We start from the raw sequence: 144,179 nt of genomic DNA on the forward strand, positions 1-144,179 counted from the left end.
CTACAAGATAAATCTAGCCAAGCTAGAATTTCCACTGTGTAATTCCTTAAACCTCTTGAATTAGAGGTACCTGGGATATCTGCAAATAACCCTTAAGAATATCAGGTGTTTCAGCTATATGGCAATTCTGAATACCCACAACTTTTTTTCTTTTTAAGTTGTTTAATAGACAAATTCAGGCCAATAAAGCCAAACCCACTAGCTGTAGACATGTATGTTTTGGCCTTGTTATGGCCTCATCAGCACAGCACAAGTGGACTGTTTGAACTTATCACCCCCTTTGTGGATCCAAACCATTTTGCATAATATTTTGTAAATATAGAATCTGTTGTGTCTGGGAATACATTTTAGAATCTGCACACAGTTTACCAGTTTGTTGAACCTTTACTCCTTCCACATATTGTATATCTATAAAACAGTTTCCTATTGTGCTCATTATCATTATATACATTTTCTTCAAATTTTTCTTGATCTTGTCTCACACTTTGCTTAACTTGTTTGTCCAGCTTGTTTATTTCAGTTTTCAAAGTTGTAGTTTGACCACTTTTCCATTTTTTATATTTTTTGTGTCTCACCTTAACCAGGTACCTTGTTATTTTGGAAATATATCCCCTTGACATTGTATGCCTAGATCCTGATATTAAACATATTTTTGATTTTTTGCACTCAAACAATTTCTCTTTCAAAATTTTCCATATTACTTCTGCAGTTTTTGCTTTGAAAGCACATATGATTTCATATAATCTGTAATTAATCTTCTGTGTATGGGTTAAGATTTCAGTTTGACATAATTATCTAGCAACAAATTAACCTTTATAACCCCATGATCACTGCACATCAATGGTGGTAAAACTTGACATGAATAAACAGTAATTTCTTTAGGAACACAAACAGTGTCTAGTATGTTCCTTTCCCTGGTAGTTTTTTTTTTTTTACAGTTTGAAGCAATTGTTGTTCCTGAACATGTGTTGTGAATAATTTCCTTACTAATGTCATTAAATCAATATTATTCCAGTCTGTTTCTGGTAAATTTTAAGTCCACAGCTGCTATTATTCTTCCCTTCTGTGTTTCATACAAGGAATTTATGAATTCCTCTAGGTTATCAACACTTGACTTCGGTGGTCTATACACTCCACCAATTGTTATATGTTCCAGAGTTGTCTTTATTATAACAGTTGCATAATCTACAGTATTAGGGTTATCACTGAACATGTAATAATCACAGGTCTCATAACTATCTTTAATCCTTATTATAACACCTCCACCTGTTTTTTGTTAGTCTGTTGCAGTAAAAACATTTATACCCTGACAGAATTGGTTTCCAGTCAATGTTCTTTCACCATGTTTCACAAACAATAACAACATCATTCTTGTGGGAATGTAGCTAATTTTCCAATAAAAAATATTATGAATACTCCTAGCAATTACAACCATGAGAGATGCATCAAATGTTGCTATCAATGAACTGTTACATTTTCAACCTGGCAAAAATCTTGCCTTTTGCTGCAAAAATTTTCTTCCCTGATCTTGACAAATGCATGCCATCCTTTCTGATCACATGTGTGCCCATACTTAGGCTTGGATGCTCTACACATTTCCAGTTTTAAAATAGGACATTTGTTCATGTAGGTATTTACAAAAAAAAACTTTTCATCTATAGTGACCTGATTCTCCATTCTGTATGTGATTTGTGGAAAATATGTCCTAACACCAAAACAAGCTATACTATCTAAGAGTGCTGTAAGTTCCCTACTAACTCTCAGTTCTTTTGGATGAGATCATTTGTACTGGCATGAATAAAACAGATCCATACTTCCTTACATTAAGGCATTCTAAGGCTTGTCTCACATCATCTATCTTTGCTCCTGGCAAGCATAACACTATTCGATGTTCATTATCTTCTCTGCAAATGTAAGTATCAGTTCTCTAATAACTGAATCTCCATTTTCAAGGATATCTTTTCTGACCAGATCTGAAGAATCTTCAACATCTAATTCAGTAATATCTTTCAATTATTACAAAGGAATGATCTTCATCACCAGGAGTCATATTCATCCCACTCTTTTCAGTGATTATTACATTTGTAAGCATACAATTCTCATACAACTGGCTTTGTACATCCACAGCTTGAGCCACGTTGTCAATGTTTATCTTTTTTCTCTTTTTTTCTTACAGTAATGTTCTTCAGTCTTTCCACTGTCAGTTTTGATTTTTTCCTTTTCACCTGCCCTTTGCCTCTTTTTTCTACCTTCTCTTTTGGAAATAGGTTGCCTTTTTCTGTAGGGTGAAGGCTTTCTGATAGAAAAATATTAACATTCCCCATAATCTGTGTGCTACATAACAAAGCAGTGTCCTTTTTTGTTTGTATTCTCTTTACTTTACAGACTTTTATCATTTTTTTCTTCTTTGTTATTTGTTGTGAACTTCCTCCTTTCTTTTTTTATTTCCATGTAAACACACACTGAATCCTCAGATTGTTGAATACTTGTATCCAGACTTCCAAAATTGAAGAGGCATTGTCTTGTTTCATAGGGGTTGAGTGATTTCTACAGATAATAGACACATCCTTTCCTAAATGTGTTCTATTTGCACTTTGTCCTTTGTCTAACATTATTTATCTCATCAGTCCAGTCATTAATATATGTAACAACAATTCTTCAAGCCATGCCAGTTGCCAAGTGCAGTCATCATCAGTAAGTCTAGTTTTACTACTAATAATAGTAAGCAAATCATCCAACTTTTGACATGAGGAACACAGATCACCAGTGTTATCAGGTGGTGCCTTCAAATATACTTAGCATTATTGACAAGGATGAAGTTTATAATACACGGTTTCACCCTTTACCAACATTTCAAAAAATAGATGTGAAAAACAAATATCTTAGAGATATATTAGTCCTTGAAAAAAAAAACAAAAGTGGCACTGACCAGTGAAATTGCTATAGCAAGCAATTAGAGTATCTTATGTGTTTAGAGATAAGTCTTAAATACCAGGATTTGCAAGCAGAAATGTATTCATTTATTTATTGATTTTATTTATCTAACATTTGTTTACTGGGAATGTTCATTTGGAATAGAGTCCATTTTCAGCTGAGGCCCAGGGAGAAACGCTCCAGGAATTTCAGAAATAAAGCAATGTGGAAAAAGATACCCAGACAGTGCCAGTAATAGAAGGAGCAACAGAACTAATAAAAAAGAATTTACTGTCATGCTTGAATATGCTACTAGTACATGTAGCCATTTATGAACTGCAGAAGGAGGGAATTCTGGGCACACTATGGATGCTGAGAACACTCTTGGCTAACATCAAAGTGTGAGGCAATACTGATTTCATGGATTTTAATTATGCCCTGACTTGGGAATGGAGCCCATTCTCATGAAAGCATATAAAAAAACCTAAGCATTTAGCGAAATTAACCTGAGAGTCCATAACTGGGTTTTTATGCAATAGAATTGTGTATGTTGTTGTCTCTGCAGTGGAATGAGATAAAGCCATAACTATGACCAAAAATGACCCAGCTTCAACCTTCTCCAGGGAGTACAGTGATAGTCCCAGTTGTTGAGGTACACTGTTAGAGATAGACCAAGTCTAGAACCTGTGCTGTAGTAGGAATACCAACATGGAAACACGTGATCATGACCCAACATCAGCTACTTCCCATATTATTATTATGACTTCATGTGGTAGTAGGAGTAAACAACATACTGTGTAAGGCTGTGTTGGGATTTTCAAAATATATAATTTCCCACGACTTCCTCTGCACTTCTATTACATGCCCATGTGACTCTTTTAGGACCTTGAAGTGCATGCTCTTAGGACTCGTTTTGAGCCATACTGATTTTGTTACACTAAGACATAAGCACAGTGAAAATTATCATTGACTGTACTACCACAAAGCCAGCTTAAAGTACTACTTTGTTTAGTTTAACATATACTTTATTTCATAAGACAAAAAAATTAACAAAAAATCTATATCTCTTCCAGGTTTAGGTTTAATATATATCAGAGCATTCAGGCAATGATATTCTCTGTTGGCAGCGTTAATAGTAATCCAAACGTTCTTCCAAATATTTCGCTTGGCTTTAATATTTATGACTCATGTGCTGGAACAGCAAGGGCACTGGCCAGTACCATGTCACTGGTGACAGGACGCAAAGCAGAAGTGCCAAATTATCGCTGTCACATGATGATCCCACTGGCTGCTGTGATTGGTGATGGGCCTCCTCAGAACTCCATCCACATGGCTCAGATACTGTCTCTGTATGGTTACCCTCAGGTGTGTACACATCTCAGAAGAATTCTGCTTTATACCACTTTATATTTACTTTGTTTTACTGGCTACTGTTGTGACTGTTGACTATCAACACATTTTATAAGCTGTAGACATTTTAGTCTTTAGACTCTATTCATAACTGTGTATTTACACAATAGAATTGTGTATGTTGTTGTCTCTGCAGTGCAGAGAGATAAAGCCTTAACTATGACCAGAAATGACCCAAGATCAATTATCAGCCTGTTTGCTAGGGTAGCTAGCCAGGGAAGGGGGCAGTGATGAGCCAGTGCTGGTTCTTCCTTTGGGGGTGACACAGTTTGGTCCACTGCACTTCTGGCCTGCAGTGGAGGTTGGAATCTAGAAGTTAAAGAAGGCAGTATAAAAGGACTGTGGACATATCATATCTACCAAGAATCTCATTTATGCTGTTGCTGGAATCTGCACATGCAAAGAATCATGAATATGTTAATCAGAGGTATTGTGTGGGTGCAGTGGTCAAGACTGCTATGGGGATGGGGAAAGGTTATAGTAAGCCAAAATCCCTGATGGCTGCTTGGATGATGGCCTGACATAACCAGTTGTCTGGACTGTGGACATATCATATCTACCAAGAATCTCATTTATGCTGTTGCTGGGATCTGCACATGCAAAGAATCATGAATATGTTAATCAGAGGTATTGTGTGGGTGCAGTGGTCAAGACTGCTATGGGGATGGGGAAAGGTTATAGTAAGCCAAAATCCCTGATGGCTGCTTGGATGATGGCCTGACATAACCAGTTCTCACTGAAGAGGAATAACTGGGACAGAGAGATGATGGCAGAGCAGATGGTAGGAGGCAACATGGAGAAAAAGAATAAACAAATTGTGTGTGTGTGTGTGTGTGTGTGTGTGTGTGTGTGTGTGTGTGTGTGTGTGTGTGTGTGTGTGTGTGTGTGTGTGTGTGTGTGGAGGCATGCATTTATACTCATGCATGCATGTGCATGTGAGCATATGTGGGTGCCCGTCTGCATGTGCTTGTGTGCATGTGTGCTTTTATGTATGTGTGTGTGTAACCATTTATGCCTACCTGCATGGATGAGAGTTCTCACATTTTTATACTAACTATATTCTTTCATTAATTCCTCTTATATGTTTTTCAGAATTCAAGTACTTTAACATCTCTTCTCTATTTTAGTACTAGAAGTATATTCTAAATAAAGGGAAGGCATCTCTGATCAGTACAATAAAATCGTCTAAGGCCAGCTTCGAGAGAAAAATTGCACAGGACACTAAGGATAATCACAAGGCTTTCTTTAGTTATGTTAGGAACCTGGGTGGAAATTCCCAGATATGCTCAGAATTAGTCCAAAATGACAAAAAATACACCGAACCCACAGACATTGCCAACATCCTAGCTGACAGGTTCAGCGCAAACTTCTCCTCCCCTCTCCACCAAAAGGGCAAATATCTATCCCAGCAGAGTGCTGCCCCCCTGACATCTCAGATGCTCAGGTAAGAGCTGCCCTCTCCAAAGCAAAAAACACAGCATCAATGGGACCAGACGGTGTCCCGGGCTGCATCCTACATGAACTCCAAGAAGAGCTAAACCCAAACATAAAACTACTGTTCAATCTCAGCCTTACTACAGGATATGTACCCATAGAGTGGCGTACAGCAACAGTGGTCCCTCTCCACAAAGGTGGTGCCTCAACGGATCCTGGAAACTATCGCCCCATAAGCCTGACTAGCTTGGTCTGCAAAGCTATGAAAAGGATCATCATGGACCTCATAAATAAAGATATTGGGGACCTACAGACACTGGATCCTACCCAGTTCGGCTTTGTTAAGGGCAGATCCTGCCTCTTAAACCTGGTTGATTTCTTTGAAACAGTCATCAAGGCCATTGACGAGGGGAAGGTGGTCCACACAGCCTACCTGGACCTCGCAAAAGCCTTCGATACAATACCCCACTCGGGCATTATAGATAAGCTCACCAGCTTAAATATAAACCCCTATGTCACTAGATGGGTTGCAAACTGGCTCAAGGACAGAACCCACATGGTTAGAATTGCTGGAGCCATGTCAGACTCCAAATCAGTTACAAGTGGCATCCCACAAGGCTCAGTCCTGGGACCTCTCTTATTCGGTATATATTTCTCGGAGGTACAGGCCAACACGGAAGGACTGTGGCTGACCAAGTTCGCAGATGACTGCAAACTGGGTGCCATAATCGACTCTCCAGCCGACACAAGCATCCTCCAAAAGGGCCTCATAGAAACAGGCAACTGGTGCCAGAGCCATGGCCTCAAGCTAAATGCCAAAAAGTGTATAGTCATCCCCTTTGGCAAAAACAAAGTGCCCACAAATTACCACATAGGTGGTAATCCATTAAGTACAGAAGAAGTAATTAGGGACCTGGGGACCCAAGTTGATAGCAATCTCTCATTTGACAACCACGTGGCCAAAGTGGTTAGAAAAACATTTTATATAACCCACCTAATCATGAAGGGATTCACATCTAGATCAGGGGAGGTCATCATGCCTCTTTACTCATCCCTCATCAGGCCCATAATTGAGTACAATGCCCCTTTTGGGATGTACCTTACCAGACACCTGCAGCAACTGGAAAGACCCCAAAAGTACCTCACCAAGAGGATCAAAGGGCTCAAACAGATGCCATATGCTGCCCGGTTAAAGAAACTCCAGCTCTACTCAGTGGCATACCGTCTGCTCAGAGCCGATCTGTGTCTGACGTATAAAGCCATGTCCAACCCGGAATTAATGGACATGCTGCACCTCAGAAAATCTAAATCCCATCGAGCTACGCGCTCGAGAGACTTGAACCTCAGCAGTGAAATAAATAGGACATGCTGGAGGGACAGATTCATAACCCAGAGGCTCCCTTCACTCTGGAATAAAATCCCAGTCCAGGTTAGGCAGAGTCCCTCATTGACTCTCTTCAAGAGGAATCTTGATGAGTGGATGGGAGATCGTAGGTTTACCCCGGGTATCACTTATATGTCACTGTTAGACAGAGACACAGTATACTAACCTCGAAAAAGGGCATAGCAAAATTAATTTAAAATGGGTGGCGAAAGCCAAACACACTCTGGCTAGGCTTATAAATACCCTAGGGCAGATAGCCTAGTATGAACCTATGAACCTATGAAGACCAGGCCACGTATACCATGTCTGCCTGGTTTTATTCCTTCAGGTTGCCCTTTTCTCCTCTTTCATTATGTATGTTGCTTTGTTTTTTTTTGTTTGTTTATTTTTCATTCCTTGTTTCTTTCTTTTTCTTAATTCCTTACTGATTTTTCCCTTCATTCATTACCTGTCTATCTATCTATCTATCTATCTATCTATCTATCTATCTATCTATCTATCTATCTATCTCTCTGTCAATCCTGGCCTCCATTTTATTTTCTTTTCTTCTGTCTTCTGCACCCACAGACTGTTAGGGGTAGATGTCTTACTTTAACTGTTAGGTCTGTCAGTTTACTGGGGTGTGGGAATGTGTATCTAACTGCCATATTGGAAGGTGACAGGAAGTAAGGGATCAAAGTATGCTTCATAATTTACAAGAAGGATTTATTTTCTTACCGAGTCCAATTTAGGTTCCCTGCTCATTCTTCTGTCACAGATGTTCACAGACATTACAATACATTTACTCAATTCATAACTGAAGATTTTTTAAAAAAGCACATTTAAAATTTGGAAAAAGTACTCCTGCAGTTGTTGACCTTGCTGGCTGCTGAACTAGGTGTTAGCAAAACAAACTCAGAGATATATGACAATATGCCAAGGGTGGATGGGAGGATGGGGCAATGGAGAGACGTGAAAATGAAAATGAAATGAAATGATGCATGTTCTGGCTGAGTTTCAACCAGATGAAAAGTCAAAACATCAGCAGAAGGGGTGGAGGGGAAAAACCTGATAAAAAACAAGTTATAGTACTGAAATACAGCTAGGGAGTTGGACAATGTGCTTCACAGCCACACACAGCATTAGGAAAAACCTGGGGCAACTATACAACAGCACCCCTATCCAGAGGGAAAGCCATAGTTTAGTATTGGTGGCAATTTGTATTGCTAGGAGTGTTGCATAAGAAAAGAACCAGAAGTTACAAAGCACAGATTGTTACGTTTTATCAGAACAGCATGATCTCTACAAAACAAGCCTCCATGGTCATCTCCTAGACCCATGTGTTCTCTTATATTTCAGTCACAAACATGAAGAATTGAGCATCATTGTCTTTAGCAACAACCTCAGTAATTATTCTAGAACCCAAAGCTATACTGCCAGCACAGCAGTCTGATTATCTGCAATAGCCAAAGGCACTGCAGCGGGCAGTTAAGTGGAATGGGGTGTCAGCAGTCTGTAGCGGAGTGTCTGTGATTTCGCTATAAGCTCAAAGATGTGTTCACCTTTAAGAGCCTATTTAAAAAAAAAATCAGCCTTCCCGCTAATGGCAGTCTGAATAACATGAACGCTGCAGCATACATTATAATGTCACATTTCTGACCACGCCATCCATGTATCTTCAACTCATTACCATACATGCTAATTTGGCAGAGGTGACAACAACAGGCAAAAGTTTTAGTTTTCATATTTATACCTAGAAAGTATAAAGCTGCATAACATGCAATTCAAAAGGCCACACAGAATGTTGCTGGTGTGAAAAATGTTACACTTACATTCTAACATATTATGCAGGACTTTCAAAAGGTTTCCATGAGTGCAGCCATGGTGGAGTTTTATATAAGAGCGTTACAAAGTTGTCACTTTTACCTCGGCAGCTTGTACAACATAAAATATAGTGGTCATGTTTGGTACAACTGCATGGCACAGACATTGTTGTATTTAGTTCATTTCAGAAGCTGACAGCGTCTACATACCTAGCACCCTTGGAGATTTCCATGGTGAGGGATACCCCATTGACTGCAGTGCCAGAATCTTACACCCTGTTTCTACAGGGGTTCATGAAGAAATATGAATTTGATAAAAAAAATAAAAATGATAATATCTTTGCAATAAGGGTAAGCCCGCCTACCAGCCTTCATTTTAGCATGTGAATGATCTAATATCCCTTTGGCTGCATGTGACTCAAAATAAATTAAAAGGCTGAGATTAGAAAATAGCAGTCACTTAATTAGACTCTGTGACAAAATGATCCACGTAGATGAGTGTGGTCTACCTGGTTATCAAATATAGACAGATAAACACATAAGCAAGCAAACAAACAAACACTTTAAAATTAGTTCTCAGATGACCACATATTTCTACAGGATGGATGTTTAAGATGTAAGCTGAGCAAAATATGACACATACAATTTTCTGTGGATGTCTGCTGGATTCTGCCTTCATTTCTACCACCAAGAAAAATGAAGGCACATGTGGACTACATTATTAATATCTTCCAGTGATATGAGGGGTATTCTCAGACTGTGGTACATGTGGACCTCATTACTAATGCCATCCAGTGTTGTGGGTCGTATTCTCGGAGAAAGTACATGTGGACCTCATTATGAATACCACCCAGTGTTGTGAGCAGCAGACTATGATTAGTGAGCATCATTCTATGACCAAGTACATGTAGACCTCATTACTAATGGCATCTAGTGATGTGGTTGTATTCTCTGACCAAGGTACATGTGGACCTCATTACTAATGGCATCTAGTGAGGTGGGTTGTATTCTCTGACCAAGGTACATGTGGACCTCATTACTAATGGCATCTAGTGATGTGGGTTGTATTCTCTGACCAAGGTACATGTGGACCTCATTACTAATGGCATCTAGTGATGTGGGTCATATTCTCAGACTGTGGTACATGTGGACCTCATTATTTATGCCATCCAGTGTTGTGGGTGGTATTATCAGACCAGGGTACATGTGGACCACATTATGAATAGCACCCAGTGTTGTGAGCAGCAGACTATGACTAGTGAGCATCATTCTATGACCAAGTACATGTGCCTCTCATCACTAATGCCATGTAGTGTTGTGAATGATAGTCTCTGACCAATGTAAATGGGGACCTTATTACAAATGTAATCTAGTGTTCTGACTGGTATTCTCTGAATAATGTACACACGGACCTCATTATTAATATCATACTGTTCTGTGAATGGTATTCTCTGACCAGGGTACATGTGGGCATCATTACTAGTGCCATCTTGTGTTCTGAGGGGTAAGCACTGACCACTTTACAGGTGGACCTCATTATTAATACCATCCTGTGTCCTTTGACCAAGGTAAATGCGGACTGCACTGCTAATGCTATTCAGTGCTGAAAATGGTATTCTCTTACCAAGGTATATGTGGACCTCATTACTAATATCATCAAGTGTTGGCAGTAATATTCTCTGACCAAAGCACATGTGGACCTCATTACTAATGCCTTCATGTGTTGCAAGTGGTAATCTCTGACTAAGGTAATTTAAAAGTTGATTGTCAGTTTAATGATACTGTCTAAAAAAGCAGTGAATTGTGTTTGCTATATATGATTAATCCTTGCTTAACAAATCATGCTAACTTAGCTGAAACATGTTTCTTTTCCTTACCAGTCTCCTCTGTGTCTGCAGTCTATTCACTAGTTTAGGTAACATAAATAGCCAAGCTTGAACAAAGTTAGAAGATAGCTAAATCTGTAACCAGTATCCTTAACCACTCTATCAACAGACAATGTTCCTGCACTAGCAAATTCAGTCTCCTTACTCATTAACAGAATCCTTCAGGAATCCTATGTCTCTAAAATATGAAAACATAGTTTTATCATACCTATACACAAGGGGTGTGCTTCAGTAGAATTAAGTAATGACAGACCAATAACTACTCTCCTCTGCTATCACAAATACTGGAGAGGTGTGTCCACTCTCATCTACCTGAGTACCTTTTGTAAATAACCAACTGCCCTGTATGCAGAATGGTTTCCTGATCAAACCATAGAACAACAACTACTTTACTCTCCTTTCTTAAAACTATTAACTTACATTGTGACAATAACCAACTGTGTCAGCAACCTTCCTGGATCTTTACAATGCATTTGACACAGTCTCCCACTCACTGCTGCTTCAAATCCCCTAAGACTTCCACCTGCCAGATGAGACCACTCTGTAGTTCAAACGCCACCTTAGTAGCAGAACCCAGTGCACCAAATAACAAACTGCATACTCAGCCTTTCTCCCTGTGACCATAAGTGTTCCCCATGGACCTATACTTGGATCGTTATTATTCAATATATTCATTAATAACTTACACAGTGCATCAGGCCCCTTTGCTATAGTACACCAATGATTCTACACTCATTTGCTCATCCCTTTCCTTAACTGATCTTCAACACACAGCATTAGGCCCCTTCACCATCATTCAGAACACCGATGATTCTGCACTCATTTGCTCATCCCCTTCCTTAAATGAGCTTCAACACACTGCATCAGGTCCCTGTAGCATCATTCAGTATATTGATTATTCTACTCTCATTTGCTCATCCCCTTCCTTAAATGGGTTTCAGTCAGTCATTTTAGCTACATACTTTTCTACTGAGCATTGGTGGAACACTCTAACCTAATACTCAGTGCTAAATAGACTAAGGTTATGCTTTTCCTGACAAAAACGTCATCTTCTAACCCATCTAATTTTGCTGTACTATCCTTAGAGAATACAATACTAGAAATAATTTTAAATGCAAATTTACTAGGTGTTCTCCTCAACAGTAATCTTAGGTGTGATCTATATATTAGTAACAACATTAAAAACACATCAGAAGCTTCTATAAAGCAAAGTATTACCTGACTGAACATGCTAGAAAATTAACTGCCACATCCTACCTGCTTTCTAGTCTACTTTATGCAGCTCCATTATTCACCAATCCACACTCCATTCAGCTATATAGACTGGAGCAATGCTATTACAAAATAGCAAAATTTGCTACTGCCCTCCTAAGTAGAAAACATTGTTGCACTGCAGTAAAAAAAGTGAAGTGGGTGGAGTTTCCCAGATATCTTAAATACGCACACCTAAATTCAAACACTTTATTGCCTATCAGCACTCAAAGTGCCCAGTATTAATACCACTGCAAATCTGGTAATCCCCCACCAGAGAAATATGCTCCCAAGACAAATTTCTTGCCTACTGACAAAAGTCACATAACTGTCGTGATGATACACTATCTTCCCATAATCTGGCCAGACTCTGGAACCTGACTGATCTTTCTCTCAGCCGTATTGAGAACTCTTGTACCCGCACACTCACTTTCTAAAAATGCAGCTATGGCACTGTTCTACCACACCTGGATAAACTTTTCTACAACAGCCTTCCTAACTCACATTTCCATGAAACTCAGCTGTCTTTAAACACAACATAGATTTCCTTTTGTGTGTATATATATATATATATATATATATATATATATATATATATATATATATATATATATATATATATATATATATATGCACGTATCACTTCACCTAAAACTCATTTCACCTAAACTCTCAATTCACCTAAACCAAATCACCTAACGTTCATTTCACCTAAAACTCATTTCACTGACAAGTAGTACAATAAAGCAAATCAAAGGTATATGTCCTTTTCCTCACTGTAGTGCGATCCTGGTGTTTCCTTTCCTTTCCTTTCCATCTCATGCATTCTGCTTTAGTCAGTCTTTTATTCTCCTCTCATGCCTCTCCTTTAATCCCCTCCCATCACCCCAACTTTCTACTTTTAAGAATCCCTTCATTCCCCCCTCACTTATCCTTTCCCCTTTCTCTTTTCTCTCTCTACCCAATAGCTATCAGAAAATGTATTCATAATCTCATTCACTTCTTCTTGTAGCCTTATCTGAGAAAAATAAATACAGTTTTACTATTTATTTTGTGTTTGTAACTGTAAGACTGTCACAATCATAATTGTGTATACTGCTACCTGGTAGTTTTTGCTCATTGCTCATACATTTACATCTGCATATTGTATGAATAATTATTTTTCTTATAACACTTTTCTTGAAGTGTTTTGGATTTCTATCCTGTGCACTAATTCTCGTACGGTCAAGAATGCCAATTTGTTGTGGTTACTATTAATTGTATGAATGTAACAGATACATTTTTGTTTTTCGTTATCACTTCTTTGAAAATCATTGTCCATATGTTTTGGAGCTTTTCTGCCCCAGCCTATACAGAAAGTGGATAACACCCATTCAAACCTTCTGAGTTAGCAAATACAAAATTTAGGGTTGCCACCTTTTCAAATGCCCAAACTGGGACATTTTTTGTAGAAATGTGAGATTTTGCAGGACAAAACATACCCAGGGCCAGTGCAAAGTACAGAATTTCACTTTTTTGCCCAAATAAAACATTATTCTTGTAGCATTCAAGTTGATTATGCTATTTTATATAACATTTAAGTGTTTCAGCTACATAATTAACTGTTTTTTGCAACTATTAAACAAAACTTGGGAAATATTTTTTGTCTGAGGAAGTTTTAATTATTGGAGTAAGACGAAAGAGCTTACTTTATTGTTTGTTGGCATTAAAACTGTCTTGTGGAATTCACTGCAGCTAGTGGTACTTATTTTATTTGAAATATTTTTGTCCTAAAATCTTAGGACATTTGCCATTTTTTAGGTGTTTTTTCCCACAGGACACAACTGCCCAAAGAGTCACTTTCTCTCACAAAGAGGGACAGGTGGTAACCCTAACAATATCTCTGTTAACAGACAACCTTAGCACTTCTCTACTTTCTATTCAACCTACTCCATCTTTTCTCATAAACTCTCATTAACTCTCAAAATTCACTTTCTCACTGCCTTCTTCCCTCCCCAGTCTCTGTTCCTCTGCTGTCTTTCCTATCATTTATCAACCTACCTTTTCTTTCAGTCTTAATGTTAACTCAAATTATTACTATCTGTATAGTACTGTTGCGTTGTTTGTCATTAGTTTTGCCCAAGACACTTTTTTATTTTTATTCTTATTCTTATTTTTCTTTGTTCTTTTTAGGATGCCAGTATATTAGTTTTCATGCTGAGAAAGTATGTAGTTACAACAAAAGCTTATTCATGCAATAAGAAACAGTGCTATTCAAAACATTGTTGCATTTAATATAGTATAATGTAACAAATTATGTTTCTGCTTTTATACGATGAAGTATCAATATAGAAACTGACTCAAGGAAGAGAAATAATCTTTTAAATATAGTATAATGTAATATAATAGTGTTTTATTTATTAAGCAACAATGTTGCTTTTAGAGATTTTGCAGTAAGTGCAAGCAGAATGATGTCATCTTCTTTCCCTTTGTGGGATTGGAGGTCTGATTTTTTAAATAAAAGGCGCAATTTTATGTATTGTTTTTCATTAAACGTCTGAAGAAGCAAGGATGTTTCCTTGCAAATTCGTTTACCATTTACAATTAAAACAGTTCTTTATATCACCCTGACCATGTTTTGGATTACACTTGTGGTTGGAAGTCTCTTTACGTTATTGTTGTGTGATCCATTTGTCCTTGGATTTGGTGGGTTTATTTTCTGGACTCATTTTCTAATTATGCTTATACAGTGCATGTAATTTTCTTTTACTATGTTCAGTACATGTAACCCCTTTATTTTCATGCAAAAATGTCTACTGTTCATGTGAAAATGTACTGCACGTATAAAAATGTTTTTAGTTTTTATATAATATATGCAAGTTAACCATGGGGTTTTTGTCCCTGAGACTCTGCTGGCAATGGAGTTCTACCTAGTTGGACTTTCCTATTCAACTTAGACAAATAACTAAATACATGCATACATACATACATACATAAATAAGTAACAAACGCTTATTCAACCATAGCTAGCTACAGACCCTCAACCATGACTCAGGGGGCCCACTCCACCTATCTGGACTTACTTGAATCCATCAAGATTCAACCCTCTACCCTGATCCTGGGTGACTTTAACTACCCAACTATTAGCTGGAAGACCTATTCTAGCTCAAACACAAATGCCCAGAGACTTCTTGACTTCATTGATGCCAATGCACTGGATCAGCTGGTCGACACCCCCACAAGAGGTGAAAATATCCTGGACCTGGTACTAACCAACATGAGTAGCCACTGTAGCATCCCTACAGTGTCATCTTCCTTAGTAAGATCCGACCATAAAGCAATCACTTTCAAAGTCACCATCTCACCTGACCCCCCCCCCCACCCTTGCCAGGGTTGAACAAAAAAACTTTTCCAAATCTGACTACAACACCCTGAGAGCAGATACAAGCAGCTTCACAACCACCATCTCTTCAGTTGCAACAAGCACTAATGTCCAAGCCTACACCAAAAAACTATATGAGCACCTATATAGCTGTATGGATTCAGCAATACCTGACAGGACCAAATCATCTTCCTCAAGAAAGAGTAAACTTGTCTGGTGGACAGCAGAAATAAACAGACTCTATAATAAAAGGAAAGATTGCTGTCCAGTGCCAAGAAAGAGCAGGTGCCAAGTTGGAAGCTATCTCTCCTTTGTCTGAACAAGCAAATAAGTTCACTGGTGAAATCCTCTAAGGCTAAGTTCAAGTCCAGATTGGTCACATCCACTAAGGACAATCACAAGACCTACTTTGCATATGTCTGCAATCTCAAAGGTAACTCCCAAATCTACTCTGAGTTGGTGGTCAAGAATACCGCATACACAAATGCCATAGATATAGCCAACCTACTGGCAAACAAGTTCAGTGAAAACTTCACCCCCCTGTCCACCCCATCAGTAAACCAGGACATCCCCAATACCTGCCCCCCCTCATAACCAGGGAGCAGGTCATTAATGCCCTCTCAAAGGCAAAAAATACAGCCTCCATGGGACCTAACAACATCCCTGGCTGTGTTCTACATGACCTCAGGTAAGAGCTCTCAGCACCACTAGGCACTCTATTCATTCAAAGCCTGTGCACCGGCTTCATCCCAGCAGAATGGAGGACAGCCACTGTCATCCCTCTACACAAAAGTGGAGCATCCAGTGACCCAGGCAATTATAGGCCCATCAGCCTAACTAGACTGATCTGCAAGGCCATGAAACGCATTATCATGGACCTGTTAAAGAAGGATATTGGCAACCTCTAAACGTTTGATCCCAAACAGTTTGGTTTTCTCAAAGAGAAATCATGCCTGTTAAACTTGGTCACCTTCTTCGAAACAGTCACCAAAGCCATGGATGCGAGGAAGACTGTGCATACCACCTACCTTGACCTAGAAAAAAGCTTTCAACACTATTCCCCACCCGGGCATAATAGATAAACTCTCCCAGCTAGGCATTAACCCATATGTTACCAGATGGGTAGCTAACTGACTCACTGATAAAACCCACTCAGTCAAAATAGGGAAAGCCACCTCTAGTAGTAGAGCTGTAACAAGCAACGTACCCCAAGTATTGGTCTTGGGGCCTCTACTGTTTGGGACATACTTTTCTGATGTGCAAGCCAAAACCAGTGACTTGGGCAGAAAATTTGATAGCAACATGACTTTTGACCACTATGTTGCCTCTGTTGTATGGAAGGATTTCTACATGGCCCACCTCATAAGTAAGGGTATTTCATCCAGGAACAAGGAGGTCATAACATCCCTGTACTCCTCCCTTATCAGACCCATTATTGAGTACAATGCCCCCTTTGGCATGTAACTTGCCAAGCACATGCAGCAGTTGGAGAGACCACAGAGGTTCCTGACCAGGAAAATCCAGGGTCTCAAACACCTATCCTATACAGATAGACTAAAAGCCTTGTCCCTCTACTCAGTCTCATACAGACTGCTCAGAGGTGACCTGTGTCTGGCATACAAGGCCATCTCAGACGCAGCCTTGATGGAGTTGCTGCATATCCGTAAGTCAGACGCCACTCACACAACCCAAATGCAAGGCCTCAACCTGGTCTGTGACGTTAATAGAACTTGTTGGCGGGATAGATTTGTGTCCCAATGACTCCCCCATCTGTGGAAGAGACTCCCTCTCCATGTCAAGCAGGGTACCTCACTAGCCCTCTATAAGATGACTGGATGGGAGACATAAAATATACCCCTGGGATCCCACCTGTGTCCCTGCTGGACAGGTAAAACAGGTGCTGAATTTGTGGGAACATGGGGGAAATTCTTGGCTAGGCTTATAAGGGCCTCCTGGCCAATAGCCTAGTATCATCCTATGTACCTATGAACCTATAAAATAAGTAAGCAAGTAAAGAAATAAATGTTCTGACTCACAGATGACCAACATCACATTTCACAGAGATTTTGGCCTGGAATAATATCTATGAGCCTGAAGAAAAGCAAGTATTTCAAGTTTAGCATTCAAATTTACCAAAAAGAAAATCTTTACCTATATATCAATTTTCTCTTAAAAAATACCTTTGCTTCTTTTTTTTTATTTCATTTGCATTTTTTCAATACTTTTCCTTCCTTTTAATCCAATCACAAAAAAATTATTTATTACTCTAATTTTTTTCTGCATTTGATTTTACAGTCTTCTGCACACAGTTTTCTGTAAAATTGTGTTTTCTTCTGGTGCTCATAAAAGAAACTGTTAAATTATATAGAACATTTGACAGAGGCAAGTCAGTGAGTAGGGGAAGGAGAGGTGATACTGCCCAAAGGAGTCTAAGAGTGACTGATCAAAATGTCAAAATGTTGAACGTATAAGATCGACAAAAACATTTTGAACATACATATTAAAACACTGAGCTTACATAAAGACTGTGAAAAGAAAACAATTTCCATTTTGCTATCTTTAAACCAATTGCAAAAAGAAAATGATTTCTATTTTGTGATCTTTAAACCAAAACCCTGCCATAACATTTAGACCTAATTTGTCTGAACAGCTGTGGCATTATGGAAAGTCTCTTTTAATTATGGTGTAGGATTAGGGTCATGGGAGGGTTAGGGTTAGCACGCATTACTAAGGTGGCACCGTTTTTAGTATTTTGTTTATATTATATACCATGACCAATCAGTGAATTGTCACTCTCTTTTCCTTTTAATACTGTAATATCAGTGAATTGTCACTCTGTTTTCCTTTTAATACTGTAATATTAGCAGCTATGTACACTTTATTTACAATGAGTTATCCATATGAAAATGAGATGCAAGATTAATTGCTATATTAAGACATGTCACCTCAAAATGTCAAAAGAAAATAATGCCTTACTGCTCATAGCCCTTCCCCGGCCTGTGTGTCTGTTCAGTACTTATTCTCTCTTTACCAGAGAGGTCAACACTTCCAGTGCTCGGTGTCATGCTGTACAGGGCTCTTGGCCTGTGTATTTCTGCACAGTACTTCCTCTCTCTACTACAGAAGCCCACATCTCCCTATCTCTCTGTCTCCTTTTTGTCTCAGCCTTCTCTTTTCCCTGTCTCTTTCTAGTTTCTCTTTTTTTTCTCATCTCTCTCCTCTCTCCCTCTCTCTATATATCTCTGACCCTCCTTTTCATAAGAAAGATGGGCATGGCTTCCTCCAATTAGGTCAAGCCAGATCCTCCTCCTAGAATAACCTGGAACTGCAGCTTCACACACCCCACAACAGTCACTAGGAGGCAGTATACCACAATAACAATGTGTCCTAGATGGAAAATGGTGTGCAGTATGGTTGCAGCAATGAATTTCAAAATATTCACAGGATTAACTGTGTCTTATTGGATATTCTCAAGTGAGCACTGTTCTAAAATGTAACTGATGGAACAAGTAAAGAAGATGTCAAAGTTGCAAGAATTGAAAAGAGGCCAGAGGTTAAGACAGAGACTGTAAGCAGTGAATTGTGAGTTGTGAATGAAGTTGAACACTAGATCTTAGCAATAGCTTTATTATAGTCTGGCCAAAAGACAGATCTGGTAGGTGGGTAGCTCCCAGATCTAGGACGTAAAAACCCTGGAACATCTGGAAGTGGGGAACACAGCAGCTGAGGAATAGCAGAACTGATAGGATCTGGGTTAGGTGAGAAGAGAGCTGCAAGGAGCTAAACAAGTGGAAAGTAAGGAATGGAAAGAGGAGATTGTATCAAGAGGGAGCAGACAGAGTAGCCAAGAACCTTTGCAGGTGCTGCCAGGGTAACATATAAATAGGCCAAAAGAGTAAACACTGTGTGCCTAATTTTCTAGGAAAGCAGAATGCACATCCAGTAGATAATATAATCATCAAGAACTGGTGTGCAAATCAGTACTCTAAATGTCTGGATATATCTGCTTTAATTCATGTGGGCAGGAAACCCTTAATGATGTATGTTTTAGAACTGCACTGTTATTACAAACATTCTAGGAAATGCTTTGTTGAGTGGGGTTATGAGTAACTAAACCTCTGACTCACTACATAACAATGTTAATATGTAAAGATGGTATTACAATGTATAGTCTTGTCTACTGGTTTCGGAAAAGTTGTTAGATGATAAAAGTCCCTGCAGACATATTTGATTAACTAAATATTTAAAGGGGGCAGGGATGGAGTTTAAAAGCTAAATTATGAGTATAAGGATAGTGAATATAGGGAATAAATGAGCAGTGACATGCTATACACACTAAACATCAACATTTACCCCTAAACATCACAGCTGAATGCACACTGTCTCTAGGACCTTTCAACCACGGCTTCTTTTTTTGCAAAATTTTTCGACTTCGCTTCTTTCTTTTAGATGCTGTACAGGTTTCTACACTGTTGGAATTTGAAGTTAGAGTCATGCATCTTTTATAATATCATGGACACGTTATTATCTAACATTTTTAGATAATCTATTAATATGTAATGATGATAATTTCATTATGTTGCTTGATTATTGTTGCTGCTGAAGTTAGTGTTTTGCTGTGTTAATAAAAATTGTTAAAAAACATAAATTGTGAACTGTAGATTGAGAAGCCAGACATTTGCTTAATGGAACATTTCTCAAATAGGGAGGCCAGCCTCAATTATGAAAATGTTTTGTGCTTAAGGATATAACTGTTCAATATTGTTTTATTAGGGGGTATCAGCCTAGATTTAGAAGACTAAGTTACTGAGCATTTCTCTGATTGTAAATCAATGTAAATCAGTAATATACTAAAGTGAATATTTTTTTCAAGTCTGTGCATGTTGGGGCATTGTGTGTGTGTGTGTGTGTGTGTGTGCATGTGTGCGTGCATGAGGGTGTGTGTGTGTGTGTGTGTGTGTGTGTGTGTGTGTGTGTGTGTGTGTGTGTGTGTGTGTGTGTGTGTGTGTGTGTGTGTGTGTGTGCGCATGTATATATGTGTGCATGTGTGAGTGTGTGTGTGTGTGTGTGTGTGTGTGTGTGTGTGTGTGTGTGTGTGTGTGTGTGTGTGTATGTACATGTTTATGTGTAAAATACTTTTTATATTCAAATGTCTATGGTAGGCTCAATAATTTTTCTTTGGTTTGAGGGAAGCTCACAGTGATACTAACAGCCTCTTGTGAACCTATGACCTAATGTAATGGTTCTGTGAAAGGACTTAAACATGCCATTTTTCAGTACACATTTCTTATGCCTGCATGATTAAAGTGAACAGTTTGTATTTGGACATTTAGAAGAGACGTGTTCCAGCTACCTTCATTTAGAAAATATGTGCAATGGTGTTAGTTTCTAATGCTGTTATGAGTCAATACACACACACACACACACACACACACACACACACACACACACACACACACACACACACACACACACACACACACACACACTCTTGACATTAAGCTTTTTCTAATGTGAAAAAAAATTTTTTCAGGTTACATATTCTATCAAGGAAAATGCTCAGAGTAGTAGCAGGCAGTTGCTGTCTACATTTCTTGGGCTTGCTCAAACTCTTACAGCTTCCTCTTTTTGTATACTTCATGTGTTGGCACATTTTGGTTGGAGATGGGTTGGTATCTTGGCAGACGAAAGTGATTATGGCTCACAGCACAGCCAGGGCATAGCAGAACAGATTTCCAGGTTTGGTGTTTGCCTAGCTTTTTCAGAAACCATACCAGTAACATACAATGGGAAGAGGACACGCCAAGTTATCAACATAATTAAGAAATCAACAGCAAGTGTTGTTTTAGCATTTTCCTATGGAGAAAGCCTGCAGCCAGTAATGGAAGAGATTGCAAGAAGCAACATCACAGAGAAACTGTGGATTGCAGTTGATGGATGGTACTTCTCTGCCATGTTTTCTAATGGAATATTCTGGGAAACATTAAACAGTACTATTGGAGTTCTCAGCCGCATTGAAGAGATACCTAAATTTAAAGATTACTTCAAGTACATTCAACCTTTTAGATTTCCTAATGATATTTTTATTAAGGAATTTTGGGCAAAAAAGTTTCACTGCGAATGGCAAAACTATAGTAAAAGTCCAACAGATGTGATATATGGAGCTGGACCCAATGTTTGTACAGGAGAAGAGAAATTACTTGACCTGAGTGTGGAGTCATTAGATTATACAGTTTATAATGCAGTCAACATTATAGTGCAAGCATTACAGGACCTACATGCATGTATACCTGGGAATGGGCCATTTAAAAACAGAACATGTGCAGACGTGCATCAGTATAAACCATGGCAGGTAAGGCAGAACTTATATTTTAAATAGTTTGTTTCTATATTTGTTTATAGGATTGAGAAAGAAAAGCACCCAAAATGTATACTGTATTTGGGGTGCACATTATGAAGTGGGCTATATGTACTCCTCTTTCTAACTATAGCAGTGTTGCCATGGGCACTAAAAAAAGATAGAAAAATCAGTCCAGGCCATCAGTAAAAATGTAGAAGCTTTATTTAAATCCACAATAAAATTCACAGATGAGCGCTTTCGTCTCCTACAAGACTTCATCAGATGATGAAGTCTTGCAGGAGATGAAAGCGCTCATCTGTGAATTTTATTGTGGATTTATATAAAGTTTCTACGTTTTTACTGGTGGCCTGGACTGATTTTTCTACTTTTGAGTGAGTTTTTCAGTTTTAGTGTGGTTTCACTAAAAAATGATAACCAGATGAAGTGGCTAATTCATCAAAAAGAAGACCCTACTAAAACAATTAAAAGCAAGCATTTCTCAGTGTTGATTGTTAGTTTGCAATTGCAGGGCACTGGTAATGGTGTGATAATATTTAATGGTACAGAATGTTTTTGTAGTATACTGACTGTCATTTTCATTGAAAAATGAAATGAAATGAATGAGTAACAATGAATCATTATGATAATAAAATAGTAACACAAATAAATAACAAGGTAAATAAATAACTACTGGAATTTAAATATTGATATGATCTCACTGCACTGTCAGGGGTAAGTTAATACAATGGCAGCAGTTGTATATAAGTGAGTGGAAAAGGAGTGTGTGTGTGTGTGTGTGTGTGTGTGTGTGTGTGTGTGTGTGTGTGTGTGTGTGTGTGTGTGTGTGTGTGTAAAATTTAACAGATAATTCAGAATGTATTTAAATAAATATTATTTCACAGAGAGGGCATTTGAGCCCTAATACACATTGCTAGTTTTCATGTAAGTGTGTCGTGCACTGATGGGGTGCACAGATGTGTCATGCAGCTGGACTTATGGAGCAGGGAAAGAAAGAGGAAGTTAAATAATATTTTGGACCTAGAAGGCCAGTAATAATATATTAGTTTTTATTTTTTTATTTATAATTAGGTGAATAAACTGCAAAACACAGAGGTGATTGTTAGGGCTTTGTTAACTCTAAATCATCTGAAATCAAAATACTCTCTTAATGTATTCAACTTTCTGTTACAGAACAACAGAGCAGCATTGAAAAAAGTGCAGCCAACTAACTTAAAAGACAAACTAAGGGACAGCTGATTATTTTGAAATGAACTGACAGATGATCATTCTCATTATTTGCTTAAATACAGACTGTAAAACATATTAGAGAGAATGTCCAACTCCATAAATTAATAAGGTGCAAAAGATGAATCCAGAGGAGAAACCTGTCCATACCCAGAACCTTTGCCTTATAGCTTGTATAGTCCAGTTCACGAAGTTCTGCATGTCAGCTATTCACTGATCTATTTTATAAAACTGTTTAAAATACCCAAATTAATCTTTTTTCAATTAATAACTGATGGGCTATCCTATCAAATGTAGAAATAAAGTCTATATTGATCACATCAGCCTGAAGTTTACTTTGCATTCACTTAAAACATTTCCATTAAAATTGTGTTTATAATAACAATTCTACTTTTACGATAGGTGTGCTGATGTATATTAACCAGTCCATCTGTCCTCAGTTCTTCTAACAACTTCTGCTGTGCCATTAGTTACGGCAGAATATTAAGGTTATGAACTATTAATAAGCTATTTCGTGTGGAAAAGGATTTGATTCCCTTTCATTTGCATTCTGTGTGACCTTGAGCCAGTCACGTACCTAGACAGTGCTTTGGGACAAATGAGAATGTGGAATATGCTCCTTAAAACTCTCCTAGATGTAACCCTAAAAACTACGTGTAAACCTATAATAAAGAAGGGGGTCAAATAATGCATCACTCAATAGATCTTCTATTCTGCCTGGTGTCAGATCTGGACTCATGTTACAGGCTGGTTTTATGTTGGGTGGTGATTTTTGTGCCATATCTGTGGATATTTCTGGGCATAGACAGTCAAATCAACAAGGAGAGTACAGAATCGGTGTTTACCTTTTATCCTATGGGTTGTAAAAACTAAGTGTTAAAAACACTTATTATGACAATTATTTTATTAGTCATCCTCCCAAAAAGTTTTACAGGACAGTACTGACAATTTTTAGCTGATTGATAACACACTGAAAAAAGACAATGTTAAATGCATCATCATCCCCTTTGGGGAGAGTGACAGCCCCACAAATTATCACATTAATAACATTGTCCTAAGCACTCAATCAGTTGTGAGGGATTTGGGGACTCAGGTTGATAGCAACCTGAATTTTGACCACCATGTTGCTTCCATGGTATGGAAAGCCTTCTACATGGCCCACCTCATAAGTAAGCGTATCTCATCCAGGAACAAGGAGGTTATAACATCCCTGTATTCTTCCCTTATAAGGTCCATTATTGAGTACAACGCACCTTTCGGCATGTACCTCGCAAAGCACATGCAGCAGCTGGAGAGAACACAGAGGTTCCTCACCAGGAGAATCCAGGGCCTCAAACATCTACCATACACAGATAGGCTAAAAGCCCTATCTCTCTACTCAGTTTCATGCAGACTCCTCAGAGGTGACCTGTGTCTGGCATGCAAGGCCATCTCATACCCAGCCTTGATGGAGTTGCATATCTGTAAGTCAAACTTCACTCATGCAACCTGCACACAAGGCCTCAACCTGGTCTATAACATTAATAGAATTTGTTGGTGGCATAGAATTGTGTCCCAAAGACTCTCACATCTATGGAATAGACTCCCACTCCACGTCAAGCATGGTACCTCACTAGCCATCTTTAAGAGGAACCTGGACAACTGGATGGGAAACAGAAAATACACCCCTGGAATCCCACCTGTGTCCCTGCTGGACTTTGTGGGAACATGGGAAAAATTCTTGGCTAAGCTTATAAGGGTCTCCAGGCCAACCCTTATTTATGAGGTGGGCCATGTAGAATGCCTTCTGTACAATGGAGGCAATGTGGTAGTCAAATGTCAGGTTGCTATCAACCTGGGTGCCCAAGTCCCTCATGACTGATTGCATTCTTAGTACGCTGTTATTAATGTGATAAATAGTGGGGACACCATTTTGCCCAAAGGGGATAATGATGTATTTCATGGCATTCAGATTGAGGCCATGCTTCTGGCATCAGTCATTAGTTTGGGTAAGACCCTCTAGGAGGATGTTCACATCACTAGGGGAATTTAAGACAGTGTCCAGCCTGCAGTCATCTGCAAACTTGGTCAGCCACAGACCACTGGTTTTGACTTGCATCTCAGAAAAGTATATCCCAAACAGTAGAGGCCACAAGACTGATCCCTGGGGTACAAAAGTATAGGCCCATTGAAATGTGGGATTCCCCTTTGTTATGCAGGTGAATGCACACACACACACACACACACACACACACACACACACACACACACACACACACACACACACACACACACACACACACACACACACACACACAAACACACCCTAAGTTGACCGGAGTGAGATTAGAACCCCTACCTATCTAGTGTTACACACTACAGATGACAGTATTTACAGTAAAAATCACTTGTTATTGGGCTCTTTGTAGAGGTGAACTCCCAAGTTCTAACTTCCTTGGTAATGTCTGAGAGCAAGTTGGCTATCCACTGGGTGACATAAGGGTTTGTACCTAACCTTTTGAGTTTGTCAATAGTACCTGGGTGGGGCATTGCGTCAAATGCCTTGGCCAGGTAAAAGTAAGCATTGTGAACCATTTTGCTGTAATTTATTGCTTTGGTGACCTTCTCAAAGAAGTCCACCAGGTTGAGTAGGCATGACCTGCCTTTAATAAAACCAAATTGGGTTGGGTCCAGTGTCTGGAGGTTTTCTATGTCATTATTGATCATTTCTATGATAATTCTTCCCATGGCTTTACATATGAGATTAGTGAGACTTATAGGTCTTATAGTTTCCAGGGTCTATAGATAGCCCACCTTTGTGCAGAGGGATGACTGCAGCTGTTCTCCATTCATGAGGTATGAAGCCTATTTGGAGGCTATAATGAAACAGCAATTCCTCAGGGCCTGATAGGTTATGTTTCATGCTATTTAGAAGGCATCCTGAGATATTGTCTGGGCCCATTGGTGCTGTGTTCTTGGTCTTAGAGAGAGCATTAAGGACCTGTCCCCTGGTGATAGCAGAGGGAGTTATATTTGATGGTATTCCTAAGGAAAGGTTAAGGGGAAGAGAGGGGTAAAGTTGAAGCTGAATTTGTTAGCCAGTAAGTTTGCTATATTTTCTGGATCAGTATATATGGCTCCATAAAGAATGAGCTCTGCACACAACTGTGTATTGCCTTTGAGGTTGCCGAAATAACTAAAGAATGCCTAGTGGCTGTCCATAGCCTGGGAGGCCAAAACCTCAGATTTGACTTTGGTAGAATTTATTTGTGTTTTGAGTTGTTTGTTTAGTTTGATGAGAGTGATTTTATCCTGCTGGGTGCTGCACCTCCTAATTAAATCTCTGTGCCTGTACGTTGGGTGCCATATATGATTCTCAGTTAACAGTGGGTAATTAAAATCGCCCATTAATATGCTATTGGGTTGGATGGTGAGTGTTTCCAATAAGTTTAAATACATGTTATGGGATTCCTTGGTCATGGGGGACCTATAGCTTACAAGGAAATGGCATGGGATTTTGCCTACTGGAATTTGAATGTGGGGAAGCTCATGTGCATTGTCCTGTTTGACCAACCTTGAGGTATATTTATTTTTGTTGTAGATCGAGACACCTTCACCTTTAGTCCCTGTATGTGCAGGACCAGGTCTAAATGTGTGGAAGGCATTATAACCTTGCACTGCCAGTGTGCTCTCTGCAGCCTTAAACCATGTCTCAGTGAATGCACAGATGTCAGCATGTCTAGGGTGAGTCAGTCTTCTAAGAAGTGGAGTTTTTTGTTTAGACTCCTAGCACTGAGCAGTAATACCTTTAATTTTTCTTGGTTTTAATTTGCTATGTCAGCCATACTTTTAGTTTGGCATTGCCTAATAAAGGCTCTATGGGGAGGACAATGTGTTAGCTAATATTTAAAAGACTAAAAGGTGCAGGCCATCCCTGGCAATGGAGCATGGTTTGTTGACCATCTCCTTCCATGCTGACAAATATTGCACCCCCTTTGAATGACACCAAACACTAAGCCAATTATTATTTTCAATCATATTTTGTTTGTATTGTGGCATCATCCTTGGAGAAAGTAAAATGCTGCTCAGTGCTAGGCTCATATCAATGTGGGGCACATATTCTCAGAGGTCCATGATGTCTTTCTTCATATAGTCTAAGGAGGTACATCTCAGGTCATTTACATCTACATGGACTATGACTGAGTCATCCTGGTACTTCTGTTCCAATGACCTGAGTGCATGTGTAATGTGGAGTATACTGACCCCTGATAAGCAACTGACCATGATTTTCACCTTACTCAACCTGGTGATAGAGACATCAGTGTGTCTCACAATGGTGTATCCAATGATCATAATGTTGGACTGTGTGGTGGGTTGTCTTATGGGCTTAGAAGTAGAGGCTCCATCGGTTTATAGGTTCATAGGTGTGTACTAGGCTAATGGCTCTGGAGCCTTTATAAGCCTAGCCCATAGAAGTGCCCTGTCATTGTGCCTCCCAACATTAGTTCCCAGTGCCACTATTAAGTAGAGCCACTGGAGTGATCCCCGGGGTGAACTTTCTATTTCCCATCCACTCATCAAGATTTCTCTTGAAGATGGCCAGTGAGGTGCTCTGCTTGAAATGTATGGGGAGTCTATTCCAAAACATGGGAAGTCTCTGGGTTATGAACTTGTCCCTCCAGCATGTTCTGTTGATTGTGGTAATGAGGTTGAGGTCTCTGGAGTGTGTGGTGTGGAGTGATTGGGATTTCTTTAGATGTAGCATTTTTTAACAGAGCTGGGTCAGACATGGATTTGTAAGTTAAGCAGAGATCACCTCTTAGTAGACAGAGAATAGCTGGAGTTTTTTTAGTCTGTCCATGTAGGACATGTGCTTAAGGCCTAGGATCCTCTTCATGAGGTACTTTTGTGGCCTCTCCAGCTGTTGCAGGTGTCTAGTGAGGTACATTCCAAATGGAGCATTATACTCTATGATTGGTCTAATGAGGGAAGAGTTGAGAGAAATGATGACCTCTTTCTTCCTGGATGCAAAACCCTTGGTAATGAGATGTGCCACATAGAAGGACTGTTTGACCACAGTGGCAATGTGGTGGTCGAAGGAGAGGTTGCTATCAACCTGTGTCCCCAGATATCTTATAATGCCTTCAGTGTTCAGTGGGCTCCCATCGATGTGGTAATTAGTGGGAACTGAGTTTTTCCCAAAAGGGATGACAACGTATATTTTGGCATTGAGCTTAAGGCTATGGTTTCTATTCCAGCCATTGGTCTCAGTGAGGCCCTTCTGTAGGATGTCTGCATCACTTGGGGAGTTAATAATGGCTCCCAGCTTGCAGTCATCTGCAAACTTGGTCAGCTAGAGTCCCTCCATGTTGACCTGGACGTCTGAGAAGTAGATGCCAAACAGGAGATGACCCAGGACCAATCCCTGTGGGTCTCCACTTGTGACTGGTCGGCAGTCCAACTTGGAGTCTGCTACTTTCACACTGTGGGTTCTATCTGTGAGCCAATTTGCAACCCACCTAATGATATAGGGGTTGATGCCTAGTTTGGTGAGTTTCTCGATAATTCCTGAGTGAGGAATGGTATAAAAGGCCTTGGCCAGATCGAGGTAGGCTGTATGAACTGCCTTACCCTCATCCACAGCTTTAGAGACTACTCAAAGAAGTCAACCAGGTTGAGCAGGCATGATCTACCTTTCACAAAACCAAGTTGTGTAAGGTCTAGAGTTTGGAAATTCCCTATACCTTTGTTAATTAGGTCCATGATGATGCGCTCCATAGCCTTACATATCAGACTCATCAGACTAATGGAGCGATGATTTCCAGGGTCTGTAGTTGCTCCTCCTTTATGGAGAGGGATGACTGTAGCAATGCACCATTAGGTAAGGACAAAGCCTGATGTGAGGCTGTAGGCTGTGAGTGAACAAGGCACACAGATGTGATGCCAGTTCACTTTTAATTCATGTAGAACACAGCCAGGGATATTGTTGGGTCCCATGGAAGCTGTAGTCTTGGCCTTAGACAATGCAGCTTTAACCTGTGCTGCAGTAATGCTGGGTGCCTGGCATTCTTCTGGTACATAGATTGGTCCTTTGGGGGGAGGGGTAAAGTTGGCACTGAATCTGTTGGCTAGTATGTTGGCAATATCTGTTGGCTCAGTAGAGGAGGTACCATTGTGCAGTAACTTAGAGCAAATCTGGGTATTGCCGTGGATATTCTTGATATAACTATAGAAGGCTTTGTGGTTGTTTTTAGTGTCTGCCACAATTCTGCCGTCATAGCTGGCCTTGGAGGTTTTGATGAGGGATCTCAATTTTTTGTTTAGGCTAATAAGGAAATTTTCTACTCTTGGGACTTCACATTTTTCAGCAACAGTTACTTCCTTCTGTTGTAGAGTTTATTAATGGAAGAGGACCACCAGATTGGCTTCCATTTGTTGGAGGAGAGCCTCTTGGTTCTGTTGAGTATGGCTAGTTCCATGCATTTATGTATGTGTTCATACAGTGCACTGGTATATGATTTGGCAGTTATGCATCTATTTTCCATTGACATGGGTGCCACTTCTGTTTTTAGAAGTACAAAGTCAGCTTTGGAGAAGTTTTTCATGGTGGATACCTTTGCGGGGGGTGTGGGTGAGATGTGGGTTTTCATGTTGATTAGTTTGTGGTCACATCTAACCAGGGAGGAATTGACTATTGGTGTAGAGCAATGGTTGCCCATGTTAGCAATAACCAGGTCAAGGAAGATGCTTCCTCTAGTGGGGGTAAGAATGAGCTAGTCCAGGGCATTGGAACTGATGAATTCCAGGAAACACTGGGCCAGTGCATTGGAGCATGAGTAGTTTTCCCAGTTGATGGAGGGGTAGTTGAAGTCACCTAGTATGAGAGTGTTGGGTTGGATCCCACCAAGCTGGTAATGGTGATAATGGGAAAGTTTATATCCATGGCAATAGACCCCTTTTTTGTTGATTAGACATTTGGAGTCAGAATATAAAGTAATGTCAGGAGAATCCGGTTTGCAACTGTGGGGGAATTCCTTGTCACTACAATCTAGTTGCCCTGTATGCAGCTAGGTACTGGTGAAATTTCATTGGTGCTTTTACAGGAAAAATGTCAACTCAAGGTGCCTGTATCTATATAAGATACTGCCAAACAGGACTTGAGGGGAACTAATAAGTAGATGCTGTTGATTTATGGATTAAGTATTTAGGTAGGTATTCTTAAGCTGGGTTAGGCAACAGCAAATCTAGCGGTACTTACTGAAAAGAAATAATTAGCTTGTCAAGAATGATGCAAAGAGGGGAGGTGCATAAATGGCTACTGCCTGGGTACTACTAGTGTTGGTTTTACCACAGCTTCACTCTGCTGGGATACGGTACTCCTTTGCTTTTTCTCTCACCAGAAGTAAAACAGTAGCACCAACCCTTAGATGAGAAGCAGGCCACAGGATCTTTGGTTATCAACAGTCTTGTTTCAGATAATGCAAGAGTGTGTAGGCTTGTTGTAACCTTTTCCTTGTAGATGCCTTGAATAGCAACCAGACCAATCAGGAAGGTAAAACACAGACACTCACTGCCAAATCAGAAACAGACAGGAATCAAATGCACTCTGCTCCTTCTCTCATCAGGAACAAAGTATAAGCACACATTCCAAGTTGGCATGTATGAAGCAGTTATTAGACTTTTCAGTTATCAGTAGCCACCAGGAAATAATGCCACTATGCCCCATCTCTCATCTGGAGCAAAACAGAAGCATTAATCACAAGATGACTACTGCGAGGCAGAATGTGGGTTCTCCAATAATAATTGTTGGTCTTGGAGTAGATGTTGCTAAGAGCTACAATGTGCACTAAACAGTTAGATATGAAAGAGGGGATAACATAAGCTTTAGCTACCCAAGTGGAGAGTCACTCATTTTAAAAGAGAGAGCTAGATTGGAAGGGGTGTGCGCTTTGTATTCTGGCTCTACAGCAGAATACAGTGGGATGGCCAATAAATTTAAACAGATGAACGGCAGTGATTTCACAAAATGATAATTTTGTGTTACTCACAATAGCCACTGAAAGAGGAGGGGGAAGAAGATACGTGGTCAAATTAACATAAAGACCAGGCAACTAGAAAGACAGTTAAGTTTAAACACACAGTAGCACCAGGGTAGGAGGATGAGAAAACCTTAATTTCTGTGTGACTCACAAGAATCACAACTGTGATTTCACAGTATAAAAGATAGGAGAATACAATGAAGCATTTCAAAATACAAGAAAGCAAAAAAACAAAAAAACAAAACTAACCTTTCCCTCAAAAGAATTTGTGGCAGACTCCGGGTAAACTTTCCCAGTAAAACTTTTCCAGTAAACCATTTTGTGAAGGTAAAAAGAAGGGATGACTTGTGTTAAAACAGACTATTTCCAAATGGTTCACTAAGGCTATTACCTTTTGTTATACTCACCATAACAAATCTATTCCAGGCAGGGTCAAGGCCCACTCTACCATGTATGGAATTTGGAAAGGGTTAGATTCTCGGAGTATTCTAGAAGCTGCTACGTGGTCCTCTGTACATACTTTTACAAAGCACTATAAGCTTGATTCTTTCTTTAGGTCTAGATCAAGCTTTGCTAGGACCATTCTCCAGGGGCTCCTGGACACTTCTCCTTCCATCTCCCAAATGTAGTTAGCTATGTGGTAATCTACCCATATAGCTAAGTCTACTTACTGTAGCAGTGGTCAATATGATGAACATAGCACAGATGTATAAGCTGAACTTGCCATAAAAGTAGATGTTCGAATGATCATTGCTGCAGTAGCTGCTTCCTCCCTCCATCCCCCTTGTTTTTTTATGTGTTTTTTTATGCCAGGGTGTGGACATTTATTTTTTGTTTCTAGCATTGTCCTTTCAAGGCTCTTTCTCCCTCTCTCTGTTGGCAGTAAAGCGCTGAAGGGCTTCATGCCCAAATTTGTTTTTAGTCACCTTAGCTCAAACTGCTTAATGTTTTATGTGTGTGGAAGGTGCCCTGAAGCTTTGGAAGCTATCTGGCTATTATATCCTTGCCAGGATATAACCCATATAGCTAAGGATACTGTAGCAGTGATCATTCAAACATCTAATGTTATGGTAAGTTCAACTTGCAAAACTGTACTTTTTCCTTACTTTCCATTCTGGTTGAGGGCTGTTTAAATTTAGCACTGGAGTCTACAGTTGCCCTTTAAAGTTATTTGCATGTGTTAATGGAATTTAGTTTAGAGTGTATGAAAAACAACTGCAAGTTCTATGTTTGCCTTTTTTCCTTCTTTAAAGGTATACTTCACCATCAGTCTTGTACCTGATATGCATGGCCAGTCCATTTTGAACACAATTTCTTGTCTTAAAAGAGTTTAGACAGTTCTTTTTTGGTATCCCTTTTTTAATTTCTCTGAGTCTTTTGGGTTTCTAATACCATGATGGGAATGGACCCATTCTTAAGTCAAAGTATGAGTCAAGTTCATGAAATTAGTATTGTTTCAATCTTTGACTTTAGCCAGAAGTGCTCTTCTTAGCACCCACAATGTACCCAGTAATGACTCCTTCTGCAATTCATATAGTTACATGTATTGGTAATGCATCTAAGTACAATTGTAAATTATTTTTATAAGACTCATTGCTCCTACTACTATTGGGATTATCTGGGTATCCTTCTTCCACATTTCTCTCATTTCTACCTGCAAATCCTGATATTTTATGACTTTGCATCTATCTGTATGTAAGACACTGTAGTCACTGGGTCTAGCAACTTTGGTGATCAATGCTACTTTTGTCTTCTTTTCATGGATTACTATAGCTGGTTTTCTTGCATTTAGTTTTTGAACTGTTGGTAATGGGTGATCCCATATGATATAAACTTCATAATTTTCTTAAAATGCATTGTGGCTCATGTTTCCAGTGTTTTTCAGCTACTTCAATATTATGTTTGCACAATCCCCAATGTAACAGTCCAGTCACATTATTATGCCTTTCAGTATACAGGCCTTCTGCCATTAGTATATCACAACCAGCAAAAAGATGTGTGACTGTTTCCAGTTCCGTTTTACAAAACCTACATCTGTCTGTTTTTCTCACATGTTCAATAGACTTTGTAAACCAATGTGTACATAGGGCACTGTCTTGGGCCACCAATATTAACCTTTCATCTTTTGGTTTAAACGTACCTGTCCTTAACCATTCCTGTCTTTGATCCTTTTCAATATATGAGGCTGTTCCAAGAGTTTTCTATACTTGCAATTGGATTTATGAATTTTCCACATTTCTTGTCTTCCCATCTGATCCTCCACCTTATGTTCTTTGTTTTGTTTTTTGGCACATTCAGTTGCTGCCTGATTTTTATCTACTTCTGGTTTGATTTCCATTCCCGCTTGATACTGGTATGCTTCTGCTAAACTAAGCGTGGAAGTTATCTTGGACTTATTCTCCTCATGTTTTAAAACTTTCACAAAGTTTGGGTCTTGTGAGGTCAGCAGATATGTATGCAGTTCCAAGGCTGCAGATATATGCATGTAATCAGTTTCGAGGAGGCCCATATCTTCTTCAGAATGGGGAATATATAGTCTTGGTATACACTGAGTTTTATAAATTATTTGATAAGCACGAAGCATCTTTCTTGTTTTCCTTTCCAACCTATCCAACACCTTTTGGAAACAGTCAATCACTCCAATACTGTAAGCTAGGACAGGAAAAGCAAATTGGTTTATAGCTTGGACTTTGTTCCTGCTTTAGAGGTTGTTTTTGCACATTTATCAATACCAAATGATATTCTTATATTATCTGAAAACATTTTGACCATTTGCAGTTGTGCTTTCAGTTCCACATCTGATGAGCTATTCAATTTTAAATCATCTACAAAAAGAAGCTGAGAAGTCTTTATACTTTCTTGTTTTCTGGGAGCCAAATTGTAGCCATGAACTAATCTGTTAAGTAGACAGCTTTGGGTCTATATCATATGAGCGAATTGTACAAATTGCGAACGCTCATAATATCGAACGTACTGGACCTCGAAGTGCTTTTTCTGAGATTGCGTTACAGTGAAGAATGGGATATTTGCCCTTTCCTCACTGTAGTGAGATCTTGGAGTTGGAATATATATTTAGTGGGGGTGTGGGGGGCACAGCCCCCCACAATAGGAAGTTTGAGGTCCAGTACGTTCGATATTATGAGCGTTCGCAATTTGTGCAATTCGCTCATATGATATAGAACTGACAGCTTCATGGGTTAAAGGCAAGACAAAAAAGCACCGGTGGCAGAGTCACCCTGGAATATCCCCCATTTGAATTTTTATCCCTGGAATAATAATTTGTCTTTTATCATGGTTTAACTGCAAAATGGTTTGCCACTGTTTTCATGGTCGCTGTAATGTAATCGATCAGTGTAGGGTCTATCTTATACATTTTTAAGTGATCCTTTATCCATGAATGTGGGATACTGTCAAATGCTTTTTTGTAATCTATCCATGGCATACTTAGATTCTTCCCCTTTTTACAGTTCTCGATTATAACTTTATTTAACAACAAATGATTCTTTGTTCTATATGACTTTCTTTTGTTACCCTTTTGTTCTATTGCCATGATTGAGTTTTCTTCAAAATGACTATAAACTCTGTCGGCATCAGTTCCAGTGTATAGTTATAAGTCATTGGAAGGCAAGTTATTGGTCTATAGTTTGTAGGATAGCTTACAGGTTCTCTCTTAAGTAAGTCTGTTCGGGATGTCCATATAAATAGTTCTTACTCACGGCTAAAGCTTCATGTAAAGATGTTACTACTTTTATCCTGACATCAGGTACTGCATCTAGGCATGGGGTTTTCCAGTTAAGAGCTTTTAACTTTGTTTTAATCTTTCTGGAACTTACATCCCATCTCTTATTCTGTACATTTGAACTTTTTATTTCTTCTTCTTTTACTTCTTCTATCCATTTAACATGTTTGTTATGTTCCACAGGATCTTCAAAGCTATTTCTCCAAAATGTATCTATTTCTTCTTTTTTGGTGGTGTTCAATAAATTGCTTATTTTGTACTTTTCCTTTATATTTATCTGCATATCTTCTAGGTTTTTCTGCCTGGGTTGATATTTTTAGAATATTATTTGCGATAGCACATGATAGATCCTGATCTGTTCTGATACTGTGCATTGCTTTTATCATGTCTACCTTTCTGAGTACTTTGTTGATCTGTTCTCTCTTCTATACTCTTCTAACAGTGACACTTCTTATCTTAATTGCTTTATAGTTTTCTCTATTTGATATTTCCATGATGGCATTTGATTTCTCCCCTTCCTTTCCCTTACTACCCTGTGGTTTTGTGGTAAGACTTTATGTGTTAATAATTTTGCTGCACAGTAATATATCCTATTTACTTCTGTTATATTGCATGAATCTCTATGAATAGTTCTAATTACTGTGTTCATTTGTTTTATCAAACTTCTAACTTTTTGAGTTTTATTGACTTTCTGCAGTCTATTTCTTTCATTGATCTTAATATCTCTGTCCATCTCTATTAAATCAAGCAACTCTTCTCTTAGATCATTTTCTTCTAAATTGAGGGCATATTCTTTGTTCTGCATTTCCTGTGGGCATTCTGTGGAAAGCTCCAGAGCATCTTCCTGTGCCACATTCTCTTCAGTTTTACCTGTGTCATCCGTTGCTCTTTCATATGGTAACTTACTGGTCTATCACTCCACAACATTGACTCCATCAGAGTTGCCACAGTTTCCTGTTCCTTCCCTTGCAACTATATGGCAACTGATTAGATATTTCCCACTGCACTGATTTCTCCTTAATTTGGGGATCCTTTGCTTGGGTTTTGAAGGTGGCTTAATGGATAAGGTGTTTTCCTTACAAACACAAGGTGTAGGGTTTGAGTCTCACAAGGGATAACTGGCTAGGCTTAAAAATGGCTCACAGGAGCAGTTAGCCTATTACTAAACTATGAACCATCCTGCTGATATGTTATCAGAGTTAGATTTTCTACAGTACTTCCTTCACTTTGCAGGTAAGCCATAACCTCATTTTCTATTTCTTTAAATTTTCCATTACTAATCCTCTTTCGTAATTTTTCTGCTTGTTTTCTTATTTTTTTATATTGCAAAATTTTCCAAGTCCAGATGCCTTTTCTTGTATTTATCTTCAAATATCTTTGGTGCTGCTCTTTTTGTATTGATTAGTTTTGTTTTCTCCTTTGCATAAATATTACACTATATTAAAATCTTTTTTTCTTCCCCATGTCCATATTTTTTTCAGATGTCTTCTGCTCCTCCTGTTTCTCCTTACTTGGGGAACTCATTGTTCTATCATGCTGTGATATAACCTGTGTTAAACTTTCTACATTAAATCCTTCACTTTGCAGGTATTCCATAACTTCAACTTTTATTTTTTTAACTTCCACTTTACTAATTTTCTATCCTATGTTCCCTCTTTGTGATCTTGTTTTTATATTGTGAAATTTTTCGTATCTGGATGCCTTTGCCTTTATTTCTCTTTGAATATCTTTGGGGCTGCCTTTTTTGTTTGATTAATTTTGCTTTCTCCTTTGTATAAATATTGCACCATGTCATATCTATCTTTATTTCCCATATCCATATTTCTTTTTTATACCTTTCAAAAGTCTCTAGATTTTGTTCTTCATATTTTTCACTTTCTTATTCTTTTTCCAAATGTCCCAAAGTTTCTTGGTCTATATAAAGTTTTTTATAAATCTGTTGTATTAATGAACATAATTTTTTATTTGATCTTTCTGACAGTTTTTTCTTATGGAAGTATTTTTCTTTCCTCTACTTTCCCTGTTAATCTGTTTGTATACATTCTGTCTGGAAATTCTGGGCTTCTTGCATAATAGTAATATTGCATAATGTCAATCTTATCTTCAATAGATCATCTTTATGGCTCTTTTTTGGCCCATCAGTTTTTGTGATTTTTGTGGATTACTACTTCCTTGTACAACAGTGGGGGGGGGATCATCTTCCCCCTGGGCCTGGCCTAGCCCCATTGTAGGAATGTCTCCATGTCCTGAGGATTCTACACTGTCATTTTTTCGAGACCTGGCACCAGTGTGCCTACCAGGATTGGGCACTTTTTTATCCTGGGTCTTGTGCACTCCCTATCTTTTTTATTTTTTTTAACCTGCTTCTATCCGTTATATGTGTTATATAAAATACAGTCTATATAGCAGTGTCATCTTGGTGAGATTTTGTGAAAAACAGGGTCCACCTCATGAAGGTACTGACCAAGACTTGAGAATGAATTCAATTCCAGCATTACTACTTTCCTTTGCTTGCTGCTTTATCATCTCTCCATTCGGACCCAACATGAAATACAAAATATACTCCAGCAGTTCCTATGTAACAAATCAATTGTAGTTTTAGGGAAATTAGCATTCTCTGAATTGTCAGTGACTCATTGAGTCCTGATCACATTGACATATGGAATTGAAAGGATATAGCCAAGTGGTCTGAATTGCTAAGAGGTTCCAGAGGCTTTGAATCCTTCAATATTGGTTCATAGATTAGTACTAGGCTAACTGTCCTTGTGGGTCATTTTTAAGCCTAGCCAGTTACCCCATGTGAAAATCAAATCCAGCACCTTCTGTCTATAAGGTTGATACCTTAATCATAATGCTATCCTCCCACTCCAGTGTTTTATTAGTATTACTCATGCAAGGTTAGGAGTATTTAATACTCTTGCAGGAAAGGAAGCTATTGTATTTTCTAGAAGTACTAGGTCATTAAAGTTTGATACTACATGATTACTAGAGAAAATACTTGGGTAATTAAAATCTCCAATCAGAATGGTAATAGAGTTATTTACAAGGAAAGATGCAAAATAGCTTAGGTAGTCACATGGGGGAATTCAAGAAGTTAATATGATGAGTACACCTCCTTTTGGTACTCTGCAACAGCTCTAAAATAGTGCTGCATGGTGCTCCAACAAAGAAGATGTGCAGTACTGTGTAGGGCTGGCTCAGTGGATGTGTTGAATGTTAATAAGGCAGTCCGAGGGAGATGATTACGCTAATTAGCCATGTGCTGTCTCCTCCCAAAGACCACCTCTAGGAAGGTATTGACATGCCAAGCAATTCAAGAAATCACTTACCCATGTAGATCAGCAGGGACGGTCCCACCACATCGTGACAGTGAACATGGCCAAAAGGATGTGTTTAACTACCTACCATGATCATGGATTGAGGACTGAGGGTGGGGTGAGCCACTAGATACCACAGATAACTTAACAGTATACTGTCATAATGGTATCAACATTGGTACAGGGATCTGGGGAGTGGGGGGAGACACTAGACACCAGGGATAACTTAATAGTGAAGCACATAATGGTACTCACATCAACACAGGGATCAGGATTGGGGGAGGGGAACTAGATACCAGGGATAACTTTACAGGAAATGTTATAATGGTACTAACACCAGTACAGGGATGGGGGGTGCGGGGAACCACTAGACACCAGGAGTCTACAAATGTACCATAACAGCACTGAAAGCATTACAGTGATTGGGAGGGTGGTAGGGGAAAACACTAGATACTAGCGACTCTTTAGATGTGCTATAATGGCATTGAAAGTATTACAGTGATTAAGGGTGAGGGACTCACTAACCACCAGGGCATACTAGACATGTGCTATAATGGTACTTCAGCAGAGAGGTCAGAGACAAGTACAGGGACTGTAGTGTGTGTGTGTGTGTGTGTGTGTGTGTGTGTGTGTGTGTGTGTGTGTGTGTGTGTGTGTGTGTGTGTGTGTGTGTGTGTGTGTGTGTGTGTGTGTGTGTGTGTGTGTTCTTATGCATGTGTCAGGTTCATGGAGGGGAATACCACTACCTACACGAGCAGTAGTTTACTAATGTGACGTGCAGCTCAGCAATGATCTGCACATTTCAGTAATAACTGAAATTCTGAGATATGCAAATTAGCCAATAATTAGGTCTTTTCTCACCAAGACTAACATTTCCTTGCTTTGTGGGAGAAGGGCCTTTTTAGGAAAGGTTGTATAATTTTTGCTAGGCCTTTTAATACATTCCCAGGACGGTGTTTTACAGTGTTCATATAGGAAATTCTTTCTAACACAATAATTTGTAATGTTTTTCTGTTTGTAGCATTATTTATTTCAGTAATTGTTTCATTATCTACCCTTTTCTGAAATAAACATGCTGATAATAGAACTGTGTTCAGTAACAGGGATCTCCCCTCCAGAAGTTAAGGTCCTAACACAGGTGTTTTACTTACACTGATTTAGTCACATCTGATCTGTCGCATGGTTAAGGGATGGTCTGTGGTTTGCAATTATTAAGAGTAACTATGACAACAAACTCATCACATGTACTATTCAGGCTACAAATATTTTTATAATATTTTTATGGTATACTTTCAAAGAGCTATGGAGTCTGTCATGTTGATGTTTTGGTGGGACATGATTTCTTACCCTTAAAATGTTTTATACATCAGATATTTTTATGTATTTGCTGTTTATTAACTGGGTTTGTGTTACCTGCTAGTGGTTTCTTTTTAGGGGAAACCCAAGGTGGAATTTGTACTATTAGGGTAAGTTTGGCCTGGGCATTACCCTACTCTGTTCAACGGGTGCCATGGGATCTTTTCTATCTATCTGAACTACTGCCCACTAAAGCAGATGGGACCTCAGTTTAACATCTCATCCGAAGGGCAGCACACTCAGGACTGCAGCAGACCCTTAATGTTGCACTGCAGTCTCAGCAATCCAGTCACCTGGAGAGTGAACTCAACCCACAGCCTTCTGGGCTTCCAGCACCAAAGGTAAGTGTGTTATCTGTTGTACCACTGACAACGACAGTGGTTTAGTCCCTGTGTTACTTAGATTTAACCAATCACAGAAACTTATCGGGTCACGCGCAAATCTTCCCATGTTACAACAAGTGGAATTTTGCTGTCACTGCAGTGACTACAAAGCCAGGTATAGCCTTAGACAAGCCATAGTCACTTAGTTTAAGTTAGGGCAGATATTAAAGGGAGAAAAAAAATAACTCTGGGATAAGGTTAACTGTACTGGATGCCTTTATAAATGAAACAGCTGCTGCATGTGTGTGTGTGTGTGTGTGTGTGTGTGTGTGTGTGTGTGTGTGTGTGTATGTGTGTGTGTGTGCGTGTGTGTGTGTGCGTGTGTGTGTGTGTGTGTGAGTGTATGTTTGTGTGTGTGTTGTTGAGAGCGACAAACAGTCAGACAGAAGAAATTCTTTATATACTTATTGATTTTTTTTACCAGGATGAGCAAATGGTGCAACAGTTGTTTATTAAATTATGTATGTATCTGATTTCTGCAGCAATACTGATGGACGAACTCAAGCACAATTCAGAAACTGTAAAGGAGTTTTCACTAGGGCAAAAGGAATGTTTCCTATTAACTTAGAATGCATTCTCAGACAACTATTAATGTTCTCTATGCTTTTATATCTATGTATTATGCATTCTCTCTACAAAAATTTAATGTAGAATTATTCCTGAGTAAAGTGGGGGTGGCGCAGAAACAAAAATGTATTTATTATGTTCCACTTTCCATATATTCTAGTGTGCAGATCAACAGTTTAAGAAACAAATCATGCAAAAATGTTATATGCAACTACTGAAAAGTTATGAAGATATTAAAGAGTAAAGTTGATATTTCTACAGAAACTCTTATTTAACACTAATTGTGAGGGTTTACATTAGTATTGCAACACTGATGTATGCCTATTCTGCATGCATTTGCTTTTGTTTTATATGAGAGTTACTTCATAAATTCACCAAAGTAGTATGACCAAGCATATGTTGGCGGAGTTTATTTATTTATTAGCTTTGTTGACCTGGTTGGTGGTCTGGTCCACAGACCATTTTCATCCATGACACAGGCCAGATTAGCAGTTACAAATTACACACACAGTTACCATTCTGTAATATTGTAGAGTGTGTGTAACATACTCATTTACAGACACAAAGAATGTTTGATTAGAATACAGCACAAATATAGAAGGCAGAGATAGTTACAATTCAGTGGTGTTATGTATTGACTAGTATGTGATTATCACATCATAACTGTCTAAGTATATTGGCAGATGTAAGACAGAAGGAGGTCTGAGCCAGATTAAGTTGGCTGTTTGATGTAACCCTTAATCTTTTTCAAAACAGTTAAACTTATGTTCTTTATTAAGTAACTGAAGTGTATGTCTTCGGAGTGTGCTTAATTCTTGTTGTTTCCACATATTTGGTGGTTGGGAGCTCCATGCTCTGGGTACATTATACTTGGATACCTTTGTTCTGTAACACTACATAGTGTTGTACCTTCGTGGTTGGTAATGTTTAACTTGGGTTTGGATTTCATTTTTGGTGCGTGCCTACAGTTTAAAGAAGAAGAGGAGTGTCAGTGTCTCAGCATGTTGCACACTCACCTTTGATAATGTTAGATCATAGGATTCTGTATTTTTTTCCTGCAACAGGAGCTTGGATTCATATATCCAAAACTAACACTGCAGTGCAGTGTAAAGGGAGTGCTGCACTTCAGAACATGCTGTCCTATGGGATAAACATTAAACTGAGGTCCTATCTGCCTGAATTGGTGACAGCTCAGGTGGATGCAAGAGACCCCATGCATTTATCAAAAATAGCAGGGGGAATTTTCCTAGTGCCCTTGCCAAATGTCTCTTACTTAGTATAAACACCACTTCAAATCTCCCTTGAAAATAAGCTACTGGTTTAGTGGGACTAACCTTGCCAACAATGTCTAAATAAAATAAAAATAAATAAATAAATAAGAACCCTTTATCATATAGTGCTGCATGAATGTACTGAAAGTGCAAATAGCGTATCTTGGCCTGGTCAAGGCCTTCAATACCATTCATCATGCTGGCATCATACAAAAGCTAAATACTTTAAAAAATTACTCACATGTGGTAAGGACAGCAAACTGGATGAAAGAAAGAACCCACACAGCTCAAGTTGCAATTACGTCATCAGAAACTACGGAAGTGACCAGTGGTGTCCCACAGGACTCAGTGCTGGGACCTCTCCTTTTTGTTATTTACTTCTCAGGTCTCCAAGCAGAGAACCGATGACCTCTGGTTAACAAAGTTTACAGACAACTGAAAACTGAGGGCTGTTGTTAAGTTACACTCTGACACCTAAACTTCCTGAATTAACTCTTCCTAGTAAACTCTTGGTGTACTTAACAATGGGTCAAACTAAATGCAAACAAGTGTAGTATTATCATTTATGCTAGACATCCCTTACCCTCATCTTACCATGTAGACAACACACCACTACAAAATAAAAATGTTATCAGTGACCTAGGTAGTTAGTTTGATGGCGCCATCTCTTTTGACTGTCTTTTGACAATAACGGTCAGGAAATATTTTTATTTAGTGCAGTTGATTGCAAAGAAATATCAGCAACAAGGTCTAAAGAGATAATCAGTCCCTCATACTCAGCATAGATCAGGTCAGTTACTGGGTACAATGCTCCCATTTGTGATGTATCTCAATAAACATATCAACAATTAGAAAGACCCTCTCATGGGGCCTGAAAGTTAACAAAATCAGGGTCATCTAAATGATTGCCAACTAACAGTCATGTAGCCAAAGCTATCAGGTATGTTGCCTGGTCTGGTTTCATGGAACTTGCATTTTTAATCTTCCCTGTGTCAGTAGTTGTATCTGCAGTTATGTAAGACAGGTCTCCCCTTGTCTGAAAAGTACTCTGACATATGTCTTTGGTTATTGTGAAGTCTGCACAAAATTTTTGTCCACCTCCTGCAGCAGGGTAAACATATTGTGTTACAGAATGAGTGTTACATGTACAAGTTCTCCTTTTTAGATGACTGATGTAATTGAATAATATCTTATCATTTATTTCAGACTTTGCAATCATTGATTCATAGGCACTTAATAGAAGTAAGTACTTTACTTTTATATGTAGGGCAAGATGATTCCAAAGAAATGGTATTTTCTGAGATACATATGTATACTTCCAACACATTCTATTTATGTTGCAAAAGAGATTTAGCTCTCTTATGCAGTTGTTTATATCCCAAATGGACTTGTGAATGTGCAGTAGATCTGACCTGACAGGGCAGGGTCTACTGAAGCTCTGTAGGTGAGGTTGAGATCACTTTTCAGTAAACTCTATGACACTGAGAAGTGGGACAAAGCTTAGAGATGGCTCACATAGTTTTTATGATTTAGGCCCCTGATTTTCTTAGTAAGAAAAGATTGTGGGCATTCAAGTTGGTCAGCTGTTTAGACAGGTACATTCTGAAGGGGGCATGATGCTCATTGATTGCCTAATGAATGCAGAATGCAGTGGAATGATCACATGCCTGTTTGCCATACCCTGTAGTAATAAACTGTGCAATAAAAAAAATACTTTCTTACAATATTGGATATGTGGTGATTGAAGGGCAGTTCATTGTCTACATAGGTTCTCAATCCCTTAACAACTGAACCAATTTTCAGGGGTGTGCTATCAATGTGATAGTTACAAGGGACGTCTTGCTTGCTGTAGGATGCTATTATACATTTATTAGCATTTTGTTTTAGTCCATGGTTTTAACACTAGCTATTGGCTTGGGAAATCTAGTTGTCCTCTGGGAAGTTTATGATGGCACAAAGTTTACAGTAATCTGCATAAACTCTTAACAGTAGATTTTACCTCCGAGAAGTAAATGCCAAAGAGGAGTGGCCCAAGGACTGAACGTTAGGGAGCACTTATAGAGACAGATCTTTTGGGGAGGAGGTAGAGCAGCCCATCCTGTTTTCCTGGGTTCTATTTGTGAACCAGTTTGTTATACAATCAATTACATATGGATTAACATTTAGTTTATCTCCAATACATGAGTGTGGGATGGTGTCAAAGGCTTTTGTGAGGTCATCCATTCCTTGAACAACTTTTTCAAAGAAGTCAACCAGGTTAAGTAGGCATGATCTGCCATTGAAAAATCCATACTGACTTGAGCTGAGAGTTTACCTATGTCCTTATTATTTATCTTTTCTTGACCAGGTTAATCTCACCAGGCTAGTGGCCTCTTTTCAGGGGAGAGCCAAGGTGGCATTTTCTACCACTAGGGGAAATTTGCCTAGGGCATCAGAGAACTTACCCTACTCTTTGTGATAGGTGATGTGGGATCTTTTAAACCCACTTCTACTACCACCAACACAAACAGATGGGATATAAATTTAATACCTCATTTGAAGGATGACACACTCAGGAGTACAACACCCCCTTATTCTGCACTGCAGTCTCAGGAATCCATATACCAAGAGAGGGAATATACCCACATCTTTCTGCACCAAAGGTGAGTGTGCCACCCTTTGCACCACTGAAGACCTGGGTACTTTCTATTCATCAGACAGAATGCCTGTTTGGAGGCTGACATTGAATAGTCTCTGTAGGGGATCTGACAAGTCCTGTTTCAGGCTATTCAGTAAAGAGGCAAGGATGTTATATGGCCCCCATAGAAAGCAGTGTTCCTGGCCTTGGATAGTACCTTGAGGACTTGTTCATGGGAGATTTGAGGGAGGGTTGTGGATGAGGGTAGAATATGTGGGAATGATGGGGAGGATGAAGTTAGAGTTAAATTTATTCACTAGTAGATTGGCTGTATCCTATTGATCCAAGTATGTGATATTATTCACTATTAGCTCTGTCCAGTGCTGTGCATTGTTTCTAAGGTTTCCAGCATACAGGGAAGGCTTTGTAGTTGTCCTTTGCCTGATTGGCTGTGTTTACCTCATATCTGGCTTTGGTTGATGTGATCAGGGCACAGAGTTCCCTGTTAAGTTTAGCAAGAGCTTTTTGCATCTTGAGAGCTACATTTATTTTTACAGTATACCTTCATAAGTTCGATGGCCACATCTTCAAGCTGCTGCTCTGAACTGCGAACCGCGAAATTCAAAAATCGCAACAAACTAAGTGCCGAATTACAAACCTTGCCCCCTTTTTGACCCATGGTAGCACTCGTTTTGGTGGTGGAGCTATCGGGAATGTTGAATTTCAATATTTTAATGACGTTTAGGGAAGTCGGCATGACGTAATTCGGCTAAACGGTTCACGTTTAAGCACATTCGGAAATGTGCATTTGTACATATGAAGGTATACCATTTTTACATACAATTAATGTTTTCCTTTTGTGGGTTCCACAATAAGGGATTATTTTTTTAATTTGGCATTGTATTTACATTGGAGAGGACAGATGCATCTATGCAGCTATTTACATCTGCATATAATTTGACAGTAAAGGATTTCACATAAGCAGTGGGGCCATTGAGTTGGAATGGGATGTTGAATTTAGCTAAGTCATCACTCAGTTTCAGTAGATGAGCCTTGACTGATCAGTGGTCTGATTTGACTACAGAGGTACTTACAATTTGTAGGGAGCAGACCTGCCCCATACTGGTGCTCCAGAGAATTTTTATTGATGAAGTTCAGAAATCTCTGGGCATTTATTTTAGAGGATGCATATGTCTCCCATTTAATGGAAAGGTAGTTGAAGTCCCTTAGGAGAATGGTGTTTGGTTTAATGCTTAGGGACTCTGTACAAGTTAGGTAAGGGTTATGTGCTGAAGGGGACATTGAGAGAGTCCTATTGAAAAAACTAAAAGGGATTAACCATGATATTAACCATGGATGGTGCAGTGGTGCAGCGGTAGTGATGTCACCTCACAGCAAGAGGTTCTCCAGTTTCATTCTCAGATGGAGTACCTTCTGTGCAGAGACTGCATGTCCTCCCTGTGTTTTTGAGTGGGTTTCCTCCGGGTGCTCTGGTTTCCTCCCATGTTACAAAGACATGTGTTTGGAGAGTTTCTCCCTGGGCCTCCACTAAAAATTGGCTTGTGCCAACTTGGATTTTCGTGGTAAGTTGTGTCTTTCGGCTTTTCCCGGTTAAGGGTCACCACAGCGGAACTCCGGTCTGCTAATGATTGGCAGTAGATTTTTACGTGCCGAGTTGCCAGCTCTGATGCACACCCTTCAATGAAGGTACGCCCATTCACGCATGCCTCCACACAGAAGACGCTCTAGCTGAGAATCGAACAGAACAACGTCTTACTGGGAGGCGACAAAGCTACTGCAGCACCACCACCGCAGTTGGATTTTCCTGGTAAGTAAATGTGATTAATAGTTTTGATAATTGTAAATTGGACATTCTGGAGTTCCAGAGCATTATTTTGTCTAACTGATCTGGAGATAAACATTTTTTTTGTTATAAATATAGGTTTATAGGTTGTTATTCGCTAATGACCAATAGTGCCCTTACAAGCCTACCCTGCACCCTAAACCATTTGGGTCCTGAGTATCATGGGCATGTGTGTGTGTGTGTGTGTGTGTGTGTGTGTGTGTGTGTGTGTGTGTGTGTGGGGGTGGAGATGATTGTAGGGAGGTAACAAAGGGACTTGTAGGGAAGGGTATTAGGGTTATAAGTTAGGATAATACTTATTGATGGCCTCTGTCCATAAGGAACATGGGGGCCAGACTGGGAGTAAATTTACGATTTCCCATCCATTTGTCACAGTTTTGTTTGAATAGGGATAGGGATGAACTCTGTTTTACATGTGTGGGACCCTAGTCCATAGCACGAGGATCCTTTGGGACACATATCTATTTCTCCAGCATGTTCTGTTTATGTTACAAGCAAAGTTCAGGTCCCTGGATATAGTGTTTCTGATGCTGTTTGTTTTGAGAATATGCAACAGATCCATCAGGGCTGGATCTGAAGGAGCCCAGTAAGCTAGTCTAAGATCCCTTATCTGCATCTTGTAGGAGATTGAATACAGAGACAGATCCTTTAGGTGATCAGCACAGGACAGGGTATTCATGTCCTGAATTATCCTAGTAAAAAACTTTTGTAGGCGTTCTAACTGTTACAGTTGTCTGGTTAGTACATGCCATAAGGGGCATTGTACTCAATGATAGGTCTGATAAGGGCTGACTAGAGTGGTACTATAACTTCCTTGGACCTGGATGCCATACTCTTACCTATGACTTGGGTGACAGAATGATTTTCTTACTATTTTAGCTTTGTGTTGGTCAAAGGTCAGATTGCTATCTACATGTTTCAAGATCCCTTACTACTGGGTTGACTCTTAGGAGTGTTTTATCTATGGAGTAATTAAATTGGGTTGACAATTTCCCAAAAGGTATTATAATGCAGTTTTCGGCATTACGTTTTAGACCATGGCTTTGGCATGAGTCATTTGTTCTGTGTCAAACCCTCATACAAGATGTTGGTGTCTTGGGGGAACCTATAATAGCTCTAAATTTACAGTTATCTATGAACTTGGTGAGCTAGAGGCCTTGAACATTAGCCTTGATGTCTGTGAAGTAGATGCCAAGGGTCTATATTATAAGACCGAAAGATTACTTCAGCGAATGCTCACATGAGCGAAAACGCTGCTAATTGAACTGCTTATTGTGGGGGGCTGTGCCCCCCACACCTCCAAGCTAACTATATATTCCAACTCTGAGATCACACTACAGTGAGGAAAGGGCAAATATCCCACTCCTCTCTGTACCATGACCCCACAAACACCCTTTCATTTACCAGCATTTTCGCTCATGTGAGCGTTCGCTGAAGTAAACTTTCGGTGTTATAAAATATAGACCCGATGCCATACAGGAGTGAGCCCAACATGGAGCCCTGGGGCATTCTGCTGGTGACTGGTCTCTCAGTGGAGGCTGACTCACCAATCCTGACTTGGATCTGGAGACTCTACTGCCTTTAGTGCTTTTGTCTTGTGTGGTGGGTCTGAGTGTGTGATGGGAGTTGAGACCCTGCACTGATTGAGTGCTGTGAATTGTCTTGAATCAGGTCTCTGTGACAATGTATATATCAGTGTTTTCCAGGGAAAGGAGTGCTTGTAGGCAGTGGAGTTTTTTTTTCCATTTTGGCTTCTAGCATTGACAAGCAATACCTTTATGTTATATACAGATTCTGTTTTGTTATATTGAAAGGTTTTAGAGACTTTTATTGCCTAAAAAAGACACCATGGGAGCAGATAAGATTTTAACCAGAAATAAAACCCTTGGGGGGACAGGTGCAGGCCAACCCTGACGAAGCAGTTAGGGCTGTACACCATGTCCTTCCAGGCTGATAAATACTGGACCCCCTTTGAATGACAGCAGAAGTTAAACCAATTGTTGAAGTCAGTAATCTATTGTATTTATTGAGGCATCATTCTAGGTGATGACAACATCCCGTTCAAGGCTAGGTCCACACGTGCCACAGACACATACTCTGAGAGCTCCATAATGTCTCTTTTCATATAGTCCAGGTAGGTAACTTGTTTTTTTTGCCAAAGGATGACTATACTTTTTTTTTTTGGCTTGAGGCCATGGCTCTGGCACCACCAGTTGTCTGTTTCTATGAGGCCCTTTTGGAGGATGCTTTGGCTGAGGTTGGATTATGGAGTTTGCCCAGTTTGCAGTCACACTTGAACTTGGTCAGCCTCCAGTCCCGTGTTGGCCCTGTACCGAAAAAATATATATAAACAAAGAGAGTCCCAGGACTGGAGCCTTGTGGGATGCCACTTGTAACTGGTTTGGAGTACATCTCAAGTCATTTACACCCTTGTGCACAACAACTGTATCACATGTGTACTTGTGGTACAAGGATTTGTGTGCCTGCATGATGTAGCAAGCCCTGGCACCTGATAAGTAACTGACTGTGACCCTCCCCTTGAACAGCCTGGTGAATGGTGCATCAGTGTGTGTCTAACAATGGGTCTCCTATGACTAAGATATTGGATTGTGTTGATGCTTGCCTTATGGGCTTCGGAACTGAGACTCTGTGACTCTTAGTTGTATGTTTCAAGGTAGGTATTGCCTGTGCTGTGTGTTTGTGAGGTTATTGAGGGTACTTGTTTTTTGGATTACATTTACAAGAACTTTGTGGTTTAAGTAGATTACTTTTAGGAATCTCAATATATGTAGGCCTATGTGTTTGGTCTGATCTGTGTGTGATATGTTTAGTGTGGTACTGACAACCTGCTTGTTATTTGTAGTCTTTATGTGAAAATTATGCCTCCAATAGCTTGAAATAACTGCATCTCATTTACACTGTCATTTTTTGAAATAGTAGGTGGTTGACAGTAAGCAAGAAACAATTGCTACATTGCCTCAGGATACCTATTTCAATTAAGCTGGCTATAGAGATGGTTGGAAATTGCAATTCCCTAGTTCCAGGTGTTTACTAATGTGAGCTGAAGGGAGAGTACAGAGTATGCAGATTGAAGTTTATTACTGGAGGTGCTATCTGTCTGGTAGTGGAGATAGTGCTTATCTCAACACAGACGCATGCAGCTAGGAATCAATGATGCTTAGCTACTTCTCTCACCAGAAGCAAAAGACTAGCACTAATCCTAAGCTACTTCCTGAGAAGTAGTACTAACCAAGGTGTTGCTGGGTTCTGTGCACTCGCTATAGCCTTTTCTTGGTGGATACCCTAGATAGAACCTAAAGAATTTGGCTGCAACAGACAGCTAAGTTGCACAGATCCCCAGAAGAGGTTTCCTTCATAACTGCAACCAAATCACTCAGTGAAGTCCCATACATGGTGTCCAGTCAGAGGCCATCAGGAATTTATGACCATCTGTTCTTTCACTCACCACAAGCAAAAGACTAGCACTAATCCTAAGCTACTTCCTGAGAAGTAGTATTAACTGAGTTGTTGCTGGGTTCAGTACACTTACTATATAGCCTTTTCTTGGTAGATACCATAGATAGAATGTACAGCAGTTAGCTGCAACACACAGCCAAGTTGCACAGAGGCCCAGAAGAGGTTCCCTCCACAATTGCAACCAGATCACTCAGTGGCCATCTGTTCTTTCTCTCACCAGAAGCAAAACAGAAGCATTAATCCCAAGCTTGGTTTTATGAAGCAATTGTCAGACTTTTTTGTGATTGGTAATCTCTAGAAAGGCTAGGAAATAGTGTCAATTCTCTCTCCAGGTACAAAACAAAAGCAATAATCCTAAACTGATTCCTCGGTTCCTAGGCTGTCCATTGACTGGAAATGTAGTCCCAGATGTTACAGATTTTAAAAGTAGGATGGAAAAAAGGATTAATACTCTGAATATTGCAGTGTGGAATAAATGAGTGGGATGACATAAAACAGAGGTTAACTCTAGCTTTAAGAGTCTAAGGTAAGGGCCTTCCCAGTTTGATCATTCATTGTCCAGAAGAATCAGCAGATGAGATAAGAAGCAGTATAGCTATGGCAGGGTGAAAAGGGCAACTGCCCCAGGTACAAAGTGCTGAAGGGCTCAGTCAGCCGATCTTAATCTCTCTTCAATGCAATACCAGCTTTTAAAAGCTATAGCACTATAGCATCGTGTGGTCTAAACTGCAGCAACTGCTTGCTACAGTTTAAAATAAAAAAAAAAAAATGTCTTGTTTAACTAAACTCTGTAGTGCTCCATGCAGGCAATGTATAAACTGCAGCAACTGATTGCAGCAGTGTGAAAATATTTTATTTTGTAAATTAAAACATGAGCACCGTAGCATTTCATGCATGTAGGATATAAACTGTAGCAACTGCTTGCTACAGTTTAAAAAGCAGAATTTGTTTTTTGAAAATTAACAACTGTTTGCTACATTTATATTAGACAGTTTGCTTCATTTTAATAGTAGACATTGTTTATTAATTATTATTATTTTAATAGAATAAGTTGAAGGAAGGGTGGGTCAGAGCACATAAATGGGAACTGAATGGCTGGAGCAAGGGGGGAGTGTGGGTCATGCATCTGGCCATCTGGTTGGTATGCAAGTATAAGGAACATCCTTTTTTTTTACTTCCTATTCAATGGAAGAGCTGGAGGAGGCATAGATCTAAGTGTAACAAGCCAGTTGCTTACAATATAGCTATCAGCCTATTACAGTGAAGTGCTTTTTTTGCTCTTCATTTGAAGAGTTGAGTTAGCGAGGTGCTTGTTCATAGTACTTGCCCAAGATAAACCAGTTGCACTTCTGGAGATGAGACTGGGAAGAGCTTCGAAGTGAAATTTACAGTTGGCATGCAGCTCAAAATCAAACAAGCTGTAATATAGTAAGAGCAAAAACAAAAAAAAAATTACTGGAAGTAGGCAAACCTTAAAAGAATAGATTAAATCCAAGATTAGTATCAAATTCAAGTCGCACACCAGCACCTGACTCACTGAGTAGCTAAATAAGAATACAGCTAAATAAGATATTCTGTTTCTCAGCTTTTCCCAGTGATAAATGAGATTTAATTCCTTTTCAGTCAGTGAAATGGAACAATGGGAAAAAAAGTTTTATAAATGACCCTTGATAAGAACTTTTAAAACTGCAAGAAAAAATGTTGAGGTAAAACAGGATTTAAAATAAAAGAAGCTGAAATATAATAAGAGCAAAAAAAAAAAAAAAAAAACAAATGGATGTATCTAAGCCTTAAAAGAACAAATCATATCCAAAACCCAGTGTGTTTATATACGAACAGTAGTCCCACAGCCAAACTGAGTTTGTTGTTTAAGCATGCAGATTTAATAAGTAAGTAGCTTATGTACTTTATTTAATCTAGTCTTGATTTTAGGACAAAATATTTTTAAATTAATATTTCCTTTTTTCTCTGTTGTATAAGTTAGTAATTTTTTGTACTTCCTGTACATTATGGCTTGCTAATTTTCATACTGAACTTTTTGTATATTTGTTTCTTATTAGCATGTATCCATAAATGCAGATATTAATAATGTCATAAAAGACAGGCTCTCATATTCTCAAACACAGTGCATACATGCATATATGCATGTTGTGTATTCTGTTTAGTACACTTAAGTACAACAATTCACAAATGTGGATAATGGTACTCCCCTTTAGTCTACAACAGATATACTAATTTTTTGAATGACACAGACAAGTATATCATATACCACTGACTGAGATGGAGGAAGAACTGTATTGCATAACAAAAATATACAGCTGGAAACAGTAGCTTAATAAGGTATTATATACTTTACTAAATAGCTACACTTTGTTTCAGAGTAAGAATAATATACCTTATAAATAATCTACATGTAGTTAAATAGTTAAGCATGATATACTTTAATAAGCAGCTGCAGGAAGGTACGTAGTAAGTATAATATACCTTACTAAGAAGCTACAGGCAGTTACTTAATAAGCATAATATACCTAAGAAGCTACAAGCAGTTGCATAATAAGTACAATATACCTTATTAAGTAACTACATATCGCAAAGTAAGTATAATATAGTTATCATCGGGTCTCCAGTTATAACCATGTTATTATGTATTTAAGACATGGGTGCCAAAAAATTCACCTTGACAGTGAAACTCAAAGAGGTAAATCTTGTCATCCATGTCTCTTACACATAGTAACGGGTTATGATTGGTGAGGCCTGATCATAACTCTTTGTAGCGCATGGAGTCTTATCTATACCATGTATTATCAGTTACAAAAGAAAAAAATGTGATGTGGACTTAGTGGCTTAGAAAGTCAGTAAAGCACTTAACGAGTGCTGTCACATAGACAGCAATAAGGAAAACAGGGACATTTTTAAATACTACCCTAATTTAAATAAGTTACTTACAGACTAATGTCCGTAAACTCCAGTGGACATAGGAGGAAAGCTATATGAGCCGACCATTTGCTACACAGCTTTGAAAGCGCTGTTATGGTTGGGTCTCTCACTACAGTAGCATTACTGCAGGTTTATCTTTTCTTATTTTTTAATTTTTCAGCACAGTCAGGGCTCTCCATGCATTGCATACCTGATTAAGTAGCTACATACAGTTACATAGTTAAGTATGACATACCTTACTAATTAACTGCATGTAGTTATGTAGTAACTATAATATACCTTCTTAAGTAGCTACTTGTACTTGCAAACCTATACCTATGAACCTGTGAACATAATCGATATAATATACCTTAGTAAGGTATATTTTATTTGACTATGTGTCTGCATGTAGCTGTTTAGTAAGTATCTACGTGGAGTTATATAGTAAGTATAATATATCTTATTAAGCAGCTACATGGTTAAGTATAATATACATTGTGAAGTAGCTATATACAGTTTCATAAGTAGCTATATGCAGTTTCGGGTCTATATCAGAACATCGAAGTTTTAAAACTTTGAATGTTCGAATATCAACCCGTTTTGAGTGAACGCTAAAAATAGTGAAGCTGCAGAACACCAAATTCTTTCCTAGGGAAAGAATTCGGTTGGCCGGTTCTGTGGCTTCACTATTTTTAGAGCTGTGGTGGAAATGTACGGGTCGGGTTCAGGTAAGTGTGCGATTGTGTGGTTGTTAGGATTAGGGTGCGGGTTAGGTGAGTTAGGGTTAGGGTTAGGGTGCGGGTTAGGTGAGTTAGGGTTAGGGCGCGGGTTAGGTGAATTAAGGTTAGGGGTGGGTTAAGTGAGTTAGGGATAGGGTGTTGGTTAGGTGAGTGTGCGATAGTGACGGACCTTAGGGTTAGGGTTTGGGTTAAGGTAAGTGGATAGATAGTAGTGTATGTACAGTTTAGTGTAGGGTTAGTTGTAGGATTATAAGTGTATGTGTGTGGATTGATGTTTTTTAGGTGTGCTTGTGTTGTGTGTATGTGTTTCGGAATATCAAATTTTTTCCCAAGGAAACAAATTGCTGTTCTGAATGTTCGATATTATGTGGTTTAGATATTTGAGGTTCGATGAAATAGCATTCGCTATTTTCATCTTTCGACAGTGTGATATAAACGCTGCAGTTTCATAATAAAATACACCTTACTAAGTAGCTACAGAACAAGCCACGGTGGTACAGAGGTAGTGTTGTTGCCTCCCAGCAAGAGGTTCTCCTGTTCAATTCTCAATTCTCTGTGGAGTCTGCATGTCCTCCCCATGGTCGAGTGCCCTCCGAAAGACATGCGTGAATGGGTGTGCCTTCGCTGAAGGTTGGGTGTCGGGCTGGCAACTTGGCACCATAAAAATTGACTGCCAATCATTAGCGGACCGGAGGTCCGCTGTGGCGACCCCTAACTGGGAAAAGGCAAACAAACTAAGTAGCTACAGAGTTACATAGTAAGTGATATACACCTTAATAAGTGGCTACACGTAGTTATGTACTTAAGTAAAATATACATTATCAAGTAGCCACGTGTAGTTACATTGTAAGTATAATATATTTTATTCAGTAGCTATGTGCATCTTCATAGTTAAGTGTACTATACATTATAAAGTAGCTATATGCAGTTTCATAACTAAATAAAATACACCTTACTGTATAGCTACACAGAGTTATATAGTAAGTAAAATACACCTTACTAAGTGGCTACACGTAGTTATGTAGTTAAGGAAATATACATTATTAAGTAGCTGCATGCATCTTCATAGTTAAGTATAATATACCTTCTAAGTAGCTGCATAAAGTATAGTTAAGTATAATATACTTTACTAAGTAGCTGCATGCAGTTATACAGTTAATTATAATATCCCATGTTAAATGGCTACATGTAGTTACATAGTTAAGTAGTTGCATGTAGTTATACAGTTAAGTATAATATCCCTTATTAAATAACTACATGTAGTTACATCGTTATGTAGTTATACTGTTAAGTATAATATACCTTATTAAATAGCTACATATAGTTACATAGTTAAGTGGTTGCATGCAGTTATACAGTTAAGTATAAATTAACTTATTAAATAGCTACATATAGTTACATAGCTAAATATAATATACCTTACTAAGTAGATACATGTAGTTAAATAGTTAAGTTATAATAATATATGTTACACTATTGGAACTAGCTTCAGTGCAGGTGGTCTACTGGTTGTCAGTTATGTACAGTTATGGGGGGTCATTTACATATGTGGTCTGTGAATGGCATAGTGTGCATGCACAATGAGTTAAGACCCCATATAAAGTTTTGCTCCAGTGTGCAGTCTTACTCCATTGTGTACAATACTTTATGAATCATAAAGGGCATGGTTGCACAGGTATACTGTGTACCAATCCTAGACCACTGTGCACCTTGTTTTATGAATGGTGTCCATTGATAGTATCTTGAGCATGTTAGTTTAGTTCATTAAGGACAGTAACCTAGTTTGATTCATAAGTATACCATTTACTGCAGCATAGTTTCAGTTGGTAAAAGTCAGAAATAATGTATTTATTTGTGAACAGCTTTGATTATACACTTAGGTTAAAGAAGGATGGTATCATGATCTGGGTTGTCCAGACAGGAAAAACACCTAGATAATCACTGAGTGCACCCGGTTACCATTTATTATTACTAAGAATGGAAAACAATATGCCTTAACAAGGACAGGGGCTTTGCTACAGGTGGAACCACAGTGCTTTGCTGTAATACTATTATGTATTGAACCCAGTATGGTTCCTTTTATCATGAACTGGGAATCAGATATTTAGTACATAACACTCTGATTAGCATTTCATTGTGATATGCATTGTTTAATAACAGAATAAGGCATAAAAAGACTAGTGCCTTACTGAGCTATGCAGCAGTCACAGTAATGTGACTTTTATGAAACATGCTTTCACTACAGGCCAGTCATTGCACAAAACTAAAGTTATGGGGGGGGTGTAACATACTGCAGTATAAATGTTTTTTTTTTCATGAAAACCAGCTCCTAACTTTAATATATATATATATATATATATATATATATATATATATATATATATATATATATATATATATATATATAAAAACAAATGATATAAATTAATTCTTTAGTAACATGGTCTGACTGACATATATTTCCAAAGGTTAAAAAGGTTGCACAGACTAACCATTTAGTAAAAACTGCCAGAAAGACCAGACAAGCTAGAATCTTCTCTGTGTAATATCCTAAACCTCCAATAACAGATTTGCAGGGAGTCTATGCAAATAATCCCATTAAGGACATGCCAGTGTTTCAGTTACATGGCTTCTGTATGTCCAACCCATTGTAGACATATCATGTTTCACCCATTTGTGAGTTTGCATTAAATAAAATACACCTTACCAAGTGGCTACATGTAGTTATATAGTAAACCATATGTAGATTGTCTGGCTATACTTTGAAAACCTAGAGCTTAAATCCAGGCCTGATGTCTACAAACATTCAGATGCCTGCAAGCCCCCAAAAAATCCAAACCAAAGAGTAAAAATGTCACACAAACAAACCTAGTGTCCATAAACTTTAAGGTGCTTGCAAAATATCCCAAATAACATATAAGCCAAAGGATAAAAAAAGTCACACAGATAAATATTCCAGATATTCTTTAAATATGAATATAGATTATCCATAACTTGTAAGCAAGTAGAACTTGGCCATAGTATATATGTTTTATTTTATTTGTATTTATTTTATTTTTCTATTTAGCATATGATTACAATGAAAGTCAGACTGAGATACCTAGCATATCCATTTTCAGTGGAGGCCCAGGGAAAAAAGAGTTAGAATTCAAATTACGGACATTACCAACAGTTACATACAAGAAGCCGCTGTGGTGCAGCAGTAGAATTGTTACCTTACAGCAAGAGGTTCTCTTGTTCGATTCTCGTCTGGAGTGCCTTCTGTGTGTAGTCTGCATGTCCTCCCTGCTGTCGAGTGGCGTTTGAAAGACATGTGTGAATGGGCGTGCCTTCACTGAAGGTTGGGCATTGGGCTGGCAACTCGGCACCATAAAAATCTACTGCCAATCATTAGTGGACCAGAGTTCTGCTGTGATAACCCCTAACTGGGAAAAGCCAAAAAGATAAGCAACAACCACCAGTTATATACAGATGTGATAATTAACATAACTGTAGCATACACATATTAAACATAGGTCTAAAACTTTGTTAGAAAAACTATGAACATTTTCAAGAATAACTGATAATTTGACACAAGATAGGTAGTAGAGGAGAAGGAAACTTTTTTTATGGAAGAAAAGGAAGACTGTGTAAGACAGACAGGGAAGTAGAAAGGTTAAGGTTACAATGACAGCTGAGAGGACCAAGAGGGAAGATGTGTGTCATTTAGAGTAATGATGACAGATGGCAGGTAGTAGACTAAGGGGAAAAGTGAATGTGGGTGTTAGTGCTAGTCAGGGGTATGACAGGGGCATAGCCAGGAGCTGAAGAAATGCTGTTTAACTTTAATTTTGAAATTGTGAAGTTTGAGGTTGAGTCTTAGGTGAAGGGTCATGGTATTCTGAATTTTGGCAACTTATTGGCATAGACTGAGTCACTGGAAGAGTTACTAGATCTGGAGGTTTTAGAAGAGCTTGATTACTAGATCTTAAAGGTCTAGTGAGGGTAGTAGTAGTGGATCACATTTTGTAGGTCGGGGCAGTTTTCAGGTTTGTAGAGAAGAGAATGTGCAGTGATTCGTTGACAGTAGGTGAGCTGGCTTGGTAGCTCTAACCATTACATTTCTTTTAGGACAAGGCAAGTTTGACTATTTTGTTATAGCATGTGTTTAGCTTAGTTTTCAAGTCTGAATTTAGGTTAGTGAGTATGGGAGGTGTGGACAGTAGTCTTGACAGTAGGTAAGTAGATGCTATGTTTTTCTTCCGGTGGTGTTATTAAGGTAGTGTTTGGATCTATATCTTCTTCCTATTATTTTACTTTTTTTATTACATGAGCTATAAGATGGTTGAATTTTAGATTCTCATCAATAATGACACTAAACAGTTTAGTTTATGATATAAGTCCTAGAGGAGTATTGCTATTTGATGTTATGGTGAAGGACTGCTTTTGCTGTTAAAAAGTTTTACTTTAACTTTGCTGGGATTGAGAAGGAGTTGTGAGCTGAATAGCCAGGTTTCAATAGAAGAGAATGAGTCTTGTGTGAAGGCAGCCTTTATCCTACAGTCCAAGTGTCTTCTTGGCCTCTTCCCATTCTATTACTTTTCCCCCATTCCCAATACTTTGGTTTCTTAGCTAGTTTTCTCCAGTAAATTTCAGCCCCCTATTCCTATATGCTTATTCTCTGTATCTTTTATTGCAGACATCTCTACTGTCAACATCTGCTTTCTCCATTTTTGTGTTGGCTTAGTTCTTAGAATACTTTCTGCTTCTTTATGAATGTAACATTCTATATGTCTGTTGTTAATGATTAAGGTGTTTACCTTACAAACACAAGGTGCGGGGCTTGATTCTTATATGGGGTAATTGACTAGGCTTAAAATGGCCTACAGGGGCAGTTAGCCTAGTACTAACATATGAACCTATAAACCTTAACGATCTTCTTCCAGAATTCCACTTTGTCCTTATTTCTTTTATTTTCTTCCATTTCATCAGCATCCCTTTCCACTTTGAATTATAGTTTTCTGCTTGTGTTATATATATGAGCCTTATCTGTGTAGGTCTAAACTATCACTTCAACTCCAGTAATCTTAAATCACCTTGTTCTAGTGGAAGGATCATCTTATCCCCCTTGACCCCTGCCCTCTTTCCCTCCCAATAAAATCCTTCAACCCTTTATTAATTACTATCCACAACCTCTCCTCTGGTTGATAAAAGTATGTCTGACCTATATATGACACTAAATGGACTAAAACTTTTTCAGAGCTTGTATCCTGCTATCCATTTCCATAAACAAGAGCATCTAGATTCTCAGTTTTTGTATTATCTTTTGTTTAGTCTCGTCCCACATATCCTTAGCTGCAATAACATAAGCCTTTTAAACTCATACTCTTAAATACTTAATTTTATGGTGTCCCGAAGAATATGATGGGTATTGCTGAACCAATTCATGTGTGGGTAAGTAGTTTAGAGCTATAGCCTCTATTTTATCTTCATTAATTTTATGTCCGGAAAATACTTGAAACTGTTTCAGAATGTTCCACAACAGTAAGATGTCCTTTTCTGGTTTTATCGGGTACAAAATAATATTATCTGCAAATAAAGCCAACTTTTCTTGATTAGTATAACAATTATATTCTTGAATTTCTGATTCCCTTATTTTCTTTATCAATGGCTCTAAATATAATGCAAATAACAAAGGAAAAGAGGACACCCTTGCCTGGTTCCTCTGTTCAGGGGGAACCCTCCCACTTTAATTTTTGCCTCTGATCCCTCATATATCCCCCTAATTAACCCTAATATTGTACATGCAAATACTTCCATTGTCATGTTCATAAAATCTCAGTTTACTCTGTTGAATGCTTTCTCTGCATCAAACCCCACCAACAGCAGAGTTATTTTCATACATTTCCTTTGAAGCATCATTGTTCTATTAACAGAAAGTAAGAAAAAGTTGGGAAGAATCATGGTTGTTTACTAAAGCAAGTGGAACAGGCTGGATCAGTTATGAAGGAAAGAAAGATAGTAATGTTCAGAGTGAAACAGAAACTGGGTGTAAAGGTTGGATTGTATTGGTAGAGTGTAGAATGGAGTGGAGATAAAGTGAGTATAAATTTGGACTATATAGTGATGGGTGGAAATTGGAGGTAGGGTAGTGGAAAGGAGTGAACTTGAGTGTAGAGAGGGTGAATTTACTGGGCCACACTTGGTCTCCAGATAACTTTCCCTGCATTAAATACCAAGGTAAGTGCAAATACACTATAAGGTTTGATGCAAATTATCTTTGATGCTATGACAGAATTACTGACCAAGAATATATGTTGGGAAATTTTAGGTACTGATCGGGTGAGGTGCAGCTGTAATAGTGGGACTTAGAGCATTTTAGCTATTTTATGCAGCTAAGTAATTAAATAAATGTAAGAAGAAAAGAAAGTAAATGCTTCCAACAACTGGCTGTGCAATAACAGAAATGATCTAAAATCAGGGTAACATGCCCAATAATCTCTATAAGTTTGAGCAGTGTGAAACTTCCTGCTTGTCAATTGATTTCTGGAGAGGCAGTGGGTCTCCTTACAGGGAATATTAATGTAGCTACAATTCTTCCATATTTTGTGACTTTAGTAGGAGACTAGTTGTAGGAAAAAAACAAAGGAGAGAGAAATGAAAGAGTAAGACAGCAAGATGGCGAAATACAAGAGTAGACAGTGAGTAAAAACTGCAGAAACACTAACAGTATATGGTTTGTATTTCAGATCAGTTTGAATATTAATACTGAAAAGTATCAAACAGGAGTGCTCATTAGTGCATCATAAAATTATTTATTGCATTCAAATTATAGACAGTCAAGCATCAGTTTTAGCAATTCCTTCAGGGTTGTATACAGTTTTAAGAAAACAGTTGCATTACACTATGTCAAAGCAATAAAGTCTGGCTAGTCAAAGGGATGAGAAAGCCTACCCACATGCATTAATGGCATTTTATACACATGGACTATATAGAATTTTCTACAATCAAAGGCAAGGCTGGCTGCAGTTATTAACTTATAATAATATCATATTTGTTTGTGCAGGGCAGCACAACAGTCCATTTAGTATGCTAATCTATTATAAGGTGACTAGCTCTACTGATGTTTTACCATTTCTGTATTTCTTGCTCAAACGTATCTGACAGTCCTTGGATTTATTGAGATTCTTTGTTTTGCAACATTTCCCAAATAACATTTCATTAAGACTGACATTTATTTAACCATGATAAATGATAAATGATTTCTGTAAATATGTTTAACATTTCTTGTATTGAGAATGGTACAAATGAATCGTCTCATGCTGATGTTGTTGCATTTATAGTTACGTTTCTATGTAAGAAATGTACATTTCCAAAATGCTATGGGTGATGAAATATACTTTGATGCTAGTGGAAATCTGCCTCCAGCTTTTGATATCTACAACTGGCATGTGACTCCGCAAGGCTTACCTAAAAATATCAAGATTGGAAGGTATCAGGTTACTTCTGCTGAAGAATCCACTCTGTATATTAATGATGAGATTGTGGTGTGGAAAGGAGGACATCAGAAGGTGAGAAATGTATTATTCTGAGCTGTCTCCATGTTATGTACTGGGATGAAGCCTTGTCTTTGCAAAATAACTCATGCTCAGTTTATGTATTTATTTATTTATTTGAATTGGGTAGTTGAAGGAAAGCAGTAATCACAAATAACCAATTTCAGTCTCAGCCAACAGTCCAGACACTGGAGAAGTTGGATGGAGAAGGTGTGGTTGAAGGCCAACTTGCCCATGCTAGGAGAGTGACATTTAATTCCCACTACAAGGTTGCCACCTGGAAGAAGGACTAGTACTGTCCTCTTATGCACAGGAACTCAAGGGCATGAGCTTGACCAAGGAGTCATACTCTCCTGCCATTTATCTTTAGTGTGCTGAAGTGCACACTTGCATATACAGGGAGTGCACTTTTCCTTCCAACTGAGAGATGGAGTGCTGATAAAAGCATGACAAAAACTCCTAAGCTCCCATGGGATTATGGCCACTGTTGTACTCTATTACCTTAATCACCTGACATCTTCTTCCAGTAACAGCAGTGGGAAGGAAGGATGAAATGAAATAGTTAGGAACATGGCTGTGTGGCTTTTGGCAGGGCAGAAGAGTAAAAAGAACAATAAAAATGAAGTGCTCTGTGAATATCACTAGAAATGGTGCTGTGTAACAAAATGTGACTAAATATTGCTCATCAGTTACTGAAAATTTTCTATGAGGGTATAAAAGACTATTTATAATTTTGTGTTAGCAATACCGCTATTTCCATCACATCATATGTTATGACAGGTTTAAGCTGCAAATGTTGTGGAGCTCATATTATATTACAAACTTTTGCTAAATATTTTGATATTCTGCTGTATGATTTTCAAGGTCAAGACTTGCAAAACTCCTAATGTGCACCTTGTCAGATGCTTAAAGGGCCTCATAGCAAGGATAGTTAATGCTACACAAAACTTCACATCCACTTGGATAGTGTGCCCCCTCATCTGTCCTGATCTCTTTTGTGAGAGCAGCACATGTCAAGTAGCTCTCATATGATGTCTCTGTCCACAAGTAGGCAGTTGACTATGTTCTGGTCATGCAGGTGATGGTATGCCAGCCACTGATGGACTTTTCTGTGATATGGAGGATGATTGCACACAACATTGTGGCCACTGGCTGTAAGGGAGCCCACTAATAGATGTTAACTAGCTAAAGCAGTACAACAGTTAGCATCTCAGCATGAGTGATACTCTTGTTCACTGAGAAATGATTTATTCCTTAAGTAAAAATAATACCATGATTGAAGTCAATTCACATACAAAACTACTTGGCAGGACAATAGATGACAATCTTAAATTTGATTTAGATATCCACAACAGAATCAAGAAAACCCATCAAAAACTAGGTACCCTTTATAGATTAAAGAAATTCCTTACAGACTGTGTCAAAGTAACACTAGCTGCCACTTACCTCTTACCCTTCCTCCTGTATGTAGCCCTTTTACGACTAATCTACAAGACTCAATTACGTCTAAACTTGAACAATGCTACAATAAAGTTGCCAGATTTTCTTGCAAAAAAAATCTTAAAAGACTCACCATGGTGTAATGCTAAAACATTTAACTGGCATGATCTTCCTCACCATTTATCTTATACCCAGCTCATCTTAACCCAAAAAATCATTTATACCCCATTAGCCTGCCCAGCAATTAGCCCCATATTTATCTACCAAACCACCCCTTTCAGTCAAATGATAAACAACTGCTTGCCATCTGCAAACCACAAAGGGCTGTTGGGGACATTCTCTGTTCCAATAATGTAGCTAGAACTTGGAATAAAATTCCTATATCAATCAGGTCTATCTCACACCTTCATCATTTCACACCATTACTAAAAGACTTCCTATATGCATCCTGACTTTGCCCCTGCTCCTCATCTGGGACATAACTCCTCTTAACATCCTTCATCACCATCTTTTACCTCCCTTTAAAGCACTAAATCACTTACACTTCTTACACCCTTCTAATACTTCACTTTACTGTAGTACTTAAACTACTATACCTACTTCTAATTTAGCACAATCAAATTTCCATTCCATTGCTACTTCGCTATTAACACTTAAACTTGCTTATCCCCTCTAATATCTCAGTCTAATGTATTTCTTAAATTACTCCTACCTATCTTATACACCACCCTTCTATCTGTAAATTCTCAATACCATGCTGTATATGTTTGTGAATATTAATAAACATTTTATTATACTGACTACTATGCTATGTTAATGGCACCACATACACTGAACCTGCAGAAATAGCCAACCTGCTAGCTGACATGTTCAGTGAAAACTTCACCCTCCTGTCCTCGCCATCAGCATTCTCCAGGGTGAGGAAAGTTTCCAGGAAGGGCAGTTTCTTATTGAGACTCCTAGCATTGAGCAGCAACATCTTTAGCTTGTCCTGAGTGTTATGTTAGAAGGTTTGTTTGTTTGGTAATGCCTAAAAAAGGCAATATAAGTATAGATAATGTTTTGGCTAATATCTGAAAGCCTACAGGTGATAGGTGAAGACCATCCTTGGCAAAGCAATGTAACCTGTCAACTATGTCCTTCCACGCTGACATGTATTTGACCCTGTTGGAATGACACCAGTAACTAAGCCAATTGTTGAAGTCAATCATTTTCTGCTGGAATTGTGGCATCATTCTTGGAGATGGTACAATGCTGCTCAATGTTAGGCTCATACCTGCCTGTGACACATATTCTGAGAGCTTAATCATTTCTCTATTCATATAGTCCAAAGAGGTACATCTCAGGTCATTCATGCTGGCATGCACTATGACTGGTCATACTGGTACTTAGGGGTAAGTGACCTGAGTGATTCAGTGATCTGGTGGATCCTGGCCCCTGACAGGCATCTAACTGTAATCTTCTCCTTATCCAGCCTGATAAGTGTGTCTCATAATGGAATCTCCTATGACCAAAATATTGGATTGTGGGGTGTTTCACTTTATGGGCTTGGTAGTTGAGACACAATGAGATGTGGGTTTATGTGCTGTGATGAGAATTGTCTTGAATGTATGCATGCAGAGCTTCTGATGTCTGTGACTGACAGGCCTTTGAAATTTGGATAAGTTAAATGTGAGCACCTCCATTTATGTGGGTCTATGTGTGTGATATCCTTTGTGGGTGCAGTGAGTGATGTGTGTGAGTCACTGACAACCTGTTTGTTGCTTTCTGTGTCTGTATGTGAGTCTAGCCTCCAATGTCAATGTGTAACTACATGTCTCACATACTGTATTTGTCTGTTAGAGAATTAAGTGGTTGTCAGTGTACATAAGGCAATTATTACATTGCCTCAGGATGCCTATGTCCACCAAGCTGGATGCAGAGGCAGCAGGAAAGTACTCATTCATGATTGCAGGTCCTAATGTGTGCTTGCAAGGGATAGAAGTGAAAGGTGTTTGTAACCATAGGATTATAGGATCATAGATTACTAGGCCATCAACCAGGAGATCATTTTAAGCCTAGCCGTTTCAATCCAATGTAATACCCTAGAAGTGCTAGTCAATACCCAAGACTGCATTTAGTGATGACTGCCCATGTCCAGGATGGCTGTGGGTGCTATCCCTACTAAGAATTTATTTTACAGTGCCTCATCCACTCATCCAGGTTCCTCTTGATTAGTGTCATAGAGGTGCTGTGTTTCACATGAATTGGTGGCTTGTTCCAAAGTTGTGGCAGTCACTGGGAGATAAATCTGTCCCTCCAGCATGTCCGATTTAAGTTACAGGCCATATTTAAGTCCCTGGAATGGGTAGCCCTAGACCCATTTGATTTATGGGTATGCAGCAAGTTCATTAGGTTTGGGTCTTGTACTGCTCTGTAGGCCAGGCATAACTCTCCCCTAAGAATGTTATATGATAAGGAGTATTGTGAAAAAGATTTTAGTCGGTCTTTGTAAAGCACTTGCTGGGGACCCTTGATCTCCTTTGTTAGAAACCTCTGAGGTTTCTCTAATTGCTGCAGATGCTTACTACAGTACATGCCGAATGGGGGATTATACTCAATTATGGACTGGATAAGTGCCGAGTATGGGGGTTAGAACTTCTTTTGCTCTCGAGGTGATGCCTTTACTAATAAAGTGTGCTACATGGAAAGCTTTCCTTACTATGGTAGACACATGGTGGTTGAAGTTAAGGTTGCATTCAACCTGTGATCCCAGATGCCTTACCACTTCATGGGTACTTTGGGTATTGTTGTTGATTTGATAGTGTGAAGGGACATTGTTTGTGCTGAAGAGAATGATGATGCATTTCTTTGCATGCAGTTTGAGTCTGTGACTAATTTTTATTACTTATTTATTTTACATTTGTTTACCGGGAAGGTCCGACTGGGCCAAAGGTGCATTTTCAAAGGACGCCCGGGGAGATAGACTCCACAGTTATACAGAGAATACATACATATAGATAGAAAGTAATGCAACAGATAAAAAATCAGTTTAGCATAAGATAAGATATGCTAGGTGTGAGAAAAATACAGATCCATAATAGCTATCTAAACAAAAAACAAAAAAAATCACAAATTTAGTCTAGTACATGTTTCAAGGCTGTAAAACACAAAGAAATATGAAAGATACATAAATTTAACATTGATACAACAAAATACACATAGAAATTATGTAGATTAAATACAAGATGAAACTGATAGTGGAATATGATGGCACTAAGGGATAATAAAAAGAGTCTTTAAAACTAAAATAGAGAGGAGAGAAGATTATCCAGGATTGGAGCAAGAGCAGAGCTGATTGTTCTTTAGGTATTCTTTTAGATGAAATTTAAAATGGGATGTAGTGGTAGAACTTTGTATAAACTGGGGTATTTCTTTCCAGGATTTTGCTATCTGGTATGAGAACACAGAGTCTCCAAAACTATTGTTTGCTTTGGGTGATTTGGTTGATGTGGAGTCACCCACTTTGATAGTGTGTGTCCGGTTTGTGAGACAGTTGATAACCCATCTTACAACAAAGGGGTTTACATTCAGTTTGCTAAGTTTATCAGTATTGCCTGAATGTGGGATTGTGTTGAAAGCCTTTGCCAAGTCGAGGTATGCTGTGTGCACAGATTTGCCCTCATTAATGGCCTTGGTCACACTTTCAAAGAAATCCACCAGATTTAACAGGCAGGATCTGGCCTTCACAAAGCCAAATTAGGTAGGATCCAGGGTTTGGAGGTCACCTATGTCTTTATTTATGAGGTCCATAATGATATGTTCCATGGCCTTACAGATGAGGCTGGTCAGGCTTATGGGTCTGTAATTCTCTGGGTCAGCTGCTAGGCCACCTTTGTGGAGGGGAATAACTGTAACTGTTCTCCATTCCGCAGGAACAAAGCCTGTGGTTAGGCTATGATTGAAAAGGGTATTTAGAGGTGATGCTAATTCATGTTTTAGCCTGTTTAGAGGACAGCCTGGGTATCATCTGGTCCCACAGAGGCTGTGGTTTTTGCCTTGGACAGGGCTTTGAGGACCTACTCTTCAGATATGTAGGGGGGTTGAGGGAGGGCTTGTTGTAAGTTAGGAGGGTATAAAGGAGTGAAATTTTCAATAAACCTATCCGCTTGCAGGTTTACTATCTCTGTGGGGTCAGTGTGTGTGTGATACCGTTAGCCACTAGTTCTGTACATGCTTAGGTCCTACCCTTTAGGTTAGGTATGCAGCTGTAAAATGGCTTATGGTTATCCTTGGCAGTACTTCTTGGTTCCTCTCAAAGGAGCTCTAGGAGGATTTGACAAGTTCTCTTATTTACCTGTTGAGGAGGGTGCTTTTCTATTGTTGGGGCCTTGCCTTAGTTTTCTTGGATAGTCACTTTTTGCATTTATTATAGAGTTTGTTGATGCTGGATGTCTACCATGTCAGCTTGTTTTTAATTGAGGCTCTGGTTTTGATTCTTTCTGGTACACCTGAGTTTATACACTTATGCAAGTGATTGTACAGGGCTTTAGTGTAAGCTTTGGCGTAGTTACCACTTTCAGCTTGGGGTGGGGCTTGGAATGCATTCATACCTTCACCTAGGAGGGTATACTTAGCCTTGGGTAAGTTTTTTAGTCTGATTTAACCCTTTGTGAGTTCTGGTGTTAGTGTTAGTTCAAAGGTGACTGATTTGTGGTCAGTTTTAACTGAGTATTAAGTAACCAAAGAATTATTAAGCAGCCAAAATAATTCTAAGCCACAACTAAAACCTTTCTAAGAGGTCCATAGACCTACCATTGCACACACCCTCCTTAACTGTCTACCATTACCGCCTCAGCTATCGTCTTCCCTCATCTCCCCCTTGTTTCTCTCATCCTCACTGAACAATCTTAACAGTTGAAACTGACTTGTAAATAGCTTTGACTACCTACTATAACTTTCTACTTAAATATGTTTATGTCTAAACTATTTGTTTAACATAATATCTAGAGGTTAATATGCTCTTTTGACATTCCTTTTAATGTTGCTATGTAGCTACAACCTTTGTAACTGTGTTCTCGATAATGACTGTATATCTTTGTAAAAACCTGGTGCCTCAGTATTAAAAATTGTTAACTACAAACTAACTTTTTAAATATTGTACTTTACTTTGCATATGTGTTAACTGTGGAGCTTTTCTTCCCAGGCCTCTGCTGAAAAAGGGTGACAGCTCAGTCAGACTAACCCAGACAACAAATGTCAAATGACTAACTAACTAAATAAATAATAAATAATAAATAAATTCAGGGTCCAACAGTTGCAGCAGTGCACCTGTTTGACATGTTGGTGATGACCAGATCTAGAATGCTTTTCCTCTTTTTGGGGTATGGACAGTTTGCTCCAGGGCTTTTGAATTCACAAAGTCAATAAATTTTGTGATAGCAAGTTTGGGCTAGCGTAGGTTTCCCAGTTAATGGTTGGATAATTGAAATACCCCATAACCAGTGTGTTCAGCAAAATTTGGATTGTCTTCAGTTTGGTTAAGTAGGCTTCATGGGTGTTGTGACCAATGGAGGGAGAATTATAACTGGCTTAGACTTGAATGGGGGTCTTACCCACTGTAACCTGGACCTGGAGTAACTTCATGGAGTTGTCCAATCTACCTAGACTGAGGTGAATTTGTCTCTAATTTAGATTGAAACACCTCCTCCTTTGGTTTTCACATGTTCATATTGTGGTCTAAAGGTGTGGAAGGCATAGTAGTCTTGCAGGGCTGGAGTAGTCTCTGAGGTACAATTTGTGGTAGAGTTACATAAACCTACGGATTCCGACATTATCTGTATGTTGCTGTGTAGTATGCATTTTCAGTTATGTTATGGATATTTATTCAATCCATGAAACAATCCTGTTTTTTAACTACCCTGATCTCCCATATCCTTCTGAAGACTTTCTTCCCACAGTGTTCACACAAAAAAAAAAAAAAAACACTAAGGATTAACTTATCTTATTTTTCTGCTATTCTTCTGTTCCATCAGTGTTTGCTAAATTACCTTAATCACCTCGTTTTATCTAGCAACCTATCTGCATCTGAAGTTTAATGTTCTGTAACTGAATACTTAATACTCTGTGTGTTTATCTGTTTTAATGTGGAGCTTTTCTCCCCGGGCCTCTACTGAAAATGGACATATATCCAGCTAGACTAGCCCGGTCAACAAATGTAAAATAAAATAAAAATAAAATAAATAAATGATGCTTATTAAAGCATGTACAAGACATATTGCCTCAACAGAAATATATTCGTGTTTATATCTTTTTACCATGTATTATCTGTGGTATGCTTATGGATAGGGAGGCTTTCTGATATTTTCTATAAGTTAAACTTTTCCATAAGTTGTTCAATTGATAATGTACAGATACTCTCTGCTAATGGGTTTAGCATTCACTGCCTTCTATTGATTATGCTGATATACGTCAGTCATGTATAACAGTGCAAGTTAATATGGCTATTTTTTTACACAGGTTGTCTGTTTAGGCTCTAGTTACATTACAACTACTGATAATACAGGATGTGTGTGACAGCCATCAAACATTTTTGCTTTGACATATGCTATGGGTAGTATGTTAATGTGAACTGCACACAGATTGTGGAGATCGAGTGGCATAATGCTGTTGTGTTTATACCTACACTATAATACTATAATGGGTTCAAATCCCAAAGACAGCCTCTATATATACCATAAGTTATATTGTTGTTCCAAGTGTTATGTCCTCAGACTTTTTTTTCCATATCACATACATTGTTTTTTATGTCACAGCACTATATGGGACAGTGACTATTTCCTAGAATTTAGCAGAGTACAGGAATGCATAGAGAGTGCACTGGCATAATATGTCAATATAATCATCTCCATATGTTGGCCCCCATAGTAATCTAACCATGTGCATGTAACTGTCTTCCAGATGACAACAGACCTATGAGCAATAATTTTTTATCACAGGAAAATGAAATTATAATAGATGTTTTGCACCAACATGGATAGAGACTCCTTTGATGGGCAGGAAATACAGTGTGAAGGAATGAAGTGTGGCCCATCCTCATCAACATGATTAATGCTGTGTGAGGTCACAATAGATTCCAGGACAGCTTTCGCCAGTGGCCCTCTGACATGATCCTTCATGCATCCAACAGGATACACTGGTATGAGAGGTCAAAGGACATTACTGGTGGTAGCCCATCATTGACAACCATAGATGAGATCACACAGTTTCTCACATCACTGCATACAGCGAGTGAGGAGTGCCACATACCTGGGGGTGAGATAGACGCAGGTGTTCCAGGCCACACGTATATGCTACTATGCATAACATTTTTCCATATAGCATAAATCAGTACAAATTGTTTTTACATGCATGTCCATGTATTGTTATTTGTGTGTTGCTGCAGCAGAACTGCATCATGCACATGGGTCCACAGTGGCTGATGATGACCAACACAGGTTTAATGACATTTTGCTATAAAAATTCAGTACACTCATTGCATTCATCTGTGTGCGTCCATCCACTTCTGCACAACAGCAGGACATGATGGATGAGTGTCTCTATATACTGTTACTGTGACCATTACCTGTCATTGATTCTACCTTCTGCCACACAAGTGTTGTATACTCTCATATTGATATTTTCCTGACATTCTAGCCTATATATTTTATATATATATATATATATATATATATATATATATATATATATATATATATATATATATATATATCTATATATATATATATATATATATATATATATATATATATATATATATATTGTAACCTATAGGTAAATCTTCTGGGAACATGAGAAATACAGGTGCAGTTACAGATACACCAGTTATGGATAGGCTGCATCACCGTGTAGCAGGACTGTGTTGTATGAAATTAATGTTGCCATTTTTCTCCACAGGGACATCTGGCCAACATCTGCACTGTATGTCATGTATCACCATAGCTTGTCACTGTGTTGTATATGTCATCACGCTTCTATGCCAGTGTCTGCATGCATGTCTATGTTTGCTTTGTCTGTATATTCCTACTGCAGATCGGCATTAAGACAGAAATCCTCAGCACATTGGGAGGGTGTAACTGGTATGATATTACCTCTGTTTCATACATGTCATTGCTGTTACTCTTGATGTTGTCCTCCATTAATACTGTGTCCTTTACCATAACATAGGACAGCTACCATTGGCATCGAAGGCATAGCCAGCTGGTACGTATATATATATTACCTACTGTGTGTTTTACCTCAGTTGGAATGGTACATGTTTGCAAGTATGTGATTAATACTGTTGTGCCTATACCTTTATTTCCCTACAGCAGTTTTATTTCAAACCTCGCATCCAGTGCCGGACTCCCACAAGGACATGTTAGGTGTGTGTAATATTTGTGTTCCTCACATGTCTCATGTATGTTGCAAATATAACATCATTGTCAACTCCCTGTTATATATGTTCCAAGGGTCATACCCAGACAAGACCTGCAAGTAAATCCTTATTATCTTTAACATTGTAGTGATATATATGTGGCATATGTCAGCCATGATATCCAGTGTGTGATATAAGCTCCTTTACCTGACTTGTATTATCTGTCTCTTCTTTTAACATGTCCACTACCTTCATCCACCATTATCCTGTTCACTGATCCCATTGTGGGATCTGAAGGGTCTCAGTATGGTAGCATAGCCACTGACTTACAGGACACAAACTTGATGATACAGTTCAGCCCAGATGGTGACAGTCATGTGGATGAGGCTGTAATCTCAGACGTGGAGGAAAACTTGTCCAACCATTCTGACAATGTAGAGATATCAGCTGGTAGACAGGATGAGGCCTGTGGACCACAGCCCAATGTTGAGTCTACTGGTGATGTTGATACACAACACAGCAGTACTGTCTGGAGCAGTAGATGTAGGTGTGTAGCTGGTGTACATGGGCATGTGTTAGAGGGTGTCTGCCTACTCTTACCGGACAGTCAACTTGCACCCATGCTCCTTCCCACAGTGTGCTCCTTCCCATGCTCCTTCCCACAGTGTGCTCCTTCCCATGCTCCTTCCCACAGTGTGCTCCTTCCCATGCTCCTTCCCACAGTGTGTCCTTCCCATGCTCCATCCCACAGTGTGTCCTTCCCATGCTCCTTCCCACAGTGTGCTCCTTCCCATGCTCCTTCTCACAATGTGCTCCTTCCCATGCTCCTTCCCACAGTGTGCTCCTCCCATGCTCCTTCCCACAGTGTGCTCCTTCCCATGCTCCTTCCCACAGTGTGCTCCTTCCCATGCTCCTTCCCACAGTGTGCCTCCACATATTGGTGTCACCACATCAGTATCCTCTGTGGATCAACATGGGCTGACTGAGTGTTTCCATATATGATCGGGACAGCCAGGACCATGGTGTCAGTCATCAGTGTGGATGCCCTAGACTATGTTAGAGTAACACTGACAGTTGATTCACTTTGTCCTGGAGTGTTAGTCTCACCCATAGTGATGATGTTTGCTGTGCAGACCACTGACAATGCTATCTGTCTGTGGTTGTTGTGAAGTATGATGCCACATGAGTCTGACAGTTTTACTAACCATAGGCATCTCCATTTAGTACATCATACTTTATCCATAATTTATATCAGAATCAGAATCACATTTACTGGCCAAGTATGCACACAAACAAGGAATTTGACTCTGGATTCAGTGACTTGCACACATACAATGTACAAAGTGCAACTCAGCTAATTAGGCTGGGTTTTCTTTTTCCCAAGCCTCCCATAACAAACTCTGAAAGAAACAAGCATTAACAATAAGTAAACAATATTTCAGAATCCTTGGAGACTTGGAAAAGAACACCCAGCCTAATAAACTGAATTAACCATTTATGAACTTGATGGCCTATGGGAAAAAAACTGTTCTTATATCTGCTTGTTTTGGTGCATATTAATCTATAATGCCTGGCTGATGGTAATAGTTCAAAAACATGGTGGCCTAGATGTGAAGTGTCAGTGATGATTTTCCCTGTCTGTTTCATGACTCTGGAATAGTACAGGTCCTGTAAGGAGGGCAAGCTAGCACCAATGATATTTTTGGCAGACCTGACTATTCGATGTAACCTACTTTTGTCATGTTTAGTGTCAAAGGAAAAAACTTCAAAGACCAATTCACGTTAGGTTTAAGCAAGGCACCCTTTATTACTTGCAGCAAGGAGACAAAGCATGTAAACACAAGGTTTGTCCAAATGATTAATGACTAGTAGGTTATACTTATACAGTTCTCTTCCTGTCACATAGAAAATGTTACAATTCTATTGCTGATGTAGTTAGACACAGCTTTTCTGTATGTTCTACAGAAAATATTGTTAGACTTATTGCTGACCAAGTTAAAATATCTGTCATTCTGCAAAAACATTTTGAGAGAAACAACCTGGCCTTAGGTTTATGTCAGTCCATTTCAGCATTTCAATTCTTCTACTGTACTGTTCTAATACATGTGTTACATTTTACCTAGATTCAAGGTACATTTCTAGCTTTAGTACAAGTAATGCTGACTATGGTTTAAACTTTCAAGCATCTATTGTTTTCTTTATCAATAGCTTCTAACAGCTGCATGTTTTCACATGGCATAAGCAGAAATCAATATCCCTTTGTTAATTTTCATGCCATTAGCAGAAATGAACTACTTCTTGTTATTTGCTGACATTAGCAGAAAATAGAATGCTTCTTGTTAAGTTTCTAATGGCTGTGCAGATTCATGCAGTGTGAACAGAATAAATGTATTAACCCTTTTAAATCTCGAATGCACTAAGCATGCATATTTCTATACATATTACTATTACCTATTACATATTTTTCTAACATTTCCCCCCTTTTAATACTTTTATTCTACTTTCAAGATAAGCATAAACAGTTTTTCTTCCCCTAACCTCTTCCTACTCAGGATTTGCAGTTAAGAGAGTCATTCAGTTTAAACGTATGAAAGCATTTTCAGATTTTTAACAATTCTTCTAGTTCAGCACCCTGGTATAAGGTTTCTGAAACTGACATGTCTATAAAGTCTTTAATCAGTCTTTTCATGCAGGGGATGCAGCAGCACACACATACTACCAGTAGGATCATTCCTACACAGATGGCAATCAGGATGTTCATCAGGATACTGCCCCACCCTCCAAACAATTTCTGGAAAAAGTCCGTCAATGGATTTGGTCCTGGTTTGGTCAAGGCTGACACCTGTTGAATTACCTCAAGATGATTGTCTATCTCGTGTTTGTGGTCAGGAATATATGAACAGCACTCCTCTTGGATTAAAGTGCACGTACCTCCTCTTGCCACTAGGGTGAAGTCGAAAGCCATGCGGTTTTGAAGCACTACAGTTCTCATAGCAGTCAGTTCATCAGTCACCACTTCTAGGGCAGAAAAGGTTGCATTAGTCATTATTTTGAGAAGTTTAGACAGTTTTCTCAGTTCCCAGTTTGTTTTGTTGCTCCATTTGCTGGCAGTACACCTGCCCACGAGATGATGGTATCACCCAAGTCCATATGTGACAGTCCATTTTTCCCTAAGCCCACAGCATGATGGTTTTTCCAGCCCGCATTGATTTGCCCCACTGGATTGACAGGCTTCTTGATTTCTCATTGAACATTTCAAATTTTCCCTTGAGGTAAAACTGCTGTGTGTCATATGGCCGGAACCAGGTACCCCAAATAACAACTGCTGGACCAATTCTCAGGTAGCCACTTGTATGCTTTCCTACCACATACAAAATAACAGTCTTCTACTTTGGTAGTAACTTTACTATGTCCTGGCTCTGGATGAAACATTTTTTGTCTATCATTGACAGTTGTTTATAAAGGTCAGCATTATGTTTTACTTCATCAGTTGTCCTATGCATCTGTTCAACAAATGAATCATAGCTTGTGTTGCAATAGGATCCTGTGTTATCAGTCTTATTGTAGCATCTATAGGGAACAGTCACATTGCAATTGCTCCAACCCACCTGAACTGTATTATTTTTGTAAAAACACACAGTCCCCTTCTGTCAAACAGACAAGTGCAATGCTACTTTATCTTATGATGTGACATCTGATGTATCATAAACTAAGTTTTCCCAGGTCTTGTTGGCTCCTAGGGGGACTGAAGTTAACAATAACCCCCGTATGCTGTTGGCAAGGCTGTGCAAATCCAGCAATTCGAAACATTGAAGGTCTCAGCGTACACATATTTGATTGCCTGGTAAGTGTTGAAGTCTGGGTGCCACTCTGCATACAACTCTGCATGCTTGTTTAGTCCAATTTGTGTGGCTGAGAAAAGGAATGGCCACAACAAAAAGATTATTGTCACTAGTACAGTCAACAGGATGGTTATGCAATACTTCCAAGGAAACGGTTGTTCTGCATTCCTGTTTTCTCCGACTCTTCCGAATAGGTACATTTGGATCTTACTGGATTCTGTCATCTTTATTTCAGACATGTGTTCTTACTCCTTGCCCTAATAGGACCTTCAGCACCAATGGTTTCTTCACTGGGGTTGAGATGGATCAGTCCTGTTGACCTGACCCCCCTTTGTAGCCAGACTTTGTGCTGAGGGCCTCGATGGATAGGTAAGATTTTTGTCCAGTTCAAAGTTCTTAACAAGTTTGCAGTGCGTCAGGTGGATCCATGAAGCTCGCTCTGCTATCTTGACTGCAGTTGGTGTCAAAAGAAGTACCTGGTAGGGACCTTCCCACCTCGGCGATGACCAATTTTTCTTCTTGACAACTTTTATCCACACCCAGTCCCCAGGTGTCACTGCCACTTCTGATGTCTCGGTTTGCTTTCTATCTGAAACAGAATTTGACTGCAACAGATGTTTAGAATTCATAACTTTCTTCATATATTCAGCTAGTGTAAAATCAGCTTCCTGGTCTGATGACATGAGAAGTTTCCACTGGGGTGTATAGTAAGCCCTTCCAAATAACTTTTCAAAATGAGTCAATCCTTTTGCTGTAGGGACAGTTCTCATGCTCAACAGTGCCAGGGGTAAACAGTATATCCAATTTTTCCCTGCCTCAGCTATCAATTTTCTCAGTTTGTTTTTTAATATACCATTATGCCTTTCAACTAGCCCTGCAGATTGTGGATGGTATGCACAATATTTTTTTTAAAGAAATACCAAAATGCTTACTTAACTGCTGTATTGTTTGGTTTACAAAGTGTGTACCATTGTCACTGTAGATCCCTTCCGGAATGCCGAATCTAGGGATGATTTCTTTGACAAGTACTTTTGCCACCATGGCTGCATCTGGATTTTTGGTTGGAAAGGCTTCCACCCATCTGGAAAACATATCTACAATGACAAGACAATACTTCTTATTTTCACATTTGTTCAATTCTATGAAATCCATACAGATAGTGTGAAACGGATATGGTGGTGTAGGGAAACTCCCTTGCTTGGGCTTTAATGCCCCTTGTACATGATGTTTGTTACAAATCTGACACATCAAACAAAATTTTTTAGAGTAATTTGTAAATCCGTACGTTGTGAACACCTGGTTCACCAGCTGTACCATCCCCCCGTTGAAACATGGCACTGCCCATGGCTCAACAAAGCTGCATATCTAAACAAATTAGATGGTAGTATTGGTTTCCCTTCTCTAGAGATGTACAGCCCCTTTTCGAAAATTGCTCCTCGTTTTACCCATCGTTGTTTTTCAGCTTGCGTAGTGAGCGTCTGCATTGTTTTTAACATTCCTAAGTCTAAAATCTCAGAGGGTTGTAATTTCTCATTTAAAGAAATACTTCTGTAGCTGCCTGTTTTGCAGCTGTATCAGCTCTCACATTACTTTTTGAAATCCTATCTTGTTGCTTGGTGTGAGCTGTGCATTTACAAATGGCTACTTTCTGAGGTAACTGAATAGATTCTAAAAGATCTAAAATGAACTGTGCATGATTTATAGGTTTGCCAGTAGATGTTATCATTCTTCGGTTTTTCCACTGTTGCGCAAAAACATTTACAGTAGAAAAAGCATACTGGCTGTCAGTAAAAATGTTTACACATTTACCCTTTGCTAAGGTACATGCCTGTGTCAAGGTAATCAATTCTGCTGCCTATGCAGATAAGTTGTGTGGTAAAGGTTTTGCTTCTATAATCTCAGTATCAGAAACTACTGCATATCCTACTAGGTTCTGTCCTGCAGGACCCCTTTTGCACGAGCCATCCACGTAGTATGTCACCTCGGCATCATCCAAGGGGACATCCATGAGATCTTTTCTAGGTAGTGTATTTTGCTCAATTACCTGCAGGCAGCGGTGCGGTGTGCCATCTGCAGAGGTCGGGAGCAGAGTAGAAGGGTTCAAAGTAGTGCATCACTCGATTGTCATGTGAGGTTGGCTCAACAATATAGTCATATAGGAAAGATGCCTAGCAGGGGAAAGATATGCCACCTTTTCTTGTAGTAAAATAATCGCGACTGCATGAGGCACTCTCAAAGTGAGAGGGTGGAATAAGACTACTGAGGCCGAAGCCTGTACTGCCATTGTAGCTGCAACTACTGGTTGTACACAGTGGGGTAAGGATCGTGCCACTGGGTCTAGTTGTGATGAATAGTAAGCAATGGGGTGTTGCTTATCCCCATGCTGCTGTGTTAGTACTGATGTCATGTAACCCTGCTTACAATCTACAGTTTGGAAAAAACGTTTGTGATAGTTTGGCAATCCCAGAACTAATGAGGAAGCTATTAACTGCTTCAGTTTGCAGAAAGCAGATTCTGCTTCTTGTGTCCATTGCAATAAATCTTGCGCTGCCATAGGCTTCTTATATATAAAGTCAGTTAGCAGTGCAGATTCCAAAGCATAGTTTGGAATCCAGCTCCGGCAAAAATTAGTTGTATCCAGGAAGGACATCATTTCCTTCTTGGTGGTGGGTTTTGGTGCTTGCAAAATTGCTACCTTTCTGTCCTCATCTAGTGTTCGGCCTTCCTTGGATATTACATATCCCAGGTATTTAACTTTTTTTTTCCAAAGCTGCAGTTTACTTTTATTTACCTTATGTCCTTCAGCGGCTAAAAATCGTAGAAGTGCTATAGTATCTTCTTTACAATCTTGCTGGGTGGGGGCTGCCAGCAAGATGTCGTCAACATAAAGTAAAATCTGACTGCCTCTTGGTGGGGTGAATCCCGCCAAGTTGCTTGCCATTTCTTGTGAGAATATTGTTGGACTTTCACAATACCCCTGTGGTAGTCGCGTATATGTATACCTTTTCCCCTGAAATGTGAATGCAAACCAATACTGGCTGTCAGGGTGTATCGGTATCGAAAAGAATGCATTGCTAATGTCTACCACAGAAAAATACTTCTGCTGAGGTTTTAAATCATTCAACAGGGTGTGCGGGTAAGCCCTTGGCATTAATGCGTCATTTACAGCTTGTAAATCTTGGACCATACGCCATTCTCCATTTGCTTTTTTGACTGGAAATAAGGGTGTGTTACATGGTGAATCGGGAGATTCTACTAGTATCCCTCCTTTAAGTAAGGCTGCTATAATAGGCTTTATCCCTGCCTCTGCATCTTTTCTTAAGGGATACTGTCTTTTTTGTGGTCTAAATGCTGACTTTGTCATGATAGTAACTGGTCCCGCTGTACGAATAAGTCCTACATCTGATTTGCCTGTTGACCTGAGAGTTTCTGGTATATTTTGTAAGGAATTTTCTTCCTCCTTTAACAGGAGTGTCAATCAGCTGTCCTCACCAGACTGCAAGTGCACAGCTGGGTTGGACTGAGTTATCCAATTTAACTTCTGTATTTGTATTCCCTGTTCTGATAATTCTAGTTCTGTCTGTTTCTCCCATCTCGTGACTTTTTCTCCTAGGTCTGCCCATTCTATATTTCTGTTTTTGGTTAAGCTAACATGTGGTAATCGATTGGATTTACAAAGTGCAAAGAACTCCTGGGGCAATGAACAGCTGGCTACACTGTTCCCTTCTGTATCCCAGTACAGGTTACCCAATATCAATCTAGTTGCATGATTCTTAAACAATTCTTGCTCATATTCCTTATCAGGTCCTGGTGTATTACAATAATACAGGGTACAGTGCGACAGTTGTTGCTTATCAATGTCAAGAGGGGAACTTGCTGATGGCTACATTCATTATCTTTTCGGTTACAGTCCCTGGACGAGTCGTAACCAAGTCCTGGCTATACCAATAAAACATTTCACCCTCCGATTGCACTGCAAAGGTATTAATTTGTCACTGTGCTTCATACCCTGCATGGAGTTGTCCAATCTACCTAGACTGAGGTGAATTTGTCTCTAATTTAGATTGAAACACCTCCTCCTTTGGTTTTCACATGTTCATATTGTGGTCTAAAGGTGTGGAAGGCATAGTAGTCTTGCAGGGCTGGAGTAGTCTCTGAGGCCTTAAACCAGGTTTGTGTGACTGCACAGATATCTACATCTTCTAGTGATAGAAGTGCTTCCAGGGAGTGCAGTTTTTGGTTTAAGCTCCTAGAATTTAGTAGCATACCCCTTATTTTTTCTGTTAATTTCATGTAAGTAATGTTCTTTTTGAGACCTTGCCTAAAAAAGGGACTATGGGGGAGGCAAGAGTCTTTGCCAGCAGCTGAAAGCCTAGGGGTGCCAGGTGAAAATTGTCTCTGGCAAAGCAGCGAGGCTTGTCTACCATGGTTTCCCAGGCTGACAGGAACTGGATCTCCTTTGAATGACACCAAAACTGTGCCAATTATTGGAATCACTCATTTTTTGCTTATACTGTGGCATCATTCTAGGTGAGGGTAGTATGCTGCTCAAGGCTAGAGACATACCTGCCTGGGACTTCACCTGCTATCTGGAAGGGTGCTTACTTGGTGTAATCTTAAGCTAACCTAACCATAGATGCTGCCCAGCTCCCAAACCAGATACTGTTTGAGTAACAATAGTCCTGGGTGCTATAATGAAGTAATGTAGGTCTAAATAGTTTTATGAAATGCTCTTCATGACACAGATTAGTTAGTAGGACTGATGTAAAGGTCTGGGGTGTTTTTACAGGAGAATTTCCACTTCTGGTGATTATAAGGCACCAGTAGGTGGTAGAACAGATATATATATATATATATATATATATATATATATATATATATATATATATATATATGCGTGTGTGTGTGTGTGTGTGTGTGTGTGTGTGTTTATGTATATGTATATCTCTATATCTATCTATCTATGCATATATATATATATATATATATATATATATATATATATATATATATATATATATATATATATATATATATATATATATATATATATATATATATATATATATATATATATATATATATATGGGTCTACCTGAAAACATCGAACGCTGACAACGAGATAACCGACACCAGAAGATCGACAATGGAGATGACCGATGATTGAAAATCCCGACGCTGAGAACACTGACATGTTAAGGTAAGTGTGTGATAGTGACGGACGTTAGGGTCAGGGTGCGGGTAAGGTAAGTGTATGATAGTGACAGACTTTAAGGTTAGGGGCGGGTTAAGTGAGTTAGGGTTAGGGTGTGGGTAAGGTAAGTATGCGATAGTGACAGACTTTAGGGTTAGAGGCGGGTTAAGTGAGTTAGGGTTAGGGCACGGGTTAGGTGAGTGAGCGATAGTGACGGACCTTAGGGTTAGGGTTTAAGTTAAGGTTAGTGCATAGATAGTTGTGTATGCAAGGTTTAGTGTAGGTTTGTAAGGTTTTTGGTGTGCTTGTGTTGTGTGTGTGTTTTACGGAAAAGGTATTTGTTTTGTTTTGTTGCTTGTCAGGATTGTGGTTTGTTGGGCATGTGAAGCCACTTCTGTGGTTTTAATGTTGTTATAAGGTCTGAAGAAGCTCCTAAGTGAAAGCGCTTACCTGTAATATATTTATAAATAAACTTGAGTTATTTTATGTTATATGTTTACAGTTTTATTTTCGTTATTGTATCAGATATTGTTATATGTTATATACTTCTGCCTAGAGCAACGTGTACTGTGGTAGCTCCGTAGTGGGACTTGATATATTTTTATGTGATTAATACTGTTGTGTTTATGCCTTTGTTTTCCTACAACAGTTTTATTTCAGACCTCACCTTTGGCGCCAGACTCCCACGAGGACATGTTTGGTGTGTGTAATATTTGTGTTCCTCACATGTCTTATGTATGTTGCAAATATAACATCATTGTCAAATCCCTGTTATATATGTTCCAGGGGTTATACCCAGACAAGACCTCCAGGTAAATCCTTATTATCTTTAACATTGTAGTGATATATATGTGGCATATGTCAGCCATGATATCCAGTGTGTGATATAAGTACCTTTACCTGACTTCTATTATCTTTCTCTTCTTTTAACATGTCCACTACCTTCACCCACCATTAGCCTGTTCACTGATCTCAATGTGGGATCTGAAGGGTCTCAGTATGGTAGCATAGCCACTAACTCACAGGACACAAACTTGATGATACAGTTCAGCCCAGATGTTGACAGTCATGTGGATGAGGCTGTAATCTCAGATGTGGAGGAAAACATGTCCAACCATTCTGACAATGTAGGGATATCGGCTGGTGGACAGGATGAGGCCTGTGGACCACAGCCCAATGTTGAGTCTACTGATGTTGTTGACACTTCCCCACAACACAGCAGTACTGTCTGGAGCAGTAGACGTAGGTGTGTAGCTGGTGTACATGGGCATGTGTTAGAGGGTGTCTGCCTACTCTTACCAGACAGTCAACTTGCACCCATGCTCCTTCCCACAGTGTGTCCTTCCCATGCTCCTTCCCACAGTGTGCCCTTCCCATGCTCCTTCCCACAGTGTGCTCCTTCCCATGCTCCTTCCCACAGTGTGCTCCTTCCCATGCTCCTTCCCACAGTGTGCTCCTTCCCACAGTGTGCTCCTTCTCATGCTCCTTCCCACAGTGTGCTCCTTCCCATGCTCCTTCCCACAGTGTGCTCCTTCCCACTTCCCACAGTGTGCTCCTTCTCATGCTCCTTCCCACAGTGTGCTCCTTCCCATGCTCATTCCCACAGTGTGCTCCTTCCCATGCTCCTTCCCACAGTGTGCTCCTTGTCATGCTCCTTCCCACAGTGTGCTCCTTCCCATGCTCCTTCCCACAGTGTGCTCCTTGTCATGCTCCTTCCCACAGTGTGCTCCTTCCCATGCTCCTTCCCACAGTGTGCTCCTTCCCATGCTCCTTCCCACAGTGTGCCTCCGCATATTGGTGTCACCACATCAGTCTCCTCTGTGGAACAACATGGGCTGACTGAGTGTTTCCATATATGATCGGGACAGCCAGGACCATGGTGTCAGCATCAGTGTGGATGCCCTAGACTATGTTAGAGTAACACTGACAGTTGATTCACTTTCTCCTGGAGTGTTAGTCTCACCCATAGTGATGATGTTTGCTGTGCAGACCACTGACAATGTCATCTGTCTGTGGTTGTTATGAAGTCTGATGTCACAGGAGTCTGACAGTTTTACTAATCATAGGTCACTCCATTTAGTATATCATACTTTATCCATAATTTATATCAGAATCAGAATCACATTTACTGGCCAAGTATGCACACATACAAGGAATTTGACTCTGGATTCAGTGACTTGCACACACGCAATGTACAAAGTACAACTCAGCTAATTAGGCTGGGTTTTCCTTTTCCCAAGCCTCCCATAACAAAATCTGAAGGAAACAAGCATTATCAATAAGTAAACAATATTGCAGAACCCTTGGAGGCTTTGGAAAAGAACACCCAGCCTAATAAACTGAATTAACCATTTACGAACTTGATGGATTGTAGGAAAAACACTGTTCTTATATCTGCTTGTTTTTTTGCATATTAATCTATAATGCCTGGCCGATGGTAATAGTTTAAAAAGATGGTGGCCTAGATGTAAAGGGTCAGTGATGATTTTCCCTGGCCGTTTCATGACTCTGGAATAGTACAGGTCCCGTAAGGAGGGCAAGCTAGCACCAGTGATATTTTTGGCAGACCTGACTATTCGATGTAACCTACTTTTGTCATGTTTAGACACAGATCCAAACCACACTGTTATGGATGAGCTGAGAACAGACTCAATGACTGCTGTGTAGAACTGAATCAACAGTTCCTGTGGAAGGTTGAACTTCCTTAGCTGTCGGAGAAAGTACATTCACCGTTGTGCCTTTTTTATGATGGACCCTACATTGGTCTCCCACTTCAAGTCCCAGGAGATTATAGATCCCAAAAACTTGAAGGTTTCCACAAATGATGCAGCAGTATTAAATATAAAGAGGGGGATAGTATTGCAGTACCACTCTTAAAATCCACTGCCCTCTCCACAGTTTTAAGAGTGTTCAGCTCCAGATTATTCTGACTACACCAAAGGGCCAGGTGCTCAACCTCCCATCTGTATGCAAACTCATCAGCATTCCTGATGAGCTGAATAATGGTTGTATTGCCAACATATTTAATAAGTTTAATAGAGGGGTCCTTAGAGGTGCATCATTAGTGTAGAGGGAGAATAGCTATGGGGAGAGCACACATACCTGAGGGCACCTGTACTGATCGTTCTAGATGTAAATTTCCCCAGTTTCACCTGCTGTTTCCTATTGGTCAGAAAACTGGTGACCCATTGATAGATGGAGGCAAGAAGGGAAAACCGGGAGAGTTTCAAGTGGAGAAATTCCAGAATTATTGTATTAAATGCAGAGCTGAAGTTTGCAAACAGAATCCTTGCATATGTCCCTGGGTTGTCAGGATGTTGCAAGATATAATGCAGACCCATATTAACTGCATCCCTACAAAATTCAAAAAACAGATATAACTAATACATGTTTATACTCTTATACTAACCCTGGTTAAAAAATATATATATTTAAATAACTGGCTTCAGTAGGAATTGTAATATATAACTACTGGAATACATGCATTTAATCGAACAACCTTCCATCGATCAGGTACAACACCGACCTGCAACGTCGAATATCCCTGTGGCAAATGGTCGGAATGTCGAACAAAACACTGAGTTTGATAATTCTGACCACTCTACCACTTAAACAGGTGCTACCATGGGTCACAAAGGGGAGGACATTTTGTGTTTCACTTACTTTGTGTTTGCATTTATGCAAACTTGCAGCCATGCGTTCGAACATTTTCCAATCGACCATCAACCGGCCGACCAAATGCACGCATACCATAACTACTGTACATTTTATGGGGTCTATACCTTTTACTCTGTTTTTCAAACTTATCATAATCTGGCTATATTACTGTAAATATATGCATTCTGTAAAAATATTGTACTGCTAAGATGTAAAAATGTTGAACTGTCTGTTTTATACCTTTGTACATAATCGATTCATTATTCATTATGTATAAAGGTACTATCGCTACTCCAGCGATCTGTCTTTGTTTACTTTTTTATGTATTAATGTAGAACTTTTCTCCCTTGGCCTCTGCGGAAAAAAGACAGCTTGTCCAGTTGGACTTTCCTGGTAAACAAATGTAAAATAAATAAATAAAATCACCCACTGACTGGTTTTCTCAATAAGCAAACTGAAGGTGGTCCAACAAGGGAGCTGTAATATCCTTCAAGTGAGATAATACTGGCCTCTCAAAAGTCTTCATGATCACTGATTTCAAAGCAACAGGCCTGCAGTCATTCAGTCCTGTTATACTGGATTTTTTAGGGACTAGGATAATTGTGGCTTGTTTGAAACATAACGGAACTTCACATGGCTCTAATGATTTATTAAAATCTGAGTAAAAACAGGAGCCAGTTGATAAGCACAGGTTTTTAAACAAGAGGGTGAAACCCCATTAGGAAATGCTGCTTTCTTAATGTGCTGCCTTTTAAAAAAATGACGCACATCTTCTTCAGAGCTAATTAATGCAGGCTGAATGTGAGAATGTGTGGAAGAGAGAGTCGTATAAGTCTGAACACTGACAGAGCTGGTGACAGTGTCATTTGTAGCCTGAGGCTTATCAAACCTGCAGTAAAAAGCATTCAAATCATCAACATATTATATCATCATAGATATATGCTGCTTGTGATACTGACAACAGTTCTGCAGTAAGTCCTGACTTGGTTTCCTGTTTGCATCATTGGATATTGGAGAGACAGGAATGGGTTTCACAGAGGTATGTCCACTGTTGCCTGTTATACACACATAAACCACTATGAGTCTGTATGCATAACTTTGTCATTTGTGGCCTGAGATGATGGTCTGTGTTGTGACAGATTTGTATATGTTCATACTGTTATATGTTAGAATTATGTTGTTATGTCTGATGCTCATTGTGTATATCTACTGGGTAATTTCAATTAGACATAAAGACTACACTTTCTAAATCAAAGTCACATTGGTAATTCTAATGAGTGTAAAGGCCGCATGACAAAACATTACTACTCGTTCAACAATGGAAAGTATGAACATAGATTTGTGCTTTTCAAGCACATAATTGAGTGACACAGAAAGCAATGCAACATTACTAATACATTTTTGCAAGAAAGCTTCTCCTTCTGCATATCCTGATGTGTTTATGTGTGTGTGTGTGTGTGTGTGTGTGTGTGTGTGTGTGTGTGTGTGTGTGTGTGTGTGTGTGTGTGTGTTGCAATCTTCACAACCCTGTTTGACATACATATAACTTTGAAATTGCTCTACCTTTGATGAAAGTTAATCAGGTACTGCAGTCTTGAAATTAAAATATAACAACCAAGATCACATATCTCTCACTACTCAGTGTGAAGTTCATGTAAGTTGAATTGCCAAGTGTAAAACCTCTAGACTGGACCTTCTCTGATACAAGTGGCTGAGTTAAGCAATAATGTAAAATAAAAGTGAAACTTCAATGGTATCTCATCCATCATCATTTTCACACTATATCCAACTTCCTATTCTTTGCTGTCCTCTTCTGAAGTATTTCTCCTTTCATAAGCTGCTCAAAGTTCCTTTTTTCATATTTACTATAGTTCAGATGGACCCTGAACTCTGCCCTTTGATTTCAGCCACTGATGGCTAATATTAGTTAACCTTCAGTGTGAGTTAATAGGGGGTCATCATTGCCTACACGTTAGTACTGCTGATAATGTCAGTCCTGATGACAGAAATTGATGTCAGTGTGTGTGTGTGTGTGTGTGTGTGTGTGTGTGTGTGTGTGTGTGTGTGTGTGTGTGTGTGTGTGTGTGTGTGTGTGTGTGTGTATGAGTGTGTGCGTGTGTGTTACCCATGGGGAAATAATCACTAGAGAATCTGAAATGTTGCTATCTGGATGTACAACATTTAACTGAATTATCTGTTAACAGACGAAGCTTAGTGTCAGTACACATTTTTGCTTAAACTGCTGAATGTAGATCATCAGATAATAGACTTCATCAAACAGAGTCTGTCATATTCACTAAGATTCCACTGATACACTGTTTGACTTTTAACAAGACACTTCTACCAAACAAAGTTCTAAGATAATTATTGAAAATGGCTATATATGCCTAGAGCTTCTTATCTGCTTAGAAATAAGCATACATATATAAACTGCTTTCTCATGTTCCACAGGTTCCCATTTCTATCTGCTCTGCGAGTTGTTCTCTGGGTTACAGGAAAGCTGACCAGCGGGGACAACCAAAGTGCTGCTTCATCTGTATCCCCTGCTCAGAGGGTGAGATCTCTAACCAGACTGGTAAGTCATCAGCAAGAATAGTGTGTGACACATTAAACTTAGCCAATAAAGCAAATGTAAAATGGATGAAACTGCACTTTTGCATAGCGCCATCCACGTCCTGTGGGGTGCATTCTTATAAATCATTAAACATAAGTGGATACTTCACAGAAGTAGTGCGTGTGTCCTGTTTTAGGGCATTAATTCAATTCCATATTAGTGTTTATCTTCTTGAATATGTATCTCTGTTGTCCATATAGTTTTCTTATTTATTGGGTTATCTGCCATTACAACAACTTAATATAAACCAATGTGATGTCACTCAATTGTTTCAGTTTTAATAGGTTTAAGAGTTTAGTGGTCTACATTTATAAAGTTGAACAATTGTTAAATGGTATACTGATTTCTGATTTATCTTTATACATAAGATGCAGATTTTTTACATAGATCACTGTATAAATATACATACTTTTTGAAAAAAATGTTATTGATTGTAAAATCAAACCATCAAAAATCATAGAAAGCAAACATTATACCTATTTGGAAGTGATTTAATGGTATGATTCATGGTTCTGTTTGCAACTGTAAAATTTATAATGCAAGAATTTTTACAAAAAATCATTTTACCAATGATCAACTTCTCCAAATACTAAATACTTCTCTAAAAGATTAAATCCTTCCTTCCTTCATTATTTTCATATGGACCCATTGTTATATACTTTCAAAGGTGCTGTTATTTTAGCCATAATTTGTTTATTTTGATTTATGTGCCAGTTATTATTCCAATTCCTTTATACTGGACTTCTTGAACGAGTAATAGAAATTCTATAAAAGTCAGTTCTGTTTCTTTTAACAAGTCTCTTGTTCTTACTTTTTTGCTGTTGTATCTAATATTTTCCAAAAATCATTACTTAATAACATTTCCTCCTGCTGGTACTGGAATATTATAAAAATCATATTCTAAAAGCTTAAATTGTTTGTTTATAATGCTTGGCTGAATGTTTGCATTTGCTCCCAATAATTTCCAAATTTTGTACATTCAACAAAAATATGTTTCCAATCTGTATCTATATTTTCTTTGTATCGCTAACATATACACCTGCTTATTTGTGATTATGGCTATTTTATGTGGAATTTAAAATGCTCTATTTAAAAAATTCCAATGTATATATTTTCCAAAATAATGAGGTTGTATTGCACTTAATAGATCTTAACATTATTTTTTTATCTCAAAGTAAATTCTATTGTTTCATTTATAAGCATTCATGTTCATTATATTTCTGCTGAATATGACTGTTATTCTTTTATAATTTTATATAAGTACAATATAATTTATTATTAACGTGTTTATATCAGTTAATTTCCTAATAATTCTGGGTATTCTATTAAGTTGAATTCTGAAAAGCTTTGAGTTCCCTTAAATATGTATTCTCTTATAGCTTGTACAGTTAACCAATTTCACCTTGAGATATTATATTACAATATTATTTTCTTAGCTGTTTTAACATTTATTCCTTCCATACAATTATACCATGTTATGAATTTATTTTATTTCAAATATGACATTTTGTTTTCAATTGCTTTTTCTAATAAACATATATTCACTCCTATTGGAAGTAGAGTGAATAACCAATGGCTTAGGGTAAAGTGTTTGCATATGTATTTTTTAAAAGTCTTTAGTATATTTTGTAGATATTTGAAGTGAAAATGATTGGTTACATCGTATTGAATTTTTTGTTATATTATATTGTAATTTGATGTTAATAGCCAAAACTTGCTGAATATCACTTTTTTCAGTTAACGTGGTTGCTTTGAATTCATTATTACATAGTTGCAAATGTATTTTTCCAATTATCATGATATTCAGTGTTCAGCCAATACATACAATTGCTTTAAAACTTGAAGCTATAACACAGATTTCTATATACAAAAATCATTGACTTCCATTACTCCACATTTTAATATGTTTTTAAGCTACTCTTGACTTATTAGGATATCACAAAAAGGTTATCATTATTTGGTTCTACTATGAAACACTGATTTCCAAAATCCCAAGGTTTAGCAGAAGCAACACTCTAAGGTGTATCTTTGAAGGATAACCATGTGGTGACCAAATACAGTGGACAAAAATCCTGAGATCCTGCTCCTGTCGCTAGGGAGCTGATAAACAGGGAGATCTTCCATGAGAGTCCTTAGAAGGACTTTTTACTTATAGGATGTGGAGGCCTAGCCCTAAAAAGGGCTATTAGTGTAAAGCAGTCCTGTTTAAATCTTCCGGTATTCCAATGTCCTTGTGCAGTGGTCCTTGGAAGGACCTTTGATCCATTTTGGTATCAGTGGCTGTAAGTGCCACCCAAGCACTGAGAAGGGCTGTTGTGTATTCCGACCAAGCCCTGGAAAGGACTGTTGGTCCAAGATAGTCCTAGCGAGATGGCCCAGAGATGGGCTGTGCAGAGACAGACAAGGTGAAGAGAATCTTAATGTAATAGAACCCTAAAAGGGCTGTTGAGGCTGGTATAAATGTTCTGGTAGTTCAATATCCTTATGCAGTGGTCTTTGGAAGGACTGTTGAGACCTCTTGGTATCAGTGGCTGTAAGTGCCGTCCAAGCCTTGAGAAGGGCTGTTGTGTGCACTGTCTGAGCCCTGAAAAGGGCTGTTGGTCCAAGATAGTCCAATTGAGATGGCCCTGAGATGGACCGTGTAGAGACAGACAAGGTAAAGAGAATCTTAATGTTATAGAGCCCTGAAAAGGGCTGTTGAGGTTGGTATCCTAAATAGGGAAAAAAACTTACAGATAACAGTGCATTCAGGTACAATCCTGTTTTAAAGTGACTCCTGAGTTGCCGTTTAGATTTCCACAAGTCCTTTTTATTAAATAGAAATGCACAGTCCAGAAGACAAGTCGATGCACTCCTTTGTAAATGGCAAAAAATAATGCCCAAAACACAAAAGGCAAAAAAAAAAAACTTTGTGTTTTTTGCAGGCAAGCCCCTATACCCCAGTGTGAGGGCAAAGCCAGTTTCATGGGCACACCAACTCAAAGAAGAGAGAAATATTTATTTATCCATTGTTGACTGAGTTTAACCCAGGTGGGGCAAAAACCTCTTTTCATGAGAGATCTGAAGTGGTATTTACAGTACTATGGAAAATTTGGACAGGGCATTGGGGAACTTCCCTTTCTCTTTTCAATAGATGCCGTGGGATCTTCTACATCCACCTAAGCTTCTACCAACAAAGGCAAATGTGGACTTGTTTTAATGTCTCATCCAAAGGATGACAGACTAAAGAGTGTAGCACCTCCTTTATGATGCATTGCAGTGCCAACAATTCATCCACCCAGTGTGGGAATAGAACCTACAGCCTTCTGCACCAAAGAACAGTGTGCATCCTTCCTAGTGCACATTTTCAAATCACACCAGCAATGATTTCCTATGGAACAATTAGTTTGAGGTTATGTATCTTGGCATTTTTTCTTTGGGGTACAAACACATGAAATTTCATAGGTTCATAGGAGATTACTAGGCTAATGTCTCAAGAGCCCTTGCAAGACTAGCCAGTTTTACCCAATTTTCAATCCCTAGGATAGACTGCCTCTATTCATAAGGAACATGGGCACCACCCCAGGAATGAATTTGTGATTTCTGATGCATTGGTCCAGACTGAGCTTAAAGATGGCCAGGGAAGGGCTGTGCCTCATGTGAATAGGAAGCCTATTCCACAGCAAGGGCAATCTCTGGGACACATATTTCTATCCTCAGCATGATATATTTGTGCCATAGACTGGGTTTAGATCCTTGGAGCAGGTTAGTTTTGTGAATATGCAACATTTCCATTAGGGCTGGGTCAGAGACTGCTTTGTAGGTCAAGCATAGATCACCCCTCAGTAATCAGTAGAAAATTGAATATAGTGACAGGGCTTTTAATCAGCCTACATCTGACATGTTGGTTATACCTTGTATTCTTTTTGTAAGAAACCTCTGATCACACTCCAGCTGTTGCAGGTTCTTGGCAAGGTACATGCCAACGGATGAATTGTACTTGATTGTTTTGATGATGGCTGAGCACAGTGGTACTATGACATCCTTAGATCTGGATGCCATGTCCTTACTTATAGGCTGAACAAAATAGAAGGATTTTCTCATCACTGCTGACACATAGTGTTGAAAGTGCAGATTACTATCTATCTGTCTGAGTACCCAGATCTTTCACCACTGTGTCCACTGTTGGGGGGTGCTATCAATGTTGTAATTTGCAGGGCCATGGCTCTGACACCAATCATTAGTCTTTGTTAGTCCTTTCTGTAGGATAGCAACAACGTCTGGGGAGTCAATGATTGCCCCAACTAGCAGTCATCGGCAAACTTGGTCAGTGTATGGCCATCTGCATTTGTCTTGATGTCTGAAAAGTATATCCCAAATAGGACAGGACCCGGCACTAATCCCTGTGGTAGTCCACTGGTTACCAGCTTCTTGCTGGATGTGGATTTCCCCACTCTAATAATATCTGTCCTATTCATGAGCCATTTGGCTGTCCAATTTGGCTATCCATCTGATGACATAGAGGTTTATGCCCAATTTTGTGAGTTTATCTATGATACCCAACAGGGTATTGTGTCAAATGTCTTGACCAGGTGAAGGTAGATGGCTTGCACGTTATTACCATCATCCATTGCCTTGATCACCTTCTCAAAGAAGTCCACTAGATTGAGCAAGCAGGACCTGCCCTCAATGAAGCCACACTGAGTTGGGTCTAGAGTCTGGAGATTTCCTATGTTGTTGTTAATCAGGTCCAGAATGATCCTTTCTATAGCCTAGTCAGACTTATGGGTCTGTAGTTTCCTGGGTCCATTGATTGCCCCCCCCCCTCTCCTTGTGTAGAGAGGTGACTATTGCTGTCCTCCACTCTACAGGGACAAAGTCTGTTTGGAGACTAATGTTGAATAGAGATCTGAGTGGGCCTGCTCAGTCATGTTTCAAGATATTTAATAAACACCCAGGGATTCTGTTAGAGCCCATTGATGCCATATGTCTAGCATTAGAGAACAAAGTAATTACCTGTTCTTTTGTGATAACAGGCAAATGAATGGTGGGGGTATTTCATGGAGACTGACCAAATGTGATGAGCAGGTGAAATCTGAGCTGAATTTATTGGCCAGCAGGTTTGTTATTTCTTCTTGCTGAATATAGGTAGTGCCATCTACAGCCAACTCAGCACATTGTTGAGTGTTTCCCTTACAGTTTTGGATATAACTAAAAAATGCTTTGGGGTTATCCTTTGCTTAGCAGGCTATTTTAGTCTCATATTTAGTTTTTGAGTACTTGACTAGTTCCCTGATTTGCCTGTTGAGACTAATGAGGGATTATTTTCTCTGTTTTACAACTCCCATGTGTTCCCAGACAGGACTTTCTTCCTTCTGTTGTATAATTTGTTTAGGCCAGGGTCCACCAAGGTGACTTGTTTTTTTGCCTAGACTTGGGTTTAGTTTGGTCAGGTGTTGCTATTTTTATGCAGGTGTTTAAGGGGTTATAAAGGGCATTTGTGTTCACTTTAATAATCTGTAGAGGACCCTTATTATTCTTTGTATTTTCATAACTGAGCTTTCTGGTGAGTTAAAACTGTTGTTTGACTAAAAATAAGATGGTTTGCAATATAGTTTTAATCAGTGATAATCTGTCTTCAAATATAAAAGATTTTTGCTCCATCTCTCTTATTCTGTTCTTTTCAATTCAACAAATTCTCTGTTATTCTGTTATTCTGTTTAGGTATTATATTATTTTTTTATGTTTATTTTTATTACTTTTTCTATACTCAATGTTAGGTGTTTTCCTAAGAAATGTATTATTTTCATTGATATCTATACTACATTGTCCTTGAAAACTTGTGTATAGTTTGAATTTGGGTTCATAATTATACATTTTATTTTATTAGCATTGCTTTTGTGTTCAGAAATGTCAATACAGATTTTTTTTAGATTTCATTCTGTGCTTCTTTATATGATTAGTCAAAATTGGTTAGTGTTAATAACATATTGTTTTTGAAAAGTATTACATTTGATCTGTATGAATTGTTTATCTTAAAACCTATTACATTATTATATCTGTATTACTTCTTAATACTAGAGGAACAGTTTAGGAGACAGTGGACATCCTAGTCTAGTATGCTTTTTAATGTCTAATGCTTCTGAAAGAGAATGGCCTATATAGAATCTCCAACAATATTATGAATGGTTGGGGAAAATTAAAATGTTTAATAACATAAATAAATAGTCTTGATTTATGGCATCACAAGCTTTTTCTATGAGTAAGCTAAAACTCGCCATCTCTTCATTCTTGTTTCTTACATAGTCTATTAGTGTTATTATTCTGTTCATATTATTCTGGGTTTGTCTACTGACAATGAATACTCCTTGATCTTCGTGTATCTAGCGTGAGATTTCTTTTAATTTCTTATTTTATAAGTGTATATGGCAATACGTCACTTTTGACAGTGTGACTTCATGGTAAGTTGCGCAGTGAAAATAATCTTTATATGCTTTTAATATTTGTGTAATTGTGGAATAACTTCAAGACATTGGAATGCGATTTTTTATTGAACATTAGTGTATGCATTTGCTGTTAGTTGTACTGCTATAGTTGGAAATAACTTAGAAACCTCTAGAATGAATCCATCTATCCCTGAAGTATTAATCTCCTTTAATTTCTTTATTTGACCATAAATTCTGCTCCATAAGTCTGTTTTGTTAATAGGTTTTATGATCCCCAGATAACCTCTTATACATTTGTTTATTTTCAGGCTGCATTTAATTTCTTTCATTTATTGTTTCATAATATTTTCTAACCTCCTTATGTATATCTTCTATGTCTTTTTTATTTCTTTTACTCACTAAACACTTAATAGTAGTAATATGAATAGAATTATTTAATATTTTAACTATTGGCCACTTTATGCGGGTTCCTATTACGTGATCGAAAGCTAGAAATAGTGAATGCTCATTTGTCGAACCCAAATGCACGAAACCACAGAATATCGAAGGAATAGATCAGCAAATTTTTTCCCAGGGAAAAAATTTGCTGGACTGTTCTCCAGTCTTTGCTGTTTTCTTCACTGTGGTGTGATCTTGGAGTTGGTATATTTAAGGTGGGGATGTGTGGGGGGCACAGCTGTAACAGGGAGTTTGAGAGTAACAGGTTTCCTGACCTTCTCTAGCACGAGTGATTGGTATAACAGCAGGGGCTAGTAGGACTGAGTAGTAATTCGAGCTCATAGATTCCTCCATCCTTTCTGGTATATAAACTCTGTGTCTCCAAGGGGCTGTGCTTGTATTTACCAGGCTGTGGAATTGGTGATTCATCACTGGGACCAAGCAGAAATTCCGTAAGATTCCCAAGAGCCGAATAAGTTATTTCTTACACTTATTTAATTGAATTGCACTTCTTTAATGCTTATAATTGTGCCATACAGCTAATCTACTACATTTTGCACTGTTATAAAGCTTGTTTTACTTTTTCACTGCATTTATGTACTATTTTATACTGTTTTAGCTGTATTTTTCATTGCTAGATACTGTTTCATCACTCTAATTGCATTTCTACTGAATTACTTAACTGTAAACTGCTTTTTCATACTGAGAGTTGTATTTTCTGTTTGTGAGTGCTCTATCTGTGTTTTTCTGTGCATTTTTTTGAGGTTTCTGTTTTTCCCACCCTCCCTTCCAATTGATATCCCATTCTTATACTTGGTGGCTTTGCAGTTTCCCGCCCATACTGTAAATTTGATCTGGGACACTCCTCCCGGTTTAGTATCATTAGCTCATTCTACATAATACAGAGAGAACATTTGAGAAGGCCAACCCACTTAGGTTCTTAAACTTGAGTTATCTTCTGTTCCTGCTTTCTCCTTCTCCACTTTACTAAAAAAAAAAAAAAAACAATTCTAAGCTTGTCTCCTGCCTTTCCTGTAACTAGGTTAGTCCAGATATAGATTTGCTGTATCCAGGACTGCTTGTAAGCTACTGAGCCCCTCAAGCCTTTCAGTGTGGGAGGGAAGCCTTCTAGCTTATCAGTGGGAGTGGTAAGCACTAGGTAGTCTATCTACCACATAAGGGATGGTTTCTGGCCCAGAAATTGTAGTTATTGGCCATTTGGGCAGTATTTCCATCTCTCTCAACTTTCTGATTTAAAAGCCTGCATTTGCACTTGTTTCCCACCTTTCCCATTACTAGTCTAGTCCAGATACATATTTGCTGTATCCGGGACTGTTTGTAAGCCTCTGAGCCCCCCCAAGACTTTCTGTGTTGGAGGGAAGCCTTCTAGCTTATCAGTGGGAGTGGTAAGCACTAGGTAGCTTATCTACCACAAGGGGAGTGGTTTCTGGCCCAGAAATTGTGGTTTATTGGCCGTTTGGGCAGTTTTTTCCATCTCTTTCAACTTTCTGGTTTAAAAGGCCATGTTTGAGCTTATTTCCCCCTTTCCTGTAACTAGTTTAGCCCAGATACAGCTTTGCTGTATCCAGGACTGTTTGTAAGCTTCTGAGCCCCCAAGTCTTTCTGTGTTGGAGGGAAGCCTTCTAGCTTATCAGTGGGATTGGTAAGTACTAGGTAGCCTATCTACCACAAGAGGAGTGGCTTCTGGCCCAGAAATTTTAGTTTACTGGCCGTTTGGGTAGTTTTTCCATCTCTCTTAACTTTTTGATTTTAAAGCCCACATTTGCGCTTGTTACCCGCCTTTCCTGTAACTAGTCTAATCCAGATACAGACTTGCTGTATCCAGGACTGTTTGTAAACTTCTGAGTGGTGCCAAAGTCTGCTCTTCAATTTTCCCCTAGATCTACTAGTTCTCTCCTCTTCTGCACTTATACTAGCCTATTAGTCTAGCACTTTAGCAGACTTTTTGTAGCAATTATTGTAGCACACAAAAGTGCTACCAGCACTAAACATTCTAAAAGGAAACAGCTCCAGTACTTATTAATCCCCACCCCTCCAGGCATGTCTAAAGGTCAGTTCCCTGTGCTTTCTCCTATTAACCTGGTCAACTTGGGCATCCTGAGGCAATGTAGCAACAGCCTCATGTACACTGACAACCCTCTCCTCTTACCTCCCAACACTCAGACTTGCGAGAGATGCACTTATATATCCAAACTGGAAGCTACGCACTCTCCAACCAAGACCGGAATAGCTGGTCAAGAGGAGAAGGTCAACACTTGCACCACACCACATGGAACACATAGCCCTCCAGAACACACACTAGCATTGGCTTCACATAAAACCACAAACCACACATCCACCTTCGTGGAGGCTCTCAATAAAAATCTACCCAAGCAGCAGAGACTCCAAGGCAGAAACACACTCGACCACTACAACACAACACTAACCACAAGACAATTAACTCTCCTAAACAGTATGCCACTTAACCAAAGCCCCTAAGGCAAAACAGCATGCCCAACACACTAATCATAGGTGACTCGATAGTGAGGCACACTGATATCCCACTCACTAGGTTGAATAAGGAGAAAGTAACAGTCAGCTGCCTGTCAGGTGCCAGGATCCACCACATAATGCATGCACTCAGGTCCCACAACAACAGGTACAAATATAACTCTGTCATTGCACATGTGGGTGTGAATGATCTGAGACGTACCTCTCTGGACTATATGAAAAGATACATGGAGGAGCTCTCGGATTATGTAGCCCAGGTGGGTATGACCCTAGCCCTGAGCAGCATCCTACCATCACCCAGAATGATACCACAGTACAAGCAGAAAATGATTGATTTCAACAGTTGGCTAAGTTTCTGGTGTCATTCTAAGGGGATCCAGTATCTGTCTGCCTGGGATGACATGATTGACAGACCTCAATGCTTTGCCAGAGATGGCCTACATCTGTCACACCTGGGCTTCCAGATACTGGCCAAGGCTGTTGCCACCCCGTAGTGCCTTTTTTAGGCTGTGTTCTATAGACCAAATTACCACTGTAACAGCTACAAACAAATGCACTCTGAGAGTCATGCTGCTCAACACTAGAAGTCTAAATCTCTAAATGTACTTGCTCGAAGCACTCCTTAAAATAGAGAACATCAACATCTGTGCTATAACAGAGACCTGGTTCAAGGCAACAGAAAGCACCTCTGCACTACCAGGCTATAACTCATTCCACACCTTTTGGCCTCAGAACTTGGACCGAAGCTCCAAAGGCAGTAGTGTTTCCATATTCATAAGGGGTGCGCACACTTCCAGACTGGTAGCCCAACATAACGCATCAGAGATCCTTCAGGTGCAGCTAACATTGGGTAAGACAGCGATTCAGGTAGTAGCCTGCTATAGGTCCCCAACCATGTCCCAAAACTCACACTCCATATTCCTAAGCACCCTGGAGAATATTAGGGTCAAACCTAACACTCTCTTACTAAGCAACTTCAACTACCCCTCCATTAACTGGGAAAACTACTCATGTAAGAAAAAAATTCTGCTCTACACCATCAAAAACCTTTAATAAAACGACAAAGCTTTCGGATAAAAATATCCTTCTTCAGTGTCTTACATACAATGAGCATAAAAACATCATTTTTAAATACAACCTAATCACATCACATGACACAGCAAACCTATCAGCAACATCAATTAAGAAAATAATTAATACTCTGCTCTTAAAAGAACAGCTCACCATATGAAATCCAAAAAGCCTACATGAGTTAAACAGTGCATATAGCAAACTTATATAACCAATCTAAGGTTGCTTTACTTTCTGTTGTTTAAACTTCAGAACTGGTTTTAACGTAACCTGTTTATTAAGACCTGGATATTTATCTGCCTGTAGTCAAATGATCCATTCATATTCCTTCATGTCTATGTTGTTAACTACATCACCATGTCTAGCATTAAGATACACCACATGTATAACTCTAAACGTAAACTGGTGTGTATCATCTGTTTGACTAATATGATGGAATAGAGAATTAGTAAGAATTTTTCTATGAATTTCGGACTTATGCTGTATTATCCTGTCCTTTAACCTTCTCACCGACTTTTCCAACATAGAAAAATGAACATTTATTACATGTAGCAAGATATATAACAGATAATGTATTACATGTAGTAGTACAGTGAAAAGTTAACTTCCTGATATTTACAGATTATACAAAGTCTACCAAATGATGTATATTTGGACAACAGGAACAATTATGGCAAGGAAAAGGTCCTTTTTTACTAAAGATGGGAACAGATTTGTTATTTAAGGAAAAATCCTTATAACATAATTTCTTTAAATTACTACAGTTACGATAAGTGAACAAGGGTCTATCTGGGAACCATCTTTCATGGCCAGGTATGGCCTTTAGTATATCACAATTATTTCTAATAACATGTTCCACTGTCTCATTAGCTCTATTAAAGGTCATAAGATACCTCAAAGATTGTACTGATGTTGAGTTGACATCATCAGAATTAGTATTCACCTGATCAGAAAAATAGGGTTTTGCTCTTGAATCCCTCAATTGTAGAGCATCATTCTCAGCCAATTCTGTCTCATCTATATTATAACCCCTTTCCAAAAAATTACTGGTCATTTCTTGCATTTGCATCTCACAGACATCTAACTTAGTACTGAGTCTACTCACTCGTAAATACTGACTCTTGAGAACACTTTTAAATTTCTTTTTGCATGCATACTCCTCTTATGCAAGTACTTATTAACCTGCACATCTTTTTTATATATACATGTCTCCAAATCAGTTCCTGTTAGTTGTAGTCTTACATTTAAAAAATCTATAAAGCTTTCAGAAGATGTCATTTCAAACTTTAGAAATTCAACAGTACTATTCAGATAATTAAAGAAATTCTGTACGTCCATAGCACTACCATGCCAAATCATAAACATATCGTCCACAAAACGTTTATATACAGAATGAGATGTTAGATACATATGGATTAACCTCACCATATACACTAGTTCTCTCCCATTTTCCTAAGGTTAGATTTGCATAGGTGTTAGCTACAGCAGTGCCCATAGCCGTTCCAGAAATGTGATGGTACAACTGCTTATTGAAGATGAAGATGTTGTTCTCCAGGACTAAATCTAAAAGTTCACAAATAGTCTCAATATATCTGGCAGGGGAAGGCCCATATTCCTGTAAAATCTCTCTTATACAGTCAATCCCATAAGCATTAGGGATTACAGTAAAGAGAGTCTTTATATCCAAGGTTGCCAAAAGGAAATGGTCATGGGCACTGCTATCATACCAGCTATGCAACTGGGTTAGAAAATCACCAGTGTATTTAATATAGCTTGGTATATATTCCAAATAGCCCTTTAATATATCCTGCAAATATACAGATATAGATTCCATCATCCATCCCCTCCCCAATACTATTGGTCTCATTGGGTTTTTTTTTGAGGGACTTATGTATCTTGAGGAGTCCATAAAGTACAGGAATGGTTGGACATGGTACACTTAAAAAATGAAACGTGTCAATATCTATATCACCCATCACTTGCAGGTCATATACGCACATATTTATTTTACATATCTTAGTATCTATTTCTTTACTACTAGCAGGTTTAAAAGTCTGCCTATCTTATAGTACCTCAGCCATGGACTGTAAATACTGTTCCATATCCATTAATACAATGGCACCTCCTTTATCAGCTTCTTTTATAATTATTTGATCATTATTTTGTAATGATTTTAATGCTTCAGACTCTTCAACAGTTAAATTATACCTTTTCTTAAACGTTTTCTTATCATAACAATCCCAAATTTGTTTCTCACATATATCATTAAACACACTAATAACAGGGTCACTAACAAGGATAAAAGTGCTACTCCTTTTCAATCGATTGCCCATAGGATTACCACTATCCTTATAGATATTCTTCAGGTTTAAACTCCTCGAAAATAAATTTAAATCTGTAATCGCATTGACCAAATCATCAGTTCCCGCGGGAACAAATTTAATCCCATGTGATAGTAAGGACATCTCTGCTTCAGTAAGTTCATCCTTTGAGAGATTTATTCTCATTCAAGCCACAGTTTCATTCACACACACACATATATTTTTTATTCAGTCCTTTGGAAAGGATTTTTAAAGTTCAAGTTTGTATTTTTATTATGTGGGATTTGAGTATGCATATATTTGAAACAGTGGTGTTGGACCTATGTTTTTGTAACTTACTTATTTATCCAATTGTGTGTTTTCATTTTAATGTGCATCATTTAATCATGTAATTATTCAATTAAAAACAGGGAATGGGGGGTATATAACAGGAAGTTATAGCTGATCACTTTGTAACATCTGATGAAGTCCATTTTGGATGAAAACGCTACATTGTGTGGTGTGTTTTTGTGAATAAAGGGCTGTTAATTCCGTGTCATACAGTGGATATAATGGCTTTTACTGGACCTCTTGGTACTGGTGCCTGTTTTTTGTGTTTTTTTACTTGGTTTCTGTTTTTTTCGGGCACCTTGCCTCCTTTGACTTGTGGTTACATTCCCATAAACTTGACCAGTCTTATCTATAAGGTCATGGAAAGAATTATCATGGACTTGATCCATAACAACATAAGAACCCTTCAAAAATTGGCTTTGTCAAAGGGATGTCTTGGCTGCTCAGTCTGGAGGACTTCTTCAAGAAAGTCACCAGGGCCATGGATGAGCGAAAAATGGTACACACCACTTATCTAGACCTGACCAAAGCTTTCAACACAGTCCCCGACTTGGGGATCATAGATAAACTTACTGAGTTAGGCATAAACCTCTACATCATCAGATGGATTGCCAACAAGCTTACTGGCAGGACGCATGTTGTCTGGATAGATGAATCCACTTCTGATAAGGAACCTCTTACTGGTGGTATTCCACAGGGCTCAGTGTTCGGATCCCTCTTGTTTGCTATATACTTCTCTGAAGTGAAAACCAATGTTGGGGGCCTCTGGCTCACCAAGATCACTGACAACTGTAAGCTGGGAGCAATCACTGAATCCCCATATGATGTTGACATCCTACAAACAAGCCTAAAAATGACAAATGATTAGTGCCAAAACCATGGTCTAAGACTAAATGCTAAAAATGCATAATCATACCTATCGGTAAATCAGATATCCCTTCAAATTATAATACTGATAGCACACCCCTAAAAGTAGACCCAGTGGTGAGAGACCTAGGAACACAGATAGATAGTAACCTAAACTTTGACCATCAGGTAGCTACAGTAGTGAGGAAATCCTTCTGTGTGTCTCAACTTATAAGTAAAGACATGGCATCAAGATGAAAGGAAGTCATAGTGCCATTGTATTTGGCTCTCATCAGGGCCATAGTTGAGTACAATGCTCTCTTCTGCATGTACCTACGCAGGCACTTACACCAATTGGAGTGACCCCAGAGGTTTCTCACTAAAACTATACAAAGCATAAGACACATGTCTTATACAGACTGACTAAAGGCCTTATCTCTTTACTCCTTTGTATATCATTTATTGAAAGGGGACGTACACTTGACCTACAAGGCATTCTCTGATCCAGCCCTGATGAAAATGTTACATATTCACAAGAAAAATTATAAAAGGGTAACACATTCCATGGACCAGAAACTTATTTATGACTCTAACAGAACTTGCTGGAGAGACAGATTCATATCCCCAAGGCTACCTTATCTATGGAATAAACGTCCCATCTTCAGAAAACAAAGCACATCCTGCACTGTCTTCAAAAAGAATTTGGATAAATGGATGGGGAACCATAAATTTACTCCTGGGGTACTGCTCATGTCCCTTTTGGACAGAGGCAGTTTTTAAAATGACTCAGGGTTCCAACTCCAAAGACCCACTACCCTGATACTGTCCCATCCCATAAAATATAATATTGACATATCCTGGGTATTATTGGCTAGGCTTGTAAAGGCTTTTGTGCCATTAGCCTAATAATCACCTATGAACCTGTAATGGAGGCCCAGGGGATATATATATATATATATATATATATATATATATATATATATATATATATATATATATATATATATATATATATATATATATATATATATGTATATATATATATATATATATATATATGTATATATATATATATATATATATATATATGTATATATACAAATGATCCCTTAAGGGTATCTAGCATTTCAGCTACATGACTTCTGAATGCCCATGACTGTTTACATTTTACTTTTTAAGTCTTTATGGTTACATTTATGCCAATAAAGCCAAACCCCGCTAGCTCCAGACATGCCATAAAATGTATAAATATGTGTGCTCCCATATGATTCCCCTAATGTAAGTGCTATATCCCTACCCACTTGTTCATTTACATACCTCGATCTCTGTCTTTTTTTAAAAATGCAGCATTATGGTCCATTTCTAAGGATAGTAGCTGATCTTTCTCACTCCTGCTGACCTCTGATAACTTGTATGCACTCCCAGACATACAGATGGGTTCTCTGCTTCTGTGTCAGTACAACGGCTTCACTATTTATAATTGTTTAAACAACTACTAAATTATTTTATACAACAAAAATTGTTAAAACTTTCATGTCTGAAAGTTTCTTAGCCAGTCTGTTTCCATAATAAAATTAATTGTAATTTTTCTGTTTCAGATTCAGTTGAATGCATAAGATGCCTAGATGATCACATGTCTAATGAGAGACGAGATATGTGTATTCAGAAGTCTGTGGAGTTCCTTGCTTATGAAGACCCCTTGGGTGCAACATTAGCTGCCTTTTCCATTCTTTTTGCACTGATGCCTACAGCCATTCTAATAATATTTTCTCTTTACAAGGAAACCCCCATTGTTAGAGCCAACAACCGCGAGATCAGTTATTTCCTTCTTGTTGCCCTGGTGATGTGTTGTCTCTGCTGTTTGATTTTCATTGGCCGCCCAAATACAGTGACTTGTTTAATCCAGCAAACTGTCTTTGGCATTGTTTTTGCATTCTGTGTTGGTTGTGTGCTGGCAAAAACCATTACGGTGGTCATAGCATTTAAAGCTACAAATCCAAATAGCAGCCTAAAAAAATGGGTGGGGTCTACATTACCTATTACCATCATCTTCTGTTGCACACTGTCTCAGATTATTCTGTGCATGGTCTGGCTATTGACATCTCCTTCTTTTCCAGAAGCAAACATGACATACTTGAGCACAAAAATTGTAATTCAGTGTAATGAAGGTTCCATTGCTGCATTCTGGTGCATGCTGGGATACATGGGCTTGCTGTCTTGTGCTAGCTTTGTAATGGCCTTTCTAGCTAGAAAGTTACCTGATAGTTTTAATGAAGCTCAGTTCATTACCTTTAGTATGTTGGTGTTTGTTACGGTCTGGATCTCATTCATTCCTGCCTATCTCAGCACAAAGGGGAAGTACATGGTTGCCGTGGAGATATTTGCTATCTTATCTTCCAGTGCCGGTTTGCTCAGCTGTATATTTCTACCCAAATGTTACATTATTCTGTTAAGGCCTGATATGAATACCAAAGAATATCTCATGGGGAAAGGAGCTCATAGCAATAAGAAAACAAAAACTGGTGACCATTGACACCTAGTGTTGTTAGCCTTGTGTTGCTTGGCAGTTTAGTGCAGAGGATTACGGTTATGAGCTGCTAACAAGCTTTTTTTGACATCATGAGTTTGATTTCCACACTCTCCATTTGCCTGCTTTGTGACTCTGAGTAAATCACTTAATCAGACTGTGGTCTTGTATCACCCCTACAAAGAGGCACCTGTGCCTAATGGTCTAACTTGTTTAAGAAATTAAAACAATATAATAAAATATTATTCTGTCATGTTTCAGTACCAATAAATAATTGTGTTAAGTTCAATTTACTAGCCACTCTCCATAAAATTTGCTGTCTGGTTTACACTATTGTGGATCTTATTAATGTTCATCATTTGATCACTGCTGCAGTAGCCTTACCTATATGGGTTATATCCTTCTAAGGCTATATCAGCCAGACAATTTCCAAAACTTAAGAGCGCTTTCCATACACCCAAACCATTAACCAGTTCAAGCAGAGTTGAAGAAAAAGAGTGGTTTGGGCATCAAGCCCTTCAGGGCTTTCCTGCTACCAGAGTTTTTGAGAATCATTAATTGGCTAACACTTTTCCATTGCTGGGCAGATAAGTTCCCTTAAGGGAAAAAAAAAAAAACTTCTGCATATTATTTTTATGATAGAAAGTGAAATTTTCTGTGAAATGATTAATTTTAAACTAGGAAAACGTGTTTTATAGACTGTCATGTGACTTTTAGTAACTTTTTAATTGGAGTGTTACTCTTTACATTTAAAGAAAAGGTTGTTAAAACTAACTTAAAACTGTTTTTCCTTGCTAAAAGTTGTTTTTTATTATGTTTTGGAGAGGTGTTAAGTGTTTAAATTGTTTTTCACTGTGGTGTTTGATAGTAAAAAACTAACTTTTTAATGTACTTACCCTCTTCAAAATATTCAAAATATTAGAGAAATGCATTCATGTGCAACTGATGCAATACCTAACCTCTAATAACCTGCTCTCAGAAACACAACATGGCTTTAGGCCACAGCACAGCAACACTACTGCTTTACATTTTACCAGTGTATAAACTGACATAGAAACAATGGCCTGCTTGTATCCACCATGTTCTTACACTTGCCAAAGGCATTTGATACTGTCTTGCACCAACAATTTCTCATTTGACTCTCCTCAATAGATCTTTCACAATATTCCTTGATGTGATTTCTTAATTACCTGTCTGGAAGGCAACAAGTCATTAAATGGCAACAAACCTACTCATTCTTTCAGTTACTACAGTTTTCCTCAGTGCTCTGTCCTGGGTCCTCTCTTATTTAACATATTGATTTATGACCTTCACACACTCACCATGCTACTTTACATGTGCGGCCTCAACAATAAGTAAGCTCCAAGATATTTCCCAAAAATCTTTCACCTCTGTAGAAACCTGGCACAAAGACTCAAACCTTCTACTAAACCCCAAGAAAACTAAGTTAATGCTTTTTACTTCAAAAAGCTGCCAAAATCAAAAGCAATTTTTTACCATAAAGTCAGGAAATAATACTGTCATTGCAACTGCAACTCACAGTAAACTTCTAGGTGTTTTAATAGATGTCAGTCTCAAATATGACCAGCATATACTGCACATCCTTAAATCTACTCACCAGATACTAGGCTCCCTTTATAGGATCAATGGATTCCTTACAGATACTGCAAGAAAAACTCTAGCCACCACTTTATTGCCAACACTCATATGGCCTCATTTGAGCATATGAGGAACATTATGGGATTGTTTCCACCGCATCTGAAGAAAAATCATCTTTGGGTAATATTTCTGCTTCTTTGATTCAAGTGACTACACATTCTTCAATGCACTTATGATTCAGCTGGCCCCTCTTCCAGAGCTGCTGCTGTTGAAACTATTAAGATTGGATTTATTTAGCTGCATTCTCAAAATGTTTCTGAGGGGCATTAAAGCTGAAATTTTGTCTTCTGCTACAGAGGTAAAAAATGTGAAGGGAGAGGGAAGCTGATACACGGAGTTCTTGGATTTTTTTTCAGCTTTCCTTCCCCAAGTTTGTCAAGGGTTTAATGTTACCTTTGCAACTTTTTACAAAAAGCAAAATAAGCAGATACAACAAGCTGCTGGTAAGCAGACTTGAAAAGTAATGACAGGGAGGCTCCAAGAAGAAAGTAGGACCCCCAGAATAAAGGACAATCTAACAAGTCAGAATGACTATCTTCAGAATCCCCCTTCCACCCTGACAAGCATTTTATTCTTCCCAAAAATGTGAACCTCCATTTCTGTCCCTGTCTCTCTCGCTCTCTCCCTCTCTCTTTGGCAACAGTTAGTTTCAAACAAATGGGTTCTGATGGTGATTCATCATGGATACAGATGTCAGTGGGAATGTCTCCTTCCTTTTCAGGGGATTCCTCTCATCCACCACATCAGCCTTCTCTTTCCCCTCCTGTTACCTCCTAACTCAGGGGGTAATAAAAGATGTCCCCCTCAGATAGGAGAATGCTTTTATTCAACAATGTTTCTTATGCCAAAGAAAGAGGCTTCGTGGAGACCAGTCCTAGATCTTTCCTTTTTAAGCCAATTTGTGACAGTTCCAAAGTTCGACATTTTATCTCTTCATGATCATCTCACTCTCCATTTAAGTTTTTTTGTGACACTACATTTAAAAGATGCTTAACATCACATTCCTATAGTGCTAGATTTCAGACATTTCTGAAGGATTTCTGTGTGTCTAGATCATACTTTCAATTCTCTGCATTACCCTTAGGGTTATCTACTACTCTAAAGATATTAAGGTTTCTAGCTCCAGTGATAACCTCCTGCAGACTGAAAGGTATTCGTATTTTCCCTTTTAGATGATTTGCTTTTGTTTGCAGAGTTTTTTTCAAGTGGAAGGAATCTCTCAGTTGGTTGAGAGATCTCTTGCACAGAATGGGGTTTCAGGAAAACATCCTACAGTCTTGTCTGGCTCCTTCTCACAGAAATGATTTATTGGGGTGTCTCCTATATACCTCAGTTCAAAGTGCTTTTCGTCTACTGGAAAAATTATATCTATATCTATATCTATATTTCTATATATATTCCTGAGTTTTTCCTCTCAAACAAGTCTTAGGAAGGAAATTTGCCAAGATACTAGTATCATGACAGAGATGGCCTGCACTTGTCACCACTGGGATTCCGGATACTGGCTAAGGTTCTTGCCGCTCCTATAGTACCTTTTTTAGGCAAGGTTCAAATGACAAATTCACCACCATAACAGGAACAGGCAAGCAAAAACTGAGGGTGATGCTACTCAATGCTAGAAGTCTAAATCTCAAAATACACTCACTCGAGGCACTCCTTAAAATGGAGAACATCGATATCTGTGCAGTGACTGAGACCTGGTTCAACGCTCCAGAGAGCACCCCTGCACTATCAGGCTATAACTCATAGCACACTTTTCGGCCATGTAACCTGGACCGGAACACCAAAGGTGGAGGTGTGTCCATATTCAGTAAGTATATCCACACCTCCAGGCTAGTTGGTCAGCATGATGCAGCCAAGGTTATCCAAGTGCAACTAACTCTGGGCAAAACTGCAATCTAAATTGTAGCTCGCTACAGATCCCTCACCATGCCCCAGGATTCCCACTCCTCTTTTCTTGATGTACTGGAAAATATTAGGGTTCAACCAAACACCCTAATAATGGGCGATTTCAACTACCCCACCATTAACTGGGAAAACTACTCATGTACCAACTCCTTCGCTCAACGCTTTCTGGAATTCATAAACTCCAATGCCCTGGATCAACTTATCCATACCCCCACCAGGGGCAACAATAGCTCAGATCTAGTCATTACCAATATGTTCCACACCTGAAGTCAATGCCTCATTGGTCTGATCCGACCATAAGCTAATTACCCTAGATATCCACATCCTGCCTCCACCCCCCATTAAGGAAACCATGGTAAAAAATTTCTTCAAAGCCAACTTCATGCTCCTTAAGACAGAAGTGGTGAACTTCATGACACCCATGCAGATGGACAATACAGTTACGACTACTGAATCCTACACAATTGCACTTTATAAGCACTTACATGAGTGCATGGATTGTGCTATTCCAAACAGAACCAAGACGCTATCCTCCAAAAAAAGGATGCCAATCTGGTGGTCCCCTGCCATAAACAAACTGTACAACAGAAGGAAGAAACTCTTGCAAAAGAGAGTAAAATCCCACGAGTGGAGGAGCTCCCTGGTCAGCCTCAGTAAGAAGCTGCGATCCCTGATAAAATCCTCCAAAGCTAGTTACGAAAACAAAATTGCCACTGATTCTAAAGACAACCACAAAGCATTCTATAGCTATGTCAAGAATCTCAATGGCAACACTCAGATATGCTCTGAGTTACAGCACAATGGCACTAAATATACAGACCCGACTGATATTGCCAACATCCTGACAGATAGGCTCAGTGCTAACTTTAGCCCCCTCTCACCCCATAAAGAGCCCATCTCTATACCAGAAGAATGCAAAGTTCCTGTAATCACGACTGCACAGGTAAAAACCACACTCTCCAAAGCCAAGAACACAGCATCCATGGGACCAGAGAATATCCCAGGCTGCGTTCTACATGAACTACAGAATGAACTGGCACCCCACCTAAGTACCATTTTCAATTGTAGCCTCACCTCAGGCTTTGTGCCTGCTGAATGGCGCACAGCAATAGTTATCCCACTCCACAAGGGGGGGGGTGCCACCACGGACCCCGGGAACTACTGCCCCATTAGCCTGACGAGCCTGGTCTGCAAGGCCATGGAACGTATCATCATGGAACTTATAAACAAAGACACTGGTAATCTCCAAACTCTGGATCCCACCCAGTTCGGGTTTGTAAAAGGCAGATCATGTCTCCTAAACCCGATAGACTTCTTTGAAGCAGTCACCAAAGCCGTAGACCAGGTTAAGGTGGTTCACACAGCCGATCTAGATCTTGCCAAGGCTTTTGACACCATCCCCCACTCTGGAATTATAGATAAACTCATTAAACTAGGTATAAATCCCTATGTCACAAGATGGGTTGCCAACTGGCTCACTGACAGAACCCACACTGTGAAAGTAGTAGACTCCAAATCCGACTTCAGACCAGTGACAAGTGGAGTACCACAGGGTTCAGTCGTGGGTCCTCTCCTGTTTGGTATCTACTTCTCTGAAGTACAGGCTAACACAGAAGGCCTTTGGCTAATGAAGTTCGCAGATGACTGCAAACTAGGAGCCATAATCTAAACTCCTAACGATGTGGACATCCTACAAAAGGGCCTCATTGAGACAGATGCCTGGTGTCAAAGCCATGGCCTCAAGCTCAATGCTAAAAAGTGCATTGTCATCCCCTTTGGTAAAAACTCTGTACCCATGAACTACAACATAGGCGGTATTATACTTAACACTGAAAGTGTGATAAGAGACCTTGGGACACAGGTGGACAGTAGTCTCTCCTTTGATAATCACATCGCCACAGTAGCCAAGAAATCCTTCTACGTGGCACACCTCATCACAAAATGTTTCTCATCCAGAAAAAAAGAGGTCATTGTTCCCCTCTACTCATCACTCATTAGACCCATTATAGAGTACAACGTCCCTTTTGGTATGTACCTCACAAGACATGTACAACAACTGGAAAGGCTGCAGAAATACCTCACAAAGAGGATTACCGGCCTCAAACAGATGCCCTACGCATACCGTCTCAAAAAACTCCAGCTTTACTCCATCGCATATTGCCTACTCAGAGGTGATCTCTGCCTAACATACAAAGCTATATCAAACCCAGAGCTGTTGGACATGCTCCACTTAAAGAAATCCCAATCCCTCCGAGCTACATGCTCTAGGGACCTAAACCTTGTCACCACAATAAACAGAACATGCCGGAGGGATAGATTCCTGTCCCAGAGACTTCCCATACTCTGGAATAAACTACCTATATATATCAAACAAAGCTCCTCATTAGCACTCTTCAAGAAAAATCTTGATTAGAGTAATCTACAAGAGTAGAGTAATCCTCTGTTTTTATTGTTTAAACACAACTGTACACCAAATATAAAAACAACAACAGATGGTTAAGCGCTTTCGTCTGAATACCATCAGACTTCCTCAGAACCATGATTGTAAGCACCACTATCATATTTAAATAGATTTTGGCGCCAACATTCGCATATAATCAATGGCCAAGATCGTAGGTATACCCAAAATACACAAAAACTTAGAACATCCCCCTTTTAGGCCTATAATATCAGGTTCACAATCTAAGACTTTTAAGATAGGGGTAACCATAGATGAATGGACGAAACATGTGTATCAGAGGGTTAATCATTTAACTAAGGATTCCTGGCATTTTCTGGGAAAACTTACATCAGATCTATGGAGAAAGGACTTAATTTTCCTCACTATTGATGTAATAGACCTGTTTTCAAGTATCCCTAGGGATACTGGCCTTGAATATTTCTACAACAGTTTATGTAAATTTTCTACTCTAAGCAATGACAGGGTCAATTTAACTGTTGATATGATGGGTTTAGTCCTTGACCACAATTATTTACAATTTCAAGGTGAACTGTTTAGGCAAACTAAGGGCGTAGCCATGGGTGCATCCTGCGCCCCGATTTATGCTAACATGGTTATGTTGGAATGGGAAACACAGTTCATTTTTAAAAGTGAATTTTTCAGCAAAATAATGTTGTACACTAGATTTTTGGATGATTTGTTCATATTGTGGAATGGTTCAATAGATGAGATTACTGAATTTATGGAATACATTAACAACACTACAGAATTTTTGAAATTCACATACTGTGTTGACAAAGTGGGAATTCCATACTTGGACACCTATATTTGTAACAATGGGACAAATTTTACATCAAAAATACATAGAAAGAGTACTTTTTCTAACGACTATTTAAACTATGAAAGTAACCATCCTCCTCACATATTTAGTAATGTATTTAAAGGGCAGTGCATTCGTGCTGCCCGCATGTCTTCGGAAAAGGAAGTCATGGAAACAGAATTGGTAGGAATTCATGGAATGTTTATGAACCGAGGTTATCCAAAGGACATGCTAGACAATATCATTCAATATGTTAAAGGAGAATGGGGCAAAAAATACCTGCCTCTTTTAGGTGTCCCATTTATTAATACAAATAGAATAGAAGGGTTATGTGACAAGTATGTGTGTGATTAGATTCAACCCTTATTCAAATTTAGTTAAGGAAATTTGAAATAAGTATTGGGATATACTTATGTTAACTGAGAATGAGGGTAGATGTGCGGACAATCACCCCAAAATAGTATATAAAACGGCACAGAATTTGAAGCATTTGTTCGAACATGGAAGGGCCAACAAGAAACTAACTAGAGGTACCTCTAGATGTGGAACGTGTAGGCAATGTAATTTTATAAACACCAGTAAGGTTATAAAATTAAATAATGTCATGAAAACACACATCAAGGGTTGTATTGGGAATTGTAACACACAGAGAGTTGTCTACCTTGCTACCTGTATATCCTGTTCGGCTTACTACATTGGGAAAACCGAAAGAAAGTTCAAAACCAGGATATACGAGCATCTATATAAGATTAAAAAGCAAGATAAGAACAATGCATTGAGTAGACATATTTGTGACAAAGGAAATACACATAGTTTTAGGTTTGCCATCATAGACCAAATTGAAATGGGTAGTAGTGAAGGTAACTGGAAGACAAGTTTATCAGCACTAGAAAGTAGATGGCAGATACTCTGTGATGCAACAACCAGTCCTGGGTTAAACGATTTTATAAGTATAAAACCATTTCTACAGTTGGACGCGTGAGTTCAGCATTATTAGTTTGGTGACTTACGAAGTTTCAGAATGTCATCCTACAAAATAGCTTGGAATTGTCACTTATTTATACATATACTTTTTAATGTATTTCTAAGCTAATCTTAACTAAAAAATAAAAAACAATAACAACATATATTTTTAAAAATTTTTTATATATACATTTTTAATATACACATTGTTAATACCTATTTTTTAACATTTTTATATATTGTAGTATATGTAATGAACTACCCCTTCAATTCATATATTATTATCACTTAGGGAATATGGACTTTTCATTTCAGTACATATACATTTACATAGTCACACATTTATATATTATTAGCTTTTATAACCAGCAGTTTAAGTAGGTCTTTTATCAAGTTTGTGAAACAGTCTATATTTTACACTCCTTTAAACAGTAGAATTATTATGTGTAGGTAATTAGCCTACATGAGCTATATGAACCCCATACAATCGACCTCACACAACCATATACATTAACTTTCCCCATACCAACATTAATCTCTATATATTTTTATACTTGTATATTTTAACATTTTATATTTATATTGATTATTTAATAATATTTAATATTTAAGATTTATTACTATTCATATTGAATGCTTAATTACAATATTTACAATTTTAGCCATTTCATTTATTTGGCACTTTCACACATATACAAGTATATTTATATCACTATATTCCAACTTGTTTCAGATTGGCAGTCTATTGGTAGATGACACGAAAGGTCATTTTAGCGATACTTGCACAGTGTAGGTTTTATATATTCATGTTTTATATCTTTTATTTTGTATGGGTACACTTCATGCATCGCACATTTGACTATTGAGTGGTTTGCATTTTGTAATTACTATAGGAACCACTGTGATGTTATGCATTCTGTTGTACCAGGATTTTGTGCATCAGCATATGTATTAAGGATGCACACTAGTATATATTGGTATAGGAGCGTTCGCTCTTTAAGAAACAATTGATTATATGCGAATGTTGGCGCCAAAATCTATTTAAATATGATAGTGGTGCTTACAATCATGGTTCTGAGGAAGTCTGATGGTATTCAGATGAAAGCGCTTAACCATCCGTTGTTGTTTTTATATTTGGTGTACAGTTGTGTTTAAACAATAAAAACAGAGGATTACTCTACTCTTGGTGTCCAAGCCTTTTGGATGCGTGGTGCTGACGACATCTCTGGATTATAGATATACTGTGGCAATGTGATTATCAAAGGAGAGACTACTGTCCACCTGAGTCTCAAGGTCTCTTATCACACTTTCAGTGTTAAGTATACTACTGCCTATGTTGTAGTTCATGGGTACAGAGTTTTTACCAAAGGGGATGACAATGCACTTTTTAGCACTGAGCTTGAGGCCATGGCTTTGACACCAGGCATCTGTCTCAGTGAAGCCCTTTTGTAGGATGTCCACATCATTAGGAGTTTCGGTTATGGCTCCTAGTTTGCAGTCATCTGCGAACTTCGTTAGCCAAAGACCTTCTGTGTTAGCCTGTACTTCAGAGAAGTAGATACCAAACAGGAGAGGACCCAGGACTGAACCCTGTGGCACTCCACTTGTCACTGGTCTGAACTCAGATTTGGAGTCTGCTACTTTCACAGTGTGGGTTCTGTCAGTGAGCCTGTTGGTAACCCATCTTGTGACATAGGGATTTATACCTAGTTTAGTGAGTTTATCTATAATTCCAGAGTGGGGGATGGTGTTGAAAGCCTTGGCAAGATCTAGATAGGCTGCGTGAACCACCTTACCCTTGTCTACGGCTTTGGTGACTGCTTCAAAGAAGTCTATCAGGTTTAGGAGACATGATCTGCCTTTTACAAACCCGAACTGGGTGGGGTCCAGAGTTTGGAGATTACCAATGTCTTTGTTTATAAGTTCCATGATGATACATTCCATGGCCTTGCAGACCAGGCTCGTCAGGCTAATGGGGCGGTAGTTCTGAGGGTCAGTGGTGGCTTCCCCCTTGTGGAGTGGGATAACCGTCGCTGTGCGCCATTCAGCAGGCACAAAGCCTGAGGTGAGGCTATGATTGAACATGGTACTTAGGTGGGGTGCCAGTTCGTTCTGTAGTTTGTGTAGAACGCAGCCTGGGATGTTGTCTGGTCCCATGGATTCTGTGTTCTTGGCTTTGGAGAGTGTGGTTTTTACCTGTGCAGCCGTGATTACAGGAACTTTGCATTCTTCTTTTATAGAGATGGGCTCTTTAGGGGGTGAGAGGGGGGTAAAGTTAGCACTGAACCTATCTACCAGGATGTTGGCAATATCAATTGGGTCTGTATATTTAGTACCATTGTGCTGTAACTCAGAGCAGATCTGAGTGTTGCCATTGAGATTCTTGACATAGCTATAGAATGCTTTGTGGTTGTCTTTAGAATCAGTGGCGATTTTGTTCGTAACTAGCTTTGGAGGATTTTATCAGGGATCGCAGCTTCTTACTGAGGCTGACCATGGAGCTCCTCCACTCATGGGATTTTACTCTCTTTTACAACAGTTTCTTCCTTCTGTTGTACAGTTTGTTTCTGGCAGGGGAGCACCAGATTGGCTTCCTTTTTTTGGAGGATAGCATCTTGGTTCTGTTTGGGAATAGCATGATCCATGCACTCATGTAAGTGCTTCTAAAGTGCAATTGTGTAGGATTTAGTAGTCATAACTGTATTGTCCATCTGCATGGGTGTCATGAAGTTCGCCACTTCTGTCTTAAGAAGCATGAAGTTGGCTTTGGAGAAATTTTTTACCATGGTTTCCTTAATGGGGGTGGGGACAGGATATGGATATTTAGGGTAATTAGCTTATGGTCGGATCGGACCAATGAGGCACTGACTTTAGGTGTGGAACACCGGTCCCTCATGTTGGTAATGACTAGATCTAGGATACTGTTGCCCCTGGTGGGGGTGTGGATACGTTGATCCAGGGCATTGGAGTTTATGAATTCCAGAAAGCGTTGAGTGAAGGAGTTGGTACATGAGTAGTTTTCCCTGTTAATGGTGGGGTAGTTGAAATCACCCATTATTAGGGTGTGTGGTTGAACCCTAATATTTTCCAGTACATCAAGAAAAGAGTAGTGGGAATCCTGGGGCATGGTGGGTGATCTGTAGCAAGTTACAATTTGGATTGCAGTTTTGCCCATAGTTAGTTGCACTTGGATAACCTCAGCTGCATTATGCTGAGCAACTAGCCTGGAGGTGTAGATATCCTTAATGAATATGGACATACCTCCACCTTTGGTGTTCCGGACCAGGCTACATGACCAAAAAGTGTGGTATGAGTTATAGCCTGGTAGTGCAGGGGTGCTCTCTGGAGCCTTGAACCAGGTCTCAGTCACTGCACAGATATCGATGTTCTCCATTTTAAGGAGTGCCTTGAGTGAGTGCATTTTGAGATTTAGACTTCTAGCATTGAGTAGCATCACCCTCAGTTTTTGCTTGCCTGTTCCTGTTATGGTGGTGAATTTGTCATTTGAACCTTGCCTAAAAAAGGCACTATCGGGGTGGCAAGAACCTTAGCCAGTATCCGGAATCCCAGGGGTGACAGGTGCAGGCCATCTCTGGCAAAGCCTTGTGGTCTGTCGACCATGTCACCCCAGGCAGACAGATACTGGATCCCTTTAGTATGGCACCAGAAGCTTAGCCAATTGTTGAAGTCAATCATTTTGTCCTTGTACTGCAGCATCATTCTGGGTGATGGCAGAATGCTACTCAGGGCTAGGGTCATACCTGCCTGGGCTACAAGATCGGAGAGCTCTTCCATGTCTTTCTTCATGTAGTCCAGGGAGGTATGTCTCAGGTCATTCACACCAGCATGGACAATGACAGAGTCATATATGTACTTGTTGTGGAGTGACCTGAGTTAGTGGGTTATGTGGTGGATCCTAGCACCTGACAGGCAGCTGACAGTAACCTTCTCCTTGTTTAGCCTGGTGAGTGGGACATCAGTGTGCCTGACTATAGAGTCACCTATGGCTAGTGTGTTGGGTACGTTGTTTTGCCTTATTGGCTGTGGTTGAGTGGCACACTGAGTCTGCGGGCTATGTGTCATTTGGGTTGTGTTGGGGGGAGGAGGTTGCTTGCATTTCTGCTTTGCAGGTCTCTGTTGCTTCAGCAGATTATTATTGAGAGCCTCCTCAAATGTTTTTGTGTTTCTATGTGTGGATTTTGGCGGTGTAGATTTAGTGAGACTATGTGATGAGTGTGGTGTGCTGCAAGTGTTTACCATCTCCTCTTGACTGTCAAATTTAGTCTTGATTGGAGAGAGCTTTACCTCCAGTTTGGCTAGATAAGTGCATCTCTCACAGGTTGTAGTGTTGGGTGGTAGGAGGAGAGGGTTGTCTGTGTACATGAGGCAATTTCTACATTGCCCCAAGATGCTCAGATTCATCAGATATAGAAACAACAAATACCAAAACCAAGTAAAAAATATATGAAGAGGATCACCAAAGGAACACTGCAGCACTAAATCCAGAAAATGTATTGAAAAAAGTTAAACTCTTTCATCAAAATCACAAGACTTCATCAGAACAAGAACAAACAGAAAATGCCATATTTAAATACCCTAACCCTTACAGCCATTGGTTGACAAAGCAAACATCATTTCCTGTAAAATAATTAAGCAGTTTAAAAAGACAGTGACACATAATCACAGTAACTGCCCACTACAACACACCAATTGCCACCTACCAACCACATAGACATTAATGTGTTGTGTATTGAAGTATGATTTAAAACACAGATCTTGAATAAAATCACATAAAAAAGCTGATTTTAGTTTTAATACAGAACTAATGGATAATGTGTCATTGAGCCCAGGTGGTTGACATGCATTTAATTTAATCTGCCACTTGAGCTCTAAATATTCAAGGAAGTCATCATCGGGCCCCCCTCGTGTACTCAGGTCTACTTGTTCAAGTACAAACAATTTAAAATAATGTGTCGGATGTACCTTTATATGCTTGAATAAAGCATTGGTTTCTTTGTTTTTTAGTATATTATAGTTGTGTTGATATATTCTTTGTCTGAGGGCTCTGATTGTCTTCCCCACATAGTACCCCTCACATACAATACAGGTTGCAATATACACCACTCCCTTGGTGTAACAGTAACACTTCTTAATAGTAATAATTTTACCATAGTTCCTGATTCTAATGGAATCAGTGTCCAATATATAGGGGCATTGTCCACACCTCCCACATTTAAAAGTTCCACCTAGGCCTGCCTTTAACTTTTTTCTCTCCACCAGGCCTTTCAAGGAGGTGCCCTTTTTGTAAACCACCAGTGTTTTTTCCCCAAACCTTTTGTTGATCTTTTCATCCACACAAAAAATGGTCCAAAAATCATAAATGATGCTTCTAATGTTAAAAAAATCCCTGGTGAAGGGCAGGACACATGTCCTAGCAAAAGTGTCAGTTTTTACCAAACCAGAGGTTCTATTCAAACCTTCAGGCTTCTCCAAGAGTGTAGAATAAATGCCCCCAGCTCTTTTTGATTTTACTTCTTCAGCTATGTCATTGACAAAGTTAAAGGGGTAACCTCTTTTCTGCAACATACCCATTAGGACATCACATTATTTAATAAAATCATTCTGGCCAATCTCACATATTGACCCTTGACAAGGGATTTTTTTCTGATGCAGAGGGTGGCAACTCTCGAAATGCAACAAAGAGTTAGAATAAGTAGGTTTTCTATAAAGATGCAAAGTAAACCTACCCTTAAAATGATCTTTCTTAATAGTAACATCCACATAATTCAAGGTGTCAAGGTCCTTGGTCATGGTAAATTTCAAAAAGTTGGTGGTGTTGTTAATGTAAACGAAGAACCTATTCAGGTCCTCTTCGCTCCCATGCCAAAATAAGACCATATCATCCAGGTACCGTCCATATAGTACCCACATGTCCTTGAATTCAGAGTTCATTACGTAGAGGTCTTCCCACTGTGCTAATACAATGTTAGCAAATGACGGTGCGCAACATGTACCCATTGCCACCCCCTGCACCTGCTTGAATAAATGCCCCTCAAAAGTGATAAAATTGTTGTCCAGAACCATTTCCATACAGGACCTGATAGTAAGGATTGTGTCATGGTTCAATGTACTGTTTAAGCATAAATAGTCATAGAACCATTCTAGTCCAACATCATGGGGTATTACTGAGAAGAGGTCACAGATGTCAGTGGTGACCAAGATCAAGTCCTCGTGGTACATACTGTTCTTAACTTTAGACAGAAAATCCCAGGAGTCCTTGATCACCAGCTCTCTGTTATTGAGGGTGTGCTTAACAGTGTTGTCAATATATTTAGCCAAACTGAAGGTTTTAGAAGCTTTTGCATCAACAATTGGTCATAAGGGGGGGGGGGGGGGTCAGCGATACTTTTATATATTTTAGGGATTTCAAAAATGGTAGGAATCCTAGGATGATTAGTTTCCAAGAATCTAGAAGTTTCTACAGTAATTTGCTCATTGAGTAAAAGTTTTTCACTGTCTAAATCTATACGCTTGGAGGATATATTCAACTAGTTTTTGGAAACCTCTGTGTATGTGTCACTATACAATAAGTCAGTCATTTTACTATTGTAATCACACACATCCATGATAACAATACCACCCCCTTATCCGATTTCATAATCCTAATTTCATCATTCCCCAAAATATTACGGAGCAATGTAGTTTCTTGCCTAGTTAAATTATTGGCCCCATTATTGTCAAGAAGGTTTTTGTTACTGTTTCTGGCAACCGCTTTTCTGAATTCATTTTCACAAAGGGTCTCATACATTTGTACTGTAGGGTGCATAGGGGGAATGAAAGTACTTGGTCTATTTAATCGGCCTAGATGTCCCTGCAACTTGCATTGTCCAGCCCCCTCTTCTGAAAAAAAGAGTTCCAAATTCAACTTCCTAGTGAATAATTTAAACTCCAAAATAGTATTGACAATGTCACTACCAATTGTTGGCACACAGTTGAGCCCTTTTGAGAATGGTTCTGCCCAGTCAGTACTCACAGTTGTCCTACTATAATTGTAAATGCTGAAATCATGCTCAAGATTCTTCACAATGGTACATTCCTACATCCCATCCCTTTCATTGGTATCATTCATCACCTCCAATACTGTTGTTGTTGTCTCCCCCTCCTCCATTGATTCTGATAATTCACTTGTCCATACCCTCCATTCCCTTGTCCCCCCCCTCTGATTCATCAATCGCTGGGATCTCCTCAGAGGTGATGGTTCTAAAGGGGCGTTGTCATCCACTGAATCTACCTCATCATCATCTTCATTAATTACATTAACCTCTTCACATCTTTCAGCCCAGCTAGCTTGTTGGCCCAGGGGTGGGTCAGGGTATGCCCTCCCCTCATCATAATCAGTTTTATCCCTGAACAGTTTTCTTTCTTTCCTTTTTTGCAATTGCACCAAGTCATTATCAACACTTTTAAATAAATTGTTAAATTCAACCAACCTGTGTTCAAATAATAAATCACGCTTAATTTCAATATCAAGTTTGTTAATGTCCTTTAAAATAGCAGCCATTTTCTTATTGTTATCAGTAATAAAAATGTTTAACAACTCACAACCTTGCTTATTGAAAAAGTTCTTTAAGTCCCGGTGTAACTGTGAGTCCTTAATAAGCCCAGTCGGATATTTCCATGTCCGAAGGCCCTTGGGAATCTGCTCTCTCCTTACACACTCATGCAGATATTCATTTTCCAATTGTAAATGTTTGTACCTGAATAAGGCTTCCTTAAAACCCCAAAATTGTTGCTCGAGACTGCTGTGTTGGTTGGTAGCATTCATATTCTGTCCATCAAAGATAATTCCGTTCCTGAGCCATTGCTCAACCGAAAATGATGGCATGTTGTCATTACGTGCATCTAGCGTGTTGCTAGATGCTAGTCCACTGCCATTAATGTTACTGCTGCCTGCCAGACCTCGTTCATAAGAGTGATTGTTAGAATTAGTGCTCCTTTGTGCTGGAGTAATCATTGAGATGTCAGGACTCGATATACCAGTATTATTGAGCCCCTGACTACGATGACCCGCTAATTGACCCAAAAGTGACTCTACCTTAGCGGAAAGCCCAGCAACAGTAGATGCAAATGTTGCCACCATTTGAGCAATAATGTTCAAGTCCATGCTGCCAGTGCTACTGGGTTGCTCCCCTCCATCCATGACTAAAACAAACTTAGAAACAACGAATACCAAAACCAAGTAAAAAATATATGAAGAGGATCACCAAAGGAACACTGCAGCACTAAATCCAGAAAATGTATTGAAAAAAGTTAAGCGCTTTCGTCAAAATCACAAGACTTCATCAGAACAAGAACAAACAGAAAATGCCATATTTAAATACCCTAACCCTTACAGCCATTGGTTGACAAAGCAAACATCATTTTCTGTAAAATAATTAAGCAATTTAAAAAGACAGCAACACATAATCACGGTAACTGCCCACTACAACACACCAATAGCCACCTACCAACCACATAGACATTAATGTGTTGCGTATTGATGTATGATTTAGAACACAGATCTTGAATAAAATCACATAAAAAAGCTTATTTTAGTTTTAATACAGAACTAATGGATGACTTGTCATTGAGCCCAGGTGGTTGACATGCATTTAATTTAATTTGCCACTTCAGCTCTAAATATTCAAGGAAGTCATCATCGGGCCCCCCTTGTGGACCCAGGTCTACTTGTTCAAGTACAAAACATTTGCCACAGCGATGTAGAACGCCAGAAAGATCGTTTATCCACACCTCAACAATCAGCTAAAATTCTTTCACATGAGTTAAAAAAAACGCTATCCACACTTGTGGTTGCAATAAAAGCAGTTTTAATACACACAACGTTAAGCGCTTTCACTCACTGACCGTGAGCTTCTTCAGAACGTTCAAACAGCTGATAGAGAATGTTTAAATATTCATTGTTGGCGCCAAAAAACTAATCAGCTTCTTAAAACTGAAATGTCTATACAAACGTTTTTTCTACTCATTCCTATTACATAAATACTGATCTAAAACAACTCTAATACATTATAAAAAGTAAAATGTAAAAATATATACAATAACATTGTACAATATATAATTATTACAAAACTAAATAAAATATACATAAGTATATATACTGTCAATACCCTATTTCTAATAAAGGTTTAACAGGTATGTGCTCATTTAATCCTGGTGGGGTCGCTGCATCAGTCAGCAACTGCCACCATACCTCTTTGTAAGCTAATACATTTTTACTTCTACCTCCCCTAGGATTTGTAACCACACTCTCAAGGATGGCAAATTTAAAATTATGCTTTTCACCTTGACTATCTATATGTTTAAACAGGTCGTTATTTTGATCTTTAGTTGTAATACTATATAAGTGAGAATATATTCGCTTTCTAAAATTTCTCTCAGTTTTTCCAATATAGTATGCTGAACAGGCCATACATTTAGCTAAGTATATGACCATTTTAGAATTACAGTTTCCCTGTTTAAAACATATTTTCGTCCTATTGATGTTATTTAAAGTCACACCTGTGTCTTCCCAGATGGCAAAGTACTTGATCTTGGTCACCATTGACATCTGTGACCTCTTCTCAGTAATACCCCATGATGTTGGACTAGAATGGTTCTATGACTATTTATGCTTAAACAGTACATTGAACCATGACACTATCCTTGCTATCAGGTCCTGTATGAAAATGGTTCTGGACAACAATTTTATCACTTTTGAGGGGCATTTATTCAAGCAGGTGCAGGGGGTGGCAATGGGCGCATGTTACACACCGTCATTTGCTAACGTTGTATTAGAACAGTGGGAAGACCTCTACGTAATGAACTCTGAATTCAAGGACATGTGGGTACTATATGGACGGTACCTGGATGATATGGTCTTATTTTGGCATGGGAGCGAAGATGACCTGAATAGGTTCTTCGTTTACATTAACAACACCACCAACTTTTTGAAATTTACCATGACCAAGGACCTTGACACCTTGAATTATCTGGATGTTACTATTAAGAAAGATCACTTTAAGGGTAGGTTTACTTCGCACCTTTATAGAAAACCTGCCTATTCTAACTCTTTGTTATAGTTTGAGAGTTGCCACCCTCTGCATCAGAAAAAATTCCTTGTCAAGGGTCAATATGTGAGATTGGCCAGAATGATGTCTGACCAGGACGATTTTATTAAAGAATGTGATGTCCTAATGGGTATTTGCAGAAAAGAGGTTACCCCTTTAACTTTGTCAATGACATAGCTGAAGAAGTAAAATCAAAAAGAGCTGGGGGTATTTATTCTACACTCTTGGAAAAGCCTGAAGGTTTGAATAGAACCTCTGGTTTGGTAAAAACTGACAGTTTTACTAGGGCATGTGTCCTGCCCTTCACCAGGGATTTTTTTAACATTAGAAGCATCATTTATGATTTTTGGACCATTTTTTGTTTGGATGAAAAGATCAACAAAAGGTTTGGGGAAAAAACACTGGTGGTTTACAAAAAGGGCACCTCCTTGAAAGACCTGGTGGAGAGAAAAAAGTTAAAGGCAGGCCTTGGTGGAACTTTTAAATGTGGGAGGTGTGGACAATGCCCCTATATATTGGGCACTGATTCCATTAGAATCAGGAACTATGGTAAAATTACTACTATTAAGAAGTGTTACTGTTACACCAAGGGAGTGGTATATATTGCAACCTGTATGGTATGTGAGGGGTACTATGTGGGGAAGACAATCAGAGCCCTCAGACAAAGAATATATCAACACAACTATGATATAGTAAAAAACAAAGAAACCAATGCTTTATTCAATCTCTGGGTCAGGAACCTATCCCTCCAACATGTTTTTTTCATTGTGATGACAAGGTTTAGACCCCTGTTGCATGTGGCTCTGAGGGATTGGGATTTCTTTAAGTGGAGCATGTCCAACAACTCAGGGTTTGACATGGCCTTGTATGTTAAGCAGAGATCGCCTCTGAGTAGACGATATGCCACAGAGTATAGCTGGAGTTTTTTTAGACGGTCAGCATATGGCATCTGCTTTAGGCCTGTGATTCTTTTAGTAAGGTATTTCTGTGGCCTTTCCAGCTGTTGCAGATGTCTTGTGAGTTACATGCCAAACGGGGCATTATACTCTATAATGGGTCTAATGAGTTGTTGGACATGCTCCACTTAAAGAAATCCCAATCCCTCAGAGCCACACGCTCCAGGGATCTAAACCTTGCCATCACAATGAACAAAACATGCTGGAGGGATAGGTTCCTGACCCAGAGATTGAATAAAGCATTGGTTTCTTTGTTTTTTACTATATCATAGTGGGACAATGACCTCCTTTTTTCTGGATGAAAAGCCCTTAGTGATGAGGTGTGCCACATAGAAGGATTTCCTGACTGTTGTGGCGATGTGTTTATCGAAAATGAGATCACTGTCCACCTGTGTCCCTAGGTCTCTCATCATACTTTCGATGTTCAGTGTACTGCCACCTATGTGGTAATTCATGGGTACATGTTTTTTTCCAAAGGGGATAACTATACATTTCTTGGCATCAAGCTTGAGCCCATGGCTCTGGCACCAGGCATATGTTTCTGCAAGGCCCTTTTGTAGAATACCCACATCATTTGTGGATTCAATAATGGCTCCCAGTTTGCAGTCATCTTCGAACTTTGTTAGCCAGAGTCACTTAGTGTTGGCCTGTACTTCAGAGAAGTAGATGCCAAACAAAAGTGGTCCCAGGAATGAACCGTGAGGTACTCCACTTGTCACTTGTCTGGAGCTGGGTTTGGAGTCGGCTACTTTTACAATCTGGGTTCTGTCAGTAAGCCAGTTGGCAACCCATCGAGTGACGTAGGAATTTATGTCCAGCTTAGTATGTTTATCTATGATTCCAGTGTGTGGGATGGTGTCTAAGGCCTTGGCGAGGTCCAGATAGGCTGTGTGGACCACCTTACCCTCGTCCACAGCTCTGGAGACTGATTCAAAGAAGTCAATCCAATTCAAGAGACAATATCAGCACTTCACAAACCCAAATTGGGTGGGGTCCAGTGTTTAAAGGTTGCCAATGTCTTTGTTTATAAGTTCCATGATAATGCATTCCATGCCCTTGCAGATCAGGCTTGTCAGACTGATGGGATGGTAGTTCCCAGGATCCAAGATGGATCCCCCCTTGTGGAGTGGGATAACTGTAGCTGTGTGCCACTCAGTGGGCACGAAGCCTGAAGTGAGGCTATGATTAAACATGACACTTAGGTGAGGTGTCAGTTAATTTTGTAGTTCATGTAGTACACAGCCTGGGATGTCATCTTAGCTTTGGAGAGTGCAGTTTCTACTTGTGTGGCTGTGATTACCGGAATTTGGCAATCTTTTGGTATTGAGATGGGCCCTTTAGGGGGTGAGAGGGGGGTGAAGTTGGCAGTAAATCGATCTGCAAGGATATTGGCAATATCCTTGGGATCAGTATATTTAATGCCATTCTGTTGTAGCTCAGAGCAGATCTGAGCATTGCCATTTAGATTCTTGACATAACTATAGAATGCCTTGTGGTTGTCTTTGGAATCTTTGGCAATTTTATTTTTATAACTAGCTTTTGAGGATTTTATGAGGGATCTCAGCTTCTTACTGAGGCTGGTGAGGGAGTTTTTTGCATCCTGGGATTTCCCTCTTTTCTGCAACAGTTTCTTCCTTCTGTTGTATTGTTTGTTTGTAGCAGGGGACCACCAGATCGGATTCCTTTTTTTGGAGAAGAGCATCTTGGTTCTATTTGGGATGGCATGATTCATGCATGAGTGGATGTGCTCGTACAGTGCCTTAGTGTAGGATTCTGCAGTCGAACTTTCAGATCCCATCTGCATGGGTGTCATGAAGTTTGTCACTTCTGACTTCAGTAGCATGAAGTTGGCTTTGGAGAAGTTTTTTAAGGAGGTTTCCTTACTGGTGGGGTGGGGGTGGGATGTGGATGTCAAGGGTGATTTGCTTATGGTCAGACCTGACCAATGAGGGGGTGACCACTGGTGTGGAGCATCTATCTCCCATGTTGGTAATGACCAGGTCTAGGATATTGGAGCCTCTGGTGGGACAATGGATTAGTTGATCCAGGGTGTTGGAATTTATGAATTCTAAGTACCATTTTGAAAAGGAGTTGGTACCCGAGTAGTTTTCCCAGTTAATGGCAGGGTAGCTGAAATCACTCAGTATTAGGGTGTTTGGTTGTATCTTAATATTTTCCAGTATGTTTAGAAAGATGTAGTGAGAATCTTGGGGCATGGTGGGGGATCTCTAGCAAGCTACAATTTGGATTGCAGTCTTACCTAATGTTAGTTGCACCTGGAGAATTTTAGATGCATTGTGTTGGGCAACTAGCCTGGAGGTGTGAATATCCTTGGTGAATATAGACACTCCTCCACCTTTAGTGTTTCGGTCTTGGTTTTGTGGCCAAAAAGTGTGGTAAGAGTTGTAGCTTGGTATTGCAGGGGTGTTCTACTGAGCCTTGAACAAGGTCTCAGTTACTGCACAGATATCGATGTTCTGCATTTTTAGGAGTGCCTTGAGAGAGTACATTTTGAGGTTTAGACTTCTAGCATTGAGTAGCATTACCTTCAGATTTTGCATGCTTGTATCTGTTATGGTGGTGGTTTTATCCTTTGAACCTTGCCTAAAAAGGCACTATAGGGGTGGCAAGAGCTTTAGCCAGTAACCTGAATCCCAGGGGTGACAGGTGCAGACCATCTCTGGCAAAGCATTGTGGTTTGTCGATCATGTCTTCCTAGGTAGACAGATACTGGATCCCCTTTGAATGACACCAGAAGTTTAGCCAATTGTTGAAGTCAATAATTTTGTCCTTATACTGTGGTATCATTCTGGGCTAAGGCAGGATGCTACTCAGGGCTAGGGTCATATCTGCCTGGGTCTCATGATCCAAAAGCTCTTCCATGTCTCTTTTCATGTAGTCCAGGGAGGTACGTCTCAAGTCATTCACTCCAGCATGGACAATGACAGAGTCGTATTTGTACTTGTTGTGGAGTAACTTCAGTGCATGTGATATGTGGTGGATCCTGGCACCCGACAGGCAGCTGACTGTAATTTTCTCCTTGTTCAGCCTGGTGAGTGGGACATCAGTGTGCCTGACTATAGAGTCACCTATGACTAAAGTGTTGGGTACATGGTCTTGCCTTAGGGGCTGTTGTTGGGTGGCACACTGGTGTTGTGAGCTATGTGTCACTTTGGTTGTGACTGGTGTTTGTTTGTGTTTCAGCTTCGGAGGTCTTGTTGCTTGGGCAGGCTAATGTTAAGGGCCTCCGTATATTTGGGTTTAGTGTTGCTATGTGTGGGTGTTGGCGTGGGTTTTGAAGGGCTATGAGTTGCTTGAGGTGTAGTGCAGGTGTTGACCTTCTCCTCTTGACTGTCTAGCACAATCTTGGCCGGAGAGGGCTTTGCTTCCAGTTTGGCTATGTAAGTGCATCTCTTGCAGGTTGTAGTGTTGGGTTGTAGGAGGAGAGGATTGTTTGTGTACATGAGGCAGTTGCCACATTGCCCCAGTATGCCCAGATTCACCAGGTGGACAGGAGAAATCACCGGAAGTTGACCCTTGGACATGCCTGTTTAGCTGCTTTTTTTGTAAATTATAAGAGCTGTTTTCCCTCACCTTTGCAAGGTACTTTGCAATTATAGGCTGTTTAGTGCCTACGATTAATTTCTCTATATTGACAAGGAGAGTTGAGTGCTTGTATCAGTTTCAGGCTTCCTAGTGCTTTCCAGCAGGTTCTACAGCAAGTGCTAGTCACAGGGGTTCAGATTTTAGTGCTACTACTGAGAAACTAGATAGTTCTAAGGGAAAATTTAAAGAGCAGACTTTCTGGCACCTGGAATAGTTTAACTGTAGCCTCGCAGTGCTGCAAGATACAAAAAATGTGCAAGCACACACGTTTTTAAGCCAGAAAGATGAAAGGGATAGAAATCAGCCCAAAAAGGCTAATAAAATTATAATTTCAGAGCTGGAAACCACTCCTCTAGCATTAGGTAGGCAGTATAATGCTCACCACTCCCACTGGTAAGCAGTAGGACTTCCCTCTACCACAGCAAGGTCTGGATAGCTCTGAACACAGAAAATAAAGTCCTGAGACAAGCAAAGCCTGGGATATGGACTGGCTAGGAAAGGTGGGAAACGAGCAAACAAGATAGTATTTTTTTTTGTTAAAACAGGCTAAACAATGCAATAATATAGTAAATAAACACAGAAAAGGCTAACACACTTGAGTGTGTAGTCCTAAGCAGTAAATGCAATTAAAACTCTACAAAATTAGCAATTTAAAACTTTTTAAATGAAGCAAGGCAAGTGCACAACTGAAAAATGATTTAAGAGGCAGTAATACAGCAGAATAAGTAGCAAGTCTACATATGCAGAGAAGTCTATATATACAGAAAAAGCAGCTAAAACACCCAAACAATTCAGATGCAGTGCAACCTAGAGCACTTGAGTTGTAGCAATATTAAGGCAATTACAGTTATAATAAATGCTCTAAAATATACTCTATATTTCCAAAATGTTTGAGAAGCACAGTCAGAACACAAGGAGATTCAGGCATTTTTTTGAAAGGGAGAAAGGAGGAACAGAAGGCCTTCTCAGATGTTCTCTCTGTATTAGGTAGAATGAGCTAATGACACTAGACTGGGAGGAGTTTCCTTGATCAAATTTACAGTAGGGGCGGGCAACTGCAAAGCCACCAAGTATAATAACAAAACACGAACAGGGAGGGTGGGGACCAATACTAAAGCTATTAGCCTACACTCTTTAGACAGTAAACACTACAGAAAGCCACAAAATGAAAATTTTTAAACAGATAAAGGAGCAAAGAGACTCTACAGAATGCTTTTAACTGCAAACAAATCAGTTACCCATGCAGATTAGTTAATAGCAATAAAAGGCACTAAAAATGAATCAGCAGGCAATAAAAAGTGCTATATATATATAAATTGCTAGAAACAATAATCAGTATAAATAAGCCAAAAAAACAGGATACTTATATATCTCAGATCAGAGTTGTAGTCAACGCCCCTCCTCCACTCTGCTCAGTGTGTATAGACAGAAATCCTCTCAAAGTTAGGGCTTAAATACCAGAAGATACAACCTTAGACAACTTTTTTTTAAAAAGCACAAAAGAACCAGCCTCCACTAGCAGCAGCCAATTAACACAATCTAGCCAAGGTAAAGAAAGGCTTCTGCTAAATTCAAGATGGCCTGTTCATGTGCTTTGAACAATCACTGTAGAGACAAACAGGCCCAGAGCCAGCAAATCTGAACTAGGACAGTACTAAAGCTGTTAGCCTACACTCTTTAGACAGTAAACACTACAAAAAGCCACAAAATGAAAGTTTTTAAACAGATAAAGGAGGAAAGAGACTCTACAGAATGCTTTTAACTGCAAATAAATCAGTTACCAGTGCAGATTTGTTAATAGCAATAAAATGCACTAAAAACTATGCAGCAGGCAATAAAAAGTACGATATATAAATTGCTAGAAACAATAATCAGCATAAATAAGCCAAAAAAACAGGATACTTATATATCTCAGATCATAGTTGTAGTCAACGCCCCTCCTGCACTCTGCTCAGTGTGTATAGACAGAAATCCTCTCAAAACTCACTGCAGTATATGCAGGGTGGGAGCTAAGAAACTGTGGGATAATAGGTCACATGCATGGATGTCAATGTTGGAGTCCCATACACACTTCTCAGCCTCTCACAGCAAATCATCTCTACAAAGCCATGAAGAAATGTGTGGCAAAGGCCTGCAAATAGGGACAGTTATGAAATATTGCTCTTACAAACTTAGACAGTGATATTACAACAGGTCTTACAGTTGCATTAATTCTTTGAAGGGTAAGAAGTCTGAAACTCAAATGTCTGTCATTACTTTCTAACTTCAGTCTTTAATGATATGCCAGTATTTTCCAAGACAACCACAATACTATGCTAAGTGGACCCAAATTATGAAGCAAACATCTGGACAGTCTGTGGAAATTTGTACAATTGATAGGTATACCACCCCCTCCCCACAACACACCCATCTTTCCAAAGCAATGCAGTAACATTAATGTTTGCAGGATAACAGCAGCAAACCGCACATTCCCACAGCTGTCCCAGTCAACTTGCTAACTTGTTCCATGTCCACAATATGTAGGGGTTAATGTGCTATGTCTGTGTGTGGTTAATACTGTCAGGATGTAGACAGGATGTACTGTTGGCTGTTGTGGCTTACTGGTCTAAGTACAGTACTGTGCTTGACAGGGTCCATGGTTCTCGACTGGCTTTGACAACTGTTTTGCATGTCAGCTACAGCTATGGTAGGAGTTGTAAACACTGTCCAGAAGTCAATATTTTTTACTGCAGAAAAGCTGGACAATGTAGGACAGGGAGCCACACATATGGACAGTACACAGCTCAAAGTAACCTACACAGTGCCTAGTAGAATAGCAGGTTGTGACAAGTCAGTGTAGTGCCAGGTTATAAATGGCTGCCACATTACTGTGTCAGTACTGACAATAAGTCAGTGGGCACCATCCATACTCCTGGAATGACATGGTGTCAGAGAATGTCCACACGCATGCTCATATATCTGTTCTGCCTGTCATAGCATTGCATTTGCCTGCCAAACTATGTGCAAAACAATAAAGGTTGATATGCAAACATCAATGACAGACAGTTGAGAAGCAGATGTCATACCCATAAGAAAATGAAAGCTAATACAAAACCACTCTACCAACTATCTACGTTTGGAAGAGCAATATTAACACCCTGTCCTCATGTCCGGGTCTGTGTCTGACTGTTAGATATGAGCCTGTGCAGATGTCAGTCTGTAAGAGTTTGACAGCTATGGCCAACATGTAGCCTTATAATAACACTGCAACACAAACCATCTGAGGACCACAGCAGATGTAGGGGTGCAATGATGGACAACCTGCTAAACAGGTACAGTCAGAGGTGTGAAGTCCATAATGTGTGATGTTATAAATTCTACCCCACTCACACCATAACTACAAATACATAACAGCAGCAACTGTGGACAAAGCCTGTGACTGGACTACAGAAGGACAAAGAGACACATATAAGGGGAAGGGGGACCACTGGCCACGCAAACATAGAATGTGCACACTAGAACAGTTTGTGTTCTACCATAGTTCCTTACAGTATATGGGGTCAGTAAACAAATGTCTGTCAGTGCTCCCTCACATTACTCTATACTGATCTTCTACTGAAATACCAGGAAATCACAGTGCTATGTAGACTATACCACACATATTATGGAAAACTCTGCTCAGTCCAATGCACCCTGTACCCACACCAGGATATGACTCAGTTAATAAGGACAGCACACAGCCAAGAGATCCTCAGCCAGTATTTCACTGAGGTGCTGGGCTGTTTACACAGGTTCAGCAGCCAATCGGCTGTAGCACACCAAATCCTGGTCCGGAGGACAGCTAGCTCTAGAATGGAGTCCAACTCTTACTACTGAAGGTCATCCACATGCTTCTACATTTAGAGAATTACAGCCCATGTCAAAACCCACACCTGACTATACAATTGTGTTGTCCATATATGTCTTTGCATACAGCTATGTACACCTTAACTGTCTCTCCCCACCCCTATCAGACAGGATTACCCTCATATGTGATATATTTGCATCTGTTGAGTGTGATACACATACATATATATAGATAGAATTTATTTATTTATTTATTAACATTTGTTAACCGGGAAAGTCCGACTTGGAGCAAAGCCAATTTTCAGTGTAGGTTCGGGGAAGAATGCTCCAGACACATGTCTTTGTAACTTGGGAGGAAACCGGAGCACCCAAAGGAAACCCACATGAACACAGGAATGGCATGCAGACTCTGCACAGAAGGAACTCCACCCGAGAATCAAACCGGAGAACCTCTTGCTGTGATGCGACAACGCTACCACTGGTAGCATATAGAAATATATCAACTATAGACAGGCAGTGACAGGGGAAGAGAGAGACAGACAAAGACAGATAGCCAGAGAGAGAGAGAGAGAGAGAGAGAGACCCTGAAAGGCATAGAGTGATGTCTGGATGCAGACATTTGCACAGCAGTTGTAATCAGTGACATGTGCCAGTACAAAGGTGAGCTCCATTGTATAATAGCAGTGATGTAGGAGTTGTAATCTCACATCACATGCCATGCGTGTGTGTGTGTGTTTCTAGGTTAATGCATTTTGAGGTCTTTTCCACCCAGTAAACCTCCCATTGCCCTACTTTACAAGACCTGCTGTTACTCACCTTAGAAGTGTCTTTGGACACCCTTCCACCATAAAAGCTCTGTGATGCATACAATAAATACATAGCACTAAAGTACTTGCAACTAGATAGGTAGGGGTTCTAATCTCAGCACTGGCAAATGTGTGTGTGTGTGTTTCTAGGTTATTGCATTTTGAGGCCTTTTCCACCCAGTAAACCTCCCATTGCCCTACTTTACACGGCCTGCTGATGTCATTCACCTTAGAAGCACTGTTGGGCAGTCCGTAGGTATATAATCTCCATGGTGCACGCGATAATCATATAGCACTATAGTACAGAAAAGTCGAAAGGTAGGGGTTTTAATCTCAATACTGGGAACTGTGATAGTGTGAGTGAGAAGCATATCCCCTGTGTGTGTTGGTTATACCATTTTGAGGCCTTTTTCACCGTGGTGATGCTCCCATTGCATTACTTTACAGGGCCTGCTCATGTCATCCACCTTAGATCCACTGTTGGACACTTTCTAGGTATATAAGCTCTGTGACATGTACGATAAGTAGGTAGCACTATAGTGCATACAACTAGGTAGGTCGGGGTTTGAATCTCAATACAGGTAACTGTAGTACTGTATATGTTTGTGTGTGAAGCATATTCCCTGTGGCTATCATATGTGTTGGTTATACCATTTTAAGGCCTGTTGACCTCCTCCCCATGACATTACTTTAATGGGCCTGTTGATGTTATCCACCTTAGATGCACCATTTTAAAGTTTATAGGTCATACCACTCATTTGTACAGAATGTCCAGATATTTTCAACATATATGTGGTCTGTGTCTCATAACAATGGGGTTTTATGTCAAATCATTGGCACATTTGTGAGAATTGACATCACAAATAGTGACAGATATGTCAGCTTCAGACATCATACCCTTCTGAAATGTCATGCTGATGGAAAACCTGTTGCCCTATCACTTGTCTAGGTTTGTGAGAGCAATATGTGAGAAGTGTCCCTATTTTGGGAGGTGTATCCCACCATTCATGAAGGCATTCCCAAGATTAATTGCTGTAAAAGGTTGTGAGTTATATCCCTGGGATATAATCTCTGTGGCGCATGTGATATGTACGTACCACTATAGTACATACAAGTAGATAGGTAAGTGTTCTAATCTGACTATTGCTAACTGTGTGAGTGTATGTGCTTCTGTTTGCATATCCTCTGTGGCTGTCTTACCTGTGTGTATGCAATGGTTATACAATTTTGTGTGCCTGTTCCACCCTGTTAACTTCCCCATTCCAACCTTCTCAGGGCCCTTACAGATGTCGTCCACCTTAGAATCACAGTAACACATTTTCTAACACAAAGGTACTGTGATGCTTGCAATAGTTATGTCAGTCTGTATTGTACATAACAAGATAGGTAGGTGTTCTAATTTGAAAAGTGTCTACTCTGTGTGCATGTGTATTTCAATGCATGTCCCCATGCAGAGTGTGTGTTTTTGAGATGGCTCTACTATGTTAAGGGCCTGTTAACCCCCCCTTCACCTTTAGTAATCCTAACAGCCCCTGCAATTGTCACCCACCTGAATAGTAGTGGCAGACACTACAAAACTATAGTAGCTCTGTGGTGTTTGTGTTATGTATATAGCACTATTGTATGTAAAACTAGGAAGGTTCTGCTGTCAACAAGGGCAGGTCATGAGTGTGTGTGTGTGTGTGTGTGTGTGTGTGTGTGTGTGTGTGTGTGTGCATGTGTGTGTGTGTGTGTGTGTGTGTGTGTGTGTGTGTGTGTGTGTGTGTGTGTGTGTGTGTATGTATATGTATGTATAGCCCCTTGCAGCAGTCTAACTGTGTTATGGCCACCAGCATACTTCTCAACCCCTCACAGAAAGACATCTGGTTAAAGTCATACAGAAAAGTGGGGTAAAGGCCAAACATTGAACACAACCTTTACATATTGCTGTGACACGCATGGAGAGTAGACACCAAAACAGGTTGTGCATTTGAATGCATTTTCCAAAGGGTATGAGGTGTGACATGACAATATCCGTCATTAATCTCTAATGTTAGTCTTTCATGATTTTTCATCAATTTTCCAGAAAACCACAGTGTCATGACAAACAGAAATAAAATATGTGGCAAACATCAGGACATTCTGCAGAAATGTGTAGAGGTGAGAGGTATGACCACCATCTGTACCACCCTGCAGGTTGCAGTCCGTGTTTGGTAAGGTGTGACCTATGACAACTCAAACAATACAGAGGTCCCCAGAGTGTAGGACGACAAACATTTCATAAAGTTGTCTACTAATTGCATAGAGCAGTTATTGCACATCAGAAGCACCTTAATGTCATAGAAAAATAGTGTAAGCTAAGGTAAGGTCACACAAAGAAACTGTCATATTAGCAAACCAAAGGACATCCAGTGTGTTGCTTTTGCCGTGGGTATGGTATGTCCTGCCAACTGTCACATTACTACAAGACATGTCCCACAGTCCACATTTGATAAGGTGTCAACCACAATCTGTGTCGCCTATGTGTGTGCAATATGTGGACATGTGAAGGACCTGTGACTACCTGTTGCCCTCAATGACAAACATGTATCTAGGCATGACCACACACATATGTAGGTTCTACCTAAGGCTGTGTCAACTGTAAGTAGTGTGAGGTCTGTCACTGAGCCACAAACTGATGTTAACACACTCCAATGTGCCATACAGTGGGTCTGGAATGGTGTCAGGGTCCTGGCCTCAAGCTGAATGCAGACAACAGTGTCATCAAGGACTTGGCCCCACTATTTCCCACATCAGCAAAAACCCCATAAACACACACACTGTGATGACAGACCTGGGTACTCAGCATGCTGACAATGTTGCATTCAGGCAGCAAGTAGTGGCAGTGGTCACAAAAGGCTTGTATGTGGTTCACCACACAGGTAAAGGGATTGCATCCAGACAAAAGGTGGACATTACCCCTGAATAGTCCTCAGTCAGTACAACAATACATTAGCAGCAAGGCCGGTCTGCTATGCACCTATGCAGACATCTGCAGAAACTGTAAAGGGTATGTTAACACCCACAAAGGTCATCCTTGGCTCTCAACACCTGTGCCATACAGACAGCCTCTAATCAGTACTGCCCCAGTGGTTAGTGGTCAGATTGTCCACAGGTGTCTGTGGCATGCCTAGATGGCAATGCTGTGATCAGCCCTTCAACAGCTGCCCCATATATGAGACTATAACTCTGTGCACATTACTGGCATGACAGGCCTGAATCACATATGACACATCACAAAAAGTTGATGAATGGACAGTTTTGTCAAACAGAGGCTGCCCTGTCTCACGAACACACTCCCCAACAATGCCATACATAGTACCATGTGGACCCTCATCAACTGCTTCAAGGTTAAGTGGATGGGAAATAAAAAGAAACATCTGTCACAGGGCTCCAACATGTGTTCATCAATGTCATGGCCAACATGTGCTGATTGATGATTGTGTTGGGGGTGAACTAAGGGACCCAGGTCCAGTACTCTAGTGACCTCCTCTGTAACTATGAACCTGTGATCCTAAGGAACACCCAGGTGACATGTTCAGGACTAGCTTGCTGTGTTAAGGGGTATGTATGCAAGGTTACACTGTCTGCCCCATTGTCCCTCACACACTGTTCCACACATACCTTGGTGATGAAAAGGTGTCCATGTTGCCACTCCACCATGTTGAGCTTCTGTAATGGCAGCAGCTCACCACCACTTACACATGCAGACACCTGGAAAAGAAACAGAATAAGGTCTATGAGGCAACAGTCAGTCAGCAGTACTAACAGCAATAAAGGATCATGGCACAAATGTACATACACTTTGATGCATACTCATGACAGCTGGCAGCAGACAGCACCTTACATGGCATAACACTATTACACTACAAAATACCATTACCTGTACTAGAATCACCCTGTGCATCAACCATATTAGCATTTCCCTGCATCAATGGTATAGATAACAGGGATGTGGCACAGGTATCATCACATGCACAGGGTATGTTGTGGGGTTGCCAAAGGCCTAGGCTGTGACATACAGTTGATATCATGTGTGTATGTCTGGTGGGGTGCTGGTCAGCTGGGCCATGGAGAGGAGCTGTGTGCATCTGTTGGTGACCTGCATGTGACACTGATGTGTGAGTGTGTGCATGCACACAGTCAAGTCATGTGCTAGCACTACACAAGGGTATGTTGAACAGCTGTGTACCCTATTTGGCAGAATGTACAGTTCACCATCTCTGGCCATGAACACAGAAACTGTTTCTGCCAGGAGTGGCACTGGCATCACCATGCCCAAGGCCAGATGTGGTACTACTTCCTGACAGTGACCAGTGTCTGCTTGCTCTGTGTCTTTCACGGGATCATCCAGGACCATTGGCCCATGGCCTGCCACATTGTGGTGTGGACAGAACCCTCCCCATTAGAGCTGGTGGTACTGCCACTACAGGGGTGTGAGTGTGCATGACCACGTGGGCTCTCAGCTGATGTTGTCAATGACCTATGTCCATGTGTCTGACGCCCTACTCCCACCACATGTTCAAGCACAGACATTGCATGGTTAAGGACTGACAATGTCTCAGCGCACTGTCTATCCACTACATCAGCAAAATGACGTAACCCATCACCAATGCCATTCAGGGAGCCATGCATGCCAGGCAGTGTTGCATCCATGACCCTGAGCATCCATCTGGTGTACCATTCACAATGTGCTTGTACCTCCATGATGGTCCAAAACATGCATCAGGTGACACATGCTGTGACACCTCTGACAGGGGCTGGAGGGGCAGCAGTCCTCCTTTGAGCACCCCTATCAATCTGTCTGTGCGGGACCTAACCAGGTCTCTGGCTATGGCTAGTGTCTACATTTTCAGATGCCATAGTTGCCACACTACCCTGTTCGATGCCACCACCCTCCGACTGCCCAATATCTGTGGCTGCTGGGGACTGGGTATGTGTGGGCATACTGACCATGTGCAGGGACATTGGGGGGGTGAAAGTGGGATGTCAACCAATGGGACAGATTCAGCCCCCAACAACCCCACCTGTGGCTCACAAAGGCCACCATCATCATGTGTCTGATGAGACACTGACATCAGATTGTGATGGGGATACACTCCAACCCCCATGATCATCTGTGAGGGGAAGACAACATGACTTCATTAATTCCTGCACTGTGATGTTTGTTGATCCACACACACACACACACACACACACACACACACACACACACACACACACACACACACACACACACACGTGAGGTGCCACAAAGGTATTATTCAGACCACACCTTCTGACTGATGCCATGCACAACACCCAATCAGACAACAACAGACACACTTTGGACAGGCCCTCAACAACATGCAGTGCAACTATGTCCAGTTAATGTTGCTAGTACTATACAGCTGTGAGATACATGAGAAGTCAGAGTATGTGATGGACCTTCACCTAACACAGTGCACCCTTGTACACAATAGTAATGCACCCCTGTATAGCACAGTGGCTACACTTATACCAAACTATGTGGGAATATGTTACAGCTCCTGCAAATATGCTACTGTGATTACCAATGTGATGCACTGCAGTGAACCCCACCACAAATAAACATAGAACATATTGCAATATGGTTATGCTTAACAATTGTGTGCATGGTAAACTGGCAGCCCTTAAAATGCCGAGAGTATAGGTGACCCATAACATGATAGTTCACACTCACTGGCTACAGGTTGATCTTCCCTAGCCACACCAGAAGTGCATATATAGTTGTGGGGAGAGGTGTTGTCAGCACACACATATGGCAGTGGTATAGGATAATATGTGCATTTATCAACATGTGCAGTGCAAGCTGTGACACTACCCAAATTGCTGAAATTCACAATATGTGTGCACATGTGTGCATTACAAAGCCCAACCACAGATGCAGATTGACCTGACATGCATACAGGTATGCAGAGGCTGCCACTTTGAATGGTACAGTATTAACATGATGGCCACTGGAGGCTTGCCTGGATGCTCCTTTGCTGTGGACTCTATGCCACCCACCTCCACAGCATATCTACTGATGCTTTCTGTGAGCTGTTGGCTGATGCCAGGTTTGCCAGGAACTCCTCTGTGGCTGAGAGTGGTGGTTGTGTAGCAGGCCCTCCACCTGTGCCAGCACAGTCCCTGGCCACAGCTGCAACCCTTTGCCATGCCTGGTGTATGAGAACAGTGGCACGGTGTTGGACCTGTTCATAGCTCCTGTCCTGGTGGCCCACATTATTGACTGTTGCTACCAGTTTTGTCCAAAGGGCAGCATGTTGTTGCAGGTTTTGGCAGCTACTTACGAACAGTGCCAGGTGATGGAGGCTCAGTGCATTGATGATTGCAGTGGTCTTGGCTTCTGAGAAGGGAGGGTTCATCTTCTGTACATCCCACCTGAAAGACATGAACAGGGGAACAGATCACAGGACTGCATACATTGCTCATCATTATGTACAGACCCTGCACATCCACTATTGCCAGTACTATCCAACGCTAACCCCCACATCATGCCCCTGCCATCTACCAGCACAGTATGTCTGTGGGTATCAGCAAGATACTGCCATTACAGCATGCATTGCCCCCCTGATCCTGATGTTTCATGCTACTTGCTGCATGTGCTATGTGGTGTTGCACTGCATGTAGCTGTTGCACTGATTAGAGCTTGGTCATAGGCTGTCTGCATGGCCTGCTGTGGTGTCAGGCTCCTACTTATTAGTAATCCCCTGGTCTGTAGGCCCACCCCTCAGGTCTCCCTGGCCTTCTTCCATCAGATTCTGGAGTATATGGCTGGACAATGTCCTACAGTTTTCCCAGCCAGTGTGACTGATATTGGTGATCTGGCACCATGTAGCACCAGCCTCATAGGTTCATAGGTTCATAGGTAGGTACTAGGCTATTGGCCTTAGGGCCTATACAAGACTAGCCAAAAAGGTACCCTGGCTTTTGCCACCCAAGAAAATTATTTTCCTGTGCCCCTGTCGAGCAGAGCCTCAGAGGTGATCCCCAGGGTGAATTTCCTATTTCCCATCCAATCATCAAGATTTTTTTGAAGAATGCTAATGAGGAGCTTTGTTTGATATAGATAGGTAGTTTGTTCCAGAGTATGGGAAGTCTCTGGGACAGGAATCTATCCCTCCAGCATGTTCTGTTTATTGTGGTGACAAGGTTTAGGTCCCTGGGGTGTGTAGCTCGGAGGGATTGGGGTTTCTTCAAGTGGAGCATGTCCAACAGCTCTGGGTTTGACATAGCTTTGTATGTTAGGCAGAGATGGACAGCCATCTACAAACACCACCAAGGAACACACTGTCTGAGAGTTGGAGTGGCTGTAGGAACCTGCAGTCCATGCTTTCTGCCTGTCAATGCTGCATATGTGTTGTCAACACAATCAGTACACCTCACACATCTACATAACACACACACAGTCATCTGCAGTGGTCCTCAACATCCACATCCACAAACAAAGTGGATCTCTGAGGCAAAGACACACATGAACACCACAGCCGTAAACAGCACATAACACACATGGACATATACCTGTGTCTCACAGCCACACAGGCTTCAGCCCATGTCAAACATGTTACACATAATGGACTCCACTGGAGACACACTGGTGTGCCTCTGACCTGGTTGTGTATGTGGATGGTCACAGTTACTTATGTGTGAGGTGACAGATTCTGTCATATTGCATACACACTGCTGTCTCTCACCAACAGGTACTGTCATGAGTCTGTCACAGTGCATGTTAGTGTGCCTGACCTGACATGTACGTCCCTGGACTATATGCAGTGAGACATGTGTGTGCACACAAGTTATGTGTCCCAGGCAGGTATGTCCATAGCCTTATGCAGCATTATGCCGTCACCCAGACTGATGCCGCAATACAATCGGAATAATTGCGCTTAACATGTCCATATTTCCCCTGTGATATTGCAAGGGTTCCAGTACCTGTGAGTTGGAGGTGATGTGGTAAACAGACCATGATGCTCTGATAGTGATGGGCTCCATCTGTCTTCACAGGTCTTTATGCATTTGGCAGTGGTTCCCACCAGCAACATAGTGACTCCATTAGTAACACTGGTGAAGTTATCACTACCAATGTACAAGTGTCAGTGCAGCACACAATGGCACCCATGCTACTAAACACTAGAGGTGTAGACATGACTTTGCCCTCATTGCAGTGATTCCTAACCCTGGGAACTGCAGACATCTGTGCAGTCACACAGACCATGGTTCAAAGGTGCAGAAGCACTCCAGCTTTAGATGGTCAACCATCCTATTATACATGCAGAAGCCAACGTGTAGCCAGTAATGCCATGGGACATCAGGTTTCCGTATATATGAGACACAGACACACCTCCACACTGTACAGGAAGTAAGATGCACAGGGGACACTGCAGGGGCAGTTCATCATTGCCAGCACAAAACTATTCAAATCACAGCTAGCTACCAGTCACCACATGTGACCAAGGAGCCCATTCTGCCTATATGGACCTCATCAACTGTATTCAGAGTTGGGTCTGTACCCTGATCCTGGGTCAGTTGAATGACCCTAACATACATTGTAAGACATACCCATGCCAGCACACAAATGGCCAGTACACCATCATCAGTGGAGGTAGGAACACCTTGGTGTCTCCAGAGGCTACACCCACATGAAGTGAAGGTGTATTGCAGTTGACATTACACAACATGGGTTAACACTGCCGCATCCCTACAGTGTCATCCTCCATGGCAAAGCAACTGTCATGCAGTCACATTTGCAGTCACTATCTCCCACAATACCCATCCATCTAGGACAGCCATACATACACCTCCAACTTGGAATACATCCTCCTGGGGGGGTATACACACCATCACAGGCCCCAAACCATCATCAAGGACTAGCACCAATTTACACACATACTACAAGTACTATATGTGCATTTGTACAGTTGTATACCCAACAGACCTACATCATCCTTTGCTAGGATGTGCACACCTGTCTGGTGGACATGTGCAGTACATACTGTCCATAACAGGGATGACATACCACTGTCCGAGACAAAGTAGGGGCAGGTGCCCATTTTGGAGCAATGTCTCCTTAGTGTGTACATGAGAATGGGATCTGTCCTGCAAATCTGCACAACAAACACAGAGTCTGCATTGTCTACATCCACTACACACAGTAATCTCCCTTACTGCACATATGTCTGCAACAGCACAGGAAGCAGCTGCAGCTGCTCTCTTGTGGTGCTCAGGGACACAAGCTATACCACTGCTGTTGGTATTGCATACCGGATACCTGACAGAGTCAGTGTAGGCTGCACCCCCTGTGTTCCCCATGAGTACATCCGGATATCCACAGTACATCTCCTGTCTTCGATATGTGGAGGACAGGTCACCACAGCCATGTGATAGTCATGGTATACATCTGCCATGGGAGCCTATCACATCACAGTATGCATCCTACATGACCCCAAGCATAACCTTGTGACACCATAAGGAACTGTATTCAAAGGAAGACTGACTATCGCCTTTGTCACATCAATTTCATGGACGACCACTGTCACCCCACCCCTTTAGACTAAGGTTGGCTGTCCCCCACTCAATCACATGATATACACAGCAGCCTAATTAGGCTATTCTGCAAGGCCATAACACAGTTTCAAGTGAACGGCATTAACAAGGACATGTGCAACCTGGACACACTGCATTATGCACACTTAGGCTTTGTCAAGGAAAGTTTCATGTCTGTTACACTCAGGTGACCTCGATGACATTCACCAAAGCCGTGGATGGGAGGAGTGACACTGCAAAATGCCTATCTTGAGCTGGACAAAGTATGTGACAGTATAGCTCTTGTGGCCATCATGCATATAACACTGCCAAGTATGCATCACATCATATGTTACCATAGGGGTACCACACCAGTGCGCTGACATGACCCACCTATTCCACATAGGGAAATGCACCTCATGTGGTTCACCTATAAGTATGTGTTATCTGTTGTTCCATGTTTGGGCCTCTGTTGTGTGTGATTTACACATCTGAGGTGCATGTAACAGCCATTAAAATTTGTCCAACCATGTCTGCAGATGACTGCATGCTGTCTGCCATCACTGAATTCCCTGCTGATGTGGACATCTGCCTAGGAGGGTCTCACACAGATATGTGACCATTGCCAGACACATTGCCTCAGGCTGCATACCAGGACATGCAGTGTGAACCCCTATGGGGAGAGTGACGTCACCACATATTATGACAGTACAAACAACATTGTAGGCATGCAATCAGTTGTGAGTGTGCTGTGGACACAAGTCTTTGGCAACATGACATGTCAACACAATGTTGCTTCCATTGTAAGATGAACCTTCTACATTGACCATGTCATACATAAGGATATGTCATCATGGGGCATGGGGTATAAACATCCCCACATCTCACCCAATGATGACCATTAATGTCTATAATTCCCTGTTTGTCATTCACATCACACAACACATGCAGCAGCTGGGGACATCACAGAAGTTCCACAACAGGGAATATCAGGCCATCACACATATACCTCACAGCGATAGGCCATAAGACCAACACTCTACCCGGTTTCATACATAATCTTCATAGGTGACCTCAATGTGGCATGCAAGGCTCTCACAGACTCCACATTGCTGGGACTGCTGCACAAGTGCAAGTCATGTTCCACTCTGTTAACGCACACACACACACACACACACACACACACACACACACACACACACACACACACACACACACACACACACACAAACCCTCATGTGTGACATGAAGTGGCCTTGTTGGCAGCTCAGATGTGTGTCCCACACAATCCACCTGTGGTGGAATGGGCACCCTGTTCACATCAGCCAGTGTAGCTATGTAGACCTTTGCAGGTGTAGCCTGGATAACTGGATGGTTAACTGCACATGCACTCTTGAGATACAGTCTGTGTCCCTGTTGGATGGGGGCAACGGGTGCTGCCTTGCATACACATGGGCTAAAATCTGGCCTAGTCATATGGCTGCTCAGGACCCATAGCCTAGTAACATGATATGGCACCAGGGCTAGCAGATATGGCTTGAGTGGTGTGACAGACTATGTTGTTATGTGTCCACACCCATCGCTGTCATCCACTGCTGGTGTCCCCTATGGGCAACATGTTAGTACCATGTCATCAATCCTACATCCGAAAAATAGGTGAGTGGTACTACAAGTGCATGTGGACATTCCAGCAACATCTGTGCTACACAATAACTAAGAGCAGTGCATATATGGTGTATTGTGTCCTCCTCGTAGCTGTCTGACATCTGCAGTACCCAGATTTTTGCAGAATGTGTACATGTGCCTCATAGATGTAGGCCCCCTGTCACATAAATGTGTATTTCTAGACACCGGTTGGACAATATGTGATGGTTGTCCCCAGAGTTTGGGGAATGTGTCTGTGACATGGCAGACCCCTGGGAACACAGTAATGGCACATGAATATCTGGTACTGTATGCATTCCCTTACATTGTATGCTCAATATCTAAGCACTTCTACTGAGGCAGAGCCAGTGTGCCCCTACTACTAGTACCTATAACCTGCTGTCCTGCTGCTGGGGGTCACCAGGTATGCTAGCCATAGGTGTCAGGCAATGAGATGCAGGTGTGGAGTACACAGTGACCTAGCCGGAGTACCTCATTAATGATGAGGGACACCTGTACAGTCTTTGAACTAAGCCTGTATGATGTTCACAAACTGTGAGGGGCTCACTGATAGTACATGATGTCATATTACACCTGTATCCACCAGTTCTTACTGTCAGTGTTGTACAACAGACAACATACTTAGCAGTCATATGTGAGCTGACCATTGCTGGGGTGATTCAGGGGGCAGAGCTGTGATCTATGTCACTGCAGACAGAGCCATAAGGGATGGCCATAGGTGCTAGACAGCAGACTAACACCAACATGTCAGTCCAAACAATGTTGTTGAGACCTACAGTTTAAATTCTTATTTCCCATGACTGCATCCCCCCATCTGCATTCCATTACATGCTTCATTCAATGACATATCTGGTATAGTGCTGTACTCCTTTGAGTGAAGAAATCCAGTTGCAGTATCGTAGTGAATCACAGTCTCTCTTCATGAATAAAGGTTCAGACCTGTTTACCATAGGCAGCAGCTTGCCTTTTGTAGGTAATGCTCATGAACAGGTGATTGCCTGTGCACCAATCTGTGCATCCAGAACAGCTGGGCTGCCTTTCCTTTAGCCAATCGCATGGCTACACAGTGCTATAATTAAGGCCTTCATGTAGGCCCTGTCCCTTTTCCTGGCCTGTGAGGAGGAAATTATGGAGGTGTTGGAGCTATATATGTAGCTTTACAGAGGGTAGGTAGAAATACTGTCCACTGTTTGGATTGATGTGTTATGTTGAATGTTTTGCATGCTATGCCTGGCCATTGTTAACAGACTTTCAGATTCTGTAGCAGTGTACTGTTGAGCAATGTGTGTTGGGGTCAGTAAGGGGACAGGCAGATGTGAGTGCCATACATCCTTTTTATCTGAATGTGCATGCTGCTACAGTTGATACTGTTCTGTCAGCTGTGTATGTTTGTAGGGGGAGACTGCAACACATGTCCCTCTCACATGAGCACCCCCCACCCTTGATCTATGTGTGTCATGTGGATACAGGAGGTATGATAGGTCTGTAGCAGGTAGCTGAACATACTGCTGCATGTATAGAAGGTCACAACTGCTGCATTCTAACCAGGAGACAGACTAGGGATTGTGAAGACATAGGGAGACAGCAAGCTGTTACTGTCAGTGAGAGTGTGGTGTCAGCTGTTGTGTCACAGCATGGCCTGGTTGAAGGTAACCATAACAGTCCAAGTGAAGCATGTGTCTCTGGTATATAATAGTGACATCCAGAGAATGTTAGGCAACATTTATAACACATACTCATAATTGTGAAATGTGTCCCAGCCTGCAGGCCTTTAATGTGCTACTGTGGGTGGCAGTGTGAGCGGTGGGAGCAACCAGTTTTGCTTGACATTGCATGGCTCAGTTACTCCTATGTTGTATTGACATGCATGTAGTTGTTGTGCCACAGACTGGGCTGTGGGCCAGGACTGCAAGTGTCCAGATGTGACACATGCTAGGAATGTAACAGATAGATGATATATAATATATTAATAATATATATATTATATATTCATAATAATAATAATATACTATATATATATATATATATATATATATATATATATATATATATATATATATATATCATGATAATATATTTTCATATTATATTATGATATATATTATATACTATATTACTAATAAGGTATTATAGTATGTCAGGTGCATATGTAAGACATATGTGCATGCATACAGTGTGTTACACATGACTGGCATGGACATGTGTGTTCAGATGGGTATGACATGTGACACTGAGATGTCTGTCATGTAACCCCAATCTGCACTGCATTGTTAGCATGTCAGGACACAGACTAGGTTTTATGGCAACCCTGCAATAAGTAGGGGGAACAACTGTGCTCTGTTGTCTGTGTCAGAGGCCCAAGTTAGGGTTGCCACCTTTTCAAATGGCCTAAGTGGGACATTTTTGGTAAAAACATCAGATTTTGTGGGGCCAAACATACCCACAGCCAATACAAAGGACAGAACTTCATTTTTTTGCCTAAATAAAGTTAGTTTTGTAGCATTTTAATTGCTTATTCTGTTTCTTATAACAGCTAGGTGTTACAGATACAGAATAACTGTTTTATGCAACTATTACATAAAATATAGGAAATATGTTTGTCCTAACATCTCAGGACATTTGCCATTGTTTCTATTTCTTTGCAGGACACAACTGTCCAAAGAGGGTCTGTCCCTCGCAAAGTGGGACAGGTGGTTACCCTTGCCCAAGTACACTGTGATTTGTGCCAGTATATATAGGAGTAGTGTGCCACTGGCAATCAGGGTATGTTTGTAAAAACACTACTTTCATTCCAGTGCTCTGTTGGCCTAGTGGTGTAATGCATTATGTTGTAGTTGACAAGGTCCTGGGTGCAATACTTGGTGGTGTCATTTTCCCGGTTAAATCACACTTTACTGAATGATATATTTACCCAAAATGCAGTAATTCCCCCAGTTGAGTTGATGCAGTGGTGTGTTTCGCTGATTGTAGTTCAGGTAGCCCTAGGTTCAATACTTGTGAGTGCTGTATTTTTTTTCCCTACTGTTTCATGACTACTGCATGATCTATTTCCAAAATCTGTCCCAACTCTCCAGAGCTGATTTGGCCAAGTGGTGTGTTGCTCTGACTCTAGTACACAGTGTCCTAGGTTAAATACTTGGCAGTGGTGCCTTTTTTTTCCCTAATGTTACATGACTGTACTTCATGATATATTTCCAAAAGCAGTCCTAATTCTCCAGAGCTGATTTGGCCTAGTGGTGTGTTGCTCTGACTCAAGTGCATGGGATCCTGTGTTCAGTACTTGATAGTGGTGTCTTTTTTCCCCTACTGTTACATGACTGTACTTCATGGTATATTTACAAAAGCAGTCCTAATTCCCCAGAGCTGATTTGGCCTAGTGGTGTGTTGCTCTGAATCTAATGCACAGGGTCCTGCATTCGAGACTTTG

The 144,179-nt window shown here is 39.8% G+C and overlaps 1 protein-coding gene across 1 annotated transcript; it reads left to right on the forward strand.

The window, feature by feature from the left end:
• The first annotated feature begins 4,020 nt into the window (after positions 1 to 4,020).
• Positions 4,021 to 102,443, forward strand: LOC122797818 (extracellular calcium-sensing receptor-like). Its single transcript, XM_044066340.1, has 5 exons — positions 4,021 to 4,278; positions 20,975 to 21,793; positions 60,614 to 60,841; positions 85,806 to 85,929; positions 101,509 to 102,443. The coding sequence occupies exons 1-5, from the start codon at positions 4,021 to 4,023 to the stop codon at positions 102,441 to 102,443; spliced, it is 2,364 nt and encodes a 787-aa protein (XP_043922275.1).
• The last annotated feature ends 41,736 nt before the right edge of the window (positions 102,444 to 144,179 follow it).

This window comes from Protopterus annectens, chromosome 3.part1 (genome assembly GCF_019279795.1).
Source record: "Protopterus annectens isolate FY-2018-M chromosome 3.part1, PAN1.0, whole genome shotgun sequence".
Classification (NCBI taxonomy): Eukaryota; Metazoa; Chordata; order Ceratodontiformes; family Protopteridae; genus Protopterus; species Protopterus annectens.

Coding starts and splice junctions, on each gene's coding strand:
- LOC122797818 (XM_044066340.1), top strand. CDS start 4,021: ATGATATTCTCTGTTGGCAGCGTTAATAGTAATCCAAACGTTCTTCCA. Junction 4,279..20,974: donor CTCTGTATGGTTACCCTCAG/GTGTGTACACAT, acceptor AAATTTTTTCAG/GTTACATATTCTATCAAGGA. Junction 21,794..60,613: donor ATCAGTATAAACCATGGCAG/GTAAGGCAGAAC, acceptor TTGCATTTATAG/TTACGTTTCTATGTAAGAAA.